This window comes from Bos mutus, chromosome 20, assembly GCF_027580195.1.
Source record: "Bos mutus isolate GX-2022 chromosome 20, NWIPB_WYAK_1.1, whole genome shotgun sequence".
NCBI classification, from domain to species: domain Eukaryota; kingdom Metazoa; phylum Chordata; class Mammalia; order Artiodactyla; family Bovidae; genus Bos; species Bos mutus.
In genome coordinates, this window is record NC_091636.1 from 6,896,051 (window position 1) to 7,005,525 (window position 109,475).

Below are 109,475 nucleotides of genomic sequence, written 5' to 3' on the forward strand. Positions count from 1 at the left end.
AAAATCCCATGGATGGAGGAGCCTGGTAGGCTGCAGTCCATGGGGTCGCGAAGAGTCAGACATGACTAAGCCACTTCACTTTCACTTTTCACTTTCATGCACTGGAGAAGGAAATGGCAACCCACTCCAGTGTTCTTGCCTGGAGAATCCCGGGGACAGCGGAGCCTGGTGGGTTGCCGTCTGTGGGGTCGCCCAGATTCGGACACGACTGAAGTGACTTAGTAGTAGTAGTAGTAGTAGTAGTAGTAGTAGTAGTAGCAGCAGTAGCAGCAGCCAGATTCAGAGGCAAGTGGCACTGAGTACATAAGCTTCTTCCTGCTGCTGTGCCTCTACCTCCGAAGTTCTTCATGGAAAGGCCACGTGATTATGTGACCGCCGCTAAAATACAGGTGCTCTTGGATCGAGCTCCCAGTTAAGAGTCTCCAAGAAAAAAAGGCAAAGCTGATTATGCCAACTTCAGGCTGAAACATTTCAATGCTTCCATGTTGCCCTCAGGATAAATTCCAGCTCTTTAACAGGTAAACAAGGTTTTCAGCTGACTACCATCAACCCTCACTACCCTCCCACCTCAAACACCCTGCTCCAGCAATGCTGAAATTATCTACAATCCGCAGTCTCTCTAGGCTTTTGTGAACACTGTTTCCTCGGGCGTTGGGGATCTTCCACCCGTCTCTGATCACCTCACTCTTACCTTCACTGGGGCCCTCCTTTTTTTTTTAGTTTCAGGGAACTCCCCTTTTTTCCCTAGCGGGACATCAGAGGCCCTGAGCTTTCTCACAGCAGCACTTACCATGCTGCACTGAAATGTCCTGTCTCCTGCATGCCGCACTATTAGCCTTGCTGTTCTTTTAATATAGAAATAGTGTCATTTTCACCATTAGAAGATTAGTTTTTAATGCAAGGCCTGCAATACAGCAGGGATACATTAAACATTTGTTCCACGGCTGACTGAACCAGTGTTATGTAAGGGCTGGTACAGTGTTCATTTCCACTCAGAGGAATGATGAATGTTTAACTGGCCAAGACATTTATGAATTAAACAGTTTTTTTTTCACAGGGAATAGAGAAAGCATTTGTATGAAGATTCGGTAGTTCTACATGGAAAAAATAAAGAGAGATAACAATCAGAGGTGTTACTAGTTGGGGGAAAAAAGGACATTATTATCCCAAGGTTAAACTTAACTCAGACAAGGCAAGTTGGAGGTCATTTCCCCCAGAAAGTGAGGATACCCATGACTAGGACAGGAACTGAGGAGTCTGGAAAATAAGAGCAGGGTTTCCTTGGTGGCTCAGGGTTAAGAATCCACCTGCCAGTACAGGAAACACAGGTGTGATCCCTGGTCCAGGAAGATCCCAAATGCCATGGAGCAACTAAGCTTATGTGCCACAACTCTCAAGCCTGTGCTCTAGAGCCCAGGAGCCACAACTACTAAAGCCTTAGTGCCTAGAACCTGTGCTCCACAACAAGAAAAGCCACTGCAACGAGAAGTCTGGGTACTGCAACTAGAGTAGCCCCCTGATTGCTGCAACCAGAGAAAAGCCTACACAGCAAGGAAGACTCAGCACAGCCAAAACATAATAAATAATGAGATCAGGAATTTTAAAAAAAAAAAAAAAGAGCAGAAAGGGGGTCTTGGAAAACACCTGGCCTGTCGCTGATTTTTAAAAAGGACAAATGACTTGTTCAAAGACACCAGGGCTCGGTTCAAAGGGCAAGCAGAATAATGGCCCCGAAGATCTCTACGTCCTAATCCCTGGAACCTGGGAGTGTTACCTTACACAGCAAAAGAGACTTCATAATGTGATGAAGAACATTGATGAAGAGTTTAGCCTGGATTATTTAGATGGATGCAATCTAATCCCTTGGGCCCTTAGATCAGAGAATCTTCCTCAGCTGTGGTCAGAGGGAGACATGACTATGGGCAGAGGAGCAGAGAGGAGCAAAGTGAAAAGGAACCTGACCTGGCATTGCTGGCTTTGAAGATGGGTGGCGCCATGAGCCAAGGAGTGCAGATGGTGTCTAGAAGCTGAAGGAGGCAAGAGAGCTGCTCCTCCCCTGGAGCCTCCAGGTGAAGGCATCCAAGCCAATGTGTGGGTTGCAGCCCAGTGAGACCATATGGGGTTTCTGACACACACAATTGTAAAGTAATACATTTGTCTGTTTTAAGCCACTGAGTTAATGGTAATTTGTTATAGCAGCAAGACAAAAGTAATATAGGCTACACATATCATAAGCAGGCCAGATAGGCAGGCTTCCCATCTCTACTTTCTTCTCATTCTTCTGTAATATTATTACCCTTTCAGAGATCTTCGGGGGTTATTTAATCCCATCTCACTTGGGTTGATCTGTCAAGATAGGAACATACGGTTTGCAGAGCGGTTTGCTCTGTTTCACATGCTAGAAATGGCAGAGCCACTTACCTGGGGATCCAGTAAATGGTTAAGACTCTGAGCTCCCAATGGAAGGGGCCTGGGTTCAATCCCTGGTGAGAGAACTAGATTCCGCATGCTACAACTGAGAGTTTGCGTGCCACAATTAAAAAAAAAAGACACGGCATAGCTGAATTAATTAATTAAAATACATTAAAAAAAAGAAATGTGGCAGAGCCCTTCCCAGAAGGATTGGCCTGGGGCTTGTGCAACACTTTGTGAGGTCAGATTGACCAAGAGCAGCCCTGTGCCAATCAATTTAGAATCTAGAGAAACAACATAGTCTTTGCTGGCCATGGGACAGGCCTAACACTGAGAGACTATTGTTATGGACTGGGCAAACAGCCATGAAGGTCCAGGAAGAGGGAACTATGGTATTTGCACATGGCTTAGGCCTGGCGTGCTGCGATTCATGGGGTTGCAAAGAGTCGGACACAACTGAGCGACTGAACTGAACTGAACGTCCAAGAGCAGGGCCTCTGCAGCATGCATTGTGGTCCTGATAGGATTTCTTATGAATGCTTTATATCACCCCTATGTATGGTCTGTTATATAACCTTTAATAAATACCACACTTTATACTTTATCATCACCTAGATATTTATGGAAATTTCCTCTGACTTCCACTTCATGAGCATGGTATCAATACTGCTGATCTGAGAACCTGGACAGTGCTTAAATTAAGTCAAATGAATACTGAATGAGTAAGGATGTGTGAATTCAGATGGGTACTTTCTTGGTGAGCATCTCACACAGATGTCTGAAGAAGACTGGAGTGTTAGAGCCCTTATCTGACATTCCCCTCCTGTTCAGCCTTGCAGCTGATGGGATTTGAATGCTGCCCAGATCTTGAAGCAGCAATTATTGGTGCTGCTGGGTATGTAAGCTAAGTAACTCCTTTCAAGGTCACTCAAAAGGGTTAAATGCTTCAGAAATCCCTTGGTTATTATCATGATTCCTGGGAAGTAAAAAAATGCCAAGGGAGACATGTGGCAATACCTTAGATTTATGCAAAGTGCAAAGTTAACTGTGGAGATTGATTATTAACAAGAGTTTCTCAGATCAGTGGAATGCTTTGAGCCTACTGGCTTGTGGCTGCATCTAACATGGACAGATATTCTGAGCCTTGGCTTGTCCCGTACAATATTTTAGGAAAAAAATTGGCAGTGAGCAAAGCTCTAAGTACCCAGGTGAAGTTAGCTGACATGAGCTGTAGTGACCAAGTCAGCATGGTTCCATAACTACTTGAAAGACATGTGATCTTAAGGAGAAAAAACTGGGGAAAGCAGACTAAGGATTATTCTGGGTTGACTAACTGGATAATACACAAGGAAGTCTGGAGTATTAGGGTGTTGAAATAGTAACTTACAGCATTGCACAGGTAGGGGCCAGGACAGAATTAAATGTACCCAGTAGCTACCCACTCCAGAATGTTCTGGCCTGGAGAATTCATGGACTGTAGAGTTCATGGGGTCACAAAAAGTTGGACACGACTGAGTGACTTTCACTTCACTTTCAGCAGCAGGCTAGTGGACCTGCTGATAAAGGAAAGTTAAGAAAAAATTAAAGGTATCACTGAAGAGAAGGGAGGGGAGGAAAATGAAGTTAAAGAAACAGGCTGGGTCTGGAGTAGTGGCTCTTAAAGGATGGTTCCTGAACAGCAGCAAGAACTGCTGGGAACTTTCTGGAAAGGCAAATTCTGGGGTGGGTCTCAAGCAGTCCCTGTTTTAATAAGCATCATAGGTGATCCTGTTGTATATTAGAGAACAACTGGCCTAGAAAAAGGAAACAAAGTTGGAGATCTCAGAGATGCTCAGTGTCACCTGAAAAAGAGGTATGGAGGCCTGTTGTCCTGGTGGATGGCTGATGTGATGTGGTGAAGAGAGTCAGTGGCACAGAAGAGATAAAAAGTGATCCAGTGACTCATATCATCAAAGAAGGTGAAGCTGAGTCTTAAGGTAGTTGAGTGGGTGAGGATTTGGAGCAAATAATATAATGAGATATCAAATGAAGCAGACTGAGAATTGTGATGGATAAAAAGTTTAGCTGTGACAGTAGTGAGCATATATCAGAACAGACCCTATTCCTCTCCCTTTCAGTTGGGAAAGGAGCCAAGAAGTATGTGCCTGATTGGGAGGAAAAGGCTGCCTGGGAGAAGAGAGGTCTAAGTTAAAGAAGGGAAGTGAGGATAAACGGGAGTTTTAACCCATACACTACAGGGGTTCTTCAGTTCAGTTCACTCGATCAGTTGTGTCCGACTCTGCGACTCCATGAATTGCAGCACGCCAGGCCTGCCTGTCCATCACCAACTCCCGGAGTTCACTCAAACTCATGTTCATCGAGTCGGTCATGCCATCCAGCCATCTCATCCTCTGTCATCCCCTTCTCCTCCTGCCCTCAATCCCTCCCAGCATCAGAGTCTTTTCCAATGAGTCAAGCCTTCACATGAGGTGGCCAAAGTATTGGAGTTTCAGGTTTAGCATCAGTCCTTCCAAAGAACACCCAGGGCTAATCTCCTCCAGAATGGACTGGTTGGATCTCTTTGCAATCCAAGGGACTCTCAAGAGCCTTCTCCAACACCACAGTTCAAAAGCATCAATTCTTTGGTGCTCAGCTTTCTTCACAGTCCAACTCTCACATCCATACATGACTATTGGAAAAACCATAGCCTTGACTAGACGGACTTTTGTTGGCAAAGTAATGTCTCTGCTTTTTCAATATGCTATCTAGGTTGGTCATAACTTTCCTTTCAAGGAGTAAGCATCTTTTAATTTCATGGCTGCAATCACCATCTGCAGTGATTTTGGAGCCCAGAAAAATAAAGTCTGACACTGTTTCCCCATCTATTTCCCATGAAGTGATGGGACCGGATGCCATGATCTTAGTTTTCTGAATGTTGACCTTTAAGCCAACATTTTCACTCTCCTCTTTCACTTTAATCAAGAGGCTTTTCAGTTCCTCTTCACTTTCTGCCATAAGGGTGGTGTCATCTGCATATCTGAGGTTATTGATATTTCTCGGACTAGATCTGATAGATAGAGTTCCTGATGAACTATGGACGGAGGTTCGTGACATTGTACAGGAGACAGGATCAAGACCATCCCCATGGAAAACAAATGCAAAAAAGCAAAATGGCTGTCTGAGGAGGCCTTACAAATAGCTGTGAAAAGAAGAGAAGTGAAAAGCAAAGGAGAAAAGGAAAGATATAAGCATCTGAATGCAGAGTTCCAAAGAATAGCAAGAAGAGATAAGAAAGCCTTCCTCAGCGATCAATGCAAAGAAATAGAGGAAAACAACAGAATGGGAAAGACTAGAGATCTCTTCAAGAAAATTAGATACCAAGGGAACATTTCATGCAAAGATGGGCTCGATAAAGGACAGAAATGGTATGGACCTAACAGAAGCAGACGATATTAAGAAGAGGTGGCAGGTGTTCTTAGTCTACTGCTAAAAGAAAGTAGGCTTGGGATGAGTAGAAAACAGTTTATTGGTAGAAGTTCTCCTGAGTAGCCAGTATAACAGAAGTGGCTCAAGAGACCAGTAGGCTGGGAGGTCAGATCAGTGATACAGCCAAGACAGAAAGATTACAAGAAAGGAGAATGTCTAGAGAATAGAGAAAACACACATGTACAAGGACGATACAACGTAAGTTGTATTGACACAAGCTCTTCCACTAAGAGAAGGAACACAATGGTGGCATGGGAACTTGGTCACTATATCTCTACAGGTTACAACCACTGCTTTCAGAGACCACTTAAAGGACAATAAACGTTTCTGATGGTGGAGGTAGGAAGAAAGATAAAGCCACACTTAAAATCTGAAGTGACTGTTTAAGCAAGGAGACATGGTCAAAGTGAGTTCCCATTCTAATAAAGTTAGGACAACCTCCAAAATGCCCATGTGACATTCTTATTTAAGGCCCTATATTTTTATGATATTAATTTGTTTAATACAGAGAAGGGAAAAAAGGGAGAGTTGTGTAATTCAGTCAGAAAAATGACACAAGATAACTTTATTTCCATGGATTTCTAAAATCAAATGCTTTTAAAAAATCTCTACCTTAATCAATTTACCCCCACTATATAATGTATACTATTAAACCAACCAAATTGACACAGTAATTGCTCTGGAAAGACAAGAACAGATTGTAAGGGTGAATTATTTTATAAAATATAACAGATTGCAACCAATTAGTTAACAAGAAGAAGAAAAACTAAAGAGCCTGACCGTTTATAACAATTTACAGAACTCTGTTAACTTAATAAGAAAAACCTGCTTTGGATAAGGCATCGCTTCATCACTTCTCAGAGATTAAGGCACAAAATCACCAGCATTACAAACTCAAACGTGTAAGAAAATCTGAAGACAGCAGCTGGTACAAATGCTACAAAAACAAAAACAGGTGCTTTGGGGGCACCGACTTATATCAAAGTAACATTAAACTGCAAATGTAAAGCTTACAGCAACTCAATTTTCCTTCTCCAATGAAGGTTAATCATTTTTTAACAGAAGATCAACTTAAAGAACAGAGGAAAAAGCCAATCTCTTAATACTACCTTTTTTGGGGAAAAAAAAAAAATTGTCAGTATCAGGCAAATTTTTAAGAAACGATTTAGCTGGTATAGTATTTTAGAATAGCATATAAACAAATTGATAGCAACTAAAGCAATTTTAATGGCACATTCAGGAGCTTACATTTGAAATGACATTATTGGTTAGGTCCTTTTTTGTGGATTCTATGGTGATGGGTCAAGTATCAATATTTTGTTAATGTTAACTTTAAACAAATATTTTGTTAAATTTAGTTATGTTTTTCAAAACAGTTAAAACTCCAACACATGAGATTTGAGGGCAAAGATACTGGAAAGTAGTACTTCGGTAGAATGTTACTACAGCCAACACATTATAATAATTTCCCAAAGTTATTTCTGAAACAATAATCTAGGTCTAATGCTCTTGTCTTTTAAGAATATTATAAATGCACTAAAGCAGTTTCTGCCAGTAGTCACAACTCACTAAAGCACTTGGCAAATGAGTCAGGATCAAAATATATGAAACGAAGAAACGTTAGCATTCATTATACATCTTATTCATAATCTCATTTACTTTGCCCATTTTCTTATCTCAGTATCTCAGGAAAACTTGGATCCAAATAAAATGCTAACGTTCCACAAATTAATCATCCTAAAATTTGAGCTGTTTTTCATCAGGAAATGAATTACCTTAAAGGTATATTTCCAGAAAACTTAACTGGATGTTAATCTAATAATATTAGTAAAGCCAGATAAAGAAAAGAAATAATAAACTATACCATGGAGTGAAACTCTGATATTGCACTACAGTGTTATAGAAGAAAGGAATACAACAAATACAGATAATTTTTTAAGAAATGTACATGCCTCCTGAGCAGGAGGATTTAGGAATTATAATAATTACTATAAGTGCCTTATATGTGTTTTAAATTCACTTTAATATTGGTTGTCATTGTCTCAACCAGTGGTCCTCAAAGACTGCCATGTGGTTATCTCACACATCAATATGAATTCCATGTTTTGAAGACATCATTTGTCTGGTCCCTGTGAAATACATGACGAATGAACAGATGTGAGGTAGAGATGATGTGATTATTACATAAAGCCAAAATGGCAAAGGAGAAGTTTTTCCAAATGGGCACATCCACAAGCCATGGCGAATTCCATCTCGGATGTGGTGTGAGGTCCAGGATATAAATAACATCCAGGGAAGAAAGCACCATGAGTCTTTGAGCTTGAAGAAGTGCATTGTAAACTTTAGGGTCAGAACCACAGTGGGTATCACAGTAGAACAGTGAAGGAAAGGGCGTCGTGGAAGACTCAGAGCAGCCTGCGGGGAGAAAGCGGTAGCTAGTATCATCTCCTTCTGGGCAAACAGCACTTTATAGATGCTGCCTAACATCGTAAGTATGTTTTCCTGCAGTCTACTGGAAATGCAAAGGGAACATTGTCTATGTCACCTCCAAATACACTTTGCACTAAAAATGAAATCAAGATCTCAAGAACATGTGACTAACTTCTTAAAGTTTCCTACTATGTGCTCAGAAAAGTCACAATACAATTCATATCCTAAATGTATGGTTAGAGTAAATTTGGAGTTTTAAAGAATTGTTTGGGGCCTCTAAGAGCAATGAAAAAGTCTCACAATTGAATAAAATACACTTCAATTAAACATAAAAAACTGTGAGGTATAGTTGATTTACAATGTTATATTAATTTCAGGTATACAACTTAGCTATACAATTTTTTAATTGGTTATATTCCATTTAACATTGTTATAGAATATTGGTTATATTTCCTGCTCTGTACATTACATCTTTGTATTTTAATTATTCTATACTTAGTAGTTTGTATCTCATAATTCCTTTCTCCTATCCTGCCTCTCCCCTACTCCATTCTTCAATTAATAAATGCATAAAAGGGGAGTATTTTTGTTGTAACTATTTTATATTAGCCTTGAATACTTTCAAATTTATTTACAAAAGCATTAGAAAGAGTGTATTATTTTAAACATGATTTGAAAGTTGAGTTAAATAAACCAATAGAATTTCTAAACCATTGTAAAAATGTAATCAATATCTAAACAAATGCAAGTTTTCCAGGCTTAATTCGTGAATGATCCACGGGAAACTCTTGGAGATGACGAAGGACAGAGAGGCCCGCCGTGCTGCAGTCCATGGTGTCACAGAGTCAGGCATGACTTAGCGACTGAACAACAACAACTTGCTAAACATCAATCAAAGAGTTTATTTATTCTACATTCTTATCCTTCTTCCTTCTCCATACTTTCAGTTGTCTATTTCTATTCTGTCAAAACATAAAACATTTCTGCATTATGCCGTTTTAGTCTCCACCTTTGTTTTTAAGTTCTATGCTGCGCTGTGTTTAGCAGCTCAGTCATGTCCGACTCTGTGACACCATGGACTGCAGCCTGCCAGGCTCCTCTGTCCATGGGGACTCTCCAGGCAAGAATATTGGAGTGGGTTGCCATGCCCTCCTCCAGGGGAATCTTCCCAACCCAGGGATTGAACCCAGGTCTCCTGCATTGCAGATGGATTCTTTACCATCTGAGCTATCAGGGAGCTACTGGAGTGAGTAGCCTATCCCTTCTCCAGGGGATCTTCCTAACCCAGGAATGAAACCAGGGTTTTAAGTTCTATACCCACAGCATAACATGCTCCCTAATAACAGGGTGGGATGGGGCGCCTGTGGTAGTCACTGCTCGGAGGAGAGCAACAGCCTCCTGTTGAGATGATTAGTAGTTACGCTCTGGATGTATGGACAGATATTGACTATTTACATTAATAGTTTCTAAGGAAGAAACTTCCCTGGTGGTTCAGACGGTAAAGAGTCTGCCTGCAAGACGGGAGACCCAGGTTCGATCCCTGGGTCGGGAAGATCCCCTGGAGAAGGAAATGGCAACCCACTCCAGTATTCTTGCCTGGAAAATCCCATGGACAGAGGAGCCTGGTGGGCTACAGTCCATGGGGTAGCAAATAGTTGGACACAACTTAGTGACTAACACACACACACAAGGAGGAAACAAGATATTTCTGTTGCTTGCCTGATTTCTAAAATATTCATGCAGAACCTTTATTCATAAATAATAAAAGAAGGATATATCATAAAATCATAGAAGTAAAAAATAGATAGGGCTTCCCAGGTTGCACCAGTGGTAAAGAACCCACCTATAATACAGGAGACTTAAGAGATCCAGTTTCCATCCCTGGGTGGGGGAGATTCCCTGGAGAAGGGCATGGCAACCCACTCCAGTATTCTTATCTGGAGAACCCCATGGACAGAGGAACCTGGTGGGCTACAGTCCATAGGGTCACACAAAGTCGGATATGACTGAAGTGACAGCTTGCCCGCAAAAATAGGTAAACTCCTACCAGTCCTGGTCTAGGACATGATTTTTCCTGGTTCTGTTCTTCACTTACTTCATATCCTGTGCTTGTGCTTGTCAGAAGTATGTGAAATGTTGCTCCAATATTATTCAATTAGCATTTGTCTTTATACTGGTGCCCTTGCTTACTGCATATGTCACTTACAGAAGCAGTTTGAGAGGCTCTGCAGGGCTGGAGAAACCATCCATTCAGGAGGCCTGTGTGCAGTTGATAACACCAGATACATGCCTTATGAAGGTAGTCAGGAGACAAACCTATAGGTTTGCTTCTCCACATTCTGATACCATGAGCTAATGGGAACAAGGTTTAGGGGGTCTTAGGACATGACTGAGCGACTTCACTTTCACTTTTCACTTTCCTGCATTGGAGAAGGCAATGGCAACCCACTCCAGTGGGTTGTTGCAGCAGCAGCAACAGCAGCAGCAGTGTGCTAATGGGCTTACCAGGTGGTTCAGCAGGTAAAGAAATTGCTTACAATGCAGAAGATGCCAGAGATATGGGTTTGCTTCCTGGATTGGGATATTTCACCTGGAGGAGGGCATGGCAACCCACTCCAGTATTCTCGCCTGTAGAATCCCATGGACAGAGGAGCCTGGCGGGCTACAGTCCATAGGTTGCAAAGAGTCGGACACGACTGAAGCAACTAAGCACAGCAGAGCATAGAACTTAATCTCTCCTTCAAGACTTGGCTAATGGATAACCAACAATGTCCTACTGTATAGCACAAGGAACTCTATTCAGTATTCTGCAATAAACCATAATGGAAAAGAATATAGCTTTAAAAAAGAATGTATATATATATGTTTAACTGAACCACTTTGTTGTACAGCAGAAATTAACACAACATTCTAAATCAATTATACCTCAATTAAAAAAATAAAAGACTTGGCTAAAACATCTCCTATAAAGCCAGAATGGAACCCCTCAGTTATAATTATTGAACCTTTGCTCTGGGCACATCCACAGCACTGTGTGATGTGATATAATGTGGTCAGTAACATATGTGAACCCTCAGGAAAGTGGTGCTCAAAAAAACTGGATGAATGGGCTTTCTTGTTTTAAAATAAGGCTAATCTTCTCTAACTAAACTGATGCTATAAATATCAATATCATGGCATCAAAGAAATCAAAGACCAGAAAAATTAAACATATAGGCTTCTTACCTTTAAAGACAGGGATCCAGATAGCAAAAAGTGGTCTATATCGATAACAGAGGCTAAAAATCCAGCTAAAATGATTTCTCCAAAGTCAGTCTTCTTCCTGATTCCAATGACTATTGCCCATGACCACATGCCAATCACACAGTGTACTGAATTATCTGAAAGTGCACGAAGCCAGGCATTTTGTTGAATTATGGGAAACTGAAGAAGTCTGTCAGCTACTGTGCAGAATAAGCCCAGACCAAGGCTGGAAAGAAGAGATTCAGTGCTGCACGACTGGAGCAAAGCATGAGTCTTCTCAGTCTCTGATGCCATTGCAAACAGTATGTCAGTACATGCTAAAAGCCATCACAAAACAAACAGCTTGTTCTTGTTTACATTCCCAGTCATCCTAAAATAGAAAGGAGAGAAAAATATTAATGAAGACTGTGGGATGCCATATGATATATAAATAAAAAATACCAGCAATAATTCTAGAAGTATAAAATCAAATTGTAAAAATTGGTGTTTCTTCCACTGTTTGCTTATTTTTGGCTGTGCTGGGTCTTCACTGCTGCTCCGGCTTTTCTCTAGTTGCGGCGAGCGGGGGCTGCTCTCTGTTGTGGTACGGGGGTTTCTCACTGCGGTGGCTACTCTTGTTGCGAAACTCAGGCTCCAGGCACCTGGGCTTAGTTGCTCTGCAGCATGTAGAATCTTCCCGGACCGGGGATCAAATAAGTCCCCAGCTCCCGGACCGGGGATCAAATAAGTCCCCAGCATTGGCAGGTGGATTCTTATCCACTGTACCACCAGGAAAGTCCTTTTTTCTTTAACTGTTATCTGTAATTTCATTCCCCCCCCAGCTTTATTGAGATATAACTGATACACAGCACTGTGTAAGTTTAAGCTGCAGAATGTGATGATTTAATATACATATGTATTGTGAAATGATCATAATACAGTTAGCATATCCATTACTTCACATGGGTACCTTTGAGTGTGTACAGGGAGAACATTTTATGATATACTGTCTTAGAAACTTTCAAGTATTGAAAGACATAGTATTTCTTAAGTTTATATATAATAAGCCACGTGGCCCAAAGAGAACAGATTAGCCTTGTAGGAACAACTGTTTAGATGGTAGCATGCATCAAGGGAAATTTAAGAAAACCTGTTGACTAATCTATTACTTTGAAGTCATCAAATCTTTCTTTTGGCAATGTGTACTACAGAGCAGTGGGCATCCACTCCAGCAACTGCTTTCCATACTTTTTCTGATAACAGCATCACCTTTCTTTGGGAAAAGTGCTCATCACAATATCCAGACTCTGGAGCTGACCAATTAGAACTCCCTGCCTCCCTTACTAGTAGTAGTGATTAAATAGCAATGACTAATTAGTAATAATTTTATAGTAGTGAATGGCAGTGATTACTCTGCTGATGAAGGTGACCCTGGCTAGGCCAACTGGACTCCTTATCAGAATTTTTCCAAGTGAACCTGATGGAGAAAGTTCCTTTACTTCTTATAGAGCATGGGCTCTACTACATGGAAGAGCCTAGGAAAAAAGAATCATAAGGACATCAAGTCCTCAGGACCAATCTCTAAGGTTCTCAGAGCTGCCCTGGTTCCTGCAACTCACCTTTCACTTCTATGAGCTACTTCAGGATTTTCTCAATAAGTCCCCTTTTCCTGACTGTTACCTCTAACCAAAGGACCTTAACTGGCATAAAAAGGCAATCATAATTCTGAGTGCTCACCTGGCATACAATATTGAGATCACTTATCCAGTTATTAATATTGTGTGATACCTGAAGTTTTTACTTTGTATTGTTGTGTCTTTGTTCTGAGCATTAAAGACTAACTAAATGATTTATTGAGAATGATTCAACTTCCATTCTGTAATAAAAACTATACATAGATCACTGTATATATTCTAACAGTTTATAGAGAAATGCAAAACACCTAGAATAGGAAAACACCTTTAAAAAGGTCTAAGTTGAAGGACTTGCACCACCTGACTTCAAGTCTTGCTATAAAGCTACATAACCAAGAATGTGGTGCCATTATGAAGACAGACAAATATATCAATGCAACAGAATAGAGAGTGGATTCAAACAGATCCACACATATGGTCAACTGATTTTTGACAAATATGCAAAGGAAAGTCAATGGAGAAAAGACACTCCTTTCAACAAACGGTGCTATAACAACTGGGTATCCATATGCAAAAATAATGAACCTCAATCCATACCTTCCTCCCTATATAAAAATTAACTCAAAATGGATCACAGTAAAAGTAAAACAAATCTATAAAACTTTTGGAAGAAAATACAGGAGGATATCTTTGTCCTCGGGTTATACAAAGAGTTCTTGGTAGCAGTATTAAAGCTCCATTGTTTAAAAAAGTTAATAAATTGAGCTTCATTAAACTTAAGAACTTCTGCTCTTTGAACGACAATGTTAAGAGAATTAAAACACAAGACATAGATTGGGAGAAAATATTTGCATATCTCATATTTGATAAAGGATATGTATACAGAATAAAGAATTCTCAAAACATGATCACAGAAAAACAGGCTGATAACAAGATGTATGAAAGATGTGAAAAGGTACTTTACAAGGATGATATACAAATGGTCAATAAGCACATGAAATGTGCTCAACATCATTAATTATTAGGGAAATGGAAAGTAAAACCACAATGAGAGTCCAAACGTAACTATCAGAATGGCTAAAATTTAAGGCTGACCGTTTCCAAATGTTGGCAAAATGTGGAGCGATCAGAACTCTCATACATTATTGGTGGAAATGTAACATGATACAACCACTTTCCAGTCTCTGAGAAAGTTAAACATACTCCTATCATATGACTCAGTCATTCCATTCCTAGGCATTTACCTAAGAGAAACGAGAGCAAACATCCACACAAAGACTTGCACATCAATGCTCATAGCAGCTTTTTTTTTTTTTTTTTATATATTAGCTTCAAACTGGAAAAACCCAACTGGAGAAACAAAATATGGGGGGTGGGGGGAGGCGCGGGAAGGCTACAGTAAAAGCCCATAGGGTGCTTCCTAGGTGGCACTAGTGGTAAAGAACTCACCTGCCAATGCAGGAGCCCTAAAGAGATGCAGGTTCCATTCCTGGGTCAGGAAGATCCCTTGGAGGAGGGCATGGCAACCTACTCCAGTGTTCTTGCCTAGAGAATCGCCTGGACTGAGGAGCCTGGCATACTATAGTCCATGGGGTCACAAAGAGTTGGACATGACTGAAGTGACTTAGCACAAAAACTTATAGAACTGTACAAAGAATGAACCCTAATGTGAACTGTGGACGTTAGTGAATAACAACATATCAATACTTATTCATTAATTGTATCAAATGTGTGTGTGTAATGTAATGTATGTGCATGATCAGTTTTGTCCAATTCTTTGCAACCCCGTGGACTGTAACCTTCCTGGACGGACCCAGGAAGGTCTGCGTCTCCTGCATTGCAGGCAGATGCTTTACCGCTGAGCCACTGGGGAAGCCAAGCAAACATGCCACACTCTTGGAAAAAGTTAATAATGGGAAGAAATGTGTAGAGCAAGAATGGACATATGGGAATACTTTCTACTCTGCTCAACTTTTCTATTAACCTAAAACTGTTATAAAACAAAGTATTTTTAAGAAGCAAATAAAGTATGGGAAAATGTTATAATTGTTAAATTTAGGTAATACTTTTATGTTTGAATTTCTTATCTAGAAATGTTTTTTTAAAAAGTACCTAGTATGATCCCACTTATACAAAATTCTAGAAAATGCAAGAAAGGAGGTGCAGGAAGGATTAAAAAGGAGCATAAGAAAACTGGAGAGACAGATTCATTACTTCATTATCTTGATTGTGGTAACAGTTTCATGGTTCATAGTTTCAAACCCACACCAAAATGTATCAAACTGCATATTTTAAACATATGCAGTTTATCATATGTCAATTATACTCCAATACAGATGTTAAAAAGTTAGGAAAATATACTTATTGTCAATAACAATAGCAGCCTTTCATGTAAGGAGCAACCTGAAAACAAGAAAGAGCTTATGGAAATAAAAAACCTGACTGCCCAAATAAAAACTCAAAACAAGCAACGCATAGTAAGATGAATGCTTCAAAAAACACAATTAATAAAAATACATTCAAAGAATTTTCTAAAAGCTTGAGGGAGAAAAAAAAAAAAAAAGGACAAAGAGTTGGACATTGAGAGAAAAAACAAATTCAAAAAATAAAGAGAGGACTTCCCTGGTGGTCCAGTGGCTAATACCCCATGCTCCCAATGTAGGGGGCCCAGGTTTGATCCCTGGTCGGGGAACTAGTGGAGAAGGAAATGCACCCCACTCCAGTACTCTTGCCTGGAAAATCCCATGGACGGAGGAGCCTGGTGGGCTGCAGTCCATGGGGTCGCTAAGAGTTGGACACGACTGAGCGATTTCACTTTCACTTTTCACTTTCATGCGTTGGAGAAGGAAATGGCAACCCACTCCAGTGTTCTTGCCTTGAGAATCCCTGGGATGGAGGAGCCTGGTGGGCTGCCATCTATGGGGTCGCACAGAGTCGGACGCAACTGAAGCGACTTAGCAGCAGCAGCAGCAGCAGCAGGGAACTAGATCCCACATGCTGCAACTAAGATCCTGAGCAGCTAAATAAATAAAAATAATAAATATTTAAAAATAAATAAAGATAAAATCCTTAAGACCCAAACCAGCAACAACAGTTATCTGCAAAAGAAACAGAATGTAATTAACACCAACACCGAACATTGTGGGACAATTACAGAGCTCTGAGAGAACAGGACTATGACAACAGGGACTCTAAACATAACTAAATTATAGCATCTATGTGACAACTGTAAATTTTAAGATTTTTCCTTAGAAATTATAACACTTATATATAATTTTTTGGGAAAAAATAATCAAGGAGCAGGTCTTTTAAATTTTTACAGGAATAAGAGAAAAATACAGAAAACTTGCTCAATATAGCAAAGTAGAAAAGTAAACTATGAAGAAGACAATTTTACTCCCACCCTCACATACCAAAAAAAATAAAAAGGAAACAAACACGTCAAACACAAATACTATAATAGATGTGAATGTATTAAATTTCTCTATAAAGAGACAGCTTGGAAAAGAAAGAAACATCCATGAAGTTACTGTTCATAAGAAAACATCTCAAACAAAAAGTCTCAGCAATATAGAAAATAAAGAGCTGAGAAAATACCTATCTAGAAAACACAAACAAAATTAAGCAGCAGTGGTATTAGGCTGGTGCAAAAGTAATTGTAGTTTTGCATTGTTGAACTTTGCCATTTGATGTTGGAATACACTCTTAAATGTGGTTATGTTATATACCATTTTAATGTACATTTCTCGCTTTGTTTTTCACCAATTACTTGCTGTTTATTTTACATTTATTTTAGACTATGGAAATGATGTTAGACAAAAAGCAAATTTGAGTGATTTTTAAAATCGAGTTCCAAATGGGTAGCAAAGCAGCAAAGACAACAAGTAACATCAACAACACATTTGGCCCAGGAACTGCTAACGAATTACAGAGTAGTTCAAGAAGTTTTGCAAATAAGACTAGGGCCCTGAAGCCACAGAGCATAGTGACCGGTCATCAGAAGTTGACAATGACCAACTGAGAACCACCATCAAACCTGATTCTCTTACAACTACGTGAGAAGCTGCTGAGAACTCAACGTCAACCATTCTACAGTTGTTTGGCATTTGTAGCAAATTGAAAAGGTAAAAAAGCCCGATAAGTGGGTGGCCTCAAGAGCTGACCGGGAAAAACAACAACAACAACAAAAAAAAAACACCATCATTTTGAAGTGTTGTCTTCTCTTATTCTACGCAACAACAAACCATTTCTCAATCAGATTGTGACCTGCAAGGAAAAGTGGATTTTTTATGAAAACCGGTGACGACCAGCGAAGCAGTTGGACAGAAAAGAAGCTCCAAAGCACTTCCCAAAACCAAAGTTGCACCAAAAAAAAAGGGTCATGGTCATTGTTTGGTGGTCTGCTGCCAGTCTTCTGAATCCCAGCAAAACCATTACATCTGAGAAGTATGCTCTGGTTGTGGATGCTCAGTAAGTATTTGTTGAATGAATTAATGAAAATTCATCATACAGTGTATCTATTATCCACCAGGTATTGCCTAGTAAATGCTTAAATGGCATTTAGTAAAATGCAGCATTTTTCTTGGAAATCTCCATGTTTAGCAAGTGTGACTACCAGGTAATTCTTATGCTCACTAAACATTAAGAATTGCTAGGTTATAAGAACCAAAATGAATGAAAACCAAGAAACATTACCTTTAAAGTCAGAAACAGTGCAGCTGTTATAATACTGTTCTGGCATTTCTAATCAATGCAATGAAGCAAGCAAGTGTTGACTTAAAAAAAAGTCACAGCCTAAAAGTTGAGAGTTACGCTTTATTTGGTGGGAATTTTTAGGACTTCAAGCCCAGGAGATGAACATCTCAAATAATCCTGAAAGAACAGCTAGGCTTGAGGAGGAGAGGGGAGGAGCCAGGTTATATAGAAGTTTTACAACAAACAGCAGGTAGTCTGAACATTAAAAGATTACTGTTAATAAGAGAAACCAGATATTCCAATTTAAGGAATTTAGTGCTTTTCTATGTATGAGAAGATGCAAGAGTCTGGGCTCACTGAAATCATTCATTTGCATCGCAGCAATCCTGGGGCCAGTACCCTGTGTTTTTCACATCCTGAGGTCTCTCGAGCTGACTCTAGGGAGTGGCTGCAATCTGATGGCTATGAGGTCGCAGGTATTTGCCTTCCTGAGTTCCCTTGGGGCTCAGGAATTCACAGTGGAGAACGGAATGGATGATGACTGTGATATCCTTGTTTACTGGCAGAACATACTCCATTTCTTGGGGCTTCCATCTGCCTGCAGTGCAGGAGACCAACCAGGGTTTGATCCCTGGCTCAGGAAGATCCCCTGGAGTAGGAAATGGCAACCCACTCCAGTATGCTTACCTGGAGAATTCCATCGACAGAGGAGCCTCGTGGGCTACAGTCCATGGGGTCCCAAAGAGTTGACACAACTGAGAGACTAACACTTTTACTCCATTTCTCAGAAGAGATAGAGGGAGGGAGAGTGAAAATGTATCATTACCCTCCTCAGGAAGGAAAAGACAATTACATTAATTTGTAAGTGAAATGACTGCTTATTCAAGATAATAAATTGAAAATTTTTAGAAATTAGAGCTTCTCAGGTCTCACTAGTGATAAAGAACCTGCCAGTCAATGCAGGTTGAGAGATGTGTGTGGGTTTGATCCTTGGGTTGGGAAGATCCCTTGGAGGAGGGCATGGCAATCCACTCCAGTATTCTTGCCTGGAGAATCCCATGGACAGAGGAGCCTGGCAAGCTACAGTCTATAGGGTTGCACAGAGTTGGACACAACTGAAGCAATGTAGCCTATCCTAGAATTTAAGTTGCAAAAGGTGGCTAATTCAAGATAAATTATGAATATACCAGCAATAATTGTAAGGGGAAAGTACAGGAAAATGGACATTCATAACAGCAATAAAAACTCAAATATCAAGGATAAACTAAACAGATACTGCACCGCACGTGAAGAAAATGACAGAACTGTATTACGTCGATCAACTATGTAGAGCTCTGTGGCTTTGTGCTATGTTCCAGCTAAGCTGGAAATACACTTCCCAGAATCCCCTTCCTGTAGTGCCAGCTATAGGAGACTCTGTACATGGAACTTGGAAAGCAGAAGTGAAATAGCAGCCATATTTTTAAACTCTGAAGGTTGGTGCTAGACACTGTGGAGGTTGCATGTGTTGTTGCTGATCTGTCAGCTCACCTTGCTGGTGTGGGCAGGCTAGGCCTGCAGTTCCTTCAACTCCCACCATATCTTCCTTCACCCTCTCCAAGTCCTGGGCCTCTCCTGCAGCTCACCCACAGCATCGAAACTAAAGCTGGTGAGAGGCCAATGCAGACTGCAATGTCCTTGTTCTCATCCACATCCACCTTCCCTTCCCAACTGTCTAGCTGACATGCTTCAGGCCCAAAAACAGACTCAAAGGCACTGCCTGCTCTCCCAGCCCCTACAGTTACAGAAGGTCTTTCTTATTCGTTAGCATGCAAAGTAGTTTTGCTTCTTTGATGGAACTTCACTGATAACAAGAGCCAGACCATTTTACTGAATGGTTTATAGAAGACAACATGGATGGTATTACTGTCCTCAAATTAATCTATAAATTTAATCCACCTCTAGTCAAAATCATAACAGGGATTTTCTTTTAGCAGCTTCACAGACTGTTTTCAGACTGGCATTCAATCTCAGGTGGCACTAGTGGTAAGAACCTACCTGCCAATGCAGGAGACATAGGAGAAGCAGGTTTGATCCCTAGGTTGGGAAGTACCCCTGGAGAAGGAAATGGCAACCCACTCCAGTATTCTTGCCTGGAGAATTCCATGCATTGAGGAGCCTGGCAGGCTACAGTCCATTGGGTTGCAAGGATACAACTGAATAGACTTAGCAAGCAAACTTGCAAAAGAAGAGTGATGTGAACACTGAAAGGTGAACACAAAATCTGAGACAGATCAAGTGTGTGTTTGCAGAAGAGGGAAATGTATGTACCATTCCAAATTGGTAAGGAACAATTATTATTGTACTCAGATCCTGTGTCAGTTAGGTTTCTTAAGTACATGGAACAGAAAGCACTCTGGCAATACAAGCAAAAAGCATTTATTAAAAGGATATTGGGAAATCACAGACTTGCCAGGTTTCAAGAGACAAGTTTCAAACTATGCCTCAAGCACCTCAGAGCACATGACACCAGACACCTGCAGTGAAGACCCCCCTGCCCCTGAATCCAACTTACACTGCTTAACCCATCACCAGATATTATCACGGGCATTGCTGCTAGTTCTGCCTCATCTGCTGCTGTTATAAAAAAATTCTTGGAGTTCTGTTTCTTTGCTCTCAATACAAAATTCAGAGTTGGGCACTGGCTGGGCCTAGATCACATGCCCATTCCTGAGCTGCAAGGGAGGTTGGAAAAGATAGTATTTGGCCTTTTCAGCATAACTAGTAGAAAGTGGTTCTTTTCTCCTTCTACATGCGTTAGAAGAGGAATCTCAAATATATACTATACTGAGCAGGATAATGACCAGTCTGCAATGGTAATGGGTTCCGTTACAAAAGGTTTTAATTGCTAAGTAGTACTGAAAAGTCAATCATCAGGTGAAACCTGAGATTGGATCATCTGTACAATGCTCGATTTTATATGGAGGAGTTGTTTAAACAACTTTAGATTTCAAAATGTCACATTCACATGGATTAGGGTGTTATATTAATAATACAGACCATTTCTCTGGTTAAATTAAGAGAGGGAATCAGTTTGACTGACTAGCTGCCTGGAAACCATGGAAACCATGGTCAAGAGAGCTTTTGTAATCAGTTTGGTACCAAATTTGGGATATTTACATGAATTTGTAAACAGACTTCTACATAGTCCAGCTGGCTAGACTTTTAGAGGAGCTCAAAAATATTTTAAAAATACTGATAGACACGATTGTATAAAAATGTAAACTGCATGGCAAAGTTAAAGACTAATACATGAAGGCAATTTTGAAAATGTATGATGGAGAAAGACAAGAAGCCTTACTTTACAAAGAGTTTTTAAGATTAATGAGAAGATGGGCCGGTCCAGTGGTTAAGAATCCGCCTTGCAATGCACGGGATGCAGGTGCAGTCCCCGGTCAGGGGGAACTAAGACCCCATATGCCACAGAGAAACCCAGCTCACATGCCACAGCTACTGAGCCCACGTGCTTTGGAGCCCGCACACCACACACAGCTAGCGTTTGTGAGCCACAACGCAAGACCCCATGTAACACATGAAGACCCTGAGTGCTGCAACTAAGACCTGATGTAGCCAAATAAAAAAGAAAAAAAGATTAACACAAAGAAAAAATAAGTATCTCAATAATAACTTGGCTATGTCTAAGAAAAGGCAATTTGGAAAAGGAAGAAATACAAAGATCAAGAAAAGTATTAAAATATTTCAACTTTATTGGTAATCAATTGAATTTAATTTAAAACAATGAGATTTCAATCTAAGATTGACAAAAGATCGCTAATGATCTGTTAGTGGTGGGGAAATGATCACTTTATTATAATAGAGTATTAGCAGTTGTATAAATTGGCATAACTTTTCTCAAACAATTTGACAATATGTACCAAAAATGATTAATAAATGAGCAAACACTTTTGACTCAGCATTTCCATTTCTACAAAATTACCCTAAGAAACTAATTAGATATATACAAAGAGTTACACGTGAATGTTCAGCATGGCATTGTTTATAAGGAAAAGTTAGAAACTATGTGTCCAAAATACAGGACTACTGAAATGAATTCCATATTATTATGCAGTCATTAAAAAATACTTATTTCCAATTTATCGACATATTAAATATTAAAATTTTAAAGGTATCCTATAAAATAATACATAAAGTATTACCTTTTTGTTAAAAATATGTACATACATGTAAAAAATCTGGGAGACTGTTCATTCAGCTTACATGTGATCATTATTTTTTTCCTTTCTTTGATTTCCCCCAAATTTTCAATATCTATCATGAACACATGGAGAAGGCAATGGCAACCCACTCCAGTACTCTTGCCTGGAAAATCTCATGGACGGAGGAGCCTGGTAGGCTGCAGTCCACGGGGTCGCTAAGAGTTGGGCATGACTAAGCGACTTCACTTTCACTTTTCACTTTCATGCTTTGGAGAAGGAAATGGCAACCCACTCCAGTGTTCTTGCCTGGAGAATCCCAGGGGTGGGGGAGCCTGGTGGGCTGCCGTCTATGGGGTCACACAGAGTCGGACGAGACTGAAGTGACTTAGCAGCAGCAGCAGCAGCATGAACACAAAACCAATAAAACTCCTTTGAAAAGTTAGTTAGAATTAATTAAACTCAGACCACGATGCTAAACTCAGCTTCATAAAAGTGTAATTTTTTAAAATGTAGAAATATATACATAGCATTATAAATGTTAATAAAAATATTAGACTATACAACATTAATAAACATTAATAAAGTTGTATGTGTGCATGCATGCTGTCACTTCAGTTGTGTCCGACTCTGTGCAGCCCTATGGACTGTAGCCTGCCAGGCTCCTCTGTCCACAGGATTCTCCAGGTAAGAATACTGGAGTGGACTGCCATCCCCTCCAGGGTATCTTCCCAACCCACGGACTGAACCTGTGTCTTTTACATCTCCTGCAATGGCAGGCAGGTTCTTTACCACTAGTGCAACCTGGGAAGCTGTAAAGTTGTATGTAAATCTCATAAGTCCAATTGATAGTATAATATAAAAATAATGTATTCACATTTATGTATTGGTTGGCATATGAAGTCTATATTAAAGATTTCTATATCTCTAGATGAAATAAATTTATGAAGTTTCCATTAATATTTTAATTAATTTAAATTATTTAATTAAATTATTAATTAATTAATTTAATTAATAGTGTGAAGAATACTTGCTTTGTAGAGAACAGCTATTTTGTTAATGATATGGGACCCTAAAAACAATCCTCGAATTCTTTTGTTGTTTAGTCCCTTAGTCGTGTCTGACTCTTTTGTGACCCCCTCATGGACTATTGCCCACCAGGCTCCTCTATCTGTGGGATTTTCTGGGCAAGAATACTGGAGTAGGTTGCCATTTCCTTCTTCAAGGGATCTTCCCAATCCAGGGATTGAACTCTTGTCTTCTGCATTGGCAAGCAGATTCTTTACCACTGAGTCACCAGGGAAACCCCCTCACATTCTTAGTCATTTGCAAAACTGAAAAAATGAAAATTGTTCTCTAAAGCACAAATACTGAGTTATAGTCTACAGATTCTTCCAGGATTAGGAAATAATGATTTCAAGGTATTCTCAACCAAGAGATACAACCAAAATGCAAAAGAGACCTCCAAGGTCATGAATCCTTTCTATATATACCTTAAGATTTATAGCTCCATAAGTCATGAATCATTTGTTTCTACTTTGCAAAGTAAGCATTTGACACCTGAATGGATAAAGAAGTCAATGTGTTTAAAGGCTCAGTATATATAAAGTTTATAAAATATTCCTTAAACCAAAGATAACATCATTATCCACTTAGCTAGATGGAAACTGGGACACACAAATTGAATTAATGACCAAGCCAGAGAGGTGCCACAGCATCAAACAATATCCCCCTCCTTCAGTAAGCTGTGGCCTGTAAATTAGCCCTAAGGAGAAAGGCGGCCAGTCAGGTGGATGAGTGCGAGGAGAACGTAGGTTGGGCACAGTATACATAAAGGCCTAATAGAACAGCTCTTCTGCCACTCAAACTTTGCTTCCATATGCATTTAATTACAGATTCATTGTCAAATCTCATCCCAGAAAGCACACAGAAATAAAAGGTCATCATCCACCTAACTGCAAGTTGCATGATGTCTCTGTAAAGCCATTTCATTACGTCCATCTTTTTTTACTCACTAAACAATTTTCAACCATCAATAAACATTTAAATGTTACTCACCGTATATTTTACTTGATGAGCTCAGATACAAAAATGATCAGGTAGCTAATGAAGTGTCATGAGCAAAATGAAACAAGAAAAGATCACTTAAAGTATTTAAATGATGATCCAAATTTAAAGTGATCTGAAAAAGAAAAAATTGTTTACAAAATAACTATATAGTAGTTTATGAATAGGAACGGATACACATAATAGGGTAGCACAAATCGCATTTTAAATGGAAGGTGTAAACAACTTGCTCGATGAGAGAGGAATAAAAAGCACACTTGGGTAAACTCCGAAGCAGATCCTTCAGCCCCAGTCAAGCCTTCAGATGTCTGCAGCCCTGCCAACATCTAGAACTACAACTTTGAGACCCTGAGCAGAACCACCCAGCTAAGTCTCTTCCAAAAGTCCTGGCCCAAAGATACAGCGAGGTAGCAACTGTTCACTGTTTTAAGCCTCTAAGCTTTGGGGTAATTTGTTTTGCAGCATGGATAGTTAAAACAGTAGTTTCTCTTTTCAAGAAAGGTATAATTATGGCCCCAGAAACACACAACTTGATCATCTATTCCACTGCAACTGTTGGTGCAGATGTATAGAATAGATTCTGGGTATGAGAAATTTAATAGGTGTACTTCCTCTTACTATCTCTGATTAGAACACTCAGTCCACAGGGTCGCAGAGTCTGATAACGACTAAGCGACTGAACTGAGAACACCCAAGTGTCCCATTTTTCATTTCCCTTCCAGTTTCCCCACTTCCTGCTCCTTCTCCATAAATAGAATGGGCTCTAGAACCTCTTAAACTGTAAAATAGCTTAATGTTTATTTTACATATTCACTTTTGTTGGGCAAGTTCATTACGAGAATTGTAATTTTCTTTTAAACTTGTCATGCATGAAGCTAATATGCTCAAGGTGTTTAATATGTCATGATACTAATACAAGGGGAAAGCAAGTTAGCAATCCTCAGCCTGTGAACTAACGATATTATTTTTAATGATATCTGCCATAACAGCCAGTTACCCAGATCATCAATTTCCATGACTTGCAGGAGACACTTTCTGCAACAGCCAAACTCTACCACACACCATCTCCATTACAGTATAATGCCACCAACTACGGGCCTGATTCAGGGCTTTCCAGGTGGCGCTAGCGGTAAAGAACTCGCCTGCTAAACCAGGAGACACACGAGACACAGGTTCAGTCTCTGGGTCAGAAAGATCCTCTTAAGGACACGGCAACCCACTCCAGCATTCCTGCCTGGAGAATCCCGTGGGCAGAGGAGCCTGGCAGGCTACAGTCCATGGGGTCGCACAGACCCGGACACGATTGAGCGACTAAGCACTTGAGCCGGGGGCGCATTACGGGCCCTCGAGCCCGGTAAGGATGGCAAGGGGCAACTCAGGCAAGAGCGCCGGCACCCCGCCCAGACCCAAGGAAACGCAAGGGGCGAGGAGCTTAGGTGAGGGCTGAATGCCTATGGGACCTAGAAGGCGCGACAAAGCCGAAGGGCTCCGGGCTACTGCCGGTCGAGCACACTCCACCTGCTCCCGGGTCCCATGCGCCTGCCGCCTTCCCCACCGAGAACCTGGATCTTCTAGACTTTCAGATTCAAGTGGTCCCCGCTTCCGGCCTCCCACCTCAGGACGCAGTTTCGCGGCGTCCATACAGTCTGCTCCTCACTGAGGACCAAAGGCAACCACTATCTGCTCCGCCTGCTGAGGCAAGCCTGTGACGCGAACGGCGGCCCCGCCCCCCTATACCCTCTCCACCCTCCTGTCGGTACCATAGAGATGCCCGCCGCAGGCCAGAGCGGCTACATCACCGCCCCACTCCCCGCTACGTCGTTACGGAAGCCGAGAGGACGCCGGGATACTAGTTCCATTCCCCGCCGAGCGGAACGCTACTTGAGTGTTCGTTAGCCTCGAGGGTGGGTATCTAGTGTTACCTCGAAAGTCGTGCTCCCTAAAAGGAGACATTTGGGACAGTGGGGTGGGAAGTGAAAAGTGCCTTATTGGTTTCCATCTTCAACATGAGGATTCGTTTTCGGCTTAGCCGGAGCTGTCCACAGCCCACCCAAGCTGCGGCGGGAAGCGGCGACACATAGTTAACCTCACCAAATGTGGGAAGCGTGGTCTTAGACGCTTGAGCTCGGAGACACCGGCTGTCCCGGATGTATTGAGATGTTTCCGACTTCCTCCAAGGGGTCCTTTACGGCGGGCGTAGGAGTTTTTCACTCCGCGAGACCGCGCGACTTTGCAGGCCTGAAGCTCTCTTGTGGTGCTCCACTGCCCCCTTGGGGAGTTCTTGATAGTTACTCTGCGTTTGTGCAGTGGACTTAGGGGGCCGCTCCTTGTGGTCGGCAGTGACAAGGCTAGGAGGCTTAATCGTGACTATTAATTCCCTCGAGTCGAAAAAGAGACAACATAAAGGGTAGCTTGACCTTGATTAACTGGGCTGACAAGGTGCAGGTGTTTAGTAGGTCTGACCAGTTCCATCCCGACTCCCTGCTTTAAGAGTGGTGGGTGCTCTCCAAGCACCAAGGATACATCTAGCTTGACATTTGACCCTAGGAAGTACTGGCCCAAAAGAGGGGACTCAAAGAGGTAAATTTCTTTTTCCTTCTTACCTACTTTCTCAAAACAACTGTTGGATGTAGTGCAGGGGCAGCAGTGGGATTGTATCAATACTAATATATAGTTGAAGGAGACGGTAGACAATTGGAATCTTCCATCTCAAGCAAACTTCTAGGTCTCTCACAGAACCTTAAGGTGTGGCTCAGCTTTTGCTATAGAAGTTTACATTGCTTGACACACTCTTCAGTTCAGTCGCTCAGTCGTGTCCGACTCTTTGCGACCCCATGAATCGCAGCACGCCAGGCCTCCCTGTCCATCACCAACTCCCGGAGTTCACTCAAACTCACGTCCATTGAGCCGGTGATGCCATCCAGCCATCTCATCCTCTGTCGTCCCCTTTTCCTCCTGCCCCCAATCCCTCCCAGCATCAGAGTCTTTTCCAATGAGTCAACTCTTCGCATGGGGTGGCCAAAGTATTGGAGTTACAGCTTTAGCATCATTCCTTCCAAAGAACACCCAGGGCGGATCTCCTTTACAATGGACTGGTTGGATCTCCCTGCAGTCCAAGGGACTCTCAAGAGTCTTCTCCAACACCACAGCAAAAGCATCAATTCTTCGGCGCTCAGCTTTCTTCACAGTCCAACTCTCACATCCATACATGACTACTGGAAAAACCATAGCCTTGACTAGACAGACCTTTGTTGGCAAAGTAATACTCTAGGCTCTGAGCTAATGGGAATGACTCAAGGAGGAAATTATACATATTTTACCTGCACAGCGTAAAAGCTTATTAAACACAGTTATTACTGAATACATTAACCACAGTGCTTTTAGTCGTGTTATGGACAGTTTTTTTTCTGTCTGAATGCAATAACAATTTGGCATTACCCTTATGGCAGCATGGGTACATGTCTTACTATAGTCGAGGCTTTCTGGAGTTATTTAGGGACGACATAGATGGTTTCCTGTGACCAAAACAGAACTTAAGTTATTTCTGTGGTCAGTCTGCTGCCCAAAGGGGCTATTCATTTACACACACACAGTGTTCACAACATGCCAGACACTATGCTTGTTAATAAGACTATAAAATAACTTTATGGGGCTCAGATTCTAGTGGAAGATATAGACCACAAAGAATAAATATGGTGATGTAATAGTAACTGGGGAAGACCCTCTGAGGGATATTTGTGCTGATACTTGAAGGTGGCAGGGAGCCCCGGGGGAGAGAAACTGAAGAAAGCATTGTGCTCAAATTGCTTACATTGTATCTCCTAACCTGTTACACTCTTGCTTTTTTCGTTGTGTTTTTCTTGTTTCCTCTGTTGCTTCTTCCCTTTTATGTGAAGAGGCTGGCTGGTCTTCTCAAGAAATCATAAGTTAATTTTATTTCTTGTTATATTTGGTATAATCCTTAAGTCTTTTTGGAAGTATGGTTTTGTTCTTTCGCAATAGGTGCAATAAATAGTACTTTTGGTGAGCTTATTTCTCTTTTGGTTTCATGTATTTTGTAGCATAAATCTTTTGAGATATTCAAAACAAATGAAAATATTTGGTAACATGAGACAAATTCAGATAAAATTTAGTCTTAGCTGAAGTGCTTAGCTTCTTAGCTTGCAGCGATATTGCCCACATTAAGGTTTTTTTTTTTGAAAGAGCTGATTCTCTTTTCATAGATCTGCTGAAAAATACTTGGAGAGACTAAATAGCAAATGACCAATGCACACAATTCTGCATATTAAAAATAAAAAAAAAACTCGATTAATAGTGAATGCTCCACAAGACAAAACAGCAACAACTCTCAAGTTTTATAAAATTTTCTTCTCAAATCTGAGATCATTGTTCAAGTTTCTTAAATGGTTCTTTATTAATTATATACAAATATATACTTTAAAATTTACAAGTTAGATAAAACACCTCCAAAGTTAGATATCATTTCTCATATAATCATTGTACACAAGTCATGTATATATATAATTTCTTGGCTTTCTAGTAATATTCTACCAATCACTTGAAATAATATCCTCAGGGTTTAATAATATATTTTACTAATTCCATTTTTCACCATTTAGAGTTTGATAGAAGATTGTCAATATCCTGAAGGATTTCAGAGGTTTTTTTCAATGCCACCGATACACTCTTTTCATTAACTTCTTTTAGCAAGGTTTCTGAAGATTTTGGTTTACAACGATCCAAAGACTGTTTGTTTTTCTTGTTAGAAGTCTGGTTTAGGACACCACTACTCTCCAATAACACTAAGTTGCTTAGTTAAGGAGCTTTCCCCCTATACAGAAAACCTAGCCTTCATATTAAAATATTATTTTTCTATTGGGAGGAAGATCTCTTGGATTCATAATAGAGTTGGGATGTCAGAATTTATCAAGTCTATCCCTTATATAAATGAAGAAACTAGTTAGAATATAAGAAGGGGAAAGGAAAGGAAAAGTCTATATTTGGATGGAAGTTTGGTGACAGGGAGGAAATGAATTAAAATCTTAGTAACATTTCTTTAAGGGCTTCCAGGTAGCTAAGAATCTGCCTGCAATGCAGGAGACCGAGGTTCGATCCCTGGGTAGGGCAGATCCCCTGAAAGAAATGGCAACCCACTCCAGTATTCTTGCCTGGGAAATCCCATGGACAGAGGAGCCTAGGGGGCTACAGTCCATGGGGTTGCAAGAGTTGAACATGACTTAGTGACTAAACAACAACATTTCTTTAAGTGATGAAGTGATTTGGGAATGAAAGGGAACAAAGTAGGGGTGAGAGGAATATGAACAATCTGTGCAGGGTATTTTTAAATAACTTAAAACATCTAGAATGAAAATAAATGTGTCCGCTATTTCAGACAATGGCATCCTACTCCAGTACTCTTGCCTGGAAAATCCCATGGACAGAGGAGCCTAGTAGGCTGCAGTCCATGGGGTCACGAAGAGTCGGACATGACTGAGCGAATTCCCTTTCACTTTTCACTTTCATGCATTGGAGAAGGAAATGGCAACCCACTCCAGTGTTCTTGCCTGGAGAATCCCAGGGACGGGCGAGCCTGGTGGGCTGCTGTCTGTGGGGTCACACAGAGCCGGACATGACTGAAGTGACTTAGCAGCAGCAGCAGCAGCTATTTCAGAGCTACTTTATTTGAATAGGATTATCGAAAAATAAGAGGATAAAAGAAATTTAGATGAGTGGGATAGGAATGCACAGAACAAAAGGTTTAACAAGAAAAAGAAGTAGGAGTCCAGTCTAAGCTGGTAACAGAGGAAGTTCCTGAACCCACCTCCTCCCACAAACACACTGAATCTACGTTACATACAGAGCAATTCTCACTGTCAGAAATGTAGGAACTACCCAAGTGACTGCTATACACTGAATGAATAAGAAAACATCAGCAATGAAAGAAATGGGTAAGAATGAGACAGGCTTTCACTATAAACCCCACCCTCAGCACAATAGGGGGGAATTCACAATTCCCAGCTTTACTCTGAGGAGTAAAGGGTTTAGACCCAAGATCTAATGCTTTAATTTTTTAAGACTTCCAAGTGTGGGACAGGCCCCTAAAACTCCTAGCTCTGAGCAGACAAACACTCATCTCCCAATCTTTGCCTAAAAGCGGCCTGTCTGCTACTTTAAAAGCTTCTAGGACTTCCCTGGTGGTCCACTGGCCACTCTCCCAACGCAGAGGGCCCGGGCTCCATCCCTAGTTCTACTCAGGGAACTAGATCCCACATGCTGCAACTAAATATCCTACATGCTGCAAAAAAGATCAAAGATCCTGCATGCTGCAACTAAGACCCAAAAATAAAATGAACAAAACTTTAGCTAGACTTATCAAGAAAAAAAGAGAGCTCAAATTAGTGAAAGAGGGGAAATTACAACCAATACCATATAATACAAAGGATCATAATATACTATGAACAATTATAGACCAACATATTGGACAAGTTAAATGGATGGATTCCTAGAAACATACAACCCACCAAGGATGAATCCAGACCAACTGCTAGTAAGGAAATTGAATCAGTAATCAAACACCTCCCGACACAAATGGTTTCACTGGTGAATTCTACTAAATATTTAAACCAATCATTTCCAAAAAATAGAAGAGGAGAAAATACTTCAAAACTGATTTTACGAGGCCAGGATTACCCTGATAACCAGAACCAGATAAAGACACTACAAGAAAAGAAAATTACAGGCCAATATCCCTGATGAACACACATGCAAAAGTCCTCAACAAAATATTAGCAAATTGAATACAATAATATATTAAAATGGTCATATACATGATCAAGCAGGATTTATCCCAGGGATACAGGGATGGTTCAACATATGAAAATATGATACACCACATGAAAAATGAAGGACTGAAGTCATATAATCTCAATAGATGCAGAAAAACACTCAACAAACTGGATATAGAGGCAATATACTTCAACATAATAAAGATCATATATGATTAGCCCACAGCTAATACAGTCAACAGTGAAAAGTATACTACAACAAAAGATCCTCATGATGCAATGAAGATCCCACATGCTGCAACCAAGACCAGATGCAGCCAAATACAGACATTTTTTAAAAAGAAAATAAAAATAAAGTATATATATATATATGTGTGTATATATATGAAAGATATAACTAGTGTTGGTAAGGATGTGGAGAAAAGAGAACCATTGTGTACTTTGGGAGAAATATAAATTGGTACAGCCACTATGGAAAACAGTATGGAAGTTTCCTCAAAAAATTATAGACAGAACTACCATATGATCCAGCAATCCCACTTCTGGGTATATATATCCAAAAGAAATGAAAACAGTCTACTGAAGAGAGATCTGCACTATGTTCATAGTAGTTAAATATGGAAATAACCTATTTTCCATTGTTGGATGAATGGATAAAGATGATTTCCACATATATACACACAATAGAATACTATTCAGCCATGAGAAAGAAGGAAATCCTGCCATTTGCAACAACATGGATGGACCTAGAAGGCATTTTGCTAAGTGAAATAAGTAGAGGAAGACAAATATCAATACTATATGGTGTCACTCATATGTAGAATTTTTTAAAAAAGTCAAACTCATAGAAACAGAATGCAGAGTAGTAGTTGCCAGGGGCTGGGTGGTGGGGAAAGAGGGAGAAGTTAGTAAAAGCATATAAACTTTCAGCTATAAGATGAATAAAGTCTAAGGATCTAATGTATAACATGATGACTGTAGTTGATAATATTGTGCTGTATGACTGAAGTTTGCTGAGAGGGTGGAAATCAGATGTTCTCATCCCTCTTGTCCCCAAGAAAAAGAGAGGTGGAAGATATGTGAAGTGATGCTTGGGTTTATTAACAAGATAGGGTAATCTTTTCACAATGCATATGTGGGTCAGGTCACTGTGAGGTACTATTTAAATACCTTACAGTTTTTTCAATTATACCTCAATGAAGCTGAAATTTTTAAAAAAATAATAGTAAATAAAAATCATACAGATTTTACAAAAGAAAGAAGTCAGAGACAGTTCTCAGTTATAATGTTAGGACATAATAATATAAGTGTGAAAGTCTCCATATGCTAGCTTAAGCCTACAAGGGAAAGAGAGAAATCGTGCAGGACATTACATTATGCTTAAAGGATACAATTAAACTTCTGTATCTTTTCAAGTTCAGAAGCCACAGACCTGTGCCAAAAAAAAAAAAAAGGTTAATGCCAGTTGTCTGATTCTCTTATATCCACAATATTTCAAATAAGCATAGCTATTTTTTTCATAAAGATCAGAATTTTTAACAGAGAAGAACCTAGAAATTAAGAATTCTCTTTATATTGACTTTATTTAGCCACAGATCACCTTGACTCAACTGATAGTCTTTCACGAGTTAGTGGGCTTCCCAGATAGTGCGGTGGTAAAGAATCTGGTTGCCAATGCAGAAGCTGCGGATTCAATCCCTGAGTCATGAAGATCCCCTGGAGGAGGAAATGGCAACCCACTCCAGTATTCTTGCCTGGAAAATTCCATGGACAGAGGAGCCTGGCGGGCTATAGTCCATGGGGTTGCAATGAGTCAGACACAACTGAGGATGCACTCAAGCATGAGTGAGGCAAGTGAATAGAAATCCTCCATCCCAAGGACTTCTGAATTCAGTATCGAGGTTGGAAGGTAATGAGCCTTTCTGGTATAACTCAGTACTGATCTGGCATACCTTCTACTTTCCTCCACAAGGTTTACTCAAACTTTAAAAAACTACTAAAATCTCATCACTGCTATGAAAGAAATGCTCTCTCCTTTGAATTCCTATACCATTATGTTAATTAATCATAAACTTCTTTGTAATGCCTTTTCTTGATCAATTTAACTTTTAAATCTTCACACCTAGATAGTTTCTTTGGAGGAGAAGGGATCTTACACATACAGTAAGACCTCATTTATATGGAACTTTTAGGGAATGGGTGGTCTCTAGAGCTAACTTTTTATACAACTGAATTAGGTGTCCAAACATAACTATTTTCTATTAAATTTCTTCTGGAATAGACTAATCATTTCATTGTTTTCTTAAACGAAGCATACTAAACATTCTTTTCTCTTTGGCTTGAAGGGTTAACATGAACACTGACTCTCACCATGTTCCATAGAAACAGGCACTGGCAACCAGTATTGGGTAGAAGGCTGAATGTGTACAAATCCAGGAGAACCTTTTATGTGTATGTTGCCTTTTCCCTCATCACTAGATGAAACGTGAGCACTGGCACACAACTAGAAAATACTGTAACTGTACTAGCTCTCTGCAAAATTAATGAGGACATTCACGTCTAAAACGTCTCTCTATTCAAGTCACTAGAAAAGTCTTTTCACAGTTCACAAAAGGGTAAAAGACTTGTCTGCTTTACTGACTTTATTATATACAATGGACCTTGTCAGCCTGCACTCTTCCCTTGTACTCCAGCCTATGGATGGAGAATAAGAGAAATATATCATCATTTTAAGTATCTGTAGTAAAGACTTGGATGTGACTTACTCTAAAATCTGCTGACTCTTCATCATTGCAAAACACACACTCCCTCCACCCTTTCACACATGAGAAGCATTTTCTGGGTGTAAGCAACAACACAAACTACCTTTAAGGCTGTTGCTCATACGATAAGCCAATCTCTTATGAGATATCTCCTATTTTTTGACAAGTATCCTTATTAAAAAGTCGAACCAGTAAGCTAATAATAGAAGTTGAGTTGGAAAAAAAATACTGAAATACAATTTAGGTAGTTGTTTATTATGTGACCTCTTCTCTTCCTTCAACCCTTTCACTTTTATAAGAAAACAAGAATCACAGTGCAGACGTCTTAGGCTTTGCGAGGGGAATGGAGCTGTTGCACGCACTGTGTTTCCCTTCCCCACTCCTCAATTTCTTGTCTCCCCTCTGCTCCGCATTGCTTCCACCCATAGCTGCTTTCACCAATCTGTACTTCTCTCAACTGCTCAATTCTCAGTTTGTCTTGACAGCTACCCTCTTCTAAGCTTTCATACAAAAAGGCTAACGTTTTATAAATTTTGACAGCTAAGCAATAATGAAGTAACCAATTTTATAGCCATGCACAATTTCCCTTTCTTCCCAACCATATTTTTTGCTACCTACTGAGGCAACTTTTCTGTTCCTACATAGCTGAAGAGATGGACCAAAGCTGAATCCTTAAGATATCTGGGTATTCAAATAACATCCACTGATTTGATTGTACCTCTTTCTCTAAGTAACTCAGGAAAACGTTATCACCTTAATGTTTATATTTTTCACCACACTACGCTAAGTACCTTACAACTCAAGTTTATTTTTTGGCCACACCACATGGCATGTGGGATCCTCTTCAACCGGGGACTGAGCCCACACACCCTGCAGTGGGAAGCGTGCTGTCTTCCACTACTGGATGGCCAGGCAAGTCCACAACTGACTTAAATTTAAAGCTTCCTAAATTTTTCCTGGTATCCTCCTTTTGTAATGTACCCACAGTGACAGTGACTTTCCCAAGATTCTTTGTTTTTGTCATTTTTTCCCCATATAGGAACTTACAATTCTCTGAAGTCTGAATTCCCCTTATAAGATCTATTCCTATCCATCAAGGTCACACTATACCCAAGAAACAAGTGTCTGCTCCACAAAAACGTCTTACTGTCTCCACAAGCCAAAATATCCTTTTTCATTTCTACACTTGCTTCCGCTCTAAATGTCTTAACTGCTTCAAAGCCCAGTTCCAGTCCTCTGCACACAGAAAGGTAAGCAGGAGGGACTGAAATCTTGCTTTATTTGTTGATTTGTCAATTAATTTGAAGGAGACAATTAATACAATAGAAATTATTTAAAAATCAAGTTTTTCTGAAAGCTTGTTAGTCAACATTTTATTTCCTTTAATATTACTGAAAAAAAAAAAACTCTAAAGTTTTCTATAAAGTATCCAGGATGAATTTTTTACACTAAGAGTCACGCATTTTGATATGAAGTTTTCAATGCAGTTTTCTGATCTTTAGATGAAACATACTATGATGAAATGTAATAAATGAGATATCCTATTAAAGATAAATTATTGTCAAGATTTAAGCTATCAAAAAAAATCATACTGGTTAAATATATTTAAGAGAAAGTTTTCTTGGGGAGAGGATTAGTTGGCTCTTCTACACAGATTAAGTTTAAAATAAATATAAATACCAGCTTTCTTCAGGAACAGAAGATGAAGGATGTATGGGTATTTCTGGCTGACTAATCTGGGTCAGCCTTCTGCACCATGATATTACTGTTGTCACATATCTAGATTGAACACATTAAGAGAGATGTTTGAAAAATGAAAATGTAGAATATTTATAAAAATCTTCAAAAAATTATTAATTTGGGGAAAAAATTCTAAAGTAGGGCTATTTGAAAATTTGTTTTCATTGGTAAAAGAAAAAGGCCAGTTTTTCTCATTCATCAGAAATGATTTACATTCATGATTAATAAAAATGAGATTTAAGAATCAGAACAAAGGTAACACTTAGATTTAATTCAAAGTTCAAATGCCTAAATTCTCCTTTTAGTTTCTAAAGTAAAATGAGTTTCATTAAATTTTATCACAAAAATATCTCTATATACATGACTAAGTGAGTATTTACTTTCTAAAATTTAAACCAGAACACACCTATTAACACACACACACATTCATAATTATATATAACTCACTGGATATACAAAGTAAGTATCAAGTTCAATAAAATGAATGATCTGGAATGACTGGCTGAAATAAACAGTATGCTTGCTAAATACAAATTTGCTTATCTTTTGAGGCAAATTATTCAAACTACCAATAAATGTTGGAGCATTTAAATTAAAATGCAATAAATCCCAACAGGAAAATAAATTAAGAGGTAAAACAGCAGTTGTTTCGTGAGGATCCTCAAGTAAAACTGCTGACATGTCAAGAACATCACAAGAAGAATGATTATTATAACAAATTCCATAAGCCAAAAAGAAAAAGCACACTCATGAAAAAGCTGATTTCAATAATCTTCTCCATTAAAAAAAATTAATTTATTTATCTGCTCTTAGTTTGCAGCATGTGGGTTCTAGTTCCCTGACCAGGTATCAAACCCAGGTCCCCTGCGTTGGAAGCACAGAGCCTTAGCCACTGGCCCACCATGGAACCCCTAATCTTCTCCATTTAAGAATAATCATCAGCTAGTTTATTTCTCTTTATAGAAATATACGTAAGTTTAGCTATTTGTGGCTGTAAACTTTATTTCAAATCAGTTAGCAGATTAATGGGCTTCCCAGGTGGCACAGAGGTTAAGAATCCACCTGCCAATGCAGGAGATGCAGGAGACATGGGATAGATCCCATCCAGAGTAGGATATAGCAACCCACATCAGTATTCTTGTCTGGAAAATTCCATGGACAGAGGAGTCTGGAGGGTTACAGTCCATGGGGTGGCAAAGGGTCGGACACAACTGAGCATGCACACACTATGGGATTAATTAGTTAATTCGTTAACACGGCTGACCACAGTCCAACCTCCATAGCAAGCCAGTTATAACATATTTATTTTGAAAAATCACTAGAATACAGATGGAAATGATTAAAGCTGATCTGATCTATTTACTTATGCTAGAGGACAATATAATTGTAAATTCTGAAACCTGCTGAAATGACTTCAAGCCACATGGAAAAACTAAAAGTATATATATAATATTTAAATGTTTATATGCTTCCTCTTGGTCTAAAACTAAGTTAAATAATATAAATGCTTCCTCCATCTAAAAGGAAGTTATTTACTAACATGAAGTTATTTTTTTTAATTGTTTTTCAGTACCTTTCATATGGTCTGGGATGTTGAATTTGAATTAACTGATTTTGTCCATCAGGAAAAGTTAACTTACACCAACCTAAGGTGAGACCTCGATTTACCTGAGGAAACAAGCAGGAAAGGTAAGTTTTATTATTCTAGAACTGAAAAACAAAACAAAACCTCCTTCTTACTTAATTTTCAATTAAAATAAGTAGATGAATCATTAAAACTTTATTTTGACTAACTTAAAAGTTATATTTTACAAGGGATATGGATATTATTTAATCACCACTCTTATATAGGTAATTACCAAAAGAACAAAAATACTAATCCTTTTCTCTATAATGAAGTTATCTTTATAAAAATGAGGATTTGTCATACCTTTCTGATTTTTGATGGGAAATCCAATGAGCTTAGTAAAGCCTCTTGACAGATTTTATACTTCAAAAAATAAACTGAGATAGTGTAGAGAACATCATGTTTTCTTTGTACTATTTCCACAGATTAAAAAAAAAACTGATAAGAGAGAGATTTCAGCCTGAAGTATAATTACCTGTCTCTTTTCAATAAAAGAGCCAAAATTCCAATTCAGGGTTAAAGTAATGCCATCTAAAAAGATAGCATGTACTTTGTCATCTGAGTACGCAAGAAATCTTCCCACGCCAGGCACGAACGATTCTCTCAAAAGCAAAGGCAGTACACTGCTGTCATTTATTCCAGGCACCTAAAACCAGAAAATAAAAACAGCAGGAAACAGAGTTATGCACTAACAAGACTGAAATGATAAATGAACTCTGAGGCAACTTCAGATTCTCATTCAGAAGTTGAATATTGCAGAATCCTTAGACATGTTCTGACTTTTCCGGAAGTGGCTATCCAAGAGTCCATTATAAGCAGATTAAGTTCTAGTATCTTTGGAAAGTCACCATTCTGCTAAACTTTATATAGAAAATAGACAAAGAATAGGAACTACAGCAACACAGAGATTTATAATCAAAGTAGTATAAATACAGAAATCAAGGTCTGAGAATCACTTCCTCCAAGTCAACATTTAAAAAAAAAACTTACTTTTACAGTTATGAACATATAGTGTAATATGTTTTAAAAGAACTGTTTTTACCTACTTCAAATCCAATCAACTCCCCTGCCCTTCCCCCTCTACTAAGAAAGAAGAAACAAAAACAAACTATATACAGTAAAAGCATAATGCAACAGGCATTTTGTAGTGTTTATTAAGTGGATTTTTTAATAAACCAGTACTCATGTGACAAAGAATTTCTCACATGACTTGGATGAAAGTAATTTGAACTTATAAGTATGTACACAAATAACAAAATGATTAAAAATATCTTGCTTTTAAAATAAGATACCATTTTCCAGCAGCATACACGGTAGTTATGGCTTAAAGAGAGCCTCATCTTGGCACAATGCTGAAGAATTCTGTGAACAAGAAAAATACTTAGACATTTGCAAATATTGTCGTTTTCCAATTCTAGCAACCCATTCTCACTGCTATAGAACTTGAGGCAAGTAACTCATTTCCACAAAAATATGTTTGGACCTCTTTTCTTCCTTAAGCCCCTAAAAGGAATCTACTTATTGTTGCTTCTCTTTGTGCTAATCTTACACAGTTAAGGTTATTCCTCTAATTTTTGGCAATGAAAAGAATCCAAATGGAGAGAATTTTCAGAATTTGCTCTTTTTAAGAAGTGACAGACGCACAGCACGTGAAAGGCATGGTATAGACCAAGGGTGGCGGGGATGTGAATCAACTTCCCTGGAAAATCAAATGACCAATTCCGCTCCTTCAAATATACTTTGGAAGTTGCTTAGACATAAGTCTATAAAAACAATTTAGTTGAACAATCCGCTTTCATCCCTCTAGGCACCACAGACTGATTAATTAATTAAAAAACACATGAGCCAGAGAACCAAACTACAGTTCGTCTTCTGTTCACTCTCAGAAATCAAGATCGCTTCTAGGACAATGAAGAAGTATGACGATTTAGAAGTATCATCACACCGTCAGCTTGATCCCAAGGGACAACAACGATGCCTCCAGCACCCAGAGAAAAGGCACATGTTTTCTACTAGCGGTTGCTCACCACATATGGATATTTCTCCATATTTAACTTCAAAGCCAGAAGTGCTCTTACAATGACATCGTGAACACTTTATTTTATAAATGATGAGACCAGAAAAGCTGACAGATTTTACTAAAGACATTTCCGCTATACCTATCAATTCTTAACCTTATCCTAAGCACTAGAAAATGCATCATGTTTCTCAGACATACAACACCAAATTTAGCTGAACAGGAAGCACTTACCTGGTTGCCTGTTTAATTAGAGAACACACAGAAAACGGACTTCCTGGCCTATCCGGAGGAAGGTTATTTACTGCGTAAGTTTTCTCTTCTCTCTGAAAATTAGTTTAAAATTAAAAAACAAACAAACAAACACCTCAATAATGAAATTTGGCCATTATTACTTAACTATTTTTTTCTTGAAATATTTATCTACATAGTGACAAGGCAAGCAATTATTTTAACTTAATCAAAAACCCATAAAAGGTAAATTTTAAAGGTATTTTATGATGCTTTTCTACTTTCCCAATTTTTTTAAAGTCTAAAATTCCTCCTATCAAAAGTCATCTTATATAAAAAATATAGTCTAATAGCCTATAACTTACTGCTCAATTTAAATCTTGGCTATACTCAAATTAACAAATTAATTTCCCTGTACATTAATAGGAAACCTACTATATAAGTGCCCTTTTCTCTTTAGATATACCCAAAAGACTATTGTATAAGCTTACAGAACTATTTTAATTGAATGACTATACCATTTTGTCATTAAAATTTTTTTTTATTTATTCGATTGAACCGGGTCTTTGTCACTGCAGGCAGGATCTTTAGTTGCAGCATGAGTGATCTAGTTCCCTGACCAGGGATCAAACTCTGCACTGGGAGCACAGGAGTCTTAGCTACTGGACCACCAGAAACGTTCCCATTTTGTTGTATTTTATTAATGGAAGAACAACTGCTAGCTTGTGTAAGATAATATTATTTACGGGCTCAATTTCTTGAATTAGAAAAAAATGTTTTTTGTTATTCCTCTGAATAAATAAATATCACAACAGCAACAAGTAACATTTATTAAACAGATACTATGTGCTGGGTGCTATGCTATGTAGTTTGCAAACGATCATCTCATTTACTCCTCAAAAAAAGCATGAGAGATATGAACCTAATGCTGGAGGGCGAAGTAGCAGTAGAGACCTGAACTAAACCACAAGAGAATGTAGCTCATACTTTACTATCAGTGAGAGAAGATGGGCTTTGAAGTCAGAGCTGGATTCATTTCACAGGTGTGCCACTCACTAAACTACAGTGATGGGCAGGTTAGACAAACTTTTGTTAAGCCTCAGTGTCCACAACCTACGAAACAGGAATACTACCTACAATCCAGACTGTTCCAAGAATTAATGAAATAATGCATTTACAAAGCACCGGGACAGAATTTAGTCTACAGTAGGTAGTCAAAAAACAGTCTCCTCATTTATCCTGGTCTATAGACTTGAGTATCTAAGTCTCTACTGGATATCACAAAGACATTTCAGCTTCAACATATCAAAAATGAAATTACCTTCACTTCATAATCTGCATTTTTTCCCCTGCTTCTTGATTTTCATTATAATCTCAATAGTTTTATACTTAATGTTGGTCTGCCCGGCTAGAATGGAGCTCCGTGAAGGCAGGGGCTTTATCTGTTTGCTGACTTCAGTGTGTGCTGTGCTTAGTCGCTCAGCCATGTCTGACTCTTTGTGACCCCCTGGATTGCAGCCCGCCAGGCTCCTTTGTCCGTGGGGATTCTCCAGGCAAGAATACTGGAGTGGGTTTCCACGCCCTCCTCCAAGGGATCTTCCCAACCTCAGCATCTATTAGCCAATTTCATTTAATACTGTCAAGTTGGCCCTCATGAAGGCTGTAAATTGATTGATGAGAGCACCCCTTTCCACACACCCTTGCTGGCAGTAGATATTATCAACCTTTTGACAATTTGATGAGTGAAAAATGTTATATCATTGTTATCTTAATTTGCATTACTTTGATGCAAGTAGTAAAGTTGAACATGTTTTCAAATACTATGGGTTACACAGCACAACCATTCTTATTCTTTACTCATCCTCTATTAGGTTTTTTTTTGGTCTTACACTTAGCCTTTTAATCCATCTGGAATTTATTTTGGAGTGTGTGTTCAAGTAAGGAACAAACAATTTTACTCCAAAAGGAAAGCCAGCTGTTTCTAGATCTTTTCACTCAAGTAGACGGAGAAGAGTGAATGTGTTGTACACAGGGGTCTGAGATGTGAACCCAAAGCAGTCCACATAAAGGCACAACTTGTCTGGAAGTTCTGTTTTACCCCCAGGACACATGCTGCTATTCCATGATATATTTGCTTCATTATAAAAATTATCAGCCCCTCCCTATGATCAGATCAGATCAGTCGCTCAGTCGTGTCCGACCCTTTGTGACCCCATGAATCGCAGCACGCCAGGCCTCCCTGTCCATCACTAACTCCCGGAGTTCACTCAGACTCACGTCCATCGAGTCAGTGATGCCATCCAGCCATCTCATCCTCTGTCGTCCCCTTCTCCTCCTGCCCCCAATCCCTCCCAGCATCAGAGTCTTTTCCAATGAGTCAACTCTTTGCATGAGGTGGCCAAAGTACTGGAGTTTCAGCTTTAGCATCATTCCTTCCAATGATTCCTCCCTATGATACCTCTGAGTAAAATTGAAGCTCCAGGAAGATATTCTGTATTTATCTTGTAGTTTTTTGAACTCTGATAGATGAAGTCAGAAGGTAGATATTTATGCGTACACTCTATGTGCCCGTTGATTATCTCATGCACTATATGTGCGCATACACAAACACACGTACTGCTGGTTATGCTTTCATCTCATCTGCCCATGTGCCTACTGACTGACTACTAGACTGTGGACTCTTGAAGACAGGAGCTCTTTGTCTCCACCCAGTGCTTAGAAGTATCCTTCAAAAATTCAATTAGTATTTACTGAATAAATACTTTCCTATAAATAGACTTCAGGAGGGAATCTGCTCTAATATACAGTAAAATATTTATGAGTGAAATGATTTGAGGTATTTACTTAAAAATAAACAGGGAGTAGAAGGGGCAGCGGGAAGTACAGATGGAGCATGCTGGGTAATGGGTCATGAAGGTCAGTTACACTTGTCTTTCTACTTTTGTATATATTTGAAATTTTCCCTAGTTAAAAAAAAAGAAAAAAAATCTGCTTAAGTTTTAATTCTTCTCCATAGCAATCTAACCACTCAAATACTCCACTCTGTAAGAGACAGAAAACATATTATATTCCATCCTGAAAAGCAAAGCTGTGTGATACTATGGTGATCCTTATAAAAGGGTGGATTTCAAGTGTCAGACTGGGAACAAGTAAATTTAATTAACAAAATTTCCACATGATGATATTTTGGCCTGATATATTAAATGTATCATGTTGTGTTTTAGTGTTTTCAATGACAGAATAATTCTGTTCAACTTTCTAATTGTTCATAAAGATTTAAGAGTTAAGAAGTGTTTTAAATACCTGTGGTGGGGGGAAAAAAGAATGTGCTTCTTAATGTGCAAATATTAATTCAAAGAAGTATCTGTCCATCTGTCCTAAGTTGTGTTCAACTCTTTGCAACCCCATGGACTGCAGCCCACCAGGCTCTTCTATCCATGGGATTCTCCAGGCAACAATAATGGAGTGGGTTACCATTTCCTTCTCCAGGAGATCTTCCTGACCCAGGGATCGAACCTGTGTCTCTTACGTCTCCTGCACTGGCAGATGGGTTCTTTACCACTAGCGGCATCTGGGGAGCCCTCAAAGAAATGTACTGATTCAAATATCACTCGTTTCAGTGTTTCCATTTGATGAGGTCTATGGCAAAAGAATTACTGGTAGTAAAATTATATTAATTCTCTAGACTAAGAAGTAGTAGCAAGAAATGCTATAAAAGATCACAGTTCCCATATACATATTCAGCATTATTTGGAAACAGCTATCTATCAAAAATCTTCTTGGACCTCCCTGGTGGTCCAGTGATTAAGACCCCTTGTTTCCACTGCAGGGGGCATAGGTTCAATCCCTGTTTGGGGAAGTTTCCCATGCACACACTGTGGCCAAAAAGAGAAAAAAAATCTTCTTGATCTTATTGACAACATACCTCTTCTGATTCTTCTCGAATGGAATAATATGTAAAATAGTTCCCCAAATAAGCTCCTTCTGATTTGAAAACAGATCCATCTCCAGGATAAATCTCTATTGAGTTCATATGTTTATGGGTAAGTCTAGGGAAAAGAAATAATCATTAAAAATTTTTTTTCTTATTGAGATTAAAACATACATGAAGGCAATTTATAGAAGTCAGGCATCTTATCATCCTGGTATTCCACGGACAGTCATGGTGGCTGGCACAGTAAAGTCACCAAAGCAATGCCTACTGCATAGGAGTTAAATATGACAACTCTAGAACCTAAAAATAATATTATTCTGTAATAATGAAACTAGTAGAATCAATACCTGATGAATCAGATTAGCTATATGTAAATGGAGCCACCCTAAAAGAAGGTGACTGACTGTACCTGGAGCAGCCAGGTACAATAAAGGTATTGGGTATATAATGTATAAAAACTCAAGCCAAGTCAATTTATTGAAACATGTATAAAGAATATATTATCAGAAGTGGGTGGATTTAGGTCCCATTTGTTTATTTTTATTTCCATTACGCTAGAAGGTGGATCCAAAAAGATATTGCTGTGATTTACATCAAGAGTGTTCTGCCTATATTTTCCTCTAGGAGTTTTATAGTATATGGTCTTACATTTAGGTCTCTCAATCCATTTTGAGTTATTTTGTATACGGTGTTAGAGAATGTTCTAAGTTCATTCTTTTACATGTTTTCTAGCACCACTTCTTGAAGAAGTGTCTCTTCCATTGCATAGTCTTGCCTTCTTTGTCATAGATTAATTCACCATAGATGCTTAAGTTCATTTCTGGGCTTTCTATGTATTCTAGTGATCTATGTATCTGTTTTTGTCGGTACCATACTGCTTTGATTATTGTAGCTTTGTGGTATAGTCTGAAGTCAGGAAGCCTGATTCCTCCAGTTCTGTTTTTCTTTCTCAAGATTGTTTTGGCTATTTGGTGTCTTTTGTATTTCCATACAAATTTTAAAATTATTTGTTCTAGTTGTGAAAAATGCCACTGTTAATTTGATAGGGATTACACTGAATCTGTAGATTGTCTTGGGTAGTACAGACATTTTAACAATGTTGATTTTTTAAATTCAAGAACATGTTTGTGTCATCTTCAAATTCTTTCATTCAGTGTCTTATAGTTTTCAGAGCACAGGTCTTCTGTCTCCTTCAGTTCAGTTCAGTCACTCAGTTGTGTCCGACTCTTTGAGACCCCCATGAATCACAGCACGCCAGGCCTCCCTGTCCATCACCAACTCCCAGAGTTCACCCAAACTGATGTCCATCAAGTCGGTGATGCCATCCAGCCATCTCATCCTCTGTCGTCCCCTTCTCCTTCTGTCCCCAATTCCTCCCTGTTGGGAACTGGCGTGAGGCACTCTGCCCATGACAAAGGTCATGAGGAAGGAGGCTCGACATACGCAAAGGCGGGATCGAGCCTCAGGAGTCCCCCTGGAAATCCTCGAGCATCTACCCCCATAACCAGAGCCTGCCTACTTTACTACTTTGTGCTCTCACCAACACCTCTGACTTTACGGGGGGCTGTCCCCCACCACCTCTTTCAGAGAAGGAGTTAACTTACAGCTCCAGTTAATAATAATTCCTGGGCGTGATAAGAGTGTTTTAACCTACAAACTCCTCTGAAGGTTCTCTAGCCTGCCTGACAGGCTTGTCCGGCCACATGTGATTGCTCACAGCCTCCCAACTGTGAGAGGCACGAGATGCTTTAAACCTTCTAAAAACAGGTTCCTTAGAAAAGTTAGAAAACTATTAGTATAAGTATAGTGGGCTGATTAGAAATTGTATTAGTGAAGGGTTTTTCATTTGTTGAGCCAATGTTTGTTGCTAAGTCTCCACATCCCCTGCCCTTACACACATTAATGAATATATAGAAGAAATAAGTATTAACCTTTGATATTAATCACATTAGACCTTAGGCTAAGTAAATTCTTTCCTTAACTAAAACCCACTACACCCTTACCCTATAGGAATGTAACTTTATTTGGGTGGTGTCTGTTTTAAGAATAATCACCCCTGGAGAAATAAGTGTCCTGGTTGACTGACCGCTGTCACAAGGAGAGGGTCATAAATTGTCAGCAGGCCCCCTGGCCAGAAGATGATGTAACACCCCTAAGACCTCTGTATACATTTGTATGACGCACCTGACTTTGATAAAAGTCAGGACTGCTGACCCCATGTGACTTTTGCATAACATCTCAGTGTATAAAAGTAGACCATGGAAAATAAAGAATTGGGATCAGTTTCTCGAAATACTGGTCTCCCCATGTCGCTCTCTCTCTCACTCTGGCTGAGTCTCCATCTGGAGCGCGGAACCCGCCATGCTTACTAATTATGCCTCGGCTTCTAAGATCCGACCGGGGAGGCCTCAGTGTCTCCTCTCCTTCGGGAGAACGGAAGGACACCTGCGGCCTACGTAAGTGGTGCAAACTTCTTGTCTTGAAGTTTTATTGGTCTCCCGCGTAAACCAAGCTACTCAGCCTCTTTTCTCCACTGAATTTTCCTGCTGAGCTATCCTCATTCTATTACTCTTTACATCTCTAATTAATATCTAATTGAAGCTATTGTATCCTGATCCTCACCGACGCCATCCCCACTTCAAATACCCTGGATCAGCCGGGGCTGGACCCCGGCACCTCCCAGCATTAGGGTCTTTTCCAACAAGTCAACTCTTAGCATGAAGTGGAGTTTCAGCCTCAGCATCAGGCCTTCCAACGAACACCCAGTACTAATCTCCTTCATAATGGACTGGTTGGATCTCCTTGCAGTCCAAGGGACACTCAAGAGTCTTCTCAAACACCACAGTTCAAAAGCATCAATTCTTCGGCGCTCAGCTTTCTTCACAGTCCAACTCTCACATCCATACATGACCACAGGAAAAACCATAGCCTTGACTAGATGGACCTTTGTTGGCAAAGTAATGTCTCTGCTTTTGAATATGCTATCTAGGTTGGTCATAACTTTCCTTCCAAGGAGTAAGTGTCTTTTAATTTCATGGCTGCAATCACCATCTGCAGTGATTTTGGAGCCCCCAAAATAAAGTCTGACACTGTTTCTACTGTTTCCCCATCTATTTCCCATAAAGTGATGGGACTTAGGTAGGTTTATTCCTAGGTTTATTCTTTTTGATGTGATGATAAATGGGATTGTTTCCTTAACTTTTCTAAATGAAATTTCTCTAAACCTAATTAAACACAAAAGGTTTGCAGAGCAAAGGAAATCATAACCAAAATGAAAAGACAACCTATGGACTGGGAGAAAATATTTGAAAATGATGCTACTGACAAGAGATTAATCTCCAAAATATACTAACAGTTCATGCAGCTCAATACCAAAAAAATAAATAACCCAATCAAAAATGGGCAGATCTAAGTAGACATTTCTCCAAAGAAGACATACAGATGGCCAAGAGGCACATGAGAAAATGCTCAAGATTGCTAATTATTAAAGAAATGCAAAACTATAATGAGATATTACCTCACAGCAGTCAGAATGGTCATTATTTAAAAAATGACCACAAATAACAAATGTTGGCAAGGATGTGGAGCAAAGGAACCCTTATACAATGTTGGTGGAAATGTAAATTGGTACAGCCATTATGCAGAACTGTGCAGTGATTCCTTCAAAAACTAAAAGTAGAGTTACCATATGATACAACAATCCCACTCCTGGGCACGTGTCCCAGGAAAAAAGATAAACACACCCCAATGTTCCATGCAACACTATTACAATAGCCAAAACATGGAAGCAACCTAAAAGTCCATCTACAGATGAATGGATAAAGATGCGATCTACCTGTCTATGTATATACAATGGAATGTTCTTGGAGAAGGCAATGGCCACCCACTCCAGTACTCTTGCCTGGAAAATCCCACGGACGGAGGAGCCTGTAGGCTGCAGTCCATGGGGTCACTCAGTCATAAAACAGAATGAAATACTGCCATGTGCAGCAACATGGATGGACCTAGAGAGTACCATACTAAGTGACATAAGTCAGACAGAGAAAGCAAATGCCATAGTTTTTTCACCTGTATGTGAAATCTGAAAAAGAAAAAAAGATAAAAAGGGACTTATTTATGAAACAGAAATAGACATAGACACAGACATAGAAATAGACACAGACATAGAAAACAAATTTATGGTTACCAAAGGGGAAAGAATCAAGGGGGTGGATAAATTAGGAGTTTAGGACTAATAGATTCAAACTACTATAATAAAATAGATAACCAACAGGGACCTATTGTATAGCACAGGGAACTACACCGGATATTTTATAATAAACTATAAGGGAAAAGAATCTGAAAAAGAAAAAATATATACATACTAAAGTATACTGAATCACTTTATAGTACACCTGAAACTAACGTAACATTGTAAACCAACTGTACTTCAATAAAATTATTTTAATAAACTTTTTTAAAAAAAAAAAAGAGAGAAGGGGTGGGTTTTCATGCAGGAAAAGGAGAACCCAAAAGAAAAAAACTTCACAAATTTCTTCTAGCATTATTTACAGAAGTGAAACTCTGAATCTAGCCAACACTAAGTACTCCAGTCACTAGAGGTATACTTTGTGGTAGAATAGGGATAATTCTATAGAATAGTTTAGATACGGAGGAGATGGTCAGTGAATATTTGCTGCATGAATGATGTCCAAAATCTATCCTGGGCTAGTGAACTTCTTCCCTAATTCCATGCTCAACAGGCAACCCTCTGATATGTCTAAGATGACAAGGTCCCCTTTTCTTAGAAGGGGTATCCTAAATAACTAGCAAAACATTTCATTCTCAAGCAAAACGAATCCCTCACTGGCTTTGGTGTTGTCACAAAAATCTTGTGATTGTGGTTTATGTGAGTCAGTCACAAAGCCCCTAGGTGCACTATGAGACCTGAAAAACACAGGGCCAACACAGGACAACGGTGGTCCTGGCAAAACTGTATCCTCCTGGGGGAATCCACCTCTGAAGCCAGTTCTACCCTCTGTGATATCGCTAAATAGTTCCAAATGTAACAGAAGAGCCTTACCTATAGGTGACACCCTTGTACCAGACCACTTTGACTAGTTCATGGTAGGAATATTCCTCTTCACCAAACTGTTTCTGTGAAAGTGAATCAGAAAAGTTCCACCTGTGAAGGACAAAAATCCAAACTATTAACTCTGGCTGCTTGATAGAATTACCTTTAGAATTCAACAAAACAGTGCTGCTGTAGTAAGACTTATTTCTTGCTTATATTAGATTAAAAAAAAAGTAAAAATACAAAAGTACATTAATAAAATTTAAAACTACAGTTGACCCTTGAATAACATGGGGGTGGGGGCACTGATGCCAGTTGTAGGGAAAGAGCAAATTAGCCAAGATGGCGTGGTCAGGCTCTCTTGCCCCATGGCCTCTTGCTCTTGTGCCGTTGTGTAAATAAATAATGATTATGTAACAGCTGAGATCATTTATAATGCTGCGCATCAGGAGGTACTTGCTTGGTCACGGGTTACTCTGTGCCGTATGCCTGTGTGAGCTCCACCATGAAAGCCCTGGCTTCTGCTGAATCAGGGTTACACTGGAGTGGCATCATGGTCATGTTATATTAGGTTATGTTATGCCTGTGTTATGGCTACACTACGGTTATGTTATGGCTGCTACTCCGGCTGCTGCATCAGCCAGGAGAGACGCTGTGTTAAGCCAGCCAGGAGAGAATAACGTGTCTGCAGTTCGTTCCTACAGCTCCTCAAGTCTTCTTCCAGCCTCTTAGCTCACGCCTTGCCTACCCTGGGTTCAGCAAACAGTGTGAACAGCAAGATCCTGTGCTGTGAACAGGATCAGCAATACACCAGTGCAGTAGGAAACCAAGTACTATTGTCTCTGTTTCAAAAACAAAGGAGCTGATAAATGACTCACCCACAGGCAGGAAAAGCTGAAACACTTTGGCTAAAATCAGGACTCAAACCCTAGTTCTGCTGATTCCACAAACTGTGATCTCTAGTCAAACACAAACTCTCTCCCACATTTAGTAACTTAAAGATGTAAAAAATAAAAATGCAGGTACTATATTTATTGAAAAAATCTGCATGTAAGTGGACTCACATAGTTCAAATCTGTGTTGTCCAAGAGTCAACTGTAATCTTATTTTTCCACATATTTTCTTAGTATTTTTAATAATCTCATTGTTGAATCTCAGCATAAATATATGTTAAGTTTTACTGACCTTAAAAATTTAGGATTCAAACAGTAAATATTTACTGAAATACTTATGGTGGGCCAGATACTGTGCTACACACACTGTGGATATTACACTCAAGAAAGCAGACATGGGCCCTGCCCTCAGTGGAGAATTTTATCTAGCTCAGATATTAAACAGAAGATACTGAACATAAAGAAAGGAGAACTACTGGATGCTGTGGATTGTATGGGCTTCCCTGATGGCTCAGCGGTAAAGAATCTACCTACAATGCAAGAGACCCAGGAGATGTGGGTTTGATCCCTGGGTTGGGAAGATCCTCTGAAGGAGGAAATGGCAACCCACTCCAGCATTCTCACCTGGGAAATCCCACGGACAAAGGAGCCTGGTGGGCTATCCACCAAATGGTCACAAGAGTCAGACACAACTGAGCACACACACGCACTTCAGGCTTCTCTGGTGGCTCAGTGGTAAAGAATCTGCCTGCTACACAGGAGATGTGGGTTCAGTCCCTGGGTCAGGAAGATCCCCTGGAGAAGGAAATGGAAACCCACTCCAGTATTCCTGTCTGGGAAATCCCATGGACAGAGGAGCCTGGCGGGCTACAATCCATGGGGTCACAAGAGTCAGACACAACCTAGCAACTAAACCACCACCATGTACTGTATACAGTCTAGTCCTATCTAAGAAATAAGGCTTATGCTAAGACCTGGAAATGAGCATAGTTAGTGAGCTTAGAGAGAGAAAGGGAGTGTTCCAGGCACAGGAAAGAACAGGTGGTAAAAGAAAGTGGTAAAAGAAAGCTTGGGCAAGCACTTGAGGGATGGCGAGAAGTTCAGTTTAGGGATTTCCCCGGTGGTTCAGTGGCTAGGACATCATGCTGCCAATTCAGGGACCTGGGTTCGATCCCTGGTAAGGGAACTAGATCCCATATGCTGCAACTAAAAAGATTCAGCAAGCCACAACTAAGACCCAGCACAGCCAAACATACACACACATTAAAGTCCAGTTTAGTATAGAGAGAGCAAGGGCAAGAGGGGTGAGGATTACAGATCCAGGAATGGACCAGATAATGGAAGGCCTGTTAAGTCCTGTTTAAGGATAATCAAGTTATTGAGAAATTATTCATTTAGAAGCGTTAATCTCTTTTCATGTATACTAACAATACTGGAATTCCCAATTCTAACTAGATAATCATGACAAGCCTAAAAATAAGTCCTGCATTTTGTTTTGCAGTAACAAATAAGTACTCAGAAAAGGACCTGAGATCATATCCCAATTCTACAAGCACCAGCTGTGAGACTTTGGTCGGGTTAACATTTCCATGTCTCAAGTTCCTCTACAGTGTGGGGGGTGATAATAGTACTTACCTCAAGGGTTGACTATGAGGATGAAACAGCTAAAGTATGACTGCAGGTCACACAAAGTAGTGGTTTGTGCTAGCTATTATTATTATTATTACTATACTACTTATACAGAGTTCATGTTAAAAATCTGTAACCATTAGGTTATTCATCTCTTAGTGATGGTAAAAGGTTTGTACCTAGCCATCCAGAAGTCTCTCCATGTTTATCCCTTTTGAAATGGACATATTCATGTATGCTGCACACGTGCTAAGTCACGTCAGTGTGTCTGACTCTGTGTAACCCTATGGACCATAGCCTGCCAGGCTCCTCTGTCCATAGGATTCTCCAGGCAAGTATACTGGAGTAGGCTGCCATGCTCTCCTCCAGGGGATCTCCCCGACCCAGGGATTGAACCCACATCTCTTATGTCACCTTCACTGGTGGGCAGGGTTTTTACCACTAGTGCCACCCAGGAAACCCAGACATATTTATACTGAGTTAAGCAAAGACAAGGGTATTCTCTGAGGCTATATATGAACATGGATCATGGACACAAGGATCATGATCACAAACTTGTCAGGTCCATGCTCTGGCAACAGAAGTAACAGGGCCCACTGAGCAGCAGCTGACATGTCTTAGAGCTGGTTCCCACAGAATTCTGTGCCATCACTTACTGCATTTTATCAAAATTTTCGGTGACAGGGATCCCTACTAGACTCTAAGCTCCTAGAGAGCACAGACTCTGTCTTAGTCATCTCTACAGTCTCCGTGCTTAACAAAGTACCTAGTGTAGTATATAAAGGAAGAAATATAAGTAACACATTAGCTAGGGACATTATTTCCTATCTGTTACAAGCAAAGTTTAAGATCAACTGAACTTTCCTTATGCATGGTATCAGATGATTCAGAGAGATAAATGATCCCTAGGTGAGGTCTGGTTTTGACAAAAGTGTTAGGACAAATAAGTCCTTCTTCCATTACCTGTGCAAGTGTGGGGCAGGACAGCTCAGTAACAGGGCCCTGGGAAGAACAGAAACTTCTTTTCCTCGTTCCTCAGAAACATCAGAAGTTAACATTCTCTTCTGGGTGATATCTGCATCAATTCCAGACATACTGCTGATTTTATCATGAAAATGAAGTGCTAAAGACAAAGGGTATTTCCATTCCTCCGGACAGGAGGCCACAGACCAGCACTGCTTTACCCATGTGTATATACATGTGTCTTTCGTACGAGGTGAAGACAGCACCTCCCTCCCTTTGGCTCCATTCACACAACTCTTCTCTGAAGGTTCTTCGGATTTCATGATCTGATGATAAAGTTCATTTTCTTTATTCTTCAGTCTCTGTCCTGATAAACTTCCATGTGTACAGATTTTTCCAGCTTTTTCAACCTGTTTGTCCTTTTTGCCTTTATTATTTTTTTCGGACACTTCTATAGATGAGTCTGGCTTCTGGCTTACTTTACACAAAAAATGTACTGTAAATTCATGCTGAGATTTGGTCAGGCAAAGGTACGCATGACCATCTAAAGATGATATCCTCACAGTGCCACTCTGCATATACGTCATGCCATCACCAGTGTCAAGACTGGGCCATCTCACTTCTGAGACATCAATCAAGATACGCTGAGACGAGAGGAAAAAAAGGAATGCTATTTTTTGTTAACAGTACACGTTTTCCATCATTTGATACTTAACATATTATGGAAGAAAGCTCTTAAAAGTTTTGTCCTTTACCATTTAGAAAGAATGAAAAATGTCAGTCTATATATGGTTTTCCAGAGAACATTTGATATTATTATCTGTCTCAGAAAAGTAGAGACAAAACACACACACACACTGACAAACAGGACAGAAAAGAGAAAGAAAAATCATCTTGATTATTTTTAATGGCAAATATATTCTGATTTAAAGTGTACAATGCATCAGAGATAAACAGATTTGCAGCCCTTCCCCAAAAGTCTATTCTGAAAAAAGAATATAAATGAGAGAAGACCAGCACAACTGTATGAAAAAGCAACCATACCATAAATTGAGAGAATACAGAAACAGACTCAACCATATCATAAAATGTTACATATGGTAACCTAAGGTTTTCAGAACAAGGAGGTAAAGGGAGAATTAAGTATCTAACAAATGGTACTGAAATTATTCAATAGCATTGGGAAATGCTATCTCAAAGGATTATCACATGGACTAAATAGGATAACATGTATTAAGGTAGTTGTCCTACAGAGGTACATCACACACTAAAATAAATTCCAGGTGCCTTAAAAGGTAACATTAAAAAAAAAAAATCAAATTGCTCAAAGGTAAACTGTTCTGAACCAACAGCAAACAGATTTGTAATAGGTAACAGAGCCTGCTGCATCTTTTCATATAAGATAAGAACAGTGAATGTAATATAATGGTCTTTTAACCAGTTAAGCTTGCCAAATCACATATTTCATCTTCCATTTATAAAAAAACCTTAAAACTTACAAAAGCCTTGTAAATTTACAATGCTGTCTGTGTGTACAGATGTTAGTGTGCTAAAATTAAGGGTAGTAGTCACGTCATTTGCAGCAACATGGATGTAACTAGAGATAGTCATACTAAGTGAAGTGAGCCAGACACAGAAAGATAAACACCATATGATAGCACTTACATGTGGAATCTAAACTGTGGCGCAAGTGAACCTATTTACAAAACAGAAACAGACTCACAAACACAGAGATCAGACTTGGTGAGGGAGTCGGGGAGGGATGGACTGGGAATTTGAGGTTGGTAGATGCAAACTATTACATTAGAATGGATAAACAATGGATACTGCATAGCACAGGGAACCACAGCCAATCTGCTGAGATAAACCATAATGGAGTAGAATATTTTTAAAAAAATGTATATATATGTAAACTGAGTTATTTTGCTGTACAGCAGAGACAGCAAAGACTAACACAATATTGTAAATCAACTATACTTCAATTAAAAGAAATACAAAAAAAGTAAGGCCAGTATTCATTGATGGCAAAGGTGCTTTATAAGGATGATCAGTTAAGACAATTGTTTTCTAGAATCAGACTATCTAATGCAGCATCAGCAGCAAGCTATATAGTTTCAGTGAATTGCTACTCAAAAGATACAGTGGAAAAATGGCCCTGTAAACAAAGTTACTGGCTTATAATTTTTGACTCCTTTGCCATGAGACAATGTAATAGAAAATTACTCAGCAGGCAGGCAAGCATCATGTCTACAGCAGAAAGTGGTTAAGAGCCACAGTCTTCAAAGTCAGATACACTGGGTTCAGATCCTGACTTTGCCATTTAGAAAAACTGCATGGACAAATTAGGTAAACAGTCTGAGATTTAGTTCTCTCATCTGTAAAAAGGGGCTGGTAGTAGTCAATATACCTGTTCTGATTGTTTGAACATCCATTTTGATTAGCAGATACCCATGCCATACTGAAGCTATTAAAATTTTTCTATATCATTCCTAGAACTTGGCTCATAATAACCCCTCAAGAAATGATGGTTATTATTACTCCTAAAAGTTGAAAATAGAATAAAACGTGTATACCTATAAGTAATTACACATTTCTCCTACACATTAACTACACATAAGCTACTGAAAATGGCCACATAATTTCTTAATTTTGATACCTTTGAGAATCAGGAAATCACCAATCTATAAAGTTCTGAGTATAATCCTTTGATACAAAAAAGATAAAAAGGAAAAAAGGCACAGAGATACACTATGTAACTTCTGTGTCTCAAGGGACAAAATATCAGTTGAAAATATCAGTCTGTTGAAATGTACAGGCCTAGGCATTGCACAGCAACATGTCCATGCTCAGGGACATGAAGGAAAAACCTAAATATTAAACTACCTGTTTGCAATTACTTGTCCTCGAATATTTGTTTAAAAAATATTACCGTTTTCATTTCAGAAGGTATGATGCTTTCAGATAAAAAAGGACAGGTAGCAAAAGAGTTACGAAAATCGAGGGCTCGTTGTAACTGCTCCTACAAAAAAAAACACCAAGTGATTTTTAAAAATGATTTGAAAATCCATTTAGAATGACAGTAATCCAGAATACTAGCCACTTTCTATATTCTGGACACCTCAACAATATTTTAGTATGAAAAAGAGTAGTTTTTGTGTCATCTTTACTTACTCGGTAAGCGCTAATAACAAAGTGTGTCCTTTGGCGAATTCTTTCTGGCTGTTGTAAAGGATGTGCTGAAACAGGAGGTGCCTTTTCAAATAAAAATTCAGAGCCACAGGGAGAAAGCTGCAATCTGGAACCATCAATATATTGCACTTGCACTGAATCATCTTCATAAAGTACCATTTGCACTTCAGCCGCCATTACTGTGACTGTGGATAAAATGTCTTTCCAAGGCAAAAGGCTGAAGGAAATAGCAAATACAGTAGCACCAACAGTTCTCTTCACGTACAAAAGTTCTATCAAAATAAATGGATGAACATAAGCACAACACACTGCCACTGAGCTTACTTTTTTGGATGAAAAGTGATGATCTTACCCTGACCTGACCTGAATGCCTTGATTAATCCCGAGGGCTTTACCTCAGTAGTGTGGGGAGATAATTGGGAGGGGGAAGACAGCCCACCAAGTTATAACTGCCCTTATTTTAGTAGCTTTACTTCTGAAGTTTAACTTCTGAAAATTGGATGCTCAGGATCTCACTTCAAATAACAATCAAATTCCATCTTTGCAAAAATAATACAGCAAATCAGAGGCTTCCCTGGTGTTCCAGTGGCTAAGACTCCATGTTCTCAATGCAGGGGTCCCGGGTTTGATCCCTGGTCAGGAAACCAGATCCCACATGCTGCAAATAAGACTTGTGGCAGTCAAATAAATAAATAAATATTTTTAAAAAAGAAAAAGAAAAATGTAGCAAACCATTTGTAGTACATGTAAAAGGCAGGCCAAAAGTAACTATTTGGCCCACTTGAAAATAACACCTGGATTCCTGCCACTAACCTGGCATTATGGAAGTAGCTCCATGTCACAACTCAGAAAGCTAACTAATCACCTAGTGAATTAGTTCATCTTATTCACTGAATTCAATTTCCTCTTCTTTACCTCTAAAATGTCTCTGTATTTTCACCTATGCTTTCCACATAGGTGTGATGGAAGGGGAATGAAAGAGTTGGGTTCCATTCACACTCTACCAGTTCCTAGCTATAAACTTCAGGTTGGTTGTTTCCTTATTTGTAAAATGGGGGTAGCAACAGGATTGCTGTGAGGATTAAATGAGACAACATATGTAACAGTGCCAGTAGTGGGAATGCTGCTTTGCAGGAGATCAATAAATTTTATAATTCTTTCTAAAACTAACTGCATCCCCTACTAGGACATTATCTCCATCTGTTACCCAGGTGATCGAGTTTCACCTGACCAAAAAAAAAATAGTAACTTTTCACAGATACCACTTTCCCCAGCTTACCTCTATTTCCTACCAGTAAACTTCTCAGGTGTAGTATTCACTCAGGGTCAACTTGCTTTTGTCTTTTTTTTGGCCGAGCTTCGAGGCATGCAAGATCTCAGTTCACTGACGAGGGATCCAACCTAAGCCCCCTGCATTGGGAACATGAGTCTTAATCACTGGACTGCCAGGCAAGTCCCAGTGTCCACTTTCTCTCCCAACAATCTTCAGTGCATTGCAATCCAGCTTTCTCTGTCACCTCACTACTGAAATTGTTTCACAATGGTCACCCCTATCTTCTTACACCCAATGACTTCAGTCTTCATCCTACTAAACTAGTCAATATGTGACAGTGTTTTCTGTCTTTCTTTGCACCAAACTCTCTTCTGCCTTTTATGTAAAAGGGGTGGGGGTGCCATGGTCCTCCCCACCCCGCCTCTATATCTGTTCTTCTTAATAGTTTAACCATTGCTCTTCTTCACCATTTCTTAAATCAAGGGATTCATCAACACCTGACCTTAGTTAGTCCTCATTTTATCTCTTCTTACTAGATACACTTATGTTGCTTTTATGCCCACCCTTAAAAGGTTTTTATGCCTTTTAAAAAAATCTTACCCATTTCACTGTATGTAATGAGCTACATATGATATAGCCTACAATCTTTGGCAGAGTATGTCAATATATAAATATTAAACCACATGATCTCTCCTGAGGAAATTCACACAACTTTAATCATTCTCTTTCTCTAGAGAACTTCCAAATCTACCTGACCTCTCTCCTGAGCATCCAGCTGCCTCCAGGAGCTCTCTCCATGTCCTGGTTCCACAGATAAATCAAACTCAACATCACTTCCACTCAAGGAAGACTTCTGTTAATACCCTCAAATTCACTTTCATTCTTAACTCCCTCAATGCCAATCTACAAACAGTAGCTAGAAGGACCTTGTGACATAAAAATGAGATTTAACCCCTTCTGACTTAAACCCAGTATCTGCACTTAGAAAAGCCGGATTCTTAACCACAGCCTATAAAAGCCATACAATCTGCACCTATCTACTTCTTCAATGTCTTCTCCTAACTCTCTTCTTGTTCAGGACACTTTAGCTGCATTGGCTTTTTAAATGTTTTTTTTGAGAAGCTGTAATGCATCGGAGAAGGCAATGGCACCCCACTCCAGTACTCTTGCCTGGAAAATCCCATGGACGGAGGAGCCTGGTGGGCTGCAGTCCATGGGATCACTAAGAGTCGGACACGACTGAGCAACTTTTCTTTCACTTTTCACTTTCATGCATTGGAGAAGGAAATGGCAACCCACTCCAGTGTTCTTGCCTGGAGAATCCCAGGGATGGGGGAGCCTGGTGGGCTGTAGTCTATGGGGTCGCACAGAGTTGGACACGACTGAAGCGACTTAGCAGCAGCAACGCATCTCAGAACCTTTGCACTGTTCTTTTTGCCTAGCACTTTCCCCAACTCATCACACGACTGGCTCTTTGGCACCATTAATATCTTAGCACAAATATCTAACTTCCTCAAAGGCCTAACCTGACCAGTTAAAAGTTGTTCCCAACCATGACTTTTTATCCATTTCATCATTTTTCTTCATAACATCTATTACTATCAAAATGGGTTCTATTTATGTACTTGCTTTTTGTCTTTTTTCATGGGGCTTCCCTGGTGGCTCAGATGATAAAGAATCTGATAAAGGAGAACCGCGTTCGATCCCAGGGTCGTGGACAGAAACTCAATGAGAGCAGGGACTTCATCTTTCTTATTCACTGTATCCCTGGCATCTAAAACAATACTTGGCCAATAATAATAAGGGTGCAATAACTATTTAATCATAAATATATAAGTAATATATAAGAATATATAAGTGAATTTTAAAATTCTTGCTTCTCCTGAATTTGCAATTTGAGTCAAAGGCATCTCAATTTGACTTCTTAGTGTTTCCCTTCACACCCTTGTGACAAGTCCTGTTGATTCTGTATGTCTCTCCCATAAATCTGTCTCTTCCTTTTCTATTTCTGGTCAGCTTTCCCCTCCACTCCTGTAAACCGTGTGGGACCTTTTCCCAGTTTTCCACCTCTCCAATCCATTTCCAGTATTTCCCTCATTGGTAATTTTCCACAATCCAGACCATACCAACCACTTTACATCACTTTTTTACATACTTGTTAACTGGCAATAAATACTCATAGCATTAAATATATTTATATTGCGGCTATATGTATCCTATATACGTACGAGGTCCACTTGCTATTTCAGAAAAAACAGGTGCAGAAACACAGTCGAAAAATATATTTTCTCATACCAACTGGAAAAAGGCCTCTATTTTAAAGCCAAGGTTTTTTTTTCCAACAGCTTATTCTGGTATAATTGTTACTTAGATTATTTAAATAATCAAGCAGACACAAGAAACAATATCTTAAGTTCTTGCCATCATTAATAATAATAATAATATGCCTCCAACCTACATTTCCAGCGTCATGTCTACTTTGATCAAAAATTTTGTTCTCGACATTAAGGGGAACCTCATCAAACGCATATCTACAGGAAAAGCCTCATACAAACAATCAACGTCTTTGACTCACACAGCAAGCAGTTCTGAGCTTTAAGGTCGTGGAAACGAGGACAGTCAATGGCCCTTGTGCTTTAGTTTGCCAAAATACTCGGAGTAGCAGCTTGTGTTCCTGCCTTCGACGCTTCTCGAGGAGTATTTCTTGAATTTGACAAGTTACCAGCAAGTGATGTTTCCCGATGAAAGAAAAGTCATAACCGAGAGGAGTTAAGGCTACAGGGAGGAGGTTTGGCGGTCTCTCTTCAAGTCCGAGTAGCCAGGAACAGCTGCAGCTGCAACCGCGAAGACGAACCGAATGCAAACAGTCGAAACTCAAACCTTCCCGTACCCTAGGAAACCCGCCCCTTTTACAAAGGAAGACCGGAAGTCCTGACCTAATTGAGCCCTCCTCTCGCAAAGAAGGGCGGGACCGGAAGTAGGGGAGATAGGGGCTCTCTGTCCGGAAGTTAGTGGTCTACTCTCAGGTTTTTACTTCCGGTACCCCCCAAGGAGCCGGCCTGATGCGGACGAGCATTTTGATGCTCTAGCCAAGATAGCTACAGATTTGGAATTTAGTGGAGTGATACTATTTAAATAATCTAAACAATTATACGTCAATAAAGCGGTTAAAAAAAAAAACTTGACCGAAGATAGAGACCTCTGCTTTTCTAGTTTGATGTTAGAAAATGTCGTTCAAGTGTGTGTTTGCACCTTTAAAATTTTTGTTTAAAACAGCAAATGGACGCTTCTGCTATATCTTATTGCCACTGAAACAAACATTTGTGGAGAGTCTACTATGTACTAAGCGTGTTCCGTGGATAAAGCAGGGGATGAGATCCAGGGTCGAGGATGGGGGCTAGAGATCAACTGGAAAGAAACAACTAGACAATAATTTAATCACAAGTTTGGTAAGTGTTCCTAAAATAAAATACAGAGGTCTGTGAGAGTTTTGTGTGTGCGAGTCGCTCAGTCGTGTCCGACTCTTTGCGACCCCATGGACTGTAGGGCTCCAGGCTCCTGTCAGTGAAATTCTCCAGGCAAGAATACTGGAGTGGGTTGCCATTGCCTTCACCAGAGGATCTTCCCCACCCGGGGATCGAGCCAGAGTCTGTTGTATTGCCGGTGGATTCTTTACCGTCTGAGGCACCAGGGAAGCCCTGGTGAGAGTTTATAGTGGCGACCTAAACCGCGGTTCCCTGGTGGCTCAGCTGGTAAAGAATCTGACTGCAATGCGAGAATCTTCCTGGGTTGGGAAGATACCCTGGAAAAGGGAATGGCTACCCACTCAGGTATTCTGGTCTGGAGAATTCCATGGAATGTATAGTCTGTGAGGTCGCAGGGTCGGAAATCTCTGAGCAACTTTCACTTTAATCCAGGCTGAGGAAATATTTCCACTGAAATCTAAAGAGTAAGTAGGTGTTAGCTAAATACCCTAGAGAGGGAAAATGTTTCAAGGTGAGATTATGGCATATGTTAAGGCCCTGAGGCCCAAAGGAAAAATCTGGCCCCTCCCTTAAAAGTGTTGAAAGAAAGCCAGTTTGTTCTAAGTATACTTAAAGAGGATAAAAAGGCTCTTCTTGGTGGAGAGAAGCTTGAAACTGGATTATAGAGATAGGCAGTACAGGTTTATGAATTATGGACTTTATCTTAAAAGTAGTGGTAAACTATTACAAGGGCTTTAAACAAAGGTGGCAGCACTGAGGGACTGAGAAAAATACAATGCCTTAAACTCATCTCCATTTTAAAAAGTCTGATATGCAAACTGACTTCAGTCTTTTGTCAGGTGTAATAACCTCAGATAACCATGATCTATAATCTCAGTTTTATTACACACTGCTAACTTCGGTCCTATCAAACCCCCATCTTTTCCCCTTCCACTGTGTAAGAACCTCCTATATATAAATTTTGTCTACTACAGAGGGGTTTTGTGGTGCTTTTTGCATTGGATTTTTCTGTGTGTGTGCCAATCCAGTACTTTAGAAAAATTCCTGCAAGTGCTGAATGGAGAGTGAATTGAAGGATATGAGAACAATGTGTGGCTCTTTCAAAAGGCTTTTGAAAGAGCAACAGCAGAGACGACGTTCAGACTCAAGACTAGACAGTGAGAATGGAGAACACGTTTCCAGTATTTAGGAGATCAACTCTTAAATCTTGGAGATGACTTAACAGTAAGAGTTAAAACAATTCCAGGGGTTTCTGGTTGGGGAAAGTAGAGAGGTGTCAGTGCCCTCAATGAGAGGTGGGTGTTTAGAAAAAGTTCAGGGTATAGTATGACATAAATTTTGTGAGACCTCCCAGTGGAAACAAATTAGTAAAGGTCTAGAATCAGGATATTAGAAATAAATATGGAGGTCAGCAGTGATATTGACCTCCATATTTATTTGAAAGTGATAGCTGCTAATTGAAGCTTTGGGCTGACATGAGAAAAGAATGCTTAGGATTCAGCTTTGAGGAACACTGGTACCAAATCCTGAGAAACAGCACAAAGCTATGGAGGAAGCAAGCCATTGTATTCTAGATGCCTGTGTGTGTGTATTAGTTGCTCAGTTGTCTTTGCAGCCCACACGGACCAGAACCCATCACGCTGTCTGTCCATGGAATTCTCCAGGGAAGAATACTGGAGTGAGTTACCCGTGCCCTCCTCCAGGGGATCTTCCTGACCCGGGGATTGAACTCGCATCTCCTGGGTCTCCTGCATTGGCAGGCAGGTTCTCTACCACTAACGCCACTTGGGATATTTTCAATTTTGGTATTGACAGTGTCAGATATTGCCTAGAGAACAAGCTAAACAATTAAATATTTATTCAATTAAATGGCACGGATGTCACCATGGACTGTAATAAGGATTGTTGTATATACTAGTGGCAGAATATACAGTGGGTTTGAAGAGCAAATAGGTAAGAGAATGGAAAAAAAAAGAATACTTGGGAAGTCTAATGAGGAAGCAGAGACAGGACTGTTATTGGGGAGAAATGTGAGGGCCAGATTTCTTTTGATGAGAGGAATGGCATATTCAAACTCATGCAAAGGTCCAATGGAGAAATATTTTTAAAAAAAATACAGACCAAGTAACAACAGAGTTTGTGAGAGAGAGAGGGCATGGAGTTCAAGCACATGTTGAAAAACTGTTCTTTAATAATAGGAGGGATACTTCCTATAGAAGAAGAGGAGGGATGAAGTGTATTCAGATGCATTTGTGAACATCTCTCTAGTGACCTTTTTTTCTTTCTATGAAGCAAATCATCAGGGAATAAATAGGCAGACAGAGTAGACAGGGTTTGAATTGAGCAAGAGAATGAAGAAACACAGATTACTGGCAGCCTAAATGAAGGTGACTATGGATTTACAGTAGTACAAACCTAACAGAAAATGGCCTCCCACAGCCTGGATGCAGCAGCAGTGTCCAGTCCATCCCGGGCCGGCATTTTGCTAGGCTGGCACGATACAGCAGTAGTGTATATGCCCTTAAATGATTTGTATCTGCTAGGGTCTAGTCAGCTAAAGACCACTGGGCTCAAGCCTGTAGTCTGACAAAATATTTGATGTGTAAGCAAGAAAGTATACTTCAAATGAGGCTCTCCACAGGGGGAGGAGGGCATCTTCGTTGTAAGGTCTGAGTTCCTGCTGAGAAATTCTGAGGAAGCTCTAAGAGGAGAGAGACCAGTTCCTGGTTGGATGCTCTTTCTGTAGCAGGATTAGCAACAGGGTTTAGCTAAGGGACTGGCTGCTATCCTGAGGTGAGGGCAGTTTAGCAACTGGGTATCCCCCAAAAGATGGATGAGAACTGCAAAGCAGGTCTGAAAGCATCAATGATAACAAAGCCCTGGTCTCACACACACACTGGGGGTTATGACCTTGGGAAAAACATTGTCTTTAATAGACAATGCTGCAGCTGGCTTTATCTGTGTCTGACTTCCCAGGTTGATTAACAGGCAGGGCTGCTGCTTTTTCAGTTTAAGCCGATTTTCAGTCCTTCAGCCCCAGTTTTTTACTCTTTACACCAAGCATCCTCTTAATGTGACGATTTAAAAAAACAATGACAAATTAATCCATACCCTACTATCCTCATGACAGATAAGACTGAATAATATACCTAATCATGCAATTCCCCTGCTTTCTGACAGCATCCAGGCTAGAGCAAATCTCCAGTTTCTTAGGCCCTCTCCCAAATTATCCAATCAAAGCACCAATCCTATATAGGTTCTTTTGAACACTCTTATTGACATAATGGCAACCCACTCCAGTGTTCTTGCCTGGAGAATCCCAGGGACGGGGAGCCTGGTGGTCTGCTGTCTATGGGGTTGCAGAGTCGGACACGACTGAAGTGACTTAGCAACAGTTCCCCATGGTGGATATTCTGCCTCTTGACAAGTACTAAACTCAACATATTCAGGTACAGGTGTGGCCCTGGTAGTCTCTGGCTGCAGGGCACTGACAATACAGAGGGTCTGAGTTAATGACACGACTTCCAAGACTAATATTTGTACTTTGTTACAAGACTAACATTCACTAGCACCTTTGTGTCCTTGCTCATTAAAGATTTGTACTAATAATCCCTGTTACAAAGGATGTACGGATCTGTAAGTTCTGCGGAAGACATGGCAATCCTAAAGGCCACCTCTTCCTTTCAGTATTTAAAACATGTCCACACGTTCCTTGAAGGCCTCCTATCTGATATGGCTTTTTAGCGAGCTATTCAGAACCCAGAGACTGTAGCAGAAGCAATGCTGCTTGTAGCTTCTGAATGCAGCTTCTTCCTGGGTCTTTGTAATGCCCCCTCTTAACCAGCTGCCATGTTGTGAGAAGTCTAAGCCACGTGGACAGGCCAGGTGTAGGTGCTTCAGGTCAAGGATGGCCTCAGCCCAGTCATCAGCCATGTGCATGAAGACAACTCTAAAAGATTACAGCAGCCAGCTGTTCCAGCCATCCATCCCTAGACCTTACTTTTTCCAAATGTTGCAGACTAGAAAAATAGTACCCCTTCTTGTACCTTGTCCAAATTCCTAAGCCATAGAAACATGAGCATGATAAAATGGTTATAGTCTGGCCGGTTACTTAAGTAGCACCAGTAACTGGAACATACTGATCCTATTGCTAGCTGCTGTAAGCATAGCATATTGGTAACATTTAGATAAAACTGGGTGGTTATTCACAGAGTAACTGCACAAAGTTTAAAGTATATTCAGTGAGCATATTCTTGGCCCCAGCCTAATGTCCAGCCTTTTTCCTACACGCCCTTCCCCTCATCCCTGAGATTCATTCAGTGAGCACAACCTTCAGAGAACTTCAGATTGAGGCAATAGCCACCATGTTAGTCACCATTTTGAAAAAAATTCTATTACAAATTTCAAAAACCCCAATTACATATATACTTGCCTTTTACAATAAGAACACTAACAGTTTACATTTCATAATTGCTAGTTTTTCCAAGTAGATGTGAATGTTTATTGAAACTCATTTCAACAGACATTGAATATCTTCTATCCTAGTAGTTTGATTTCAAATATTAATTTTATGATGTCATGTAAAAAAATTCAACAGAAATTCTTTAGAATTCCAGGATACTACTCCAAAAACTTAGAGGAAACAAAACTATTTAAATTTTATTTTTAAAGTCTAATTTTAATCCAGACCAAACAAACAAGCCAAAAAGTGAGAAAGCTAATTGAATTAGCAGACACAGATGTACCAAATGTAAAACAGTGGGTTATTAACAGAACTATTTACATGCATATTTACAAGCAATCTTTTTGTACATAAGTTTTAGTTAGTTGGAAAAAGATTTTTGACATAGGTAAAAATATTACTAAGGTAGGGCTGAGGTGGTACCACATTATAGTAAAAGTATTAGAAAAGTGGTTCAAGGTTTATCGATTATAAAGCAGATGAAAACTTGAGTGACAAAGACCTAGTAAAATTCTCTAGTAAAAAAGTCAATGCAACTTATGCTATAAAACAAAAATGAGAAAGCCATATAAATGAAGCAGAATAATATTCTAGGTTTTTAGAGTAATGAGGTTAGGTTAAAAAAAAATTCTAGAACTGCAACAAATCTTCAGTGAAGATCTTGTTTAGTTGGGAGTTCTTACTTTTTTTTTAAATGCCATTTTAAAAGCCCTTGGTATCAAATAGCATCTGGACATGTAAATCAGTTGTTAATGACATTTCTAAGACTTCAAGTCCTAAAGATATTTGTGATTGTGATTCATATTTGAAACTCAATTCATTGAGACTAAATGTAAAACTAAGTGAAAGCTATAATAATCATATCTAAGAAAGGATGCTACATTTTGCAGTTATATGTATTTCCAGGCAAAGAATTTTTCCCTCAAGAAAAGTAGAATGTAAGGATAAGCTACTAACCAGCTAGCAAAATTTACTTTCAACATTTTTCATTTTTTTTTCAAAATCGATTTTATTGCAGCCAAAACAGTGGAATTAACTGTACATAATAAACTATTATATATATATACACATTTTAAGTTATAGGGAATAAAGTTTATTTTGGCAGAGAGTGTTAAACAAAATTAAAGTTGCATACATTAGTAACATAACTCAACATCCTTAATTTGGTATAAGTGTGACACATTTTCTTGCTTTCCTGTGTTCTGCTAAATCACCATAACCTGAACTGCTTTATAAAACGGATATGCTGAAATTTAACTTTACTGTTTTCGCTTACGCTCTGATTCCAAACAAAACTTTTCATAAGCTTCTTCTATCTCTGGGTCCATCTCATCATCAATATCATCCAAGTACCTGTGAAAGCAGCACAGATGAGGTTTATTTATTTTTTAATTCAGAAAATGTCTAAGATACTAAGTCATGAAAGTGTGTATCTCCCCACCCCCAGGACCCTTTCCACCAACACATGACAAATTATTTTGCCAGTCCTACCAATTGCTGATGGGTCTTTCTCCTCCTTTCCTCATGCCACAAGTTCATTAGGGCAAAGAGAATATAACGCTTACCAAGCTAAACTGTAGAGGATAACCTGACATTTAATGGAAGGACAACTTTCAGTTTCCACTAGTGCTCTCAGCAGGGTTGAACCTTCCTAACTGTGCTTGGAAGCACATCCCTGTATTTTTCTCTATTAAGCTAGTATATAAAAGTATGACACTATCAGAAAATCAGACTTATATTTAAAATGTCACTACCTGGAGAAAGAATAAATGTGATTCTTTTTTTTTTTTTTAAACCTACAATACATGAGATGGGATAAGAAACACTGAAGTCACGGATTTATTTCTGCCCTCTGCTTATGAAGAGGAGAATCTAAGTAGCCTGTTCAAATTCACATGAATTGTTAACAGAACTGGGACTAAACCTCAAGTTCCTGGTCCTTCTATATACAAATGTAGTATGATCTAATGATAAGTGAGCAATACAATAAAAGTTTCTTTTGTCATAAAGAATGGCAGGTAAAGACTGAGATACGGGATACAGGACTATAATTTATATGTCTTATATGTCTATCAGTCCAAACATTTTCATATAGTTATCTGTGTTTTAACTTTAATCCCTTAACAGCCAAGCTTTGAGACTTTTACTGTGTGCCAGGCAGCTACTCCAAGTTGTTTATGTATCTCATTTAAGTCTCAAAAAAATTCGAGGGGTACTACTATTCCTATTCAATAGATGGAGAAGAAGGCATAGAACTTGCCCAAGATCTTATAGTATTAAAGTTAATAGAATCTATTTTATAAAAACTGTTTGAATATGCTACATTAATAGTTTTTTCACCTTAACTATATTTAATTTTCATATTGTTTTCTCTAATATGATTTTCTGAAAATTTCTAGTAAGTAACTACATATATACTACTTTAACATCATTAAATCAAAATGCATATTCTTTCATCATCTTTTCTAGTCTATAAACTCCATCCACAAACTATGGCCACAGGAATTCACAAAGAAAGCAGCTAAAGATGGGAATTTTCTGGCAGTTCAGTTTTGAGGACTCCATACTTCCACTGCAGGGGGGATGGGTTCAATCCCTGCAGGGGAACTAAGATCTCGCCTGCAATCTGCATCACATGGCCAAACAGAAAAATGAAAACAAAAATCCAAAAAAAACCAAACCCTCAAAACAAAAAAAGGATCTGAAGAACTTACGGATCACCACCCCCTGATAAATCTGTTCCATTTTCTTCATAATCTGGAAAAAAGTCTTCTCTTTCAAGTAACTCTTGATATTTCTCTTGGTAATCTATAAAAAATAAAAAATTTTAATACTAAAAATATTTGTATGAAACAGCCAAGTTACCCCTAAATTTTGTTTTTAATATTATGATTTTTAAGTAGATATATTTAAATAGCAGTTAAGGTTCCATTTACATATTTAAGAATATCTTTTACACAACTTACATTCTAACTGGTTTGCTTTCTCTCTCCCCTGTACACCATGTGCTCATAAATTATACAATTGACCCTTATTGGTCACTGACCTTCCACATTCTCAAAAATCCGTATGTAACTTAGTTGGCCCTCCTTATACACGGTTCCTTTGTATTTGCTGATTTAGCTAACCCTACATAAGTACTGTAGTACACATTTAGTGAAAAAAATCACATAGACACAGACCTGTGCAGTTCAGAGGTGAACAGTATAATATTCCTCTAAATATATGATGGGACTCAAAGCCACTATGAACATATCAGAGTACACTTCACAACCATGTGTGTGCTGTTTACATTCTCTGTTTCTTTCCATCAGAAAAGATACTGTCCTAACTTGTTTCTTCCATACTGCTGTTTGTCCTTCCACAAGGAGGGATTTCAATTGAACCTCCTAGCTTCTGGCTCCATTATTCCTCAGCTATCTGGCTAGCAGGTAAGAGCCATCATTGCTCAAAGTTTCTCAGAGGAGGCTAACCTAGCAAATGTTCTGAGTAGAGGAGATTTTCTTTTCTTCCCTCTCTCTTAGAGATAGATGGAAGGTGGATACCTGGTAAGTGTTTCAGCTATACCAACTTTCCCCTCGGAGAAGGCAATGGCACCCCACTCCAGTACTCTTGCCTGGAAAATCCCATGGGCGGAGGAGCCTGATGGGCTACAGTCCATGGGGTCGCTGTGAGGCGGGCAGGACTGAGTGACTTCACTTTCACTTTTCACTTTCATGCATTGGAGAAGGAAATGGCAACCCACTCCAGTACTCTTGCCTGGAGAATCCCAGGGACAGAGGAGCCTAGTGGGCTGCCATCTGTGGGGTCACACAGAGTCGGACACGACTGAAGCGACTTAGCAGTAACAGGAGCTTTCCGTTGGTTGGGCTTTCTAAGGCAGTAAGAAGGTGGTATTATGGCTCTCTATCTGCCAATGTCTTAGGCAGAGTTACTGAGTATCTTTTAAGATGAACAAGTATGTATAAAGCCCTTACCCCTTATTAGTAAAATGGGTCAGTGTGTATTAGAACTAGTTATCTTACAGTCAGTTTCTTGTGAACAGCTACCTCAAATTTCAAGAGGATGATATAATTACATTAAACTTGACAGAGACCATGTTTTTCCAAGATTGTCAGTCTCTATAAAACTAATTCCAGTTCAAAGGGCTAGTGATATTTTTGATATCCAATCTTGGTATTTGAGATAATTTTAACTATAAGACAGTCCTGCAATAAATAAAGCAACAGATAAAACACTCTCTTAAATGTATGAATGAGTTCACATTTACTCACTCACTCACACACACACCCGCTCACGTCACCAGATGACATAACTCTTACGGCTGGGAGGCTGGTAGACCAAGCAGTCTTAGGAACAAAGAGCCTGGATTTTAAAACCCACAGACGGTCAGAAGGCAAGGTCTTGAGTCCACGTGAAACAGGGAGATGGAATTCATGCCCCACGTCCATCTCACCTACACAAACCCAGGACAAAGAACTGGTATTTCAAGCAAAAGGTGAACCAAGAAAAAAATGAAAAACCTCAGTTGTAAAGGGAGATGGAAAAGAAGCTTGGCTGTCCTTGCCTGCGTTTGGAATCAGGACAGAAGAACTGTGAAGAAACTGGTTCCCTAGATAATTTTTTAAAATTATTTTTAATTGAAGGATAATTCCCCAGAGAATTTTTAACAATGGGTATGCATTTCAAATTACTATTATCCACATAAAGAATCTCTATGAAAAGAAAATAAAAATATTTTTATTTATTTCCCAAGCCAGTGTTACTCCTGCGGCTCCTGACACAGCAAATACAAACTCCCCTTTGGATACATGTTCCTATAATCCAAGTCACAAGGCTTTTTCATAAAAAACAGGCAGTAGTTAGAATGCTAGAACAGTCATGAAAGGGCCATAATATATGTAACTTCAAATGATTTAAGGAAAAAGTGAATGTGGAAAGAACAAATTATAAATAGAAAACACTGTTAACCAAAGAGATACATCTGAGTAAAAGGCAGATAGATGTTCTTTCCACTGTTTTTACTTTCGTAGCTTTAAAATAAGTTTGAAAACATTTCAAAAGTTTAAGAAAGCTAAATTATGAGATTGCAAAAAATATCACAATATAAAGAATTAATTTTGTATATGACAGAAGAAACAGTAGGGTTAGAATTAAAATATGAAGCAAAACTAAGCATATTTAGAATAATGAGAAAAAAGGCCTTGAAACTTTAAGATCAAGATACTTTGAACAAAATTCAGAAACAAAACTATTTGAAAACTAAAATGAATTTCCAGAGTCACCAGAAATAAGTAGGAAAGACAGATTAGACAAAAAGGAAGATCAAAGAACCAAAATGAATCAAGGCAGCTTCAAAGAGTAAGGGGAAGAAGGAAAATCTGTCTTACCAGACACAGCAAGATTTACAGTATGTTAGAATAACTAAGAATGCAGTATTGGGACTACCTGGTGGTCCAGTGGTTAAGAATCCACCTGCCAATGTAGGAGACACAGGTTTGTTCCCTGGTCCAGGAAGATCCCACATGCTACGGAGCAACTAAACCTGTGTGTTCTAGAACCCCTGAGCCAAGAGACAAGCCACCGTTCCCCAGAACTAGAGAAAGCCTATGCAGCAACAAAGACCCAGCAGAGCCAGAAAATTAATAAAATTTTAAAAGAATGCAGTATTGATGTCAAGACAAACGAAGATCCACAGACACAGGAATAAGACAGAAAGTTATAGGCGTTACACGGTATACAGAGGGATATTTTATCCAAGAGAGGACGCATCATCTGTGCTGAAATGAGAAACTACAGAATATTTAATTCCTACCATATCTCACATACAAGAGTTAGCCAGATGGATTAAACAAACAGGGTTTAGAAAACAACAGAATTTGACTGTAGTAAGGAAACTAAGTCATAGACACACATAAGACTCTAACACTCAAAGCTTCTACATAAGACAAAAAAATGCAAAGATAGCACATACTGGAAGAAACTAAGGATCACTTTCCAGACCATGTAAGTAATTACAAATCAGTAAGAAAAACAAATGATTCAATAGAGATATGTGAAAAGGACACAAGCAGGTGATTCTCAAAGAAATCAAAAGGTTAATAAAAACAAAACAGAAACCAGAAAAAGAGGTCTGGTGAAAGAAAAGTAAGTCTGGTAATAGTAAGTGTTACCAACAATGGGAAACAAGAACTTTCATATGCTGCTGGTGGGAATATAAAGCTGTATAATCATGACGGAAAGCAGATTAGCAACATCTAGTGAAGCTGAAGATGTATATTGCCTATAATCTAACAATTCTACTTCTTTACCCTAAGGAAATTTCTCTATATGCACAGATTCTTAAAGGTTTGTTTGCATGGTATTATGGGTAGTAATAAGTGCGAACCACTCCCCCCCCCATTGTAAAAATAACAGCGGGGGGGTGCCCCCAACGGGGATGGAATCTATAAATTATGGTTTACTCTCAGTAGATTATCATTTGGCATTTATGTATCTCAACACAAACAAAAACCAAAAATACTGAGTAAAAAAATAAGCTGCAGAAAGACATGCACAATAAGGTACCTTTTAGGTTAATACTACTGTGTATGGTTAATACCTATAACTTACAGAAATATGAAGTAAAAAGACAACACAATGACACCAACGTCAGGATAGTAAGTATCCTAGGAGGGAAATTATGGAAGGACTGGACTTGAGGGTGAAAGATCAATTACAGTAACAGAAAATGGCTTAGTATTATTTATACAGTTTTATTTCTTGGAAAAGACCCAAGATATATAATGATATAGTGAAATTGGTTTATCTTGACAGTGAATCAAACTGGCCAGTTTTTTGGTGACCAGTTTTGAAATACTCAATATAAAAACCACCAAAGAGGTCATAAGAACTGCTTAACTTTTCAACTTTAAATTGTACTTATGTCTGTAATTCATAAAGTTGAGAAGTTAAGCAGTTCTTTTGACCTCTGTGCTAGAGGCATAGGACAGTCAGTGTCTGCAATCCAGAGGAAACAAATGAGAAAATTCTGATAAGCTGGCTGTTAAGGTTGTACTAAGTGGGAAAATTTTCTGTTGCTCACAGTTCAGTTCTGTTTACCACAATTAAAGCAATCATTTTACAAATGGCCCTTTTCTGGAAGGAGTAGTGTGCACAGATTTAGATTTTAATTAACTGACCCAACTATTAATAAAATCCACAATTCTTAGTATCTGCAAGTATTAACCTGTACCAATGAAAGCTGCAGACTACATAGTGAACTAGAACCATCCTTCCCTTTCATTCTAACTACCTGAAAGTTTAGAGTATTAAAAATAAAGTATTAAAGATAAAAATGGTTGCATTTAATTGAGGGATTCTTCCAATCCTTCACTGTTAAGGTGACAAGGTACTATATACTGAATCAGATGTTCAACCTGAAGTGGTTCCAAACGGTAACTGTGAGAATATTCTAGTGAGACAAAACTTTACCCTATATTTTACAATGATGTGAATTCTTCAAAAAGCTACAACTTCATGCCGGTGAGGGTATGGTTTCTGTAATTCAATATCTTACCAATAAATGGGCAGAAAATGGCTGAGATGACATACCTGGATCAGCTGCAGTGAAAGGAACACCATCAGATGTATAAAATGTTGGCTCATTCTAGGAGGAATCAAGAGTGATTAAAATATGTTATTTCAGAATTGATTTTTTAAAAGCACATTAATAGAACATGGCTGAGGTCACTCAACTGTAACTGATGATGCAATAACAAGCAAAAAACTTCCTAGCAGCCATTTCCATTTCACTGCAAAAGTCTACAGTCTTTAGATGACTGTTTCCTTGTCTACAGCTTCTATGTCTAACCCTGTCTACTTCCCGTCACACTCTAAGTGACTTGGTCTGTTGTGCATTGTGATTTAAAGTCAACGGATTTTTAGCTGTGGTTCCCACCACCATTTTTTCTTTAAAGCCATCTCCAAGACTGGATTATAATAAAAGCATTCCTCCAAGGTTTCTTTATGCCTATCTTATTGAGAGCTTCAGAGCATCACTGGCCTGGTAACGATTTTCATTTTCTTAATTTACTACAAAATGCCAGTAAAAGTTTGAGATACAGGCCTTTGATCATGAATTCTCTGGAAAAACTGCTTCAAGGAATCCCTACATTCACCCAAGTGCAAGCCAAGCCTTATCAATTTCCCTTGCCTTTAAATGGCTATTTCTCTAGTCTACCCTTTCACTAAGGATTCCATGGCTGCCATGTGACCCTAAGTCAGTGAAGAACTGTTATATTAAATTCTGCTTTATGTAACTTATCTACAAATTACCAGAATCTGAATTCAAGCAATAACCAAACTTAAAATGCATCCACTGGCATACCATAAAATAATTAGGATCATTTTCAGGTGTTGCTTCCCTGTATGTTGAAGCTGCATGGACTCTACCCCAGTTACTTGACCGGAGTTCTACAAGCTTCAAAAGCATCTGTTTTACATCTCTGCAGACAAAAGTTAAAAATGAGTTAAGGTGAGCAAGCGTTACCATTCTCCAATATATCACAGATGCTTAAAACTTTGTTTAAAAATTTAACATGCATTGATTTACTAGACATTTCCTATAATGAAACAAATTTATCTCCTTTAAAAAATGAATATCACTCCTTTATTATACTGATCTGGAAAAAAAATTTGGTACAGTTATGCTCAAATGGGTTGTGGGTCCAAGTGGCAGGCCAAGCAACTGGAACAAGATTCAGAAATCAGGGCACAATGAAAGACATACTTGGACTTGATCAAGAGGCATTTCACTGCCATAAAATAAGGAGGGGAGGAATTCTAACTTACATCAAAACATGAACTCCTTACACTTTAGAAGTTAAGGAGCTTATCCCATGGTGGTGTAAGGAATGGCTTATTTTATGATGACCACATGTGGTAATATTGAAACTGCCACCAGAAACTCCAGAATGTTTTTAATTATACAACTTTTTGTAAAAATAAAGACAACACAGAAACATTCAGGATCAATCCCAATCTCCTGGAGCCAGGGAAGAAATATTTCTTTGAATCATCACAGGTTACATTCATTTCCCACTGTAATGACTAGAGCCATGCAGTCACTTGACTATAGGATAGTACAGGACTGGCCCCTGGAAACACAAATAGGCTCTCCTGCCTCCCCTCATTGCTCACACCTTAACATGGCTACCCTACCATTATTCAAACAAGGCCTTGTAATAAACAAAGCATTGACAAATGCCCCTGAATTACTACCTGTTGACCTTCTTGAACAAGGCTTCCCTCAGCTTAGACTGAGGACCCTGCCCCAGATGTGCTGTTCTAACTAGAGTGTATGAAGGGAGTGGGTGCAATAGACAAAATAGCTAATACAAAATGGGGAGCCACCAGTCTCCATCCGGAGCTGCCACTTACACAGATGTGGTTGCTGTGACATGTGCAAGGGGGAAGTGCAGAGGAATGGGAGGGGCAGGGAGGGTATCCTTGGGACTAGTCTGCTGCTTGCTTTTCCTTCTTGGCCTTGCCCTGGGCACACAGCTTCCATGGCTTTACACACTGTCTCCTTATGCCCTAGGAACTGCACAGGCTTGCTGGGCTTCATGTTCCTGTCCAATTCATAGACAATGGGAATGCCAGTTGGCAGGCTCAGCTCCCTGTTAGCCGTTTCAGAGACCCTTTCCAGATGCTTGAAAAGGCCCCAGAAGGTTGGTGCCACGGGCTACAGTCAGTACTTCTTTCGTCTCCTTGACCTGGGGAACAATTTCTTCCTTCCAATGGCAATAGTACCCTTCAGACTCTCGCAGGAGGGTAGCTGATCTCCAGTGAGATCTGTGTGCCTTTGACCCTCACTGATGGTGCTGTGGAAAAGATGACCTGAAGCCACGGGAGGAAGAGGGACTTCAAAGAACCACTTCTAGGTCTTTACCTGAGCCTCACTGTGTGTGGCAGCAATTTCCACTTTATCGAGGTCAGACTCCCACAGTGCCGCCCACTGAAGGGCCAGTCCTCACCTCTAAGAGCCACACTTGGTCAGCAGCATCCAGCACTGGCCAAAGGATACAAACTGCTCTCGCATGCACTGAGGTGTAAGCTATGTGCTTGTACCCCACTGCCTAGCTCCTGCTGTCTTTTTTGGGAATAAACAGCCTTGATACTTGTTCTAGGTAACTGACTATATATGGTTCTCAAAGGCAGTGGGATCCTGCTAACATTTTTATACCTCCAACTGGATTTACAGTTGTACTTTATCCAAGTATTTATTGAATTTAAAAGTATGAATCTTTTTTTTTTAATGGACTCACACTCCCATAGTAATATCTTAACTTCTATTTATAAGCATAATTGAAGCAAGTGGCTAGGTGAGCAGAATCCATAGATAAAGGAAGAAATTTCTGTGGATCTATTAAGATTATTCCGATAAAGTACAACAGATTAAAAACACCCCAAAGAAAAAGCAAGGAATATCTACTGGCTGTCTATACTAGTTCTTTTCCTACCTGCTGCAATTTGCATCTAGGACAACATTTTCAATTCTCTGAATAATTTCTTCCATGTCAGTCTTTCCTTTTTCCTTCCAGGCATCTTCTAAAACTGACCCTGTCAACTAAACAAGCAAATATCAGTTAAAAAAAAAAAAAGGAATTCAATGAAGTATTGAAATTCTAAAAAGATCTTAGCAGTTCAAGCATTCTTTAAACAGGATGAATTTAGCAACTTAAATATTCCCAATTATTTTCTACCATCTAATATTCAAGAATCACTACACTTTGTTCTTCTTGACAAGGAAAAGGAATGAACTATAGCAGAAATTTAATCACAGGTTTTATATGCCAATGACTATACAGATTTGCTGTATGACTAAAATAGGTATACAATTTTAACCAACACTTAATATATACAACATCCATTATGTATAGAAACTCAGAACTTAAAAAACACAAACTTCATCAGGAAAAAGTTAAGGATAGAAACAGGTAATTCACAGAAACTGTGGGGAAAAAAAATTGCTTATAAACCAAAAAAGCTTAAATTCACAAGGAAATGCAAATTAAAATGTTTTGGTTTTTACTCATCACAATGATAAAATAAAATCTAGGATTGATTCTCCCATCACTGATTAAGGATACGGGGAAAGAGGTATGCTCGTTCACTGTTGCTGGGAATACACTCTGGTTAATAAGCATTTGGAAGGGAAATTTGGCATTACCTATCAAATTGAGGTATACATGCTCCTTAAGCCACCAAATCTATGTGTAGGAATTTAACTTACATAAACAACTGCATATATGAAGATACAATTAAAGATTACTGACAGTGCTGCAGTGGCTAAAATGAAAATAACTGTTCAAGTACGGAATGGATAAACAATGCGCATGCATACAATGCAACACTAGGAAGCTACTGAAAAAAGAGCCATGCAAAAATCCAAGATTCTCATTTGGTGATTAAAAAAAAACAAACCACAACAGAATAAGATCTGATGAGAGCATACATACAGAGGAAAGGAAGAAAAGGGACTTTACAGAAAGGGTGAAGAACTTCCATTTTTTACTTTTACATTTTGCTGCTTATATTAAGCAGTAAGTATATACTGCTCTTCCAATATTTAAATTCAAGAGACAAAAAAGTGTTTAACTTCGATAACTTAAATCTTGAATTTGTATATGTATTGTACTTCCCTTCCTCTAAGTTATGCACTAGAGGGATAAAACATTTTAAATTTTAAGAAAAAAAGTAAGTAAAACCCACCTTCAGTAATTTTACTGCACAGATTAAGTTGTCATCCATAGGATTAGAGAAGAGGGCATTCAGCAACTCCCGAAGACCGGTCTGAAGAATGTCTGCCCTTGTAACCTGTCCATTTGTCCCTTTAATCTTTTGGGGCAAAAGAAAAGAAAAAGCAACCATGCCAAAATACACATATATAAATGGTTTAACAAAATGTTGGAAAAATAAAGTGTTTTAGGTTAAAACCAAACACACAGTCAGGATAATTTAAGCCTCTTAATATTACCGCTTCATAAAGGAGTTTCTAGTCTATAAAGTTAATATCTTTTGGGGAACACAGAGCTTTTTTTTGGCTTTTTATACTATTTTAAAACACTTTAATTTATATCAGAATGGAACATGTATCTTGGCTCTCTGACTTGAACTATAGACGCAGGAGTCATGGCTTATCTTTATCATTCTCCCTACACATATTATTATTTCTACACAGGAAATTCAACAGCATTCTTAAAGTAACAATTCATTTAAAGCACAATTGATATTGGTGCTCTTATTTGGCTTAATATCAAATAAACTAAGATTAAGGCATGAGTTTTTTTTTAAATTAAGGCTATCTGTGGTAAAAATGGATGGTAAATCAGGCACAAGACTGGACAAAGATCTAGATGCACTGAGACGTACATTTGATGGTAGATTCATGTGTCTTTTCAGTGGCATTTACAATACTAAGTCCCCAAATCAGGGTTTTAAGACCCTATACCTATACCTGGGAGTAACTAGTCAAAAGAAAAACAAGCAAACCCATTACAAAGTAATTCAGCACTTCTGTTGCCTACCAACAAGCATATACTTACTCAAGTATACCACCAATTTAACAGCAGACTTCATACAAATACAGTTTATGTGGAAAACTAATACATACAATAGGACCAAAAAACTACAGAGGGTGAGTTAGGTGAAAAAAACCACCTCAGAAACTTTAATCTCTCCTCTCTTCACTCAAAACTTTGTGCTCCGTAGGACAAGCTGCTTTTGAGTCACCATCTGAAAGTCAACAAACTAAGTGTGCTAATATTTATGAAACAAGGATTCAAAAAAGTGTGATGGTCTGTATTCCAAAAGCTTAAAATCACATGTAAACCGTGGCTTTCAAAAAGCATATAATGACTTTAAAGTGCTTAGTAACCATCTCCCAACACCCTTCCCATGAACAGGAAGACAGAATGGTGTATGTGTTCCATTTGAGGACAGACCCTGGTGGCTTAGTGGTAAGTAATCTGCCTGCCAATGAAGGAGATGTGGGTTTGATCCCTGGGTCAGGAAGATCCCCGAAGAAGGAAATGGCAACCCACTCCAGTATTCTTGCTGGGAAATCTCATGGACAGAGGAGCCTGGTGGGCTACAGTCCATGGGGTCACAAAAGAGTTAGTCACAACTTAGCGACTGAACAACAACTACCACCACAACTACCATGAGTAGGTACTGAGACTTTTTTCCTCTCCCATTTCATCCCTGATGTTGTAAAAGGCTACGGTAAACACAAATCCCTTGAGATCAATTTATATTCTTAGGCTTTGTCACTACCGAAAAGTACTCACCTCCAGGTTAAGATAGAGTTCTCCCAGAAAGAGTACAAATGCATGGAATCGTTTTCGAGTCACTTCATCCCCTTTTGCAGCTTGATCTTTAACTTCATATTCAGTCCGACATCTAATAAAGACATACCTTTTGTAATCTCATATTGCTTTTTAAAAAAAAATAATCAAGTAAGATAACCATTTGTCAGTGTGGTTGTTCACAAGCAATACACAGGCGAGCACAATGCACCAACATTTTGATTTTCTGTAATAAAAGTGTTCCTGTCTATTGCAGAGATCAGAATATGTATTATCTTTCATACAATGATTCCTAGTTTTAAGAAATTGGTAACAATAGTTGAAAATAAGCCTATTAGATCAAGTCTGTAACAAGTTACAGCAGCACAGGTTTCAAGAGGTTTGTTGTATATTGGCACTAAAAAAGAACAAAACAAAAACCCACCACCTCATTTTATTGTCTCACTAGGCTTTTTAAGAAAGCACTGTTGGTTATCTTTTCAAACATATTAAATTAATTCATCAGAAAAAAAGCTGGGATATCTATAAATAGAATACTTTGGTTAATAATGGAAAGGATCAGTTAATTAATGCCAATTCAGTTAACCATGCACCTTGGCTACTTTCCTTTGTCTGCCCTTCCTGTGATGACTTTTCAGGAAAGAGCTTTGATGAAGTAACCTTTTGGTTCTATCAATGCTACTAGATTATACATTAATATACGTCAGTTATGTACAAATGTAAACCCCTACCCTTGTGCATGACTGATTATCTTGGTGAGAGGAAAGACCCTAAAACTTTAAGCTAAAGATTTTCAATTATAAAAGCAACACATGGTTATATTTTAGTTTTAACCTTTTTGAAATAAAAAGAACAAAAGACATTACAACCTAGAGGTGACTGCTGTAAAGGTAACTTCTGTTTTTTTTCAAAGTATGCCTACATTTTTCAGTTAATAAGATTACTACCTTTTTGCTTGTTACATGAGTAGCATTTCTCCATGTTAATAGCTTTGACCATATGCCAATACTAGAGAAGCATACACAGTGGGTATATAATCAGAAGAGTCAGAAGACTGGTTCTCAGCCATGACTACACAGTAGAATCACTTGGGAGAGCTTTATAAACCATGCCCAGGCTCAACTTCAGTCTAGTATCAGAATTCCCGAGAGAGGGGCTCAGGCCATTTCCAAGGGTGAGCAGCACAAGGGAAGATAAGCAAGCCTTTCTGCCATTCTACCTCTTCAAATGCCTACTTTTACACCTTCCCAGAAGCTCTAACTTGTACTTCTTTAATTATTAGGTAGATTAGCTATCTTTTTATAAATTTGTCATTTACATTTTCCCAAACTGCACCTATCTGGAGTCATTCCAAATATTTCTACTAAAATACTTGCCTTTTTCTTACTCATTCCTAAGAGGCCCCTCTTTTCATATTAAATAAATGGGCTCATTGCCATGTGTTACAAATTTCTCTATTTTTAATTTACTTCATATAAATTATGACCCCCCCAATTTTATAATCTATATTAAGTTTAATCTCTTCTTTTAGGGCCTGTGGGTATTATGTCTTACTTTAAAGGGCTTTGCCAACCAATTTTTTTTTGTCAATTTTTCCTTAGTATTTACTGTTTTTTATATTTGAAATACATTTTGGTGTAGAGAGTAAGACAAGAATCCATCTTTGTTTTCCCCCACCCCAAATGACTAGCCAGTTATGTCAGCAGCACAGTTTGTCTTCTACTAAACTATGTGAAGTTTCACCTTCACCAAAAACTTAATTTTAAGTGTCTCTGGAGTGTACTTTTGGAATCTATTCTGTTAAAGTGCAGTTTAACCACATGATGGAATACTTTGCAACCATTAAAAGTATTTTCAAAGAGCTAATAGACAAATTATAATAAACTCAAACACAATGTTATTGATTAAAAAACTCAAATTATAAGAAAATTTCCCTGTATTAGCTCATAAATTCAATGTCATGCCAAAACATCAATAAATACTAACAAGGTCTGTAATTTCACATGCTGATTCTAAAGTCTGGAGAAAATAAACATGGCAGAGTAGCAAAGAAGACCACACACACACATACAAAATGGGGAACTAACTAGACTAGTTGTGAGAAAATTAAGAGCTTTTTAATAGCGTGGTAATAAATCAGGAAGAGAAAAATGAATAGAATATAATTAAAGTCCAGAATCAACCCAAATGTAAGGATGTAGTGCAATAAAGGTAGCACTTCTAGTCAATAAGGAATGGATCATTAAAAAATGTAGTATGGGAAAAACTGGTTAAATGTGTGGCAGTAAGTGAAATTAGATCCTTACTCAAGCCAAAAGTAAGTACAAAGAAATATGTAAAATGACCATTTTTAAGATCTTGGAAAAAGAAAAGGCCCTTCCAGGCAAAAAACCAAAGGCAGAGACCATTACCGAAAAAAGACTGCTATATATGAGTATAAACTTTTAATACTATATTCAAAAATAAGAATGGTCTGCCCTATTTTTCCCAGAAACTTCCTGTGAAGTGCAATCTTAGCAAGAAGAATGGTCAAATTCTAGCATGTTTAGGAGGAGTTCTCCTTCACTCTCATACGTTCACACTGACCTTTGAAGTAGCAATTGGCGAAAGTTGCCACTCTGTGGGCTAATTGTCAGATGATGGGACAGGTAGTTACAGAGGCGTGCTCCCATGTAAGAGAAATTGGGGATAGATGTGGCCTTTCAAAAAGAAAAAAGTTTTGTATGACACAGATACATCAAGTCATTAATGCAAACACTTCACAACAATTTTCTAAAGAGAAAAAAACATTCCTACCTTCAGTACTATACAGAAAGTTACAAGTCATTTATGATTGTTAGGCATAAGGAAATTAACTCTCTCTCCCAAACTTACACCAAGAACCAGAATAAATACAAAGAAAAACATTAAGGCAAGCTCTCCCCATCATTTACCCGAGGTTAGCAGAAAGCAAACAGATAATCTCTTTGTTCATTTCTGCATAAAATATGTACAGGTACCCAGTTGCATAGTGCCAATTATGAAGAGTATTTGTGGAACTGTTGATCAGAGTATCTTTCAGGAATAGGATGGCACCAACTTTGGCATCTAGCTGTCCAGAACAAGACAGGCCTGGACATTTGTGACCCTGGACATTACTAAACCTCCCTGAGCTTCAGTTTTGATTCCTATAGAGGTAATTAAGATCCCTGATGCAAAAGGTTAACATTTCAGCAATACTCCCAACACTCAAGGTAAAGAGAAAATCAAAAGAAATAAAATATTTTTAATAAGACAATGGAAAAACACTGAATATCAAAGACTGGGTGATATAGCCAAAGAAGTACTCAGGAAGCTTCACTTTTACTGCAGTTTTTAAAGAACAGCAGAGCACACACATTAAGGGGCTTCTCACAAGGCAGTAGTTAACCAGGGCTTAGATCTAACAAACGGCCTGAATGCTGCTCCAACCCTATGCTGGGTCTACTTACGCACGTGTGACCTTAAGACAAGTCAGGTAACCTCTGTTAAGCTATGTATAAAATGGGGATAAACGTAGTATGTTACAACCACCAAGGATTAAGTGAGTTAACTACAGGTCAAGTGTTTAGCAATGCCAGGCATGAAGTACTTTATAATTAGAACATTTTATTTCTAATTACTTCCCTGCTCACATAGGACCCTGTACATTTCTCATCTAGGAAGACTGACTGATTGTACTGACGTTCATATATGTGTATCTGGTACCACAAAAGACTTAAAATTCAAATTTTATACTTTTTTCATTATTGGCACTGCCTTTGCTCTTAAAATTTAAAGTAAATTTAAAGACAACAAAATTGGTCATTAAAGTTTCATGCATCCCTGCTATACCTCAACTTTACTTCCACTGACAACCAATTTTAACTCTTTCTGCTAAAAAGGTTTTAATCTTTGTATCTCCATGCTCCATGATATGAGTTTACATATTTCTTACTAGTTTAACACCAAGGAAGATGAACAGTTTTCATGTCAAAAGTAGGATTCAGGACAAACAGAGCAGTTCTATCTTCCTAAAAGCTCAGGCATTTTCAAAAAAAAAATCTAAGAACTGGCCAGGTAATATAGGAGTCTAGAAACAATTGAAAACAAACTGGAAAAATAGTCAAATGAAACACTCAGTTAAAAAAAAAATTGACCTGCTATCGTAAGTCACCCTTTCATATATCCAAGTTAGAGCTGCTCCTTCAGCAATGACTTGAAGAGAAACATAACCTTGGGCGGCACTTATCTCCTATTGTTTTTGGCCAGTCTCACTCACTGACCTTAGATTTATCTTCAAAATTGAGTACTATGTTTTCCCCCTTAAAATAGCATTAACGTATCAATGACCAATATGCTAAGATTAAAACTAAACTCTGTGTAAATAACCTAGACTGACATTAGATTTTTTAAGGAATTAAAAATCCTTGAAAATTTTAAAGACAAGCAGAAACGTTAAGATTCAAGTCAGTGTTTATAGTCTTTTTTTTTTTTTTTAAAATAAAGAATCATTTACTGAGGCAAAAAAGTTCTCCCATGACTTTTTCTCCCCTACTCCAATAACGGCAGATTCTTGTAAAACAGGGGTTTGGAAAAAAGCAAGATATTCATGTAGTGTCTTCATAAGTGTCCAAAACTCCTTCCAAATGCCTGTACAGAGCCTTGGCTACAGTCCTGGATCTCTAATTACAGAAATTTTGTACAACAGAGACTTAAAAGCTCCCATGAACCATAAACAGTCAAGGCATGTCGAGGCTGGTGAACGTGAACCTGGCTCCCCTCAAGGAGCAGCCACCATCTTCCACCATCAGGGCAGCTGTTCAATGAGCACGCATGCAGTCAGCCAACCTACCTGCTGATAGATGAGTTCCATAAGTTCTTGCAAAGCATCATCTGTTGTAACCCAGCCATTCAGGGTCTCTGCAAACTGTCCAATTTCAGTTTCAAAACTGCCAGGCTGTTCTGTAAGATGATTCAAAAAATCCTGAACATATTCTGATAAAGTAGGATAATCCTCACAGCCGTCCTCATAGGATTCCTATAGGTCAAAGGTTAAAAGAGAAAAAATTAATCCATGCAACTAGCTAAAATAAACATGAGGCAGCTTTAAATTGGAATGTCTCTAGCTCAAATGGTATTTTTAAGAATCTTTAACCTGATAAAATGTTATTTTCTTCAAAAAGTTCAGTCCACTTTTTCCTTGCCTAACAGCCAAAATGTGGTAACAGAAGGGCTCCATCTAGCTGGGTAGAGAACTGTCTTCCCACCTCTGGCAGATTTACAAGATTACTGAGAAGTAAAGTTTAAACCAGTATTTCACTGTAAGACCCAATATCAAAATTTAGAGTTAATAATAAGATTCAGGATTTGTTTCAAAATGGAAGGGGGAGAGGGACCAGATATATAGAAACAAGAATGGCCACATGTAGTTAACTATTGAGGCCATGGGCATTCAATATACCATTCTCTTTCCTTGTAGACATTCAACAATTTCTATATTGGAAAAAAAAGTTTGTTATCTGTCAATCTCCAAAGACAGAAAATGTCTTTATAGTTTAAATGATTACAAAATATAGTGTACAGTGGTAAGAGACTTTCTGGCTGCTATGTCCAGCCAATCTTGATAGTAGCAAGTTTCCAATTAATATCACTATCATCTCAATGTTCACAGCAGCACTATTTACAACAGCCAAGACACAGAAGCAACCTAAATGTCCATCGAGAGATGAATGGATAAAGATGTGGTACTTATATACAGCCGTAAAAAATGAAATAATGGATGAACCTAGAGATTATCAAAATAAGTCAGAGAAAGACAAAGGTCATATGATGATTGCTTATATGCACAATCAAGTCTTTAAAAAATGACACGAATTTATTTCCAAAACAGAAATGGGAGTCACATAGAAAAAAAACTTATGGAGAATGGGATTGACATATACATACTACTGTATACAAAACACATAATTAATAAGGACCTCCTGTATTGCAAAAGCAACTCTACTCAACACTCTGTAAAGAGCTATATGAGAAAACAATCTAAAAAAGTAGATATAGGTACAACAGGTTCCACTTTGTTGAAACTAACAACACTGTAAATCAACTATACTCCCAATAAAGTTTTGGTTTTTTTTTTTTAAAACCACTATCACCTTTATTAGTTTCCAGCATTTTAAATAATGGCAGAATGTTGAGTAGGGTGACTGGTGCAAAAGATAACAGATCTGAGTATCAATCCTTATGTTCACAATGTCTGGAATACCACTTACTTAAAGCATTCTGAAGTTTACTTGAGAGTTATTTCCTTCTTTAGGGGATCTTCCCAACCCAGGGATCAAAACCAGGTCTCCTGCATTGCAGGTGGATTCTTTACCAGCTGAGCCACCAGGGAAGCCCAAAAGTTGACTGATGTCTGCTTCATCATCTGTTTTGTTTTTGTTTTGCTTTTAAGTCCATGAAAGTGATAGTGTTAGTCGCTCAGTCATGTCTTGACTCTAATCCCAGGGACTGTAGCCTGCCAGGCTCCTCTGTCCATGGGATTCTCCAGGCAACAACACTGGAGTGGACAGCCATTACCTTCTCCAGGAAATCTTCCCAACCTAGGGATTGAACCCGTGGGTCCCCTGCACTGCAGGCAAATTCTTTACCATCTGAGCCACCAGGGAAATCCAATAACTATGCTTGATAAAATTTACCCCTTTCCAAAAGAAGCCAAAATGAGAAACCACATGAAACAATTATGACTACAGTATGGAAGCATTTTATGAAGGAGTTAAGTTCCAAAGTCAGTGAGTAAAGTAAGGAAGGGGAAAAAAAAAAAAAAAATCATACCTAGTCAGAATTTGCCCTAGGAAAGCCCCATGTTGAAGTTGGATGTATAATCTTAGTGAGAAGACTAACACTGCTAGTAATGACCACTATTCTTAAGCTGACTACCATTTAGAGGCCATGTTGCATAATTTTTTTATACTTCTAGACACTACAGTGATATTTAACATGACCTACTACAGGTACTATAAGAGGACTCAGGAATTAAGAGCAGAGGCAGGAAGAGCAGAGCATGGTGCCTATAGTGCTCATACAGGGTTCACTGAGCAGAAGAGCAGGGAAACTTGCATACTTTAAATGTCTGTCTGATTACACACTTGAATCCAAATTAAGTAACTGTACTGTAAGATAAAGTAAGCATCAGTGTTGATGAAATTCAAATTCATGAATCATAAACATTACAGCTGTGTGACAGAATTACATGAGTTAATGAGTTAAGTGAGTTAATCAGTAAAAGCCCTTGGACCAGTACACAGTAAGGCACTAAGTATTCAACAAATTTTAAATTTCTAGGAAAATACTGAAACACATTCCAAATACAACAGCCATGTTCTCACACCTAAAGGAGCTAAAGTGTAAAAAGCATCCAGAAAGGAGAATGATCAACTACACTTGTTGGTACCTAGGATGGTCCTCTATCAATAAACCAATAGCCACCAGTTGCAAATATAGCATGTTGTTCATTCAAAACCATCTGAGTGTTACTGCTTACTTGACTGCTCTAGGTGCTGGGAATACTGCCACATCATGGATAAAGGAGACAAAGTCCTCCTTCCTCTCTTGGGTTTATTATTTCATAATGGCAGACACTTTTCAGATATTGAGATATAGTGGAAAAAACTGTCAGGGAAGAATTCCGAACAGTTAATATCCGAACTGAGAAAGAAAAAGCAAAACAACCAACCCTAAAACCAGCAACACAAATATCTGAGGAAAGATTTTATGCAAGGAGGACAAGAAGTATTCAGGCCCTAAGGAGATATGCATTTGCCTAATACCTTTAAGAGATGCCAGAATACACAAACTGAGGATAAGGCAGTTGCTAATGCGATCCATGAGGCAAATGGGGAGTTCTTGTAGGGTTTGGGGACCACACTAAGACCAATTCAAGAGGCAGTGAAAAAACCAAGCAGGGGTCGGGGTTAGGGTGGGTTTAGGCAAGGAAGGATGTTGTACCAACTCAAGTAATCTGCGCATGCTCATATAGCTCTTACAGACATATAAGTTATTAAGAATTGAGCACAGAACAAAGTCTACGCATTTAACTTCTGTGCTATACTCCAAAAAATTCAAAGGCCTATAACCCAATTTTGATACATTAGTTTACTTATTTATAAACTTAAAATAAGTTTTTAATTACATGTAAGTTGCCAAAAATTCATCTAACAATTCAAAGAATTGGTTAAGTATGTTACCTTATAGCCACACGATAAAACATCATATAGCCACTGAAAAGACAAGTATCAATACAGAAATACTATCAACACAGCAAATTAAAATAATACAGAACCATATTTTCATACTATTTAACTGTTAGCTTTAGGCAATGAAAATTTCTGTAAAGATAGACAAAGGATAAGTTATCTATGGAGTGAGGAAACAATTATAAATACTCACTCTTTAGGGCTTCCCTTGTGGCTCAGGGTCCGCCTATAATGTAGGAGCCACAGGAGACGTGGGTTAGATCCCTGGGTTGGGAAGATCCCCTGGAGGAGGGCATGGCAACCCACACCAGTATTCTTGTGGAGAATCCCATGGACAGAAGCCTGGCAGGCTACAGTCCATAAAGATTGTAGGTCGCAAAGAGTTGGACATGACTGAAGCAACCTGGTACGGCACCGACTTTATTATGAAATTGTGAAAGTGGTTAAGCATTACAAATGCATTATATTAAATAATTACTTAATGTTAACTACAAACATATATGAGTTTTACAATTAAAAACTAGTTTTAAGATTTTGATATGCAATTTAAAATTTACACATTTGTGGTATCCTACTATTAATGACAATGAAAAGCAGGAAGTCTCCCAGCAAATGGTATTGATTTCCTAACTGTTCTGATCAAATGTCATTCATTGAAGCAAAATGCAGGTTAGAACATTGACTTCAGTTTTTGTTTTTTGTTTTTTTCCCCCAAATAAGCATTACTCTTTTAAGGGAATCTGAAATGTGAAAGTAAAAGAGGAAACAGAGCTGTTCTGAATAGAGCTGAACAGGGGATTCAAAGCCTGCTGTTTCACAAAGGGAAAAGGGAGGCACAGAGTATTCTGAACAGATGAACACTCCAATGTTGGAATCAAAGCCTATGTTAGTTCTCTAGTACCAGATTTTTTTAAAGTATAAATTTCTTCAGTCTTTAATGTGAAGTCAAATGGCTTCCAAGTTGAGGAATATTTAAGTTTTATTTTTCTTAGAATTCTGTGACAAGAGATTAGTAGGAACATCATAGGTACTTTGAATACACTGTCAAGAGATAAGCCCCTAACCAAAGCAGTGGGAACAAAAGAAAATGATCAGACATTTACGTGAACAGTCAAGACTATTTTAGTTAACTTGATCAAAAGCGGGCAAGACTGTGGAAGAGCAAAGTGAGTCGTACACCATACAAGCTTTTAGCCTGAGCAGTTAGGTAGAATATAAAAATGTAAGCAAAGGTTTGCAAAACATGAATTTTTCTTTGTTCTTGAGTTTGAATGTGCAATCCTCAGAAGAGGGCAAAACAAAAGGAAACATAAGCCTGGAGTTGAGAGGAAGAATTAGATTCCAGAGTTATCAGCAAGCAGGTATGTGGTGGTCAGATTCTAGGAGATATGTAGTATCATCAAGGGAAGTAATAAAACAGAAAAAAGACAATTCTCAGAGCCTGCAGTCTGAGTAGAGGAGGAATGGTCTGAAAATTCGAAGGATGAAGAACTGCCACAGAAGCCAAAGGAAAAGTAAATGAGGAGAGGTGCTCATAGGAGCAAATGCTGTAGAATAATTTCATTGGTTCAAATCTGAAAAAATGATGGTTGCAGTCTTGGTAATCAAAACTATGTGAAGAGAGAAAAATTTAAGACAAGATTAGTATCATAAATATTCAGTTCTTAAAAAGGAGGAAATTTTGAAAGACTTAAAATGTGCTCTTGGCACCTTGCTCAGGACCTACACCAGGAGGTCAACCTTACAGATCACACGGTGTTCAAGAAGTCTATTTAGATGAGAGTTAAGACGACAATCAATTTTAAAATAAAAACCTCAGCTGTCACAAAAATAGTACAATTAAGAGGATCAGTCTGCAGAGGTTTCAATGGTCAGTGAGGTGTAAAGTAGTGACAACAGTGAACAATTTTTCCTTTGAAGAATGTTACAATTAAAAGGCAAGAAAAACTGGGCAGTAACTTGAAGGAGGATGTTCTCAGAAAAAGCTGGGATTTTTTGTGCATGTTGGGGAGGGTGGGGGATTTTGTCTCTTAGTAAATAATTTATCAACTCCTATGTGGAATTTTTGGTTCTCATAAGTGAACCATGATTAAATATTTAAGAGGTAGTAGTTGACCTGAGAAAAAGCAATGGCCAGGAATAGATGGACACGGCAACTCATTGGTAAGAAGGCATATAAAGAAGATTCTAGCAGTGAGATTAAAGGAAGGTTTGAAGATAAAAGGACCTAGAGTTTTAGAAAGGTTATGAAAGCACAGTAAAAGACTATTGTAAAAAATGTAAAACACATGCATTCTTGAGAGCAGATCCTCCTCAAGGATATCAAGCAATAGCCTCTCACGTGTATAACAAAGGAAGATTCAAGAAATTTCTGGAAATCCAGCCAGGAGACCACTAGAATACAGGCTCTACAAAGATAAGAACTTTTTATCCACTGCTGTATCCCCAGCCCTTGATTCATGGTTAAGTATTCAATTATTTTCTGAACAAGTGAATGAATACAGCTAACTCTGGATTATGGTTACTGTCAGGAAAATCTTCTCTCATAATCAGACTTTATCCTAAGACTCAAGGGAAAAATCAAGGATATTGCTGTTCTGTGACTGAGAAAAACTCTTAGCTTTGACAGAGGGTAAAAGGCTAAGGCCAGAGAATGATATAACAGGGCAGGAGTAGCAAGCTTCCCAGGTGGCGAAATGGTAAAGAATCCGCCGACAACGCACAAGATGCAAAAGACGCAGGTTGGATTCCTGGGTAGCCCTGTGAGTGCTCTGATGCGCACGTCCCCCGTTCTGTGTCTAGTCCTTAAAGTTTTGATATGAGCCGGACTCATTCTTGGGGCTTCCCTGGTGGCTCAGACAGTAAAGAATCTGCCTGCAATGCAAGAGACCCTGGTTTGAGCCCTGGAGAAGGAAATGGCAACCCACTCCAGTATTCCTGCCTGGAAAATCCCACAGTCAGAGGAGCCTGGCTGGCTACAGTCCATGGGGTCGCCAAGAGTCAGACATGACTGAGCACACACACACTCAGCAAGCTTGAATGCCTATAGAATCCAGGTGGATTACAGGCAAATGAAGTAAGCCGGTGAGCAAATTAGAGCTTACACACCATCTAAAGGGGCTGCCTCTATTCAGCTCCAGCCAACATTTGCTCTATCAAAATAGCAGTCCAGTATGGCCAGATCTTATGATTTCAAAGAAACCTCAAAAAAAAAAAAAAAAAAAAATCAGCTTTGCAGTATCTAATGTAAGTACTGGTAAAGTATAAAGCCCCACTTTAAAAAATACTCAGGGCCAAAGAAGACACCTGCAGGCAACATGTGAGCCATGCAGACAGGGCTTCCAGTCTGCAGTTTGCTCTGGCAAACAGAGCCAAGCTGGAGCTGATATACAAGAGATTAAGAAGTGCCAAAAAGATGGCAATGGCTCAAAGAAGTCGACTAACATGGCTCAATACACTGCTCTCAGGGAGTCACGTGAACTATTTAAGAAACTAGCTGGTAGAGAATTATGAAAAAACTACATTCCTCTCACCATGAAATAGCCCAAATCACTGGGAAAGCAAACAAATGAGAAACCATTTGTGGCTGTTAAGGTAAGTATCCTTAAGTTACTCAGCTACTCAAAGCTCTCAAATGGTTCCTTTCTTCTCTAAGCCAAAAACAGTTTTGGGGCAAGAATCCAAGCTGCTCTCATTTCTACTTTACATGATTGATGGCCCATTCCACCCCAAGTCAACTGCTCTTCCTGCTATGCCTGTACTTTCCCCTCTCCAGCCCCAAAGCTCTTTCCTAATGCAGTCTAAGATGCATGAAGTTTCTAAAATATGGAATAAAAAGTTCTCCTATACCTTATATCAAATATGGAAGTAAAGTCCCTCTAACTCTCTCCCCCAAAGCAACAAAAAAGGTGTGCTACCATTAGTTGATCAGGGACTTTTCAAATTAAAAAAGATGACACACACCCACCGGAATAGCTAAACTTAAAATAGCAAATACCAAGTGCTGATAAGGAATTAAACTACCTGGAAACCATATGGTACTCAATGAATACACTGGAATCAGTCTTTTTGGAAAAGTATTCAGAAGTCTTTACTAAACCTAGCTACCGTATGTCCCAACAACTCCACTCCTAGATATATACCAAACACAAACAAGGACATGGACAAGAACAGCAGCCCCAAACATAATAGCCCGACTGTGAAAGCCAACCAAATGTTCATCAACAAATATTCACACAGTGGATTGCCACGAGAATAAATCACCTCCAGCAACATGCTGCAATACTGATTAATACTGATGTTGAATGAAAAGAGAAAAATAGTATATTCTATGAGGCTCCATTTATATGAATTTTGAACAGAAGCAAGATTACTGTTAGATCAAAATAGTGGTTACCTTTGGAGAGCAGTGGACTTCCCTTATGGCTCAGCTGGTCAAGAATCTGCCTGCAATGCGGGAGACCTGGGTTCGATCCCTGGGTTGGGAAGATCCCCTGGAGAAGGGAAAGGCTACCCACTCCAGTATTCTGGCCTGGAAAATTCCATGGATTGTATAGTCCATGGGGTCACAAAGAGGCAAGACAGGACTGAGCGACTTTGACTTTGGAGAACAGTAATGATTAGAAGGAGACAGAGTGGGCTGTGGGGATGGTGATAACGTTCCTTTTCCATTATCTGGATGCCCAAGTATTTTCACATTGTGAAACTTTGAGCTAAACCTGAGTTACACTATTCCGTATACTTACATGTCAAAAAATGAACAGGAGAGACAGGACTTATGCTAAAGTATTATTTCTTCAATCCAGAATGGTCCCTGCCCTATTTATCTACAATCAATTGCTATGCATTTACTATCACAACAATTCTTTTCTTTGTATCCCAACCATGCTTGATTGTTTTCTCTTGATATTTAGGTGACACCAATTTCTAACATTTATATTATTGACAAAGATGAATCTGAAAGAAGTTCTTTATACCTAAACACTTTATCAAAACTCCCTACATTTCTATATAACTGTTAATTAGAACCAGAAACACTTCTATTTTAACATAAGAGCCCAGATGTGTACTTCTTAACATTCAAACACCTACCACAATTAGCCCGCAGCAAAACCAGTTTAATTTACCCTAAAGTTACCAGTGAATATCCAGCTGTCCCGCTAAAATCAAATTAAAAATTAACTTTTCCAGGCCACTATTCTATAGGTCGTCCATAAAGTCAGGACACAGACTTCAGTTTTATAGACTGAAGATGTCCTTGACCACTGTAAATTTATTAAACTATAGATGGTGGAAATACAGCAATGAACAAAATAGACAAGACTCTCTACTCTCAAGCTTATGTTCTGATACCTTGACTGTAATAACTACCTCGAATATAATAAATACATTCCTGAATCACTTTTGTTTCCTCATGATTTCAATACATTCATGTTTTTATGTGAGGTACAGAAAGCACACCAGCATACTGATAAATGATGTAATAACCACATTCTTCCAGTAATACTAAATTAGAGTTGTAGTAAAAAGGTGTACTTACTGTATAATTAGAAGAATAACTTGATGGGTAGAATTCAGGGGCGTTTACAGACAGCTTAGACATTAATACAGGAGCTACAACCACCTGGGGTTTAGCCATTGCTGACTCCGAATTCTGCTGTGGGATGTTATCCGGCGAACTAGATGGAGCTCTCAGGGGCCTCGTTTGTTCTGGGAAAGGGGGGAAAAAAATTGGTGTCAGATGCTTTCATTCCTTTGGATAATAACTTACATATACGGAAAAGCCATCTGAGCAAGACTGGTTTCTAAGTCAAACAAGAACCACCACGAAATTTAAGGTTATCGCCAGGATAGCTGCAAAGAGCCTGCAAAAAGGAACAATAGACTTGCTTTAATCATTTTATGTACATACTGCTTTCTAAATAAATACGTGAGGGCTTATTTTTCATTTTTTCTTTTTTAAAGAGTCGGTTAAAAAGAGGTGGATGCCCGCCTCAGGCCTCCCCCTCGGGGGCTGGGGAGGGGAGGCGAATTTTACTTCCTCCCGGGACAGCAGAACTCAGAGGGCGCCACGGGCCCCTCCCCCCGCCGGGGAGCACAAAGGATTCTGGCGGCCACCTTCCAAACCCGGTTCTGGGCCCGTCCCCACCCCGAAACAACCGGGCCCTTCGGGGAACGCTCTCGGGGAATTGGGGTGTAAAGAGGGGACAGCGCGCCTCCCTCCTCGGGGGCGCGCGGAGGGCCGTGGTGGGGGAAGCGTTGGCCCGGGAGGACGGGGTCCCCTAGAGCGGCTCCGTACCTGGGAGCGCCCCGGGCCGGGCAGGCCGCTGGGGGCCGGCGGGGACCTCGCACTGGGCCCCTGGCGGCGGGGCCGTCCTGGGCTGGCGCAGCGGCGGCGGCTGCAGGAAGCCCGGAGCTTTGGGTTGAGGCGGCGGCGGCGGCGGCTGGTGCCGCGGCCGCTCAGCAGGCCCCGCTCCGTTCGGGAAACCAGCGCCCTCAGGCCCGCCCCCTCCGCGGCCCAGGCCCCGGCTCCGGCCCCGACCAGCACCTGGGGCCCGGTCGAAACCGTCCGACATGCTCCTCCTCCTCCTCCGGGGGCCGCTGCTGCTGCGCTCGGGAGAGGACACGAGGGGAGGCGCCGCGGGCCGGCTCTCGCCGCGGCGCTCACTCAGGCCTCATGGAGGAGGAGGGCGGCGGGTCCCCGCTAGGCTCCTCAGCGCTTCGGGCGGGCGGAGCGGACGGCAGCTAAAGCACCCGCCGAACCCGCTGCTTCGGAGCGCCCGCCCCCCGAGGCTAGCCTCGGCTTTCCGATTCTCCCCACAAATCTGGCTCCCCCGCCTCCGGCGCGGCGGGGGCGAAGGCGGGTCACAGCGGCCCCCCGCGGCCCGGAGGCCCAGGGCGCGCCGGCCTCGGCTCCTCCCGTTCGCGGCGGGCGGGCGGGCAGCCGCGGCCCAGCAGGCGGTCCGGCGAGCGGCGCCTAGGCCGCGAGGGCCGGGCGAGGGGCTGAACGGGGCGCTTACCCCTGCTAGGCCCGGCCTGCGCGATGGTTCTCGGGAGAGAAGTGCGAGACTGACGGTTGAGGCCAGGAAATAAATAAATTACGGGGGGAGGGGGCGTGGAGCCGGCGCCAGGGTTCGCGGACGCTCACCTTCCGGAGGCGCGCAGGTGTGTTCAATGTGCGGGCGCAGGCGAGACCCGAGGACTGGCAGGCAGCCGGGCAGTGGAAGCTCGTCTGCCACCTGCTACGTTAGTCGCGGGGGAAGGGAAGAGGAACAGAATCGAAATACGCCTCCCACCCCCGCTCCTCTCAATTCACTGTAGGTGTTTATCACAGTAGGTCACAGTATGACCAAGCTTTACTCTCTTCTCTTTTCTCTTACCCTCCAGAAATTTTAAGAAAATACACTACCTTTCAATGAAACGCCTCTCTTTTTCATCTTCTGCCAGTGCTGTCTAATCAAAATATGAGAGCCACAAATGCAAGCCACTTACATAATTATAAATTTTCTAGAATGCACCTTACGCGAGTGAAAAGAAACAGGTGAAATTAATTTACATAATATCATTTACTTAAGTAGATTCCAAATGGTATCATTCCAACATGTAATTAATAAAGATACAAAAAATTTTTATTCATACTAATCAAAATCCAATGTGTATTCTAGGCTTCTGGCATATCTCACTTAGGATGAAGCCATTTGAAGCGCTCAGTAGCCCTCTGAGGCTAGTTGCTACTGCACTGCACAACAAATTTCTATCCATTATTTATGTGTAAATTATTGTTTTTTAAAAACCAGCTCTGATGGTGCTAAAGCCAAATGAGAGGAAAATGTAAGTAATAAAAAGGAAAAAAAAATGATTTTTTCAGTATGAAATTGAAACATCTTCACAAATTGATTGTAGCCCTGTATTTTAAGCAAGGCTTAATGTTTTTCAATTTTGTCATCTTGAGAATCATTTGTTAGGAAAAAATAAACCTGTTAACAATTTCTTCTTGCTAATAAAGAAAACATTGACATCTTCACCTAAATGAAGGAGGAAAATAGCTCTGATGAAGGCGTGCATTCTCAGTCCTGTCCACTCTGTGCAACCCCATGGACTATATAGCCCGCCAGGCTCCTCTGTCCATGGGATTCTTCAGGGGAGAACGTTGGAGTGGGTTGCCATTTCCTCTGCCAGGAGATTTTCCCAACCCAGGGATGAAACCCACATCTTCTTCATCTCCTGCATTGGCAGGCAGATTCTTTATCATTGAGCCACCTGTAAAGCCCTAATGAAGGCAATCATGAATAAATGTTTAACACTGTTGATTGTTGGGAAAAATAAGTCAGGGATGGAAGCCAGCAAAAAGTGTGGTTCCTCGGTGCTGAGAAAGAACGTAGGGTTCAAAGTAGGCCAGAAGTTTGGTTTGGATCCTGGTTTAGACCCTTAATGCCTGGGTGGTCTTGGGTAAGTAAAGGATTTAGCTTCTCTGAGCCTCAGTTTCCTCAGCTATGAAATAAAAAGTATCCTGTAGCACTAAGTATATATCACAAAGACAAGATTACAATTTCAAAATTAGATGAGATAATGCCGATAACATAAAAATTCATTCTTTTAGGTGGTCGTCACTTCTTGCCTGGACTTTTCTATTGTGTAGGAAAGCCCCACAAACTGTATGCTCAACAACAGAATTATCCTTTATGTTCCACCAAGGTAGCTGATCCAATCCTGTCCCAGACTTTTGTTTGCATTCACCCCTCTTTTCTCCCCTTAGAACTTGGCTAGTTCTAGAAACTTAGAAAAAGCTAGTTCCTTTTCCATATCTAAGTCTTTCTTATCTGAGAATGAGGCTATTCTGCATCCATGGTGAAATCAGGTTATCTTTATAGCCCCTTTTGTTAGATAAGTTAGATAATTTAGATGTTGCTCTTCCCGACTCTGCGACTCCATGGACTGCAGCACACCACGCCTCCCTGTCCATCATCAACTCCTGGAGCTTGCTCAGACTCATGTCCCTTGAGTTGGTGATGCCATCCAACCATCTTGTCCTCTGTTGTCCCCTTCTCCTCCTGCCTTCAATCTTTCCCAGCATCAGGGTCTTTTCCAATGAGTCTCTTCTTGGCATCAGGTGGCCAAAGTATTGGAGTTTCAGCTTCAGGATGAGTCCTTCCAATGAATATTCAGGACTGATTTCTTTTAAGATTGACTGGTTTGATCTCCTTGCAGTCCAGGGGACTCTCAAGAAACTTCTCCAACACCACAGCTCAAAAGCATCAATTCTTCAGTGCTCAGCTTTCTTTATAGTCCAACTCTCACATCTATGCATGACTACTGGAAAAACCATAGCTTTGGCTAGACGGACCTTTGTTGGCAAAGTAATGTCTCTGCTTTTTAATATGCTGTCTAGGTGTGTCATAGCTTTTCTTCCAAGCAGCAAGTGTCTTTTAATTTCCTGGCTGCAGTCACCATCTGCAGTGATTTTGGAGTCTAAAAAAATAAAGTCTGTTACTGTTTCCATTGTTTCCCCATCTATTTGCCATGAAGTGATGGGACTGGATGTCTTGATCTTCGTTTTCTGAATGCTGAGTTTTAACCCAACTTTTTCACTCTCCTCTTTCACTTTCATCAAGAGGCTCTTTGGTTCTTTCTTGCTCTCTGCCATAAGAGTGGTGTTATCTGCATATCTGAGGTTATTGATATTTTTCCAGGCAATCTTGATTCCAGCTTGTGCTCCATCCAGCCTGGAGCACATGGAGCATGATGGACTGTGCATATAGGGTGACAATATACAGCCTTGACGTACTCCTTTTCCTATTTGGACCCAGTCTGTTGTTCCATGTCCAGTTCTAACTGTTGCTTCTTGACCTGCATACAGATTTCTCAGGAGACAGGTCAGGTGGTCTGGTATTCCCATCTCTTTAAGAATTTTCCACAGTTTGTTGTGATCCACACAGTCAAAGGCTTTGGCGTTGTCCTTTGCCTTCTGCCTATTTACTGTTATGGTATAGGAAAAGTGGACCTGGGGACAAACATGAATGAATTTGTTACATAGCTGTTGCTCTGATTCTTAGTCCTTCAGACTTGGGCTGGAATTACACTGCTAACTTTCCTTGGTTTCCAGCTTGCGGACAGTAAATCATGAGACTCCTCAGCCTCCATAATCACATAAGCCAATTCCGCATTATAAATTGTAGCCATCTCTATATCTATCTTCTGTTAGTTGTATTTCTCTGAAAAGCCCTGAGACAGAAATTGATGCTGACAAGTGGGGTGCGGCTGTAACAAATACCAAAAAATTGTGGTAGTGGCTTGTGAACTGGTTAATGGGTAGAGGCTGCTTGTGATTTCTTATTCTTTTTCTTTTTTTGCTGCGTGAAATGTGTGGGATCGTAGTTCCCAGGACAAGGAACTTGCTCCCTGCAGTGGTAGCGTGGAGTCTGAATCACTGGACTGCCAGGGAAGTCCCTGGTAGTGATTTTATACAAGCTAGAAAAAGTTGATATTGCCATGAAGGGACTGTTAAAGGTAATTCTGATGACAGCTCAGAAAGGAAAGAGGAGCGCTGTAGAGAAAGCTTCCATCTTCTTAGCGAATACAAATAATCACATACAGAGTGTTGGTAGAAATATGGATACTAAAGATGATTCCAATGATGTCTCAGAGAGAAATAAAGATGTCATCAGACAATGGCAAAAAGGCATTCCGTATTACAAAGTGGCAAAGATCCTCTCCAGCTGTGAACCTGTGAAACCAGTTCAGTGATGTTTCTACCCAGTCTATGGTATTTTGTCAAAGCAGCCCAAAGTAAGCCTTTACCCAGAGAAACGAAGATTTATGTCCACACAAAAACTGGTACCCAAGCTTTTATAGTAGTTCATAATAGTCCCGCACTGGGAACAATATAAATTCTTTAATGGATGAATTGCTGAACTGTGGTATTCATACCATAAAATACCACTCAACAAGAAAAAGGAAAAACCCCTGATAAATAGAACTTTGATGGCTCTTGAGGGATTATGTTGAGTTTAAAAAAGAAAGTAATCTCAAAAGGTTATTGTATGATTCCATTTGTACAACTTCTCTCAGTGAGGTGGCAGTGAATGGTGACTAGAAATGAGACCTTAATTCTCTGCCCAGGAGCTGAACGTGGGCAACCTGTGTGAAAGCCAGGAATTCTAGCCACCAGATCAGCAAGGGCTAAAAGGCTAGAAGCTAATTTTCCTGGGATCTTTGCGCGCCAGTGAAAAATGCATTTATCACGCAGGCAGAAAATGTAAATGCAGGTATGAAGCTTATTATTAGAGACAAAGCACAGCAACAAATGGGAGAGCACAGAGAGAAATGGTTTGTTTAGTTAAGACAGGAGCAAGGAGAGATACACACCCAGAGAGAATGGCTGTGGGTGTCCCCCCTCGTAAGGTGGGGCACAGTAAGAAGACAGTTAAGTCACTTATATAGGGCATTCTTCTGGGTCTTTGTCTTGCTTCAGGCCAATTATCTGGTCTCTTTTTTTATAGCTGACCTATCCTAGGACATGCACCTGAGTGCCCATGCACCCCTCAGCCAAGGTGGATCTTCAAATGAAGGCTTCTAGAAGGAGCAAGACTTATTATGGCCTGGCATTATTCCTTGACTTCTGACCCACAAGGAGACTTTCTGCCCATGTGTAGTATCTCCCTCTTCCCAAAAGAAGGGGGAGCTGAGATCCCTTAATCCTTTACTCAGAAAGAGTTTTGCCCCTCTTTGTCCTTACCATGACTATTACCTTGACTATTGCCATGACTATTACCCTAAGGTGTTTATAAGGACAAATACTGACTATTTACCCTCTTTCTGTTGTTACTTCCATTTTGGAGGGCAAACAGGAGGGTGACTGTAAATGCTTTCACTGGAGGTCACCTGTCTCTTGTCTCAAGAAATGCTAACAGTTATTAAGTACCCAACCTGAAGCCTACTTCTTCATGACCCATGAAATAAAAACAGGAGGCCAGTTGTAAATGTCTAACCTGCAGGCCATCTATTTCTTACATCACAACCTTGAAATGACAATATTATCAAATCTCTTATTATTATATAGTAGAAGTGACAAATAGATTCAAGGGATTAGATCTGATAGAGTACCTGAAGAACTATGGAAGGAGGTTCATAACATTGTACAGGAGACAGTGACCAAAACCATCCCAAAGAAAAAGAAATGCAAGAAGGCAAACTGGTTGTCTGAGGAGGCCTTACAAATAGCTGAGAAAAGAAGAGAAGCAAAAGGCAAAAGACAAAAGGAAAGATATGCCTATCTGAATGCAGATTTACAAAGAACAGCCAAGAGAGATAAGAAAGCCTTCTTAAGTATATAGTGCAAAGAAATAGAGGAAAACAATAGAATGGGAAAGACTAGAGATCTCTTCAAGAAAACCGGAGATACCAAGGGAACTTTTCATGCAAAGGTGGGCACATTAAAGGAGAGAAACAGCAAGGACTTAATAGAAGCAAAAGAGATTAAGAGGTGGCAAGAAAACACAGAAGAACGGTACAAAAAAGATATTAATGACCCAGATAACCATGATGGTGTGGTCACTCACCTAGAGTCGGACATCCTGGAGTGTGAAGTCAAGTGGGCCTGAGGAAGCATCACTATGAACAAAGCTAGTGGAGGTGATGGACTTCCAGCTGAACTATTTCAAATCCTAAAAGATGATGCTGTTAAAAGGCTGCACTAAATATGCCAGAAATTTGGAAAATTCAGCAATGGCTACAGGACTGGAAAGGATCAGTTTTCATTCCAATAAAGGAGGGTAGTGCCAAAAATTGTTCAAACTATCGCACAATTGCACTCATCTCACACGCTAGCAAGGTAATGCTCAAAATTCTCCAAGTGAGGCTTCAACAGTAAGTGAACCAAGATCTTCCAGACGTATAAGCTGCATTTGGAAAAGGCAGAGGAATCAGAGATCAAATTGCCAAAATCCACTAGATCATAGAAAAAGCAAGAGAATTCCAGAAAAACGTCTGCTTCACTGACTACGTTAAAACCTTTGACTGTGTGGAGCACAACAAACTGGAAAATTCTTAAAGAGATGGAAATAACAGGCTACCTTACCTGCCTCCTGAGAAATCTGTATGCAGGTCAAGAAGTAACAGTTAGAACCAGACATGGAACAACAGACTGGCTCCAAATTGGGAAAGGAGTACGTCAAGGCTGTATACTGTCACCCTTCTTATTTAACTTATATACAAAGTACATCATGCTAATGCCAGGCTGGATGAAGCACAAGCTGGAATTGAGATTGCCGGGAGAAATATCAACAACCTCAGATATGCAGTTGATACCACTCTAAGGGCAGAACATGAAGATAAAGCCTCTTGATGCGGGTGAAAGAGGAGAGTGAAAAATCTGGCTTAAAACTCAACATTCAAAAAACTAAGAGCATGGCATCCGGTCCCATTACTTCATGGCAGATAGATGGGGAAAAAATGAAAACAGTGACAGACTTTATTTTCTTGGACTCCAAAATCACTGCAGATTGTGCCCCATGAAATTAAAAAACGCTTGCTCCTTGGAAAAAATGCTATGACCAACCTAGGCAGCATATTAAAAAGCAGAGACATCACTTTGCTGACAAAGTTAAAGCTTTGCCATATAGTCAAAGCTATGGTTTTTCCAGTAGTCGAGTATGGATGTGAGAGCTGGACCACAAAGAAAGATGAGCACTGAAGAACTGATGCTTTTGAATTGAGGTGTTGGAGAAGACTCTTGAGAGTCCCTTGGACTGCAAGGAGATCAAAACAGTCAATCCTAAAGGAAATCAACCCTGAATATCCATTGGAAGGACTGATGCTGATGCTGAAGCTCCAATCGTTTGGCCACCTGATGCCAAGAAGAGACTCATTGGAAAAGACCCTGATTCTGGGAAAGATTGAAGGCAGGAGGAGAAGGGGACAACAGAGGACGAGATGGTTGGATGGCATCACCGACTCAATGGACATGGGTCTGAGCAAGCTCCAGGAGTTGGTGATGGACAGGGAAGCCTGGCGTGCTGCAGTCCATGGGGTCGCAAAGAGTCAGACAGGACCGAGTGACTGAACAGCAACAACAACTATGTTCAGAGGATGACCAAATTAGAAGTTTAGTGACTGAACAATAATAATAATAAAGATGGAGGATGGCTTAGTGATTGCCAGGGGTTAAGCAGGGGATGGAGTTTGGAGAGAAGGAGGTGTGGTTATTAAAAAGGTAACACATGTAATTAAATTGCATAAAACATGAACTGTAGCCCACCAGCTTCCTCTGTTCATGGGATTCTCCAGGCAAGAGTACTGAAGTGGTTAGCCATTCCCTTCTCCAGGGAATCTTCCTAAACCAGGGATCAGATCCAGGTCTCTGGCATTGTAGGCAGGTTCTTTATCGTCTGAGCCATCAAGGAAGCCCGCTTAAGTGTGGCTTTGAAAAAGGTGACACTTGATTAAATTGCATAGAACTAAATACATGTGCGCGCACACACACGAATGAATGCATGTAAAACTAAGGTAAGCGGATTATTACCAGTTTCCTGGATTATTTGTGATACTGTATTATTTGTTGTTGTTTTAGTCACCACATTGAGTCCGACTCCTCCTGCAGTCCTTTGCAGCCTCAAGGACTGTAGCCCATGAGGTTCCTCTGTCCATGGGATTCTCCAGGCAATAATACTGGAGTGGGTTGCCATTTCTGACCCAGGGATGGAACCTACGTCTCCTGCATTGACAGGTGGATTCTTTACCAATGAGCCACCTGGGAAGCCCTTTAGTATTAAAGTTCTGCATATTTATGCATGATATCATTATCAGGGCAAATTGAATAAAGGAGAAATAAAATCTCTTATTTCTTACAACTGTATGTAGATCTATAATTATGTCTAAGTAAAAAGTTTAAAAAACTGAAGACACATAAGTAAATCTTGTTTCATTTTGTTCCATCACTCCCAACTCTTTCCTATCTAATTCTGTTCACTCTTTCCTGCTCAAATCATCATGACAAGTTATATATCATGGCAACATTATAAATTATTGGGGGTCTCATTAACAGAGAGAAGAGTTAGCTGATGTGTTGGTTCTCTTGGGTCTCATTTCTGTAAATTTTCTTCCTCTCCTAGTCTCTTGGGCCATCTATGAGATGTAGCTCCAGCCAGGCAGCACTTGACTCCAATCTGGATCAGGGCTCCAATCCCTCTTCAAGAGTCAGAATGCTGTCTGGAATCTCCCCCAACATTTAGTGTAGTCACTTGTTTAATGATGATCTATTAGCTGGACTGTAAATTCCGTGAGGATAGGAATCCACTCATTTTATTTGTTCATTCATTCAGTAAATATTGCATGTCTACTAAGTGCCAGGCTGTTCTAGGTGCTGAGGGTACTCAGAGGTGTGAGATTAGTAGGTATAATGTGTATGAAACTAGTATCAGGAAGACCAGTTGGGTGGCAGTGGCAGAAACCCTGGTGAGAAATGATAGTGGCCACTAAGATAGTGGTTGTGGGGTTGAAGAGGGGAGCCAAATGCAAGAGATGCTAGGAAGAAGCTGACAGATGCATGTAAGGCATTAAGGAAAAATGAGAGACAAAAATGACTCCAACTTTGGTGCCTCAGTCCCTAAGAGTGAGAATACCAGCAGGAAGCAGACTTTCACTGAACAGTGGCCTCTCACTAATTCCATTTCAGAAATTTCATTTGGCACCTGGAGTGTCGAAGTAGAATTGTTAATTCAACAGTTAAGTCATGGACTTGGAGTTCAAAGGAATGTTGCCTAGAGTTATATATCTGATAGCTGAAGTCATAGGAAGAAATGAGGTTACCTAAGCAAAGTACTGTTGTGGTTCAGTCGCTAAGTTGTGTCTGACTTGTTGTGACTTCGTGGACTGTAACACGCCAGGCTCCTCTGTCCTCCACTCCCAGAGTTTGCTTAAATTCATGTCCTTTGAGTCAGTGATGCCACCTAGTGATGGGTAGGTAGCGTCACTTAAGGAAAGCATTGGATACATAGAGGCAGGAAAGAGAAGCACTAAGTTGAATGGCGAGGTTGAAGAAGAGGAATCTCTTTACTCTATTTGCATGCATTCTCAAGTCACTTCAGTCGTGTTTGACTCTGTGACCCCATGGATTGTAGCCTGACAGCTTCCTCCGACCATGGGAATTTCCTGGCAAGGGTACTGGAGTGGGTTTCCATGCCCTCCTTCAGGGGATCATCTGGACCCAGCGATCGAACCTGCCTCTCTTAAGTCTCCTGCAATGTAGGCAAATTCTTTACTGTGGAGCCACAAAAGAAGCCTGTTTACTTTGCTTACATAGAACTAAAACTGAGAATGTCAAATTGTGCCAGAATGTCAAGTAAAAGTAGGATTCCTAAGAATCTAGGAAAGCACACTCGTTCCCTGAACTTGCACACCTCTTCACAGGTGGCTGTGTGCTTATCTGAGGTCATTTATACAACTGAATGAACAACTGCCTCGGGGAACCATGCCCTTCTTCCCCAAGAGATCTTCTGATTATAATTTGACTTTCTAGCTAAATTTGCATTTTGAGAAGAACAATAGCAACAATAATAACTAATATTTAGCAACTGCTCTGTTCCAGGTAAACACTTTACATGTATTATTCATTTAAATTATTCATCTTCTAAACCCTATGAGGTAGGTACTATTATTGATACTTACCCCACTTTATAGATAAAAACACTGAGATTCAGAGAGGTTAATTTGCCTAAGATCACATAGTTAATGAGTAACTCAGTTTTATTAAGTCCAGAGTCCACATACTGAGCCAGTAGGCTATACTTTATCCCCAGAATAAGTGGATGACACTGATGCAAACATTCTGTTTTGCTTGGGTTATATTTCTCACTGTAAATGAACAAATAGACACTCCAATGATATTAGCAATGGGAATAATAAAGATTTGTGAGTTATTTGGGTGCAAGAAGTTGTCAAGATTAGGAAGTATAGACAGATCTAAACCTGACTGTGCAATAAACGAGAGAGAGCTGGGAAGTGTTCAAGGCAAGTGTATTAAAGACATTTTTGTTGCTTTTATTTTTCTTTTAAAGATGGGAGAGAGATTAGCTTGTTAGGTAAAAATAATGAGGTAAGGGAACACATTAGGGAAAGGGGGAAAATTGAGAGATTAAAGGACCAGAAGATATACCAGGTCACAAACTCAAAGTACAGTTCAGTTCAGTAGCTCAGTTGTGTCCGACTCTTTGCAAGCCCACGAATCACAGCACGCCAGGGCTCCCTGTCCATCACCAACTCCCGGAGCTTGCTCAAACTCATGTCCATCGAGTCGGTGATGCCATCCAGCCATTTTATCCTCTGTCGTCCCCTTCTCCTCCTGCCCCCAATCCCTCCCAGCATCAGGGTCTTTTCCAATGAATCAACTCTTCACATGAGCTGGCCAAAGTATTGGAGTTTCAGCTTCAGCATATGAACACCCAGGACTGATCTCCTTTAGGATGGACTGGCTGGACCTCCTTGTAGTCCAAGGGACTCTCAAGAGTCTTCTCCAACACCACAGTTCAAAAGCATCAATTCTTCGGCACTCAGCTTTCTTTATAGTCCAACTCTCACATCCATACATGACCACTGGAAAAGCAAGAGAGATAAGAAAGCTTTCTTCAGAGATCAATGCAAACAAATAGAGGAAAACAACAGAATGGGAAAGACTAGAGATCTCTTCAGGAAAGTTAAGGATACCAAGGGAACATTTCATGCAAGATAGGCTCAATAAGGGACAGAAATGGTATGGACCTAACAGAAGCAGAAGATATTAAGAAGAGGTGGCAAGAATACACAGAACTGTACAAAAAAGAGCTTCATGACCCAGATAATCATGATGGTTTGATCACTCACCTAGAGCCAGACATCCTGGAATGTGAAGTCAAGTAGGCCTTAGAAAGCATCACTACGAACAAAGCTAGTGGAGGTGATGGAATTCCAGTTGAGCTATTTCAAATCCTGAAAGATGATGCTGTGAAAGTGCTACACTCAATATGCCAGCAAATTTGGAAAACTCAGCAGTGGCCACAGGACTGGAAAAGGTCAGTTTTCATTCCAATCCCAAAGAAAGGTAATGCCAAAGAATGCTCAAACTACCACGCAATTGCACTCATCTCACATGCTAGTAAAGTGATGCTCAAAATTCTCCAAGCCAGGCTTCAGCAATATGTGAACCGTGAACTTCCAGATGTTCAAGTTGGTTTTAGAAAAGGCAGAGGAACCAGAGATCAACTTGCCAACATCTAATGGATCGTCAAAAAAGCGAGAGAGTTCCCGAAAAACATCTATTTCTGTTTTATTGACTATGCCAAAGCCTTTGACTGTGTGGATCACAAAAAACTGTGGAAAATTCTGAAAGAGATGGGAATACCAGACCACCTGACCTGCCTCTTGAGAAACCTCTATGTAGGTTAGGAAGCAACAGTTAGAACTGGACATGGAACAACAGACTGGTTCCAAATAGGAAAAGGAGTATGTCAAGGCTGTATATTGTCACCCTGCTTATTTAACTTCTATGCAGAGTACATCATGAGAAACACTGAGCTGGAAGAAGCACAAGCTGGAATCAAGACTGCTGGGAGAAATATCAATAACCTCAGATATGCAGATGACACCACCTGTATGGCAGAAAGTGAAGAGGAACTAAAAAGCCTCTTGATGAAAGAGAAAGAAGAGAGTGAAAAAGTTGGCTTAAAGCTCAACATTCAGAAAATGAAGATCATGGCATCTGGTCCCATCATTTCATGGGAAATAGATGTGGAAACAGTGTCAGACTTTATTTTTTGGGGGCTCCAAAATCACTGCAGATGGTGATTGCAGCCGTGAAATTAAAAGACACTCCTTGGAAGGAATGTTATGACCAAAGTACAGACAACAGGAATATTAATAACTTCTGATGAGAGAAAAGCTATGTCACTAAGAAATGGAACCAGGTGCAGATGAATTACAGAAAAAGGGAGGTGCTGGAAACTTCAAATGATCTCTATGTTCTCAGTAAAAGAGGAGGAAATGCCTTTTCTGTGAGAATGGGAGACTTAAAAGAAGGGCTTAAGGAGGGTGGCGACCGTTGCAAAAGCTGCTGCGGGAGAGGAAGCTGATGAGGAAGCGGTCATGTTCACAGGAGGAGTGCCGGGTGGTTCAGAAAATCCAGCTGAGGTTGAAGACCAGGGACTTGTAAGGACAATACTGAAAAATTTTGTGATTTTTCTCGAGCAACTCTTCCCAACCTGGTCTGAAATCTGAGAAACCTGTTAGTGGGAGTCTAATTTCATGATGCAGTTAAGGCAGAAGAGTAAAGACACAAGGGGCTGTTCATGGTTTAAGCTAGCTAGTGGAAGGATTGAAGATAAAAGACAAGTGCCAGATGGAAAGGGAAAGGGGGATCAAAAGAAAGACATAAGCAGAGTTGGAAAGAAAGAAAGTGGTTGTCCAAGCATGAGATGTGAGAGTTAAAAATTTTAGAGGAAGTTCTGGCAGACAGTTGTAACATACAATATTGTACTAACTGCATGATTCAACTAATTGAACTGAAGTGCTTGCTGGCCAGCAGCAAGGTAATATAATAACTGGAGGTGCTATTTTCAGAATTGAAATTTGGCATTCGAAAGACCATTAGGAACATCGGTTTTTTTTTTTTTTTTTTTTTTTAAGGAACTGCTGCTGCTACTGCTAAGTCACTTCAGTTGTGTCCAACTCTGTGCCACCCCATAGACGGCAGCCTACCAGGCTCCCCCGTCCCTGGGATTCTCCAGGCAAGAACACTGGAGTGGGTTGCCATTTCCTTCTCCAATGCATGAAAGTGAAAAGTAAAAGTGAAGTCGCTCAGTCGTGTCTGACTCTTAGTGACCCCATGGATTGCAGCCTACCAGGCTCCTCCATCCATGGGATTTTCCAGGCAAGAGTACTGGAGTGTGGTGCCATTGCCTTCTCCATTTTAAGGAACACCAATGTTTACAAATGTCACGTAAAAGGTATGTTCTGCTTCCCTGGTATTCACTGCCCTCTCTGTTGGCATGAGTTCAAAAGCCAGTGTGTTCTTTCTGTTTCAACTCCTAGAGGATGCTAACTTGGTTTTCTTTTTACGTATGGCTGCGTCAAGTCTTAGTTGTAGCAGGTGGGATCTCTGTTGTGGGCAGCTGGGCTCCAGAGTGTGTGGGCTCTGTAGTTGGAACATGTGGACTCAGTAGTTGTGGTGTGCAAACTTAGTTGCCCCATGGCATGTGGGATCTTAGTTCCCCAACCAGGGATCAAACCCACAACCCTTGCATTGGGAGGGGGATTCTTAACCACTGGGCCAACAGGAAAGTCCCAAGGATTTCTTTCTTTTGACCAATATTTGTTGCCTGCCTAATAAAGCCAGACAGTCTGTTAGGTGTTGATGACTCATCAACAAATAAGATGAAATACCTATCCTCAAGAAGTTTAAATGCAGCAATCAATAGGTAAAAAATAACGCAGAATGATAAATACTATGATTATGTTAAAACTTGGGTGTCAGTGAGAGACGACCTAACTCAACCTTGAGTAGTCAAAAGAGGCTTCTGTGAGAAGGTGTCATCTAAAATGAAATAAAGGAATAGTCCATATAATCCCAGAGAAGGTGATGGCACTCCACTCCAGTACTCTTGCCTGGAAAATCCCATGGATGGAGGAGCCTAGTGGGCTGCAGTCCATGGGGTTATGAAGAGTTGGGCACGACTGAGTGACTTCACTTTCACTTTTCACTTTCATGCACTGGAGAAGGAAATGGCAACCCACTCCAGTGTTCTTGCCTGGAGAATCCCAGGGACAGAGGAGTCTGGTGGGCTGCCATCTATGGGGTAGCACAGAGTCAGACACGACTGAAGTGACTTAGCAGCAGCAGCAGGTATAATCTAGGCAGATGAATGGGGAGGGGGAAATAAGAGGGACTCAATGTTCACAGAGACATCTCTATCTCTGAAGGAGCCTATGGGTTCCTTGCATCTCTTGGTATCTTCATTCTTATAGGACAATTATCTTAACATCCCCATACTAGGGGATATTTCTACCAGGAATCATTGAACCAGAAGATTTATATTTAACTGTCAGTAATGTTTCTTATTTATGTGTCTTTAGATATGTCAGCTAATCCCAAGTCAGTTTCTTCATCTTAAAACAGGAATAACAATACCTACTTCAGTTATTGACTTCAGTTAAGGACTTCCCTGGTGGCTCAGATGGTAAAGTGTCTGTCTACAATGCGGGAGACCTGGGTTCGATCCCTGGGTTGGGAAGATCCCCTGGAGAAGGAAATGGCAACCCACTCCAGTACTACTGCCTGGAAAATCCCATGGACAGAGGAGCCTGGTAGGCTACAGTCCATGGGGTCGCAAAGAGTCGGACATGACTGAGCCACTTCACTTCACTTCACTTTAGTTATTAAGATGATCAAATTAAGTGATACATGTGAAAGCACTATATAAACTGTTAAATGTTACATAGATCTTAACTGTTCTTAGTGTCCTAAGATGTCATGTCCTATGCTTTTATATTCATTATGGGGATTAAGAAACCAAAAGTCCTGAATCATTGCTACAGATTTACTGATACTTTTCAGGTCTGCCAAGTTTAAGCTGTGAAATAAATTGTTCTCTGAAGCTACTTGAAATGTTTGAATTAATGCCATAAATTATTGTCATTGGTCCTCTACTCAAAAGCCACCGCAGAGTAGATATGGCAGCTAAAGTATCATCTAGCAGTAGAGTGAGCAATGCTATCCTTAGAGTACATGGGCCATTCTATGGTAAAAAAGATCAGTAGAGAGGAAAATCTGAAAATTAACAGGCCTAATAAATAGTGCAGAATACAGGTGAGATCGTGTGGTGGGAGGATGAAAAAGATCTTTACTTCCAAATTTAGGATGGCCTCTTGAACCATCAACATCTGCTTCACTCTACTTCAGAAATGCCCCTCTAATGAAAAATCATTTCATAGAACTGGTTTCTTGTTTGGTGGGCAAATTCATTTGACAAATTCATGCCACAGGGGTGGAGGCACTTAGGAATACTTTTAACAAGTGAATCTCTGCAACTTTTATATTAATTTTTTCCCTAATTTTACTAAGAAAAATTTTAAAAATACATACAGCTAATTTGAGAAAATTTTACATACTCACCTGCATGTGCTGTGTGCTTAGTCACTCAGTTGTGTCTGACTCTTTGCAACCTCATGGACTGTATGTAGCCCACCAGATTCCTCTGTTCATGGGATTTTCCAGGCAAGAATACTGGAGTGGGTTGCCATTTCTTACACCAGGGGATCTTCCCAACCCAGGGATCAAACCCAGGTCTCTTGTGTCTCCTGCACTGGCAGGCAGATTCTTTATCATTTCACCACCTGGGAAGCCCCCACCTGAGTACCTACCACCCATTAATAGATTCTATCATTAACATTTTACTACACCTGCCAGGATAATTCTTTAGGTTAAATATTTTATTTTGAGATAACTGTTGATACACATGCAATTGTGAAGAATAACACAAAGAGAATATTTATTCTGTACCCAGTTTTCCTCAGTGGTAACATCTTGCAAAACTATAGTCCGATGGCACAACCAGGATACTGACATTGATACAGTCAAGATACAGAACATTTTAATCATCTTAAGGATTCCCTCCTGTTGCCCTTGTATAGTCACATCCACTCTCACCTCTTCCCTAACTCTACAAATTACTAATCTGTTCTCTATTTCCATAATTTTATTATTTCAAGAATGTGTGGCATCATTCAGAATATAATCTTTTGGGACTGGCCTTTTTCTCTCAGCATAATTCTCTGTTGATTCAACCAAGCTGCTGTGTGTATCAATACTTTATTCTTTTTCATTGCTGAAAAGCATTCCACTGTAGGAAGGTACAACAGTCTGTTCAACCGTTCACCTGTTGAAGAACACCTGGGTTGTTTCCAGTTTTGGATTATTATGAATAAGGCTACTATAAACATTGGTGTACAGGTTTTTATTTTTTATTTTTGCTACACTGTGTGGCTTATGGGATCTTAGGTCCTCAATCAGAGATTGAACCTGGGCCCTCGGCAGTGAGAGCATCAAGTTTGAACCACTGGACTGCCAGGAGATTACCAGTGTACAGGTTTTTGCAGAAACATAAATTTTCGTTTCTCTGGGATAGATGTCCAGGTGTGTAAACACGGTAGTTACAAATTTAGTTTTTTTAAAAAATTTATTTATTTTTAATTGAAGGATAATTGCTTTATAATATTGCTTTGGTTTCTTTCTGGAGGTTTCTGTTGTCGTTTAGAAGTTGCTCTGTAGGAGCTGCTCCATATTCTAATGAGTTTTTGATGTATTTGTAGGGAGGCAGGTGATCTCCTTGTCTTACTCCTCTGCCATCTTCTTTTGTTCACAAGTTTTGTTTTTAGAGAAATCACCAAACTTTTTCCAGTGATGGGTACCATTTTACATCAGCATTAGTAATATCTGAGTGATCTAGCCTCTCCCCTTCATTGCCAGCATTGGGTATTGTCACTATTTTTTTATATTAGACATTCATAGAGATGTGTAGTGATGTCTCATTGTGGTTTTAATTTTCATTTCTTTAATGGCTATTGACATTGAATATATTTTCATATGCTTATATTGTTCTTTGGTGAAATATCTTTTTATGTGTTTTGCTCATTTTCTATTTGGATTTTTGTAATTGTTGAGTTTTGGAAGTTCTTATATTTTCTAGACACA

The 109,475-nt window shown here is 39.6% G+C and overlaps 3 protein-coding genes and 1 pseudogene across 14 annotated transcripts; all 4 read right to left on the reverse strand.

Moving 5' to 3' along the window:
• Window positions 1-6,429: 6,429 nt before the first annotated feature.
• TMEM267 (transmembrane protein 267) lies at window positions 6,430-26,162 on the reverse strand. Of its 3 annotated transcripts, none has more exons than XM_070357460.1 (4): window positions 26,041-26,162; window positions 24,110-24,233; window positions 11,533-11,920; window positions 6,430-8,292 (listed from the first exon to the last, which is right to left on the reverse strand). In XM_070357460.1, exons 3-4 carry the CDS (start codon window positions 11,842-11,844, stop codon window positions 7,957-7,959), a joined length of 648 nt encoding a protein of 215 aa, XP_070213561.1. In that variant the 5' UTR covers window positions 11,845-11,920; window positions 24,110-24,233; window positions 26,041-26,162; the 3' UTR covers window positions 6,430-7,956. The 3 variants fall into 3 exon arrangements, with proteins under 3 accessions (XP_070213561.1, XP_005894924.1, XP_014333444.1); XM_005894862.3 differs by lacking the exon at window positions 26,041-26,162 and adding an exon at window positions 25,733-25,852; XM_014477958.2 differs by lacking the exon at window positions 26,041-26,162 and adding an exon at window positions 25,637-25,806.
• Window positions 26,163-28,468: 2,306 nt separating this feature from the next.
• Window positions 28,469-59,117, reverse strand: C20H5orf34 (chromosome 20 C5orf34 homolog). Of its 6 annotated transcripts, none has more exons than XM_005894860.2 (14): window positions 58,790-59,117; window positions 56,221-56,351; window positions 54,924-55,158; window positions 54,682-54,771; window positions 51,753-52,396; window positions 48,277-48,378; window positions 43,206-43,329; window positions 39,284-39,375; window positions 38,325-38,394; window positions 37,508-37,678; window positions 36,979-37,073; window positions 35,346-35,444; window positions 32,295-32,335; window positions 28,469-28,920 (listed from the first exon to the last, which is right to left on the reverse strand). In XM_005894860.2, exons 3-14 carry the CDS (start codon window positions 55,116-55,118, stop codon window positions 28,727-28,729), a joined length of 1,917 nt encoding a protein of 638 aa, XP_005894922.1. In that variant the 5' UTR covers window positions 55,119-55,158; window positions 56,221-56,351; window positions 58,790-59,117; the 3' UTR covers window positions 28,469-28,726. The 6 variants fall into 6 exon arrangements, with proteins under 6 accessions (XP_005894922.1, XP_070213557.1, XP_070213556.1 ...); XM_070357456.1 differs by having other exon boundaries at window positions 54,924-55,213; XM_070357455.1 differs by having other exon boundaries at window positions 54,924-55,599.
• A 6,121-nt stretch (window positions 59,118-65,238) lies between these two features.
• Window positions 65,239-92,619, reverse strand: PAIP1 (poly(A) binding protein interacting protein 1). Of its 5 annotated transcripts, none has more exons than XM_070357462.1 (11): window positions 92,310-92,619; window positions 91,302-91,471; window positions 82,363-82,548; window positions 80,097-80,209; window positions 77,493-77,604; window positions 75,916-76,041; window positions 74,664-74,770; window positions 72,530-72,647; window positions 71,755-71,809; window positions 66,876-66,969; window positions 65,239-65,514 (listed from the first exon to the last, which is right to left on the reverse strand). In XM_070357462.1, the coding sequence occupies exons 1-11, from the start codon at window positions 92,335-92,337 to the stop codon at window positions 65,421-65,423; spliced, it is 1,203 nt and encodes a 400-aa protein (XP_070213563.1). In that variant the 5' UTR covers window positions 92,338-92,619; the 3' UTR covers window positions 65,239-65,420. The 5 variants fall into 5 exon arrangements, 3 of the variants coding, with proteins under 3 accessions (XP_070213563.1, XP_005894921.2, XP_070213562.1); XM_005894859.3 differs by having other exon boundaries at window positions 92,061-92,616; XR_011461438.1 differs by having other exon boundaries at window positions 65,469-65,514; window positions 66,876-68,617; window positions 92,061-92,617.
• LOC138984222 (phosphoglycerate mutase 1-like) lies at window positions 72,656-74,476 on the reverse strand (annotated as a pseudogene).
• Window positions 92,620-109,475: the final 16,856 nt, after the last annotated feature.

Excerpts from the sequence above, each read along its gene's own strand:
- C20H5orf34 (XM_005894860.2), bottom strand. The coding sequence starts at position 55,118 with ATGGCGGCTGAAGTGCAAATGGTACTTTATGAAGATGATTCAGTGCAA. Across the intron at positions 43,330-48,276 it reads TACAAGGGTGTCACCTATAG|ACTTACCCATAAACATATGA; the intron begins GTAAGGCTCTTC and ends TCTTTTCCCTAG. Across the intron at positions 28,921-32,294 it reads AAAGATACAGAAGTTTAATT|TGTTATTGGAGAGTAGTGGT; the intron begins GTATCCTTTAAG and ends TAAGCAACTTAG.
- PAIP1 (XM_005894859.3), bottom strand. The coding sequence starts at position 92,337 with ATGTCGGACGGTTTCGACCGGGCCCCAGGTGCTGGTCGGGGCCGGAGC. Across the intron at positions 80,210-82,362 it reads TGGAACTCATCTATCAGCAG|GCCACATCTATCCCCAATTT; the intron begins GTAGGTTGGCTG and ends TCTTTTTGAAAG. Across the intron at positions 71,810-72,529 it reads ATGATCCTAATTATTTTATG|AATGAGCCAACATTTTATAC; the intron begins GTATGCCAGTGG and ends GATTCCTCCTAG.
- TMEM267 (XM_070357460.1), bottom strand. The coding sequence starts at position 11,844 with ATGGCATCAGAGACTGAGAAGACTCATGCTTTGCTCCAGTCGTGCAGC. Across the intron at positions 8,293-11,532 it reads CTGGATCCCTGTCTTTAAAG|GCTGCTCTGAGTCTTCCACG; the intron begins GTAAGAAGCCTA and ends TTCTCCCCGCAG.